Source organism: Balearica regulorum, chromosome 1, assembly GCF_011004875.1.
Source record: "Balearica regulorum gibbericeps isolate bBalReg1 chromosome 1, bBalReg1.pri, whole genome shotgun sequence".
NCBI lineage: Eukaryota > Metazoa > Chordata > Aves > Gruiformes > Gruidae > Balearica > Balearica regulorum.
Window position 1 is genome coordinate 194,671,782 of NC_046184.1, and position 144,179 is coordinate 194,815,960.

At 40.0% G+C, this 144,179-nt stretch overlaps 2 protein-coding genes across 2 annotated transcripts; one reads left to right on the plus strand and one right to left on the minus strand.

Moving 5' to 3' along the window:
• Positions 1-2,553: 2,553 nt before the first annotated feature.
• Positions 2,554-70,199, minus strand: B3GLCT (beta 3-glucosyltransferase). Its single transcript, XM_075742063.1, has 15 exons — positions 69,946-70,199; positions 61,846-61,907; positions 58,361-58,400; positions 49,881-49,990; positions 34,362-34,438; positions 30,845-30,956; positions 25,991-26,127; positions 24,577-24,640; positions 18,730-18,861; positions 17,676-17,745; positions 12,190-12,303; positions 10,231-10,330; positions 9,329-9,448; positions 7,175-7,319; positions 2,554-4,239 (listed from the first exon to the last, which is right to left on the minus strand). The coding sequence occupies exons 1-15, from the start codon at positions 70,028-70,030 to the stop codon at positions 4,072-4,074; spliced, it is 1,536 nt and encodes a 511-aa protein (XP_075598178.1). The 5' UTR covers positions 70,031-70,199; the 3' UTR covers positions 2,554-4,071.
• A 23,403-nt stretch (positions 70,200-93,602) lies between these two features.
• Positions 93,603-118,614, plus strand: HSPH1 (heat shock protein family H (Hsp110) member 1). Its single transcript, XM_075742062.1, has 18 exons — positions 93,603-93,887; positions 94,708-94,765; positions 99,181-99,321; positions 100,983-101,105; positions 102,281-102,380; positions 105,429-105,562; positions 106,056-106,300; positions 107,186-107,414; positions 108,361-108,467; positions 109,784-109,917; positions 112,055-112,260; positions 113,045-113,176; positions 113,910-114,047; positions 114,485-114,610; positions 115,574-115,681; positions 115,778-115,897; positions 117,092-117,253; positions 117,746-118,614. Exons 1-18 carry the CDS (start codon positions 93,781-93,783, stop codon positions 117,944-117,946), a joined length of 2,571 nt encoding a protein of 856 aa, XP_075598177.1. The 5' UTR covers positions 93,603-93,780; the 3' UTR covers positions 117,947-118,614.
• The last annotated feature ends 25,565 nt before the right edge of the window (positions 118,615-144,179 follow it).

The window sequence follows — 144,179 nt, forward strand, 5'->3', positions numbered from 1 at the left end:
GTTCAGAACTAACCAGTACACAGGCACTCCACCAGAGCTGTTTCATTCTTGCCATCCAAATGCAGGTGCTAGTTAATCTCATGAGATTTCTTCTGCTGATTGCAATGGAGACACTGCTGCTTCCTGACTAAGAAGCACACAAAGGAACAGGTATGAGTCAAGGGACTCGGCAAGAGCAGCGAGATGCAAAGAGACAGTTCACCTCCCGCTGCCTCCTCTAGTCCCGTGGGGTCATTAGGCCCACAGGTCTTTTCCTGTAAACCACAGACTGAGATTTGAAGTGTGTAAGGAATTTTCTTCTCAGGACAGAATTTATATCATCAAGGTTAGTCACTGTAAGACTGTGTACTAACAAAGGTAGTCTTTATACATGCACATAACGACACAAACTGAAACAGAAAAAATAACTACCTACAAATCAATATCGCGTCTATTTTTTGCTAAATGAAATGATTACTTAAGGATATCACCCTCAGTGTGACTGAGGAGGTGAATTTGTTCTATACTGACCAGGCAGGTGCGTGCACCTGGGTAGTGGGGAGGGTGAAGCAACCATGGTGCTGTGACCTAAGAGCTGAGCGCCAGAGCTGCACCAGGCAGCATTAACGGCAGAGATTCAAGTGCTCTTAGTTTCCTCGGTAAATGTAGGATGAGGTGGCATCATCACAAAACATTTTGCTCATTATTCTAAATTTCTCCTTTAGTTTCCTATCAACAATAAGCAGAAGCAATTCCATTACAGCAAACTCAAATATACTTATTATCATGGAGTCCAATGCACAAAAGCCTTCAGAGTTTTACCATGTAGAAAGCAAACCTCTTACTACTTTTCCGTGGGTTTTGGTAACAAAGTGGCATTACTAGCTTTGGAGGCGCTTCACAGTAGCCTGTTACGGCAGTCCTTACCCAATGCTGATCTCACTTTCCAGGAATCTAACGGAACGGCGTCTTGGGCTTCTGCCTGAGACATATTCTAGTTCCAGCCATGATAACGAAAGTCCTAAACTATGAGAAATTAAGGAACTGAAAAGAAAGTCATTTGGACTCCTCCCTCCAGCCAGCAGTCATTAGAGCTGGTGTTTAGGGCAAAGTTTTCCTACACAAAAAGAAAGTTACCTAGCTAGCGAGCTGCCTCTGATTCCTGCCCATTTTCCTTCTCACGAAGGAAGAAACAAAGGTCCATTCCTTTTGGGTCCCTCCATGCCTGCTGGGCCATCCGCAGATGTAGGGAAATAAAAATGGATTCACAGCCCTCATTCTCACTTGTAATCAAATGTGGGACTCAAATACTTCATCTCTCATCATTTACATGTCCTGCTATATTGAAGGCATCAGTATTTCAAGATTTTTTTTTTTTTTTTGACTTCTGAAAGCAGATTAACCAGCCAACCAAATAAATTATCAGGAGAATGCCCTGAAAGAAATATTTTAATACATGGTCATTTTCTATATTATAAACATTAAAAAGAAACAGTCAGTAATGATTCCCAGATTTTCTTTTTTCACACAATTCTGGAATGTCCCAGAAAAGGGAACTTCAAGCAGTCAATCAACTTTACAGTCCTGTTTTAATCTGCCTGCTATATAAGTGAGTTGTGAATTACCCATCTCTTGCTTTGGTTTAACATTATACCATTTATAATCCCCTTAATTTTCCTTAGAAACATTAGTACTCTTCAGGCTCATTACGGTGCAATTTTGTCTTTACGTTTCAGACAGTGACAGCCTTGCTGAGTCTTCTAAAACTAAATTTAATATAGAAGGCTTCACATCTTGTTTTCAGAAACTCTCTGGGATCCTCTGCTTGAAAAAAAAAATCTTAAAACTTTTTAGTATTTTAGTATTTTTGCATATCATTTGCTATGTCTCAAAAGTAATTTTGGGGGCAGAATACTTGAGTAAATTACTGCTTCAGTGCTTTCGAAACTATGAAGATGGGAATCAGAAGTCTAACACTCACTAACACCTCCAGAATCCTTGCAGTAAAACCCAGAGCTAAGGGCAAGAGAAAAGATGGACTTTAAACAGCTACTATTACATTTGTCAGACCACAAGTAAAAGCCTGAGTAAGCAAGCAAGGAATGAGTTGATGCCCCCCAATCTCTACATAAGACAGAAGCCTGCAAGTGCAACACAGCGTAGACCCAAAGCCAGTCGTTTTTGCCTGACTTATTCTGCCTTCAACCCGGCCCAAGGAGATGTGAAATATCACCAGTTTGAAGCTGGAAGTGATTGGACTACCTTGCAAGACCTTTGGAGAATTTGATAATGACGTATATTTTGTGATAGGATCAAGTTTCCCAATCACACGAGGTGCCCACTGCAAAAGCATTTTTCATTTGCACAAAACTAGAGACTTTAATTAACCTAATCTGGGGAAACATGTCAGGACAGTATATAAACACCTATATATACACACACACATATATAAAAAAAGTTTAAGATGCTTTTTAGTACAACTGACTACAGAATACTACTCAGGTGAAACAATTATGATATGGGTGCTTAAATAATCCTGTACTCGGTTTGCAAAGAGGAAGAAGGCACAAAAGGTTAAACAAGAAAGCTTTTATTCAGTTTTCAGCTCTCACAGTTCTAAACAGCAAACATAATTAACAATTCACCCATGGTACCAGAGAACATACTCCTGGTATCAGTAAAACGTCTACTGTTTAAGGCACTGATAGTGGGAAGAGAAAAGGAAAAAGACGTAACATGAATTGCTCCCATTTAATCAGAATTTGAATCTATTATGAATATGTGCTTGCTATTCAAATGCTTAAAATTCCACAAGCTACACTCACAAACAAATGTTTATACAACTTCAGTTATTACTGAAAGAGGAATCAGTGGCTCCTCTACTTCGACTTAAGAGCAAGTATTGCATTACTTTGGAGTGGAATCAATTTTTAACCTGCTAAAAGAAAAAAACCAACAAAAACAAATCACAAATTACTGCAGCAGTATGGCTTTAAAACCCTGTATTTGGTTACAATACAGCAAGCAAAGTTAAATAACAGCATACAAGTGCCATATACTGTCACCTTAAAAGGAGCTGTTTTACAGTATAAAAATTAGTTTAGAACATACTAAAGCTAGTTTTTGTACAAACATTTTTACAAAACTGAATTCCTCAAAGAAAAAAAAATCAAGACCATTTTAAATATGAATCACTCTTTACATGTTATATGCATAAAATTACATATCTTGATGATATAAATTAGGAATACTACAAAATATTAAAGCTGGCATCCATATACTATTGAAATGCACACATCAGAAATACTGAAGTGTTAGTTCTGCAAAAATCCTTAAGAGTCACATTTATACTTGCCAAATAGATACACAGTGACTTAAGTTTCTCAAGGAGCCACAGCGACCTCTCGTGGCCACGTAAGAAATCCCTGTCCTTAACCTTTTTTTTCGATTTTGAACATGACATTCCTCACAAATGCTAATAAACTTAAAAGGTACAACAGTGGTTCACGCTTGGTCCACCTATCCCAGGGAACTACAGTATTTCTATGTGAAATGAGTAGAAAGGAACATAGCCTTCACGCAATCTAGCTCCTGGTCACAGAAACAAAGTCATGTTTCCGCTCTTTTTTATCAAGAACCTGTTCCAGAACAGTTGAGAGAACTGTTTTCTGTAGGTCAATGAGAGATGACGTTCAATAGATGTTCAACTCATGTTCAATATTAGGCTCCCAAATACATCACTTTAGCTTTTGAGAGAACAAAGGACGGAGATGTAAATTGGTGCTGACTCAAACGCTGAGTCCCACTCAGAACACAGATAATGTTGTATGAGACATTTTAAATGTGTGTCAGTTCATTTGTATACAAAGTCCAAAAACATTTTAGAAAGAAATCAAGTGTAACAAAGAATCGAAAAGTCAATTAGGTGCCTTCTTCCATTGCTCTGAAGGAATGTAACAAGCAGGAACAAAGCATTGTCTTCTATGTCATGAACAGATGAACAACATGAGAACAACAATAACAAAAAAATCACAGTAGTGACTTGTCTCCCATCTGCAAGTACATCAATCAGCACTTAAACTCTTCTACTGCTTATAAATCCTCCCTGTTATATCCAACTTTCTTTCCATTAAGTGACTCTTCCGTGTTTGGTGCCAGCCATGTGAAATATACCTTCACTGGATCAATATTCCAATGCTTGTGAAATGATACTGGAATTTGGTGAGAAAGGTAGTCTTTTGGGTAGTCCATTGGTCGTGCCTAAGGTGGAAGAATAAACCAAAACCACTAGTACTCAGTGATGAAGAATAATTTTAGAAAAAGAAAGTATCACCATTCAATGGCCTCTGTATCATAACAGAGCAATGTGGCACTGACAAAATATATAGTATGATAACGAAGGGGTTTTTACGTCATTCTATTAAATCAATCAATAGGCATTAGTTTAGATCTTCAACTTGTGCTGCAGTCATCATGCTACAAAGTACACTGATATTAAATACGCCCTACTTCTCAGGATGAAATGGTCACCACCTCTGAAAGCAAGTGATAAACGGTGTAGTTTGTATTGCATCTTTTTAAATATACAAGAAGAAAATTTAACTGATTTGGATACTGAATCACTGATTTGATGCCTAAGCTAGAAACTGATTTAATACTGCACACTTCACCCACTTAGGGCAGTATTAATGAATTCTACATGCTGCGTTCTTCATACAGTTCCCTATACACTCCAGTCATAAAATCAGGCAACAGAATTTGACATAAAAAATCTGAGTATATAGAGATTTTTAATTTTGATTTTTAAACCACAAAGTGCTTATTTTTAAAAATTCCATTGGAGAAATCAAGAGGGAGCTTATCTCCCTCAAGGCTTTTAAAAAATTTTGAAGAATATTTTGGTTCAAAAAACCTGAAGAATTTACTACAATTTACTTTGGATAGACACTGTTTTTAGATATCTGAGACCAAAGTTTTTTGCTGTTTGAAAATCAATCACCTTTTCATTGAGCTATAGACAAAATGCCGGTGTTTTGATAATCTTGAAAGCATGAGATCTGCTCTGATAACTATTGTATTTATTACATTGCTCTCTGAGAATCATACCATTTTACAGGTGGTTAACAAGATATAAATTCCCTGAATTTCTTCCTCCTTATATTTTGTGGAATCAACTGTTGTAATCTTTGGATGGGTTTTTTTGGTTTGTTTTGGGTTTTGTGGGGTTTTTTGTGCTAGAATTTGTATATGGTATTCTACAAAAGCCAAACACATTGTTCTTGCCCAGATTTTATATTTTCAGACCACAATCCTGACTGCTACTCAACATGGGAAGATTCCTGTTCTCTTAAAGAGTCTCATCATGTCAGACGCCTCTGGAACAGGTTACAGAATACGTGCCTACCTTAGCATGTAGCAAACAAGAAACCATTAAGAAAGAGCAAACACTGTTACATCATACACACTCTAGTAATGAAGGTATCTTTGCTTCTGTTTCATAATATATACTCAGTGCAATTTTGGATTAGCGTACTTCAAAGAACATTGCACATCATAATATTTCAGTCAAGTCTTTAAAAAATGATTTTCTGGTTGACAGAAAATCTAATTTTGGTTTTCTCATTTTAAAAATATTTGTTGCATAATAGTGGAATTTGTAGAATAAGCACACTCAATTTTTATTCAGTAGTCTTCCCCCCAGGGTTAATTTCTGTTCAAGGTATGTTAAATAAGAATTCATTATAAGTGACAGTAAAGATGAATTACAATTCAAGTGTAATTTTCTAGGTGGAAAAATCAAACTGCTAGGATTTCACTTTCAAAATGATTCCATATCAGATGCACACCATTAAGGATTACAAGGAAGTGCTATGTTTTGTTGTATAAGGACCATTCCTACAAATCTGTAAAATGTCTTCTGTTATTTCCAACTCTCCTTTAATTAGGTGGTGTGGGGTTTTTTAAAAACACCTGTGCAAGCCCAAACAGTTCAGTAATTCTGTTGATTTTTTAAGATGCATTACTTGTCTTCTTTCTATACTGAAAGGAGTAAGTGATAATAAACAAAACAGGAAAGTAAATAGACAGGATTTTTTTAATACGACAAGGAATTAAAATACTGAATAGTGCATTCTCAGTCTTCTCATTTCTCTAGGAAAATCTGATAATTTAAATAGCAAACCTTTTCCTCCCACCAACAGCTGCTTTGAATTACATGGCAATTTATTAATTTTCAGGTAGCTGGTTATCTTAATCTCAGTTCATATCTGCAACGCAGGTCTTCCCAGTTTTTAAACTAGATTAACAGCGGAACAATATCGAACACCACACTGATTTAAATGCTGATTTTTAAAACAGTTGTGCACTGTTTGGGAAAAAACGTAAGTGCTTCTTCTCTTTAATGCCATGGAAGGAAGGTAAAGTGTTTATTTGGTTTACGAGGCAGCAAATCTCTGTGGGACTCAATGCATTGTGTTTTCCACTGTGACACTACAGTTAGATTGTTAAATATTCTGGAAGACAGAAACAAGATTCAAATGTTTTCCAACACACTTCTCCCAAACTGGAGAATATACTCACAAGAAAATTATGTTTTGTGACCTCTTTTTGCCTTGTGCTAGCACAGTGCAATTTATCATATTTATACTATTCTTCAGAAACCACCACAAAAGCATGAGTTCTGGGAATAGTGTTACATGTTATATTTTCACTCATGAGCTATTTCAGAATAGTAAACACTGAATCAATAGAAAAATTGGATAAGTAGAAAAGACAAATTTACTGAAAAATTTCACAGTCAGTTCTCCATTACCTGAAAAAGTATTGCGGTGTTGTTTTTTTTTTTCTTTTCTTAGACGACATATCACAAGTATTTAAAGCATGTGGCTCTGAATTCTATTTGCTTTTCAAAGTTCCCATCTCTGCATTTTTTTATAAAGTGTGGTTTTTATAAAATGTTGTCACAGGGTAACTGACATATCTTATAAACTATTAAAGCATTACAGTAATCCATGCTTTGAGAATATTCTTACTTGCTAGATCAAACTTGTTCTGGAGAAAAATAAGGTATAGCAGCATCATCTTGGTTATCATTATTACACATTGACTGAGTTTGCAATATTTATGAGTCCTGTTTTATGTGTATACTTAAAAGAATGAAATACATTTTAAATACTAGTAAAAATAACTCTCTGACCTGATGGAAAAGTGGACTATGTGTTATAGGGATTCCTAAGCCACTGAAACACATCCCAAGGACCATATCATCAGGTGCGTCCATGCTGTAACACCGGCATTTACTAGCAAGTAGTTTCTGAACAGCTATTCTGCTGAAAACCATCCTGAATAAAAAAAAGCAAAGGAAACATATAAGACAATAACTAATAGAGAAACCAAATGCCTGTAATTAATAAATATTGATAAATTATATAAAACTGCAAGACAAAATGTAGCCCCTCAGACATATCTGAAATGTCAAAATTTGAGAAGTCAATACTGACAAGTAGTGCAAGAGGCATTTTCTGAAAGATAATTACTTTATATAATGAATATTAATTACAGTAATTATGCCAATTGTTGTTATTCCAACAATTACTTGGCTAGCCACCATTTTTACCGCAGCTGATAATTCCTCCTAAATTTGGCCAGGACTTTCAAGGGATATTCTCCTCTATCTTACTCAAATGTATTGTCCAGTTAGTTATTATATAGCAATTACATGAAAAGAACTCTAAACCTGAAATGTCATTCCTTGAATCCTTGGTTATACAGAGTTCTCTCCATAAGTGAAAAATGTTCCTTGAAGCCGTTGCAAGGCTCTTCTGTTCATCCTAACTTTCTTGCTCATCTAAATATCAACCAGAGCCTGGAGCTGTTAGATCATTATTGCTAAAATAAGCCTTCAATAGACATGATGATGTCCTAAATTCAACAGCTGAGGGAACATGCTCTTGTCTAGTATTCCATAGCTGCCTTCTCTGAAGTTACATCATACACCCAGTTCGATCAGAATACAGGGTTCTCTAGCTACTACAAGTTACACTAAGAAAATTCACACTCTGAAATCTCTTCATGGCTTCAAGAGTTCATTCACTGTATGACAATCCTTTGCTTGACACTGGGACATGGCAAAAGTTCTATAAATACCGAATGCTAAGGCAAAAAGACTGACCTGAGAATATTGACAGATTAAAGTTGTAAAAGACTTCATCACTATCATTGCAACTTTGAACACTGCATGTACCATAAAAAGAAAAAAAAAAAAAAAAAAAAAAAGGAGAGCACACTAGGAAGTCATATCTCAGTACTCCGATCAAATAGAGAAGGAATAATAACCTAGAGTCTTGGGAAGAAAAGAAAAGAAAAATGAAAAAAAAAAAAGTAGGTGTGATGTAAATTGCACATGTTTGGGGAATATACTTGTTAGTTGATTATCTGAACTATATCCCTTCAGTCCTATAGAATTCTTCACTTAAAATGAACCTTCTCAAAATTAGGGTGGATAAGATGGGTGATCTGTGCCTCTATCTGCTCTAATCAGAGGATGAAAATATCCCCCAGACTTCCATATCTAGAAGACAGAATAGGAACTAAGAGATAAACACTAAAAAGATAAAGAAGCATAGGACTGGTGACCAACAAACATACCAGCACCAGTAGAAGGTTTGTTTCTTAAGTGAAGCATAAACCCTACTTAAGATGGATCTTATGCCAACTATGAAAAAAAAAAAACCCCAAAACCCAAAACAGAAGACTAGTCAATTGATTCTTACTTACTCATGGATGGATAAGAATCTAATAAGTTACTATAGCCATTTTCACAGAGAAAGACACTAAGGACATTCAGATGCCCACACTACTTGCTTTAGACTCACAAGATGGACAGACCAGAGTCTTAGGATTGTTCTTATTGCAATATGAGCCAACCTGAAATTTCATATACGTGTTAATTTAAGCCAAATTTTTTACTACACTTTGAATCACATTGTAAGATGGTCTCTGAGTATGCAGAATGAATTCTATCAGATGAAACATGGCTGCATGAAGTTTATCAGTAGAACATGTGGTGCAGAAAACTGACAATAGGCACTCAATTCACAGGACCAGTCAAGCTGAAATGACCCCTCCTGAAACATGCATGGTCCTTGGCACCAACTGGTTTGCTCTACAGATCTGTTCCCAATGAGCAACACAACTTTTTACTAGTTAATACATTTGGGTCTTCGAGCATCTTTACATTTTAATTGTACTAGGAAACATCACTGTCTCTGTTGCAACTGATTTGTGTTGTAATTCAAAACATTTGCATTCAAAGCAGGGACTGACGTAGATCTCAGTTTAAATAAATTACCCTCCGCCGCCAGTGATATAACTATATCCTCCTGTTCCCAAGCCGTAACCATAACGCTCTCCAAGAAATACTGGTTCATTTGGGTCATAGCAGCTGAGCAATTTTCGGAGCCTGAAGATACTATAATACAAAAATCCATTAAAAAAAATCACATCACGCAGACATTCATTTTGAAACAGACATTGCTAGCCTAAATGGCATTCTAGTAAATAGCACAAAAATGGCAGGAGCAATTCTACAAAAAACAGAGATGCAAACTTTTAAACAGAAATTTATGATTGGTTATTTACTATGAGATATGATCACTGAATTTGGTCAAATGATGAATCAATTAGCTTAAAAATATTTTTCAGAAGAATATTTTTCCGAGTCTCATCTCAGAGAAAACATGAAATTATTTTTTTCAAACAATGGCAAGATCTTTGCAAATTATCTTTTTTCCCCAGAAACTGAAAAACAAAAAGGTAGATTTAGTTATATGAATATTGCTTTATCTATGGTTATAGCCTTTTCCAAATTCTTCTTCTGTCACATCATTTAATGTAAAGTGCTATCTTGAACCACTTATTCTCCTGTTCGTGGCCATGTGATCCTGCTGGTTGATCAATGTACCTTATTTCGCTTATACTGCAGTGTCAGTTTTCATGTGAATGGGATCTAATTTTCTAACAAATGCAAGTACCTGCCACTAATATGCATACTTTTTATCAAGTTACAAGATTATATTGTTTTTAATATCAGTCAAAGAATGCTGAAGGAAAGTGAGAATTTTTGTTCTTGAAGGAATATAAATCTACATTAATAAAACAGCTGTATCTCTTAAATACAGAAGAAGAGATGGATATTGCTAAAACTCCTATTGGCATGAACATTGGTAATTCCTGACATATTGCAATGTATACCTTATCAGTGTGTCATCATCCACTACGACTAACCAAGGAGTTTTGGGAGAGCTATGATTCAAAAACCTTTCCAAAATGGCAAAAGTTTTCCCACAGTGACCTAATGGTGGAAGAGAAATAACAGAATATGTAAATTTAAATAAAATGAGATTTTGTAATAAACAACTATTCATGAATTAAATAAGTATTTTACAATACTATGCAAAACATTTTGGAAATGACTGGTAAAATATTTGAGATGCAAGTTCCTTCATAGCACTGAAAGGTATTTGTACAAATTGTTCCAACACAATTATTGCTTTCTATGCAAGAACACACTTTTGAAGGATGTTGAAGTATGAAAATTCTTTGAATCATGGAAAACTGAAAAATAAGCTATACTCCAGCTATGCTATAAGCTGTTGGACAATACCTGGCAAACCGCTACTCTTAGTTTCCAAAACTGTAAAATGAGGAGAGTATGAGAGGAACATGTTCTGCAAAATAGAACAAGATATCATCATAGTACTTCATGATCCATCAGACAGGTCCATTGTTTGCCTGTAAACGTTTAAGTCGACATTACTCTACCATACTGATAACCAGCAACTCAGGTCCTGATGACTTCCTCCAAGGAAAGGTCTTAACATTTATCACAAGACTATAACAAAGTTGAGAAGTGAAACACCCTTTTTCAGAATGAGCAGGACAAGAGAAACAGGAAGTTTCAGGCTTCTACTAAATCTTTTTTAAATCTTGGAAAAATCTGATTGCAATCAGTCTGCATTCATCTAGATTACAGTTGATTGTCTAAAGCAATTAGTACTATCATTATTACAATTACTAAACAAGCATTAAAAAATAGATAGGATACTATATTTGAAGCTACTTCCAGTTAAAATATTTTTTGAGAAAATGCAGTAACTGTCAGCTTAAGAAATTAAGGAAGTCCTGGCTTTGCTGATTTTGTGAAACCAGGAACTTAATTTAGAGTGATACATAAACATTTACAAAATCAAACCCAAGATTTCTATATTATATTCCATGACAAAAGGTGGACAAAAATAGTATTAGTGGAAACTCAGCACAATATATTTAGTTTAGAATGCCAGTAGCCCATCGGTCCCACTGCATGTGTACAATGGAAATCCCTGCCTATTCTCTCTCTTTGCCTCTAATAGAACCTCTGGAGGACAAAAAAAAAAAAGGGGGGGGCAGGGGGGGCACAGCTGGAAATAATCCAGAGATCAGAACAACTGACCTAGTGGGCCAGATAGAGCTAACAGGCCACAGCTTGGACACCTCTAATTCAGAAGATAATAGCCTGTGGCAGACACTATAAGCCTCAGAACAATAGATCAAATGAAAGAAAAAGCCCTAAAATTAATAAACTCATGGAAGCCATCATATTCATACCTTTTTTTCCTATTCAAACACAAAGTAAATTACTTTAAAACCACATTATTTGTCATAAAAAGATCTTCCAATCTTAACATTTAGTTTTGTGCTTAAATCAAGACATACTAGGCACGAGCATCTATTAGAATACCATATGGCAAGTAGTTTATGCTCAGTAACCAGCTGGCACTGTCTGAGGTCTCTTGACATAAATCTATGACTTCTGCTACCACTGATGATCTTACTCAAGATTGTCAATATTTCAAGAGTTATTACTCTTAGCCAGAATAACAACACCAATTTTTGTCTCTTGGAGTATATTATATCTGTGTACCATGCTTTCATACTCACAGTATTTAGGTTTCTACTGAAAAGAACATTCTACCTACATAGGTAAACTGTACTCTCCATCCATCTCCTCTGTGGCAAAAGCATTCTCTTAGTTTAGGTTGCACAAACGTGCTATAGAAATACAGAATTTCTAAATTATATACTATAAATGAAATATACATATAATCCATAAAACTTACCGGTTTTAGACAGTTATTTGTGCAAAACTGAAAACAACAGTTAATAGCTCACCTCTGTCAGTATTAGGTATGCCTAAATCTATAGTAGGAATGGAGATGTCAGCATAATCACTGTAGTATTCAAGAAGGGCAGCTTCTCGTTCCCAAGTCTGCTTTACAACGGGTACTGCAAAACAATCATTGACATTGAAACATAAGTAACTTGATTAAAATAAGTACCTGATCAAATAATTTATGCACCTTGTTAACCGGCAAATTCCTTTGCATGGTAATGAAAGCACTGTTTCAAATACAAGATCATGGTTCTAAATGTTCCTTCTGTTTTCTTTCCTACAATATTTATAGAGAAACAATTTTACATTTTTATGAATGCCAGTCAGGGCAGTTTTATTTATATAGTAATAAATTTTCTTTTAAAATGGTTTGATAGTTTCATTCATATTACATTGAAAACTATGATGTTTACATTTATGCTAACCAAAGCATGGAACACATTACTTTTACACTTGCTATGGTAGACTTTATAGCACACATCAGCATGAACACTATCAGGGATCAATCATGCTTCCAGTATTGAAATGCACATTTTAAAAACAGCACATCCAACCGTAAACATGTAAAATATTCTGAATCAGAAACAGATCAAATGTACCTTTTGAAATACCACACTTGTGTTATATACATATCTGACAGCAACGTCATCTTAATGCTCAAAAGCTCCCGTCTCAACAGACACACTCACAGAACAACTTTTGAAAATATCATACAACCAATTTTTGTCTCATGGAGATTCTTTTCAAAGGAGGACTGCTTAATGCTTCTCTACAAGAGGAATCCTTTTCTTATTAGTTTGCCATTTGACATAAATGTTTAAAATTGATCATAGAAAACTCTAATAATGATGCTAAAAATATTTAAATTATATCCCAAAATTAATAAATTAAGGGTAATACAAAAAAACCCCAAACATCTGCAGGGTGTTTGGAAGAGAATGATCAACTTAAAATCAATGATTTTTTTTCCATTTTAAACATGAAATGGTGAGGACTTAGATGAACAACTACTCTGAAGCACAGAATCATAGAATGGTTTGGGTTGGAAGTGATCTCAAAGATCATCTAGTTCCAACCCCCCTGCCATGGGCAGGGATACCCTCCACTAGACCAGGTTGCCCAAAGCCCCATCCAACCCGGCCCAACCCCCACCTTCCAGGGTGGGGACATCCACAGCTTCTCTGGGCAACCTGCTCCAGTGCCTCACCACCCACACAGTGAAGATTTTTTCCCTTATATCTAATCTAAATCTACCCTCCTTCAGCTTAAACTCATTACCCCTTGTCCTATCACTCCATGCCCTTGTAAACAGTCCCTCTCCAGCTTTCCTATAGGCCCCCTTCAGGTACTGGAAGGCTGCTATAAGGTCTCCCTGGATCCATCTCTTCTCCAGGCTGAATAACTCTGTACTGGGTTTGTGTGGCAAAGTTTTGGTAGCGGGGGAGCTACAGGGGTGGCTTCTGAAAGAAGCTGCTAGAAGCTTCCCCCATGTTCGACAAGAGCCAATGCCAGCCGGCTCCAAGACGGGCCTGCTGCTGGCCTAGGCCATGCCAATCAGCAACAGTGGTAGTGCCTCTCAGGTAACACAGTAAAGGAAAAAAAAAGGTGCGGCCACTTTTGCAGCCAGACGGAGGATTGAGAAGATGTGAGAAAAACTTTGCAGACACCAAGGTCAGTGAAGAAGGAGAGGGAGGAGGTGCTCCAGGTGTCAGAGCAGAGATCCCCCTGCAGCCTGTGGAGAAGACCATGGTGAGGCAGGCTGTCCCCCTGCAGCCCATGGAGGAGCAGATATCCACCTACAGCCCGTGGAGGACCCCACACTAGAGCAGGTGGATGCCCAAAGGAGGCTGTGACCCCATGGGAAGCCTGCACTGGAGCAGGCTCCTGGCAGGACCTGTGGCCCTGAGAAGAGAGGAGCCCAGGCTGGAGTAGGTTTGCTGGCAGGACTTGTGACCCCGTGGGGGACCCACACTGGAGCAGTCTGTTCCTGAAGGACTGCACCCCATGGGAGGGACCCACAGTGGAGCAGTTGGTGAAGAACTGCAGCCTGCGGGAAGGACTCATATTGGAGAAGTTGGTGGAGGACTGTCTCCCATGGGAGGGACCCCACGCTGGAGCAGGGGCAGAGTGTGTGGAGTCCTGCCCCTGAGGAGGACGGAGCAGCAGAGACAACGTGTGATGAACTGACCACAACCCCCATTCCCCATCCCCCTCTGCAACTGGGGGTTAGAGGCAGAGAAATTGGGACTGAAGTTGAGCCCGGGAAGAAGGGAGGGGTGGAGGAGGTGTTTTAAGATTTGGGGTTTTTTCTCATTATCCTACTCTGGTTTGCTTGGTAATAAATCAGATGATTTTTTTCTAAGTCAAGTCTGTTTTGCTCATGATGGTAATTGGTGAGTGATCTCTCCCTGTCCTTATGTCAACCCAGGAGCCTTTCATTCTATTTTCTCTCCCCTGTCCAGCTGAGGAGGTGGAGTGATAGAGTGGCTCTGGTGGGCACCTGGCCTACAGCCAGGGTCAACCCACCACAAACCCCAACTGTCTCAGCCTGTCTTCATAGGTGAGGTGCTCCAGCCCTCTGATCATCTTCACAGCCCTCCAACAGCTCAAAGATCTCAGGAGCTGGATGCAGTAGTCCAGGTGGGGTTTCACGAGAGCAGAGTAGAGGGGCAGAATCACCTCCCTTGACCTGCTGGTCACACCTCTTTTGATGTAGCCCAGGATGCAGCTGGCTTTTTGGGCTGCAAGCGCACATTGCTGGGTCATGTTGAGCTTCTCATGAACCAAAACCCTCAAGTCCTTCTCCTCAGGGCTGGTCAACCCATTCTCCATCCAACCTGTAGTTGTGCTTGGGACTGCCCTGACCCAAGTGCAGGACCTTGCTCTTGGCATTGTTGAACTTCATGCGGTTCACATGGGCCCACCTCTCAAGCCTGTCAAGGTCCCTCTGGATGGCATCCCTTCTCTCCAGTGTGTTGACCACAAATTGAATCCCACAATACTTCATCATTTCTAACAACTCATATGTTCCAAAGAAAGAACAACCATCTGAAATGGTTGATGCAAATATTTATCAATATGTATTAATACTTGTGATCACATGGAAATTCTAATATTGCACTATGGAGATACTTCTAGAAGGTCAGCTCTAAGCTCTCAATTATATTTTATTTGTACTAATTCTAGAACCTTGACACATATTTGCAGTCTTGAAAGTTTCTTATATAACCGTATACTGTATGTGTAAGAAGGAGAGTTGTATCTGAAGTGAATTCTGAAGTAAAATTTAGCTGCATTGAATTCCAAGTCTTAATGTTGCACTAATGCAGTTTTTGGCATACAATAGAAAATGACTTACCAGGTAAAAGGAGCTCTCTGAAGCTGGCATCCATTAATTTTTCAAAATCTTGAGTAAGATTATCCTCTATTGCATAACACTGGAAGCTGTGAGGAAAGTTCAAGAATTTTCCTCAGTCTTCAACAGGTGTTTCTTGAAGGATGTTTACACTATCTTTTTGAAGCCTTATGTTCTTCTCTGACTTTCTAGGTTTGGGTTTTGGTTTGAGTTTTTTTTTGTTTTAAGTATGATATAATAAAATAAACATGGATCCAGAAAGGAGAACTCTTCAGTGAACTCCAGTTACAGGACAGTCAATTTTGTTTTGTCAAAAGCTACTTTAAAGATAGCCTAATGATTAGGTGATTAAAATACTAGAAATGTGCCTTCATCAAGCGCAGTGACATTAAGAAAAAAAAAATCCATAAATCTTATTTGGAAGAAAAAACCCCAGCAACTGGTAAATAGGCTAAATTTAGAAGTGATAGAACCTACACAGGTTTTGATGCACTAGCAAAGGGGGACTTATCTTCATCCTGTCCTCTGAAAATAGATATGGCAAACCGCCCCTAAAATTTGGTACAACTTCTAGCTATTACTTCATTATCAATTTTTTTTGCCAATAATAATAATTTTAAATTAAGCTTATGAACAAACTAAGTGTAATGGTGACTATATTACATACCTGGAATATTCAAGTGCACACAAAATTCAAGTAAATTTGTGGAAAAAATCAATTCCTGAAATTCTTTATTAACAAAATATCTAGAATTAAACTAGAATGTACTGGTAGGTGGCATCAAGTAGGTAGAGTGTCTTTTGTTAAATCAATGGATTTAGAAATTTTCATTCCAAGTTTTGTAGACACTGGATCTACCTCAACTTAGCTGAGCCTGACTGTGTATTAGCTGAAGCTGAGTGTCTGTGTCTTTATTTTCTGTGCCTCTGAGAAGGAAGTTAATACCCACTGGACATATCTTGTAGGGATGTGCTAGGTTCTTTTTCGTTGTTGTTTTTACCATGGATATCATGGTCATATTTTCATGGTGACTATCATTACTTGTATAACACTACAATTTTCAGATGAAACACTCTCCATTGGTTGCACACCTGGGAGATTCTTGATCTGGGCTACGGCTCAGACAAAGTACTACAGATGACCACATTTCTACAAGAGACAAAATTTCCTATTCCAAGCATTGCAGAACACCTATGCACATCCAATTGCATAGGTGACGATAGATAGAAGCAGTAAGCTGTTCAATATTTTACTGGAGGGGAGGGCAGGACAAAAGGAAGGAGGAGGGGAGAGAGCTTTAAGCTTGTTCAGATTTCTAAATCAGCCACCAAACAGCTGCACAATTGTCACTGCTAGTACAAGGAACAGAACTGAACCAATTATCTGGGGGAAACACACTGAAGGATATCAACAGATGCTATATTAATTAATATTGCAACAGCTCCAATATACAACCATATAAGCTAACTTCATGCATATTTTTAATTTAGGTATTCAATTCAAAATTTTTTCCCAACCCATCACTAATGATGAAACATCAAACACTCAAAACTTTTTATCTTAAACATTTCAGAGCTCTCCTGAAGAACTCTGAACAGCAAAAAAAATTCTACCTAAAGAATACCTGGAGAAGAGAAGACTGAGAGGGGATCTCATCAATACCTATAAATATCTAAAGGGCAAATGTCAAGAGGAAGGGGCCAGACTCTTTTCAGTGGTGCTCAGTGACAGGACAAGGGGCAACGGGCACAAACTGGAATCCAGGGAGTTCCATCTGAACATGAAGAAAAACTTCACTCCGAGGGTGACCGAGCACTGGGACAGGCTGCCCAGAGAGGTTGTGGAGTCTCCTTCTCTGGAGATATTCAAACCCCGCCTGGATGTGATCCTGTGCAACCTGCTCTGGGTGATCCTGCTTTAGCAGGGGATTGGAGTAGATGATCTCCAGGGGTCCCTTCCAACCCCTACTGTTCTGTGATTCTGTACTAAGAAAGCTTTCATGTTTCCCAGTGGATTTTGCAAAAATTTACTCCCAAAAAGCTACAGAGACAAAGCTATCAGCTTGTTTTTAAATATTAATTTCATAAACTACATCACAGAACTACCACCTTGACTAACCAACAACTTACTTCTGTCTCCATGAAATTTCTGACATGTTTTTACAGCAACAAAGACATCTTCCTTTTTCACTGGCTCTCCCTACATGAACAGAACAAAAAAGAATTTTGTAATTGCAGGCTCTGTCTGTAACATTTTATAGGATATGTATGTCCACACATACAATAAAACAGAAAATACCTTTTCATTGTACAGCATATCAAGTAGAATAGTGTACCAGTAATACAGTAGAAAGTACATTTTTGTCTCTTAGAAAAAAGGTCACTAGTGGTTTAAAATTCCTGAAATAACATTATTGAAATGCTTTTGCCAATGATGTAGTATCCTAACATGAGCTAAACCACGTATCATTAGGAAAAAAGAATGAGCAGCAGAAGCTGTTGAACTAAGAATGATTAATCTGAAGAATGTTTTCTTAATTTCTTTGAAATTAATCACTATGAGAACATGTTGAACTGTATCATACTTGGAAAAAGAAGCTTAAATGCTACACAGTAGAAATCTTTGAATTTTCTCAACTCTAATAAAATCACTTAACCTTTTTTATTTGTTTTCCTTTATGGCACCTAGAAATCATAAAGCTTCTGGCTCTTCTGGAAGCATGGAACATTTTTTGGCCTCTAGCGACAGTTAACCCATAATATCATAAATGTATTCTTCTAGAGGTGGAAGAGATGGGTTGTACTTTAATGCACCAAATACTATATTACATTTTATCTTTAGCCTCAACAAGTTTTAGATTCCCATCTGCAAAAAAAATTATCTGTACTTTAGTATCTCACAGAAATGTAAGGAGAAATACTTTATAGATCATGGGCTGCTCAAACACTGCAGTAGAAAGACCCATTAAAGCATATGTGGTACTAGTTTGCCAGGAAATATCATGTGCCATGGAAGGCTGAAAGCATATTAAAAAATAGATAAATGCCCGGACAAACTTTTTTTTCCTTTTAAATTACTGAAAAATATTTTCTTAAGGTTTGAGATTTTTAAAGTCAAGTATTATGCATTTTAGTAGGAGTTTTACCTTTACTAAGCAACTGGTACTTAAAATATGTTACTTACACAAAGTGGCAGAAAATTACTGAACGTTGTTGCACAACGATCAACATTATATGAGTTCACATCATCTGTGCAGAACTCAGGCACTGGAGTAAGATGCGGTCCTTCCCCTTTCTGCCAAATATACAGGGCAATCTATCAAAATAGAAAACATTTATATCAGTAATGAAACTGGATAAAAATTCTTAGCGTATACAAAGAAATCATATTACAGGACAAACTTAACAGGAAAACTGAAACATACAGGATGCTGTAGATCTGTCCCTTAGTTGATTAACTAGCTGCATACCTTACCTCTTGCTCACATTTCCTAGAGTCAACATGTAAATTTTTTTTGCTATAAAAAAAATTCTACAGACAGACAAGCTTTAAAATTTGTTTCACAGAATTACTATTAGTTTCATATATTTGAGCATGTCAAAACAACTCATCTTTATCTTTTATAAGAAGTGGCAGAGTGAGTATTTACACCTGCTTTTAAAGTAAACAAAAATCCTTATTGTGTTTCTCTTTTAAAATTATTTTGATAATTTGGAATAGCTAGGCCTGTTTCATCCTGTGTGGCAATTTTCAGCTTTTCAAAACAGACCTGTTCTCTGATGACAATTTAAAATGCTCAAAATCAGTACTGAAATTCTGAGAAACTGTAAAATACAATGAAGGATAATGTAATAGATATGCTATCCTATAGAAGAATCTTGACCATTTTAAATGCAACAACAACACAAAAAAAAAGCCAGCCAAAATTTAGAGAGAAAAAGGAAGAACCAAACCAGGGATGTCTGAAGAAGATAAAACCCCCACCCCTTTGTATTTACATTCAATTCATAATAAAAATAAAAATATTTCAATCTGTACTTCATGACACATCAAGAATACTTAGACTTGCCCAGTATTTCTATTGCAATACTTTTACACTGCTTGCAACTTTGCCAGACTAAGTATTCAGGCAGAAACGTTCTACGCTGGGTGCCTACCTCAGACCAATTAAAACATTAACTTCATTTTATATAAAACTCTTCAGAAACTTGTAAGAACAAAATGAAGTTCTTAAAAATCTAAAAGGCAGAAAATAGTATCTCAGTAAGTATGTGGATTCAGGGCTTCCCAGCTGCACTGCCATACACTCCCAATTCTCTCTTAGTCTCTCTTGAGGATAGGCCAAAGATGTGAAAGCATCTTTGGACAAGAGCTTTTTGAGCATATACTCAAGATGTAGGAGATCTGGGTTCTAGGTTTGCTTCTGCCTAACTCAGCCAGAAGTTACAGCTTCTAGTTTTCAAAATGGTGGCTACACGAACAAACCAGAGATATTCTGGGACAGAGACTCTCCATGTTAACTAATGAAACTGAGTTACTGTGCAAAAAATAAGATTCATGGAACCAACAAGACAGCATAGTGAAGGGGATTCTGACTCTGCAGCACAGTGGGAATGAGACTCCTCCGAGGGAGGAAAATCAGTCTTGGGTTCTAGTTCCTGTTTCCCATGTTAATTACACATATCCCCAATGACTCTTGCAGAGAAAACAACTTAAGTGCTTCACTGGAATATGGGACCAGACCCAGCACACCCCAAAGACAATGAAAATGAGTTTCCTTTTCACTGTTTTATGCCTACTTAGGAACTGTTAGCTTTAAACCAACCCCAACCTCAAGTCAGAATTCAGCTCCTCTTTTAGCAAATAACGTGATCGTTAGGCTATTACTAAAAGGGCATACTATTTCCTTCTCCCCAGCATTCAGGAAGAACTCAGCACAAACCAAAAGCATTAAGTATGGTCTGGACAAGCCCAAGCCACCAAACCAATTACAGACTTCTAAGTTATAGATGATTATTTTCCTGCCCATCTCACTTAGGTCTCAACATCCTCAGAAAATCCCAACTACCTGTACACAGTCATTTCTGGAACTTAAAGGAAATAAAACAGAAGTTTGTTACAGGCCTTGTTATGACTGGGGGCAGGCTGGAGAATACAATCATATTTTTGAAACTTAAGTTTCATCAACATTTAGTTTGATTGCACTGGAAAGAGTTTAAATTACTGTATTTTTCCTTGTAACTGAGTGGATGCAGATGACTGGGACCTGTGAGTACAAACATGGGCACTACCACTGCTCAGCAAATAGTGACTTGCTAAACCACTGTAAGCTGCAGGTTCCTTCAATATTAGTTTCTAGTTTGTAAGTTCTAATTTCTTAGCTTCACCATTATTAAGTGGTCTGTTTATTTGCTGTTTTGGCAATGCTTCTGAAAACACAGATGATCTTAGCATTACAGATGAGTTCAACAAAGTACTAAAGGGAAAGGCCACTCTATAGGGAAGAAAATGCATAAGCATGAGTGGCAGTTAAGACAAATCTTATTGATAGTGCTTGGAGTAGAGGAGGAGTATGCAAATGACACCTAAAACATACACATTGTCCTAAGAGCAGCCAATAAATACACACATATCTCCAAGGTTCTCTTTTTGCCTTGTCACCACATTCACATTATGGGATATAAGTGGTTCTTGACCCTGCCTTCTAGCTGGAAGAGAACCTAACAGCAAGGGGTGGGATTTCTGAAGAGCTTCCAGTACATTTTAAGATTGTATTAGTTCAGAATTCATGTCTATCAGATGAAACAACAAAGAAGCAACACTCCTGCATCACAAAGAATATTTAACAATTGTAACTTAACATGAATTATTTATGAAAGTTCATAATGTGCTACGATTTCCCACTGAATAATGAAATCTTCAATGGAAAGCCTTAGAACGGTGTGACGCTATCATATTTCAGAAGTGAGGTTAGAGTTACATTTTGAGTTATGGAACAGGATGACAGACTGTTCCTAAAACAATGGAAATGGATTTACAATAAAAAGACAAGAAATAGTCTTAGTCTTAGTCCTAGTTCAAATCTAATGTCAGATACACAAAAAACTATTATTCACTTCCAGTCCTGAATAAGCATCAGGGAATATGCTATATATTGTGCAGTTACAAAAAGTCTAAAAAGCAATCTACAAATGAGCGGAAGCACAACAAAACCCCTTTACCATATTTGCAAGATGGAATTTTTAGATACAAAGTGATATAAATGTTATGGATATAAGAAATAGGGACTTGGAAAGTAGTAGGGTAAAAAAAACCTGATACAGAGCACAATAACATACCAAAGACTAGAGGCATATGTTATTAGGACTCTGTCAAACTAAAACATTTCTTAAAACATTTATCATCCTTCATAAATTTAAACATTACATACAATCACTAAAGATCACAGATTATATCCTTTGTTTTGTTGTCAATCTTGATTCACACAAGAAGGACGTAGAGATAAAAATGATTCAAGAAAGAGAAGATGGTGATTTATAAAATAAATGAGGGGGAATGGAACTGTGTCTAGGGAGACACAAGACTGTGCAGAAAGAATAACTACAGGGCTGAAGTAGGTTATCAATGGCAATAAATTTGAAATGAAACATACGCAAAGAACTGCTAACAGAGTAAGAAGTGGACGGAAGTCATTTTGCCAGTCGAGTGATCAATTGTTTTTCATTAAGCAATCTGTGGCACATAAAAGAAATATTTGCTAATGATTATTTTTTTTATGACATTATATTTAGAGGCTTTGTCAGTGCTGAGGTAGACTTGAATATTGAGAATATATGAATGACTTTGAAGTAACTTACAAAAAGATTAACAGAAGCCCAAGTTCTTGCATTTAAAAAAATTAACAAGAGGAAAGAAACAGCTTGTTGGCTTGTTTCACGTAGCAAAATGAAAGCTGAGAGGCGTCTAATTGCTTTTGAAAAATACATCAGTCAAGGAGGGGAAATGGTGAAAGAATTGTATTGGCACAAAACCCAATTCATTTAAATATGCTACCAATTTATACTCTATAAATACACTGTAAATTTATGTTGGAAGTGAGGAGGTTTATAACCATTACAGAACAAAGATCTGTAACAGAGGCAGTAGTTTTAAGTAAGGTGATCTTTTTGGGGGCTGGAACCAGAATTTATAGCTGACATTCAGGAGTTTTAAAAAATTAAACCAAATTCAATATCATGCATAATTCCAGGCCAAAATCAGCAAGCTTATTCCACATTCATCCTCACCTTCCACCCTGGTTCAGGAGTTCACTTTGGTAGCAGTACAAAACTCTGTGCTGCACAAACATTTTGAAGGCAGAAAAAAAAAAAAAGCTTCAGAAAAGGTAGCACTGATACTCTTTCAGATCCCCCCACTCCTTTCTTCTCATTTTCTTTCAGTCAACTCACTCATTCGCTGAAAGACCTAGTGGCTACCTTTTAAAACTGTCGCAAACCAGATGTATTGGGTTTGTATGGCAAGGTTTTGGCAGCAGGGTGGGGGGTTGCAGGGGTGGCTTCTGTGAGAAGCTGCTAGAAGCTTCCCCTGTGTCTGATAGAGCCAATGCCAGCCGGCTCCAAGGCCAAGGCCAAGCCAATCAGCGACAGTGGTAGAGCCTCTCAGATAACAGAGTTAAGAAGGGGGAAAAAAAAGAGAAGCAGCAGTTTTTGCAGCCAGAGAGAGGAGTGAGAAAATGTGAGAAACTCTGCACACACCCAGGTCAGTGCAAAAGGAGGAGGAGGAGGTGCTCCAGGTGCTGGAGCAGAGATTCCTCTGCAGCCTGTGGAGACCATGGTGAGGCAGGCTGTCCCCCTGCAGCCCATGGAGGACCCCACACTAGAGCAGGTGGATACCCAAAGGAGGCTGTAACCCATGAGAAGCCTGTGCTGGAACAAGCTCCTGGCAGGACCTGTGGCCCTGAGGAGAGAGGAGCCCACGCCAGAGCAGGTTTGCTGGCAGGACTTGTGACCCTGTGCGGGGCCCACGCTGGAGCAGTCTGTTCCTGAAGGTCTGCACCCCGTGGGAGGGACTGCAGCCCATGGGAAGGACTCACGTTGGAGAAGATGGTGGAGGACTGTCTCCCGTGGGACGGACCCCACGCTGGAGCAGGGGAAGAGTGTGAGGAGTCCTCCCCCTGAGGAGGAAGGAGCAGCAGAGACAACGTGTGATGAACTGACCACAACCCCTGTTCCCCATCCCCCTGTGCCGCTGAGTGGGGAGGAGGTAGAAACGGGGAGTGAAGTTGAGCCTGGGAAGAAGGGAGGGGTGGGGGGGAGGTGTTTTAAGATTTGGTTTCATTTCCCATTGCTCTACTCTGTATTGGTTGATAATAAATTAGATGAATTTTTCTTTAAGTTCAGTCTGTTTTGCACATGACAATAACTGGTTAATGATGTCTCCCTGTCCTTATTTTGACCCACAAGCCTTTCATTGTACCTTTTCTCCCCTGTCTAGTTAAGGAGGGGGAGTGACAGATTGGGTCTAGTGGGCACCTGGCCTCCAGCCAGGGTCCACCCACCACACCAGAGGCAACAAAAAATTTCCAGATTTCCATGCTGCAAGTTGCAGAGTTGATTGCTGACACAACAGTTAGGCTCCTCAGACTATTTAATCCAAACTCCATAATATTTAACTTTTAGAGTCCAATTTAGAAAGTGAGTGAGGGTGACTAATATCTGTGTTCCTATTCATGTCAGCTTACACTTCATGAATTGGAAGTCTCTTTCCTTTATAGAGAAAGCCTTAGAAGATACTTTACTGTATACAACCATGGATGTATTCATAGATGAATGCAATTTTATTCATGAATACTTCTATGCTTGAATTATCCTTTTAAAGTATTACAATATTCTAAAGGAAGGGAAATTAAACATGCCATCACATTCAAACTTTTTAGCAGCATCTAAGAAAAATCTGTTATTTCCATTATTATTAATCACCATTCAAATAGATTTGAGACAATTTTTTTTCTTACACCACATCACTGCTTACCTCATGCTTTAAATCTATTGTAAAGTCAGACTTGAGTGGTTCACTTTTCAACTTCTTTGCAAGCCTATACAATTAAAGTTGAAGAAATTTACTCAAAAAAACATATTAAAAAAAATTCAATTATTAGTGTATGCAGCAAAGTGTGGCTGGTATTACTGACCATCTTATAAGGAAGAAAAAAAATAATAAATCACGCATCTGTATTTATTGTCCCAAGAAGCAACTTGTATTTCTTTGTCATATCAATTTTATTTTTTTTTATCTGATCACAGCATGACGACGTTAATATTGGTTTTCAGCACACACATTTTGATACATTCTTCCTGCCCAAGAAGAAAGTTCTCATCTGGAGTAGATGGAGAGTCTGGCATAACATTTTCAACAGATTAAAAGCAGCAGTGCATTTGAAGCTCAATATTGATCAGCACCTCATACTTCAGACAATTCTCTTTTTGGTGTATTCCAAAGCACAGTATTTAGGCACCTTCAATTTATGAAAACATCAATCCTTGCTACAGCAAAATGCATTCAACTTTTGCAATCTATGAAGTTTTCAAATCTCATTTAAAAACTAAGCATCTAATCTCAAATAAACATCTCTATAGCATAAGAAATACTTCTAGAGGGCAATGCAGTCACTCTAAGATCCACGAATAAAACTGCTGTCTGGGGGAGAATACATTTTTAAAATGACAACAGATGGCATTGACCTAGTGGAACAACTAGTACTGGACACCTATTAAGTAGCTGATATGACATTAACTTTTAGATAGGCAGAGTGAAGCAAAATAAATCACACACAGAGCAATGATAGAAATCTATTTATGTATCTTTGTCTACTAATGAATTCTTAAGTGTTTGTTTATAATAATTATGCTTGGATTGTGTAGAATAAGGAAGAAATGGAAGGAGTATTTTCCAAGTAGGTTTATAGTGGGACCGCAAGTCTATGTAGGCATACTCAAGAGCCAGTTGTACATTACTGTGCCTCGTTGAATATCTTACTATGCACCTTAGATCCTCAAACTAAAGTAGGCTTACACATATCAGCATGGATGCTGATAATACAGGTGGCGGCAGCAAAAGCTCAGTGTAGGCTCTGAAGTCAAATCCACAAGAGGCCAGCCTGCACTGGTTGAGTACAATCCAAGCTGTCTGCTGTGGCTAAGCTGCGATCAGCAGCTTCAAGTCAAAGATATCTCAAAATTAACATTTGACTGTGTATGTCTACATGATCTGCAATAAGACCTTCAACTGTACTGCAGAAACACCTTCATCTTTCATAGCAAATACTAATCCATATGACATCATAACTCATTAAAATAACATTGACTAGCATCTAGAAAAATTGTATAAATTAAATATTCTTAACTACTATCAATAAGCAAGAAGTGACTAAAAATTCAATTCTTACTTGTTAACAAGTGGAATGCTAAGTGCCCAACCAGCAGCAAAATCTGGAAATTTAAAGACTGTAGGATTTTCAGCAAAGGCATAATGGTGAATTATTGTAGATTCTTCATCATATAATGCTTTACCTAAAAACCACTCCTGTAAAGGAATATAGGAAACAATTTTGTTCATCTACAGCATCCTTTTAGTGAAGATGACGACTGCATTCATGCTGAATAAAGCAAACCTGAAAACAAAAACAAGGGAAGCGTATTGTTCACAATAATCTGGACAAAAATTGTACTTTGTAAGAAATGAAAGTAAAGGCAGTTCTCTGAATTAAAATACACACTGTATTTTCAAACTCCAGCATATGTCCTGGATACCACTTGTTCAAAGAGCACTGGATCCCAGAATCATAGTAGGGTTGAGGTTGGAAGGGGCCTCTTGAGATTGCTCAAGCAGGGTCAGCCAGAGCAGGTTGCCCAGGACTCTGTCCTGTCATGCTTTGAACACACTCCACAATCTCTCTGGGCAACTTGTTCCAGTATTTGACTGCCCAAACTGACTACTGACTTGACAAGACACTCAAAAGTGTTACATTCAGGAACTTTATATATATTCATTTTGAAGTTCCATCTGTCTAGCCTCTTCTACATTAAGGAACTTAAAAAGCAAATACATTTTAGATATCTTGATCTTCAACACAGTTGAATGAAGAAGGTCCCAAGTATGCATTTGTAAAGTAAAAAATCAAGTAGTAGTAGTATTATTAGAGTTTTAAGTAACAGTTTTTAAGAATTTACTGCTGACTCTGCTGTATCTGAAAATAATTAACAGATTAACAGACTTAAATACTATTTATTTCATGTTACTTTCTTAATCTTTGTGTTTAGAATGGATTAAAACACGTATACCCCCAAATTTTTGCAGAATAAGGACTCTAATGAAGGGGAAAAAGAATATATGTGTGTATATATATAATTAAAAACACATAAACTACTTTTCAGGCCTACAAGCACAAACGATGAATCAGAATTCTGAATCACCTTAATGGTTATATTAAAGCTTTGAAGTGTGAAGTTCTTTGCATTATGACAGTAACTCAGGCTTTTCTTTTTCCTGACAATTTCTCAATTCCTGACAATTCATCACTAAAATAGATTCAAAGTTAGGACAACTGTTTTTTCACAAAAGATTCTCTTTCTCCATACTCCCTGCCATATCTGATTTTGCCTCTCCTTTAAAGGGGCAGCTATCAGCAACAATGAAAAATTCCTTCAAGGCATTAGCACAGTTCACACACTTCACATGAGATAAATAAATAACTTACACAAAATTCCACACAAAAGGGAAAATATTCAAGCAAAAGTACTGTAGAAACATCCGGCCAAAATAAACCAGTCTAACCTCAAGAGGATCTTGCGTCTCAGTAGCCTTCTTTCTAACTCCAAGCAGATGTTGATATATAGACTGAGATAAATTTTATAGCTCCCCAGAGTCGATGAGGAGCAATGACTGAGATTTGGCCAGGATGCAGCAGTCAACAAACAGCAGAAGAGAGGCCTGCATGCACCAGAAGACACCTCCAGCCAAAACCTACTGGCTGAGCCTGGCAGGAGTACTCAAGCGTGGCTGCCCCAGGGGACATTCAGCCTGACACTACCCAATATATGGAGAAAGTAAGGGTGGAGATTTTTTCCCACCATTTTTTTTAACCACCTTCATAGGAGTTGCTACCTCATACCTCCTTACTAAGCCTTTGATTTATACCTTGAAACAAAACAGACTGTTTTCTCCTTTCTTTATTGGAACGACTCAATAGTGGTCACTGGAAGGATTAAAAACCAAAATATTGGGAGGTAAAAAAATGGGCAAACACACTAATTTTTATGCAAAATGATTGCCTTAAAAGAATCAAAATAATTCTTTAGAAGCATTTGTGCATACCATTTTTAACACTTTAGAGTCTCCAAAGCTTTGAAATGTTCATAACACAAGCACAATATTCTGTTTCAGAAATAGTTAGTAAATAGTAACATTTTAATATGACAGTACCATCTGCAGACAATTTTTTTCTGGACCTCCACTTTGTTACATTACAGAGTAAAAAAAAAAACCAAACCTTTACTTATCCTAATTTTGCAGGCTAATTTTTACACCAAAACAATCTATAGGTTAAAAAAAAATAACCTTACTTTCCTTTCTCTATAAAACAAAGAAAATTAAACCTATACATATACCCTCCTCAGGCTTTCACATAATATTTTTTCTGGCAATATTAAGCCACAAATCACAGTGAAGGCATTCCAGGTTACAGCCAATACTCTCCAAGCTTACTTGGTCATAACATTGTTTATACAGTGATATGTAGGACAAGTCAATCTGTGCAGGCTGGCTTTACAAGATTAAATTAGTTATATGCAAAGGTGCTTACAAAGTAACTTAAGGAATAGTGGTCATCAAATTGCATATAGAAAAAAAAAGTGGATTAAAAAAAAAGAATGTGATTCATTGCATTATGGATAACTACCATCCACCGGATCAGTTAATACGTTGTGCTTCAAAACTGGCAGGAATCAACTACCTTTAGTAAGAGCACTCCAAAGCCTTCAGAACACTTTAAATTAATAGCTGAAGGAATGTGATGCAACAAAACTCAATGTCAGACCTCAGTGAAGGCTGAGGTGACTTTACCTAACTTGCTAATCAAGTTGATTCTACCCACTCACTTTCATACCCACTTATTCACAAATACCAAGACAAGTGCGCCAAATTCATCTGTTCAGGACTTGCGTCTGACACAGAGGAGAGGAGATTTTCAGCTGTCACATCTTCACTGTGTCTTACTACAACATCTTATGAGTTCTTATGATTCTCAAAGAGAAACTGTTTAGACAAATCTTTTCTACCCTTTAAGTATCAACAGCTACTAAGTCATTCCTACCCATCGGCTTGGTTTATTCATTCTCGTATATTCTTTGGGGCTGTAGTCTACCATCCTATTAGGATGACAGGAAGAGGAGTGGCACATAAAATTTGGTTTAATTTTGCTGCCATCTTCGATTACAAAAGCACAGGTTGAATCAATCTGCTGTTGAAACATAGAATCACAGAGAGGTTGAAGTTGAAAGAGACCTCTGGGGATCATCTGGTCTAACTTCCCCTCCTCAAGCAGGGCCACCAATACAGCAGGTTGCCCAAGACCGTGCCCAGATGGCTTACAAGTATCTCCAAGGATGGACGCTCCACAACCTCTTTGGGCAACCTATGCCAATGCTTGGTCACCCTCACAGTAAAAAACGTGTTTCCCGATGTTTAGATATAATTCACCATCTGAGTGCTTGCCTTGAGGTCTTAACGTACATCAGATGTTCCTCAATGTTTTTTAGTTTTACTGCAGTCAATAATGTCCTTGGTTATCAATGCAGGTCATTCTCTTAACATTCCTCTACAGTCTCCTATAATACTTTTACACATTTGTTTTCACTGAGTATTGCATAAATATCAGTCTCAATAGTTCTGTTACTAATCTCTACATATCCAGATTGAAAAGCTGCAGATTCATCAGCTATTCGCATGCCCCTTATAGACCTTTTATTGTGGTTAATGTATACCAGCTTTTTATTGTGCAGACTGCTGACATTTTAAAATGAATAATCAATAAGCTCATTCTGGTCTAACTCACCTCATATTTTGTGACTGATGGACTACTACTATATGTAAGGAATCAACTATGGACTGTTACACTAACATGACGATTACAAAAGCAAAACATTTTATTTTCCTTTTAATGCAGGTTGGAACATAATTTGTTATTGTAATAGAATTTACATGTAATGTGAAAAATTAAAACTGGCATAAGGGCAGCATCTAGAACAAATATGTTTATGCTTCTAGTCTGAGAACATCAATTAGGAGTAGGTATTTCTGAAATAGAAATAAATGGATATTCCGAAGGCCTGAATATATCCAGTCAGCCATTTTGAGACAGAGCATTTAAAAATGTAAGATCTCTGAATTACTATTATTACCATTTTAGAAAAGAATTGTGAGAAAACACACGACAAGGCCACGTGAGACCTGAAGCAGAGTTCAGTACTCAGTCAAGGTAACAATAAAGAGGCAAAACATATTTTGCACAGGAGATTTTGGCTTGTTTTATTCCAGGCAAAGGACGGACAGTAAGCTGAATTTTTTTCTGAACACTGTGGATTCTAAACATTAACAGCTTTCGTGTCAGTTGCATTGCCAAATTTACTTTGTTTCTTCCATTTTTCTTTTGTTCTGCAAGTCTTCTGGTGATGTTTCTTTTCCAGCAGGTAAAGAAAACTATCTTATCACCAAGACAGTTCAGAAAGAGAATGCAAATAAAATACCCTACTATATTAGATCAGAGATAGTAAGCAAACTAAGATCAGTCATTCTGTCTGATGATAATTAGAACTGATGACAGACAGGAAAATGGGGAGGGGGGACCACACAGCAGACTATATTCATCTTTTTACTGATGCTACATGATTTTCAGGTTATCCACAGAAGTAATCTTTTCTCTGCTGAATTTTAACAGTTCTTCAACAGCTTAGACAGGCGCTCATACTACTTCATGTTAAATACCTTGCTCGCTCTCAGCCTCAGCAACAGAAATCCATCCCCCTATTTTAAGCTGTTTGGATAAATCTTTTCCAATGTTTGGAGCTCTGAGACATCCAGGTAGTGTTATAAAATTAAATTCTGGACCAGTGAAACTGTTCCGTAACTAGGAATTATAAAATTCTGTATTTATAATTTTGTACTTAAAATGATTCCACGTTTCATCTAAAAACCCATTCAAGCACATTCAAAAGAAAGTTAAATATCTGATTTTTTATTTCACCTTAGACCCGTCAAATCTTCCAAGTGTTTCTAGCAGCTTTACAACTTGTATTCTTGTGTCTTCTTCACAGAAGAAAATCCAGGAGGAGTTTCTACCATAGGTAACAGAGAAACTAACAAAAGAAATTAACATTTTACTAATAAACTGGCTTATAAACAGAATGATAGATTCAACCCACACTCCCCAAATCTAAGTACTTTGCAATCAATCATTCATTTACACAGAAACTTTTACTACTAACTTGGAATTACATATCAAAGGACTACAGTGAATGGATAAAGATATTGCCTCTGCTGCTATCTATTTATACAGCCCTAGTTATTCCAGAAAGAAGGCAATACAGATACATAAAGAATGTCCATTTAGAAACTTACAGGTACTATAGGTCTAATAGCCACCTATGAATACAGAGGTTTATAGATAGCAGTTTAAGTTACCCTCCCTTCTGTATCTTAACGTTCTTCCAAGGAGCCCCACTGTTGGGCATCTGACACCATTGCAAAAATCATGAAAATGCCTAATGACAGCTTTTCTCACAGCTGTTTGACATGGAGCATCCCCAACCTAAAAACTTCATTAGCTTTTTCAGTACAGATTGCAGGGACTTCCCTACCTTCCCCAAAGCTGACACTAGCTCAGTGCAGGATTCCCAACTCCTTCAGAAAGTTCTCATTTCTTATTTCTATACTCCTCTCAACTTAATTCTTTCACTACTTCACAAAACAAAACCTTATTTATTCATGACATCCTAATGGAAAAAAAATCCAATCATTACTTGTCCAGTTTCCTTTGTATAGCTTTTACATTGATTTAATTAAAGAAATCATCTGAAGAGAGGGATAAGAAAATTAGCATCTACGAACATCACAGATTTCTTCCTTTACAGCTTTGTCTACTGATAAAATCAGCAATGAAAATAAACGGCAGAAATGTAAGTCAGCAAAAATAAGTAAAAAAGGGTGATAGGATAATTTATGTTTTAGGGAACAATATTTGCCTAGGAAAAAAACCAAACAAAAAACCAACAAACAAAACCAAACCCATTACCTGAGAAATATTTTGTGCTAGAACATGTGATACCTGCATCTGCAGGTCTTTAAATTACATGCTAGAAGCACCAGATGGGTGCCAGGTGCTAAACTAGTTCAGTCTTTTTTATCTGGGACAAGCCATCTTCCTATAAAGCTACCTTTCCTCTGTGTCTTGCAATGATATTTGATTATTCACTGCTTTCTGCTTATGATACTTAATCCGCTAAACTATAATAGCCAGAAGAACTCACAATTCATCCTTTTAGTTAATAAAAGCATATACTTGCTAAACCACGACACTACTCAACACTGAAATCTGGGGAACTCTTTGCCATTCAGGCAAGCAAACAGGGTACAATCAACTGGGAAAGACACTTCCTAGCTGTTCCTTCTAAAACTTGCCAAACAAGTACAGAAAGGGTATCAGATATCCTCATATTTTTAAATATGTACAGTACTCAATGCCCTGTGAAGACTGAAGGGTTTTGTCTCACACTTTAGTGCTCAGCTAGAACTTTAGGAGAGAAATATCTGGATTTATGCAAAAGCAGGTGGGTGAGGGGCAAGGAGAAAAACACTAGAATGATCCACACAAAAAGAATTTCTGTATCTTGTGAATATTGCACATACAAGTTCCCAAAAAGAATGATCTGTTCATCTAGCTACTGATGGACAAACAGAATGATTTTCAAGGCTAAGTATTTCAGGCTTGCAGAGAGTCTTATGTAGACCTCATAGTACACAAATTTGGAGTTCAGATGTCAAGGAGCCATTGGAGATACTCAGGTAAGATCCAGGGCAATAATTTAAAAAAGGGATTTCTTCTCTGCTTGATGAACGTGGTTATTGAGAAGAAATGCCGTGGGCCTTCTGGAGACAGTAAGGATACTGTGTCATAAGACATCCATTGATATCATTACATCTTCTGAAATTAACTATTTTGTCCACACTAACCTGTGTCCAAGAACTAAAACTTAAGAATTGTCATAACTGTTTCGAGGCCTACTTAAAAATGCTGACAACCACAGAACTGAGGGAAGCCTTTCTTCTGAAAGCAGTTTTCAGATAAGAATGCATCTTATATCACAATTCCTAGCATCATCAGCTGCTGCAGAATGGGCTGATCCCTTAATCTTCCTTCCTCCTCTTCTATCCATTGAAAAAACTAAAAAGTACAAGCCCCACAACATCTCCATGCTTCTAAACTACTCCATGTCTTCGTTCTGCCAAAAGTATTAAGTGAAACAGTAGATACAAGGAACTTCATATTCCAGAATTCTCTTCAAGATGGAAATCCTCTACTTAAGATTCCTCTTCTGATTTCTGGAAGAATTTGCTTCTGCTTTATCTCACAAACTAGCATTTGTATTTTTGCTTCTGAGTTTTGCTGTCTTGTCAGAGCTGTATCTGTAAACCCTGTCAGCAAGACATAAATAATTCAGAAGAGAAACCACTAGGTCACTGAAATAGGAGCTAAGAAGGAAAACCAAAGATGATTGATAGTTGGAACATCATCTTCCAGTTTTTCAATTTACTTTAATTCTCCTTTTGCTTCTTTTCACAGTTTACATATATCTCAAAGATAGCTACTATACAAGCACTATTTTCCTGTTTCTACACACAGGGAAAGCCATGGAAAGCAGAAGAGGGAAAAGCATCCTGTCCTGTAACCAGTCTGATGCAAAAACCTCAAACCAAAACAGAAACATCCTTTTGAGTAATTCTAATAAATTATATTTACTAAATTAAACCTCAATAGGCTGCAGAGCCTCTGGCATCATTTTCAAATGCAAGTTTTAGGCAAAGGAGAGCCTTCACTACAATGGAGCTTTAGGACTTTCTGAAGGAGGAATCATTGCTTCCTTGGAGCCACCTGCATAATCTAAGCAGAAAAGATACTTGAAATTACCTGTCTTCTCTGACCATACTAAGATGAAAACCGGCCATACAGCTTCTAAAAAGATGTCAAAACCTACACTTTTTCACTATAGAGGTGTACCACCTCTCAGAAACACTATAAGCAACAAAAGATAGAAATCTGAAACAGGTATTATCATCTATTTTTAAGGAATGATTTATCCACTTCATTCAGCCAAGTAATCTGAAAGGTCAAAAGTTCTGAAATACCTCACACCTTACACTGTGAGAAGTGGGAACCAAATAGGAAAACACACATTTGAAATGATATTTCTTTTGAATAGTTTACTTCCTTAACAATTTTAAACCCCATGACAATTTGAAGAAGGTAGTTGCTCAGTTACATTATATTATTGTTATTCTTTTACTTAAAGTACCTTTCTCTGATTTAATGAAATTTAACAGAAAATTGCTTTGGAAAACTAAAAAAGAAGACTAGGAAAGTGAAGAGATAAGGTTGCAACTCCCATTCAAATACTTTGCTTCTGAAAAAAAGAGGCCTGAGTACTTAATATTTATATTCTTGGTTGCAAAAAATTCTGAAAATAACTGACACTCATTACACTTACTCTCTCATTAATGGTAATATTGTCCATGCACCTTCATGCCCGTCCATCTGATGAATAAGCAGAACCGTAGGTAATTCCTTTAAGAAAAATAAAAATATCCCCATTAAACTTGAATTATAGGCACTTTGTTTCCTAAATGCCAACTAATTGTAAAAAAAAATACTCAGGAATGACTGCTTAGCTCTTCATTGTTTTTTACTGGCAAGTGGCCCTGCAGAATACATGACTTAGGATGGGACAACACAAGGTGACCTGCAATTTAGGGAAAGTGCTTCTTCCAACTCATGATTTCTTAGTTCTCTATTAGATATAAAGGTAATACACTTCAAGTGAAATGTTTTGCATAGGTCCCATATAATCAATATATCATACAAATTTCTTTACCGTATCATAAAATCCCATACTGTAAAGAAAGACTTATAAACAATGTAGGGCATTCTATAAAGGCTTCCACTGACAATCATGTTACACAGAGCTTATGCAGGAGTTCTAACACTCTTTACTTTGCTGAGTTCAGCTCTGACCTGTCACACTAACATCATGACAAAAACCCCACAGGTTTACACAAAAAATCAAAATGGACTTAGCATTTTTTTCTTCCTGAAAAATCAAAGCAGCTTCCTGAAAAGGAAAATCTTTTCATAAATGTCTTTGCCCTTTTGTTACTTGAAATTTCTGTTGTAGGAGATCACGATGTCTAGTAGACAAGCTATCATTCTGGAGTAGTTCCCAAGAAAACACCCTTCAGACATGGCCCTCTGATAAACTAAACTGCATAATTTATTCACTGGTTCATACATGTAAAAAGTGGGAGATATATGTATCTCCCCTAATATATAGGCAGTACCTTACTCCATTGATTTACCACATTTACAAGTACAGTTCTCCACTGCAGCATTATTAAGGTCTCAACCACCTTACAAATGTCTAAATCCTTTGGGTTAGGTAATTGTACTGAAGCAAAAATCATCCTGCCAGAAAAGCCTAATCTTCCAATTTATCTAAACTTCCTCGCCATGTAAAGTACATCTCCTTACAACAATTAACCTCATAAGCACTGGTGATGCCAATGCACTTCAACACAAATGACTTAATACTAGCAGGTAAATGATCCCACCTTTCCATTATACCAACTGTTAGGTTATGTGATTAAAACCTCATCTCCATAACCACAAAGCAGTGCAGAAGAACAGTAACAGAGGAGGAGCCCCAATATAGCAGTTGGAGAAAACTGAACACCTGACCCCCCAGAGCTGTTACAGGGGAGCCATCAGCCTGTCCAGGTGTGACACTCACCAGCCAAAGAGAAAGGAGAGGCTCCCCACTCACAGTCTGTCAGGGGGGTTACTGCCTACAGGGGCATGGGACTCAGGACAGGACTCAGAGGAAGAGCACGTTGGGATGGCACAAAACTTAAGATGCTTAGAGGAAGGTGAAAGGTCAGGAAAAGAGGGATCAAAGTGGTCTGAGGAGGAACAACCATCGATAAGCACAGGGAAGGGAAAAAAGGAGTTGGTCACTTAAAAGATTGCTGGTCAGGACACTTGTCCGGCCATGCCCTGCACTGATCACTGCAGTCTGTCCTGCCTTCTCATCACGCTCCGTTTCTAAACTCCTGGGCGGGGGACTCTGTGTGCCTGTGTGCGTTTGGAGGTCTGAGTGCCTGCAACTGGAGGGGCAAACACGAGTCAGAGGTGCACCTGTCTGGTGTCAGAAACTGCGGAGAGCAGGGTGCATGCATGTTGTGTGTGTGTAAATGTGTGTACTTGCTCATGAGCATCAAGCTGGACTAAGTGTAGAAGAGGCTTGGGAGCCAGGTATCAGAGCAGCCACAAGTCTGTGGCAGACACCAGAGACCAAGGGCCGTGATGGTTGCTGGAGGAAGCAGGAGGTCCCAACTACAGAAGAGCAATGTACACCTCTGGGGCATAAGAATCAGGTACTGGTAGGGTATAAATCTGCACCAGCTACCAGAAAGACCAATTTGCATGTGTGTGTCTGTGTGCCAGGCAACAGGGAGGCCACGGGGTCTAGGGATCAACTGCTGGATACACCAAGTGTCTAAAGATACTGTGAGGATCCATAGTGTGCGCACACGTGCGTGTGCAGGAGCAGGGCTGAGCACCATCAACTGGAATGAAGCTGTGAGTGGCACAGCAAGCCAAGGCTCGCATGCTGGCAGCTGCAGAGATCGTGAATGCAAGGGCCAGTGACTGCACAGACTGAATGTCAAAGACCAGCTACTGAAAGCATCCATATTGTAGGTATGTATATCTATGTATACATATTCCACAAACAGGCTTTCATCCTGATCAGCCAGAGAGGTGAAACAAGGTCAGGCCATTGGTGCAGTTTGTGTTTGTGCAAGTACTGTGGTTTCTGTGTTGATCTCTTTTGATGACCACGTAACATATGTAGTGTGTGTGTGCGTGCACATGTGGCTATTAGGAACACGCGCACACGTGCCTATTGGACCTGGGGACGCAGAGCTGCAGCGGCCTTGCCTCTGTCAGGCTGGAGGGTTCGGCAGCTCCCAAGACAAACCATCTTGGCCTCTCAAGGGCCTAATTCCTTTCCACTTACACCATGCATATGCCAAACATTTTCGTTTGATGAATGCATATAAGCCAATGCCATTAACATAAAATTCATGTTTAAACATAAAAATTATTTATTCTCTAGAAAAGCTGTAAGATAAAGTTCACACTGCTTGTTGCCAAGTTTACTTTAAATCCTTTTTAATGATAGTTAAGCATAGCACCTAGAAACACATAAAACCTCCATACTTCATACACGAAAGAAAACATCACCACCACTCTAAAGAATAACTGTGTCTCTCAGGAGTGCATTAACCCTATCAAAAAATAACGATCTACTGTTTTTAAAAATGTTTATGCTATCGTGACTGACCCCAATTGAAAAGAAACAATGCCAAAACTCACATTTGGATATTCATCTGCATCTAAAACATCAGTGTTTCCGATTTATGGTTCTAGTTCAACCCGATCTATTGAATATGCTTCTTGTTAGTTTCAATTTATTGCAAAACCAAAGAAGTCCAGAGGTTTTTAGTGGAAGTGGCAAATCTTAGTAACAGTATGAGGAACATCTAGTATTTCACTAAAATGTAACCACTTCATGGTAAAACCATGTTTGCTTATGGGATTCCAGCTAGGAAAATAAAAGGACTAACCTCTGTCTTTACAAGAACGTTTGTTTTTACAAGCATAGAAACCCTGCAGTTCTGCTAGTATTTGTATGTGGCCATGTATTCCATGCACAACAGGAGCCAGAGATAAAAACAGTTAATAATATACTCAGTGTCTATATCACACTAAAGGCTGAAGTTGTATTCATTTTACATACAAACAACACTTTCCAATGCAAAAAGTATGAAGTAAATTACATAATCTAAGTCGCTGTACCATATACTCATTTATCTCCTCTTTAACAAAACAACCCAAACTCTTTCTTTGTGCAGATCAAAGGAGTGATGATACAGAAAAAGCACTCTTTTTTTTGAGCTAATCTGATATTTTTGCATGGTATCTTTTCTTTTTGACATTCTCATAAGCCTGCTCTCTCTCTCTACTTCCTCTAAAACACGAAAATACATACCTTGCATATACCTTTTCTTCCATCCATCTCTATCAATGCATCAATTCTGATTTAATAAAGGAGATGCTTAACAAACACTGCACGGGTAAAATAGCCTCTTCCAAAAATACAGGAGTATCTCTGTTGCTTTTCATTTCTCATTTTATGTATTTTCACTCTGAACCTAGTGGAACTGGGCTGACCTATTCATTTTATTTATTCTGCCTTCAGTACAAAGACAGAAAAAGGCAAAAAGTACCTGATGTCAGCTTTGGAGAGTAAAAGGGCATGTGCAGGCTAGCTCATCAGGGGATGGCTAGATAGTCAAGGTAGTGATAAGTAACTTGGACACTGTCTGTGTTTCTCATAAAACTCTCCTACAAATGCATCCATACCCTGTACTGTATTCACTGGTTATTTTATCTTGAAACTACTGTTTCCACAGTTACAGTGCCCATATGCTTTCACATACATTAACACTTTACACACATCATGAGTCAAATTTAATTTAAATAAAATAATTTAATCACTTCTGAAGACCAAGAAACTACCCTCCCCACTTTCAAAACTGAGCTGACTTTAAAAGGGCAAAACCAAAAAATGGAATCACTTGTGAAATATTGTATAAGACATTTTTACCCCAAATACCACCTACTGTATCACCACAGTGAGAGCAGTAATACCTCCCTCAGATTATAATTGCAAACTCTACAAAAAATAACCCCTAAGTGTGAATAAAAGGGTTAGATCCACATCTTCAGACCAATTCAAAAGACATTGACACAGCCTCATATGTACCTTTAAAATCATTTAGTATTATTTATGCAAGGTGAAGTACAAAGATGCTAGTGACACGCTCAATTTCCCAACAAATCATCAACAGAACTGAAATCAAACTCTGGTTCTGGAATCTAAACATTAACATGTGAAAAACCTTGGGGAATAGCATATCCAAAGAGGAAAGAGATCAATCAGAATAAAAGAATTTTTAAGAAAGAGAACTGATAACCTGAAACAAATATCTGAAATCTTTCTGTACTACATGCAATTTCATATTAATCTACCAAAGCCAATAAAAGAAATGCACAATTGATAAAAACAAAACAGTACTGTGTGAAAACAAAGAAAAGGGCTAACTTTTCATGGACTGCAAGGTTAAAGGGGACCTCTGTAGGCACCCAGGATGGCAGAGATCATCCCCAGCTAAAACTGGATTTCCAGAGCCACAGCTCGGTCACATCCTCTAAGACCCCCTAGCAGACCTGCATTCGCTTTGTTTTCCTGTAGAATGGACTCCACCGAATTTCACCTAAGCATAACTAAACCTTGCCTTAAGTGTATGGTTTAGTGAGAACATACTTTTTAGAACACAATTCAAACTGTATGTTGCTCACCAATATTTATTATATGCCCTATATGACATAATACTGCAAGTACTACATACTACAAGAGATATGGAACTGTGGTGAAATGCAAAACACGACAGTAATATGTTTATTTATATATTACTGAGCCACCTGATCAGAGCAATTAGCAAACTTATAATAACACATTATAGAAAAATGCAGTAGTGCATAGGAATCTGCTCTTAATGAGTCCATTATACTGGTATCTGCAGAGTGTCTTGCATATATGCTTGCGTTTTGTATATTTATTAAACTGCCTCACAAAACCCAGAACTGGGAGGCAGGAGAGGAGATCCTAAACTCTAGACACTTGTTGAATTGCACAGTTCCAGAATTCAAAATGTTCTCATAGCTTTTGCTCTACATGCTCTGCAAGCACCTAACAACATTTTCCCTACTCTCTTATCTTCTTTTCAGAAATTAATCCTAAGAGACCTTCAGAGCTAGTCTATCTACCCTCTCCTCAGCTCTCCCGTTGGGAGGTTAAATAAGCCAAGCTCTTCCAGCCATCCCTTATGACTACTTTGACAAAGGAGAGCTGTGGAATACACACTGAAGTCTCCCTACAGCCTTATTTTCAAAAACATGTCACTTCTACAGACACCTTGAAGGACGACAGAAAATAAGAGCAAATCTCCTATCTCTAAATCCAGTGGGTCAATCGATTTGCTAGGAATTGCCACCCTCAAATACTACACTATACACTACATCTTTTCCATATCCTAACAATTCTCTAAAATGTTGAAAAGAACAACACACATTTCAAATAGTTTCAAATATTCAAATATTTTTTATGTTTTAAAGACATAAGTATCAATGTTTATCAGAGCATCAAGTTCAAGAATTCAGGGCAAAATAGTACTTCAATATACCCCTTCAAATAAAACCCACAAATGATTTAAAGTACTATTTTACAATACAACTGTAACACAAGTACTTTGTTTCCCGTTAACAAGTCAGTTATTTGGGAGCTTCTCCAAGATGTTCATGACCTTTTAAAACCTTTGCTCTATTTCTCCCTTTAAGCTGTTTAAAAAAAACCCACATTGCTAACGAAGCATAATATCCAATAAAGAGACATTTTTTAGTCTTTCACTCCTCAGGAAGCCTAACGTAATAATCTACTATTTTGCATTATAGACAAACTCTGCTTCTGTTCTACTCTCAGATGCCTGGTTATCATTTTAAAAAAGAATTGAGTTTTTTTAATATATTATGTGCAGTATCAAAGGGTTCAGGGAAAGGTCATAGCAGTACTGTGCTTTCATAAATCAAGAGCAAGATGCTGTGTGTCTGTCATCAAATGATCTTACATCAAAGAAAAGATAGAAGCATTTACCCAATCACGTGGCAGTAATAACTGCAATTTAAGAAAGTGATTTGAGGTGTTCCTGGCTATAACTTCAGATAAGAGACAAAAAAAAAGGAAGCATTTTAAATGAAGAGGAAGTAATTTTATCCCTTTTTCCTACTGTACACTATATTGAAATCCTCAGAACACAACTTAGCTGCCAGTAAAACATACTTGAATGCATAACCAAAGCACCAACTCCTGAGCTCTTGCACGCTGGATCCAACAATTCATTGCCTGGAAAATAGCTACAGTATTTGTATCTGAAGGGACAGATTTTTAGGCAGTTAATTTATTGCATAACAATTGACATTCCAGCTATTTCATCATCAAAAAGAAAGCTTTCTGCGACAATATATTTCTGTCTCAAAACCCTGGAATTATCATTGATGTAACTTTTTCATGTGGGAAAGATGCTGGTAGCCACTGATTTTTGATTTTACTGCGTTGTTCTTCAACAGTAGTGGAAGTAAATTTCAGGATGCATATTACAATGCTGCCAATTGCTAACATGCTGCCTAGAGTTCTCACAATTAGAAAATCTGTAAAAGGTCCAGTAAGATTTTTCTGATCCAGAAATAATTCACTTGTGGTCAGTAGTAATCAGTGTTAATTTGATTTGCAGTATGTTGATGTGACACCACAAGATTTTCCTCAACTGCTGGTACAAATAATTGTCCTGCAGCAAACTGAAAAACAGTCATCCAAAGAATTAAGTGTGCCTATGTTTCCCATGATCAGGAGCAGTAAATGTCGACATCAATACAATTGCCTCCAACCTTGTAGATGAAAACTTGAATAGATCATAATTCAACTGTGATCAGGACATGAGGACTCAAGAAACTACTAAATTTAAAAAAAATAATAATTTCCAAATATATGTCCATAAACAAATGAATTATGCTCCTCCCGCCAATTAGCCAAAAACCGTAAAATACTTCTAATTTAATTTCATTTAATCTAGACTGGGCTACGTGTTTCAAAGATCAAAATGAAGTCTGGAGTCTTCGATTAGTGCTTGCTGACAAGAGTTCTCAAGTCCTGACTTTTCAAACTGAACATTACAAAAAATTGACTAATTTCATTCTCGTAACTACTGAGATATAAGTAACATTCAGAGGTATCGATTCATTTAAAAATTATTATCAGGAATCTTAATACCTTCAAAAAAAGACATACTAAGTTCAAACCTAATTGCAAGACTGAGACCTAGACCAAAAGCAGCTCCTACTGCTTCCTAACACTGCCTCATTTATTCTGTCTAGGTAAGTCGATTTTTGTGCATTTTTTCCTACTCACTGCACTGTTTCACATCACAGAGTGCACAAATTGTATTCCTTTGGGATGAAACTAAACCAGAAGATGTGCTACAACTGCTAATGGACCTCTAGTTCACAGAATGGAATCAGAACCAGTCCAAAGCAAACCCCTTTGAAATGTCATGCAACACCAGCACAAGCTCCTCAGCAACAACTGCATTGCTCTACAGATTTGCTCCTTTTGCACCAAACTACTTCCTAATGTAGAAATAGTCCAAACATTAGTCCAGATGTGCCAAGTGAGTATGGCACACGTACTATACTTTCTGTTAACTGGGATTTAATAAAATAATAAATAATGACATGGATTTTAAGTCAGTCTAATACTTAGTTTGAGCAGCAGTCTGAATCTTGAAAACTGAGAAAAGTATTTGAACTTGCTAATTAAAAAGTGTACCTTTGGAGGAAGAAACTAATCAGTATAAGAGTTCTCACAAATTCGTTTTCTCTTTCTGTCCCTAGATTCCCCTATCTTCCCTTTTGAGAGTTAATGATCACCAACATTCCAAAGTCAGTCTTATTTTCTAACAAGACAAAAAAAGATGTGGAAAAATCTGGAAAGGATTTGAGTGTTTATTATAATAAATACTGCCAGAGATGCATATAATGAAACACTAGCCTAGAATGACAACAATAAATTGCATTAGAATGCCATTTCTTTGTTTATCACTTTGTGGAGCTGTGTCTCCACAGCTCAGAGTTTGCAAGAATTCTAACTAAAACAATCATACAGAAGACAGACATGTGATATACAGTAGATAGTAGGAAGAGAACCACACTGGAGCAGTTGGTGAAGAACTGCAGCCTGCGGGAGGGACTCACGTTGGAGAAGTTGGTGGAGGACTGTCTCCTGTGGGAGGGACCCCACGCTAGAGCAGGGGCAGAGTGTGAGGAGTCCTCCCCCTGAGGAGGAAGGAGCAGCAGAGACAACGTGTGATGAACTGACCACAACCCCCACTCCCTGTCCCACTGTGCTGCTGGGGGGCAGGAGGTAAGAGAAATCGGGAGTGAAGTTGAGCCCGGGAAGAAGGGAGGGACGGGGGAGGTGTTTTAAGATTTCGGTTTTTTTCTCATTATCCTGCTCTGATTTGATTGATAATAAATCAAACTAATTTCCCCAAGTTGAGCCTGTTTTGCCCATGATGGTAATTGGTGAGTGATCTCTCCCTGCCCTTATCTCGACCCAGGAGCCTTTCGTTATATTTTCTCTCCCCTGCTCAGCTGAGGAGCACAGTGACAGAGCGGCTTTGGGGGGCACCTGGCCTCCAGCCAGGGTCAGCCCACCACAAGCTTACAAACTAGTATTATTAGCCACAATACTAAAATCCTTTCTCAATCAGAACTAACACATAAAAACACTTCAAGCAATGAAATTAATCTATTTGTGGGGTTCTGTTGATTCTTTATTAGCAAATTGTCCCTTCAAAATCTATAAAGCCTATCCTAATACTGGATGGTTTGCAGATTCCATGTGTCGGACACACAGATGGATGATGGTTTACTTCTGTCTTCTGCTCTTCTCTCCCTTTAGTCTATGGAAAAAATATAAGCTCACTAACCTTCAACTTTTTATTGCAATAGCTACTGAAATTCTTCGCCTCACAAAGTTTTAAGTATTTCCATTTCTTAGTAGATTTTTATATTCACAGATAAAAAAAGTCTGGAGTATCCTTCACTAACAGCAATTTTGAGGCAGTTGTCTCCCTAGCTAACTTACTGTGATACATGGGGCAGCAGGTCCCTTCCTCCCAACAGTTTCTTACCAAGTAAACCTAAAATACATTTTCTAACTTAGGAAGAAGAAATGAAGAGAAGGAACAGGAGAACAGAAAGAAGCTTCCACAAGGCAAGAAATTTGGTATATGTATTTCGAGTACTGGTATAGATGCTCAGGAGAATTTACAAGAAACAAAGAAAACTGTTAACAAGTATTGATTTTAAGGGTTAATTTCTCATGATTTTCAGAACTTGGAGGCACCTTGCCCTTCAACAGATTAGAGTTTAAAAGCATTTCAGAAGTTTAGCATCCAATTATTGGGGACCCAAAATGGGCAGTTGCATTTTAAAATGCAAATCCTGAAAGAAATTAAGCATTATGAAGACAAACTATATACTCAACAGGAAAGAAAATTACCAAGAACATGCTGATATCAGACAATGTATGTAAGAACAGTAAGTAATACATCAGAAAACAAATGCAGATGTTAATATGGATAAGGAAGGGGAAATACGAACTTCATACAGTGACCACTTAAATGCAGACACTTGTTAGAAACAAGGGTTTTATAATGCAAACTCTACCCACGTAACAGAACGGTTGGACAGATCTGGAAGATAGGTATAAATATGAAAGTTTTGGTTGATATTGCAAAGAGAAGTCAGGCAAAACAGAAGCAAAGGGGGAGAAAAAAATGGTTGGATAAAAATGAAGGTCCAACTGAACTTTATACAGGAATCTGAAAATGAGGACAAGACCAGTAATTTGTTTTCTATATTTTAAACAAAAAAATGCAAATTATGCAAGGTGTAAGCACGCAAGTTTAAGAGAAAATTCAACTACTATGGCAATATTTTGGTGTTCATTCTCTAAATGGAAAAAATTGTCTAAAGGGGAAGAGGAGGGAGAAGAAAAGGACAAAGAAATCTTGTTTCCAGAATATTCTATTCATAAACTAGAGACAATCCAGGGCTTTTAGTAGTTATTGGTACTATCACCTGACTCAAGCAATATGGACAGAAAAAAGCATCACAAGAGCAACACATACTGGGCAATATGATACTCAGAACTTTTGGACAAGGATTTGTGTGGGTTCAGGAGGCAACCAATAATGGCTGGAACTTCTTCCTCCCTCTTTTTCGCTGCAGTACCATGTTCCCTAATTACTCTTAATTTTTTGAGTCCATGAAGGATCCCCTGCAGGGACTTCACTTCTTTGAGAAAGTAAGAGTGCCAGACGTGCCAGGTACCCCATCAGAGTCTCTGCCCTCACCACAAAGCAGTGCAGGACTTGCCATCTCAGCAAGATCCCTTCACGCAGTCTATCGCCAGCCATATGCCAGATTCATCATTTTGCTGTGGAAAGAGTCCTGCTGCTCAGCCAAAGACTAGCAAGACCTGGGCCAAGTAGAGTGGCGTACAAGATAAATAACATAGGTGACATGACAGTATCTTCCCCAACAGCTCTGGTATAGACTGGTATCTGATCTTTGTTCTACAAAGAGGGAAAAATGATGGAAAGCTAATGGAGAAGGTATGCCAAAGAGCCTTGTTTTTCATAAATAAAGTCAACAAAAACTGTCCACTCTCTGGCAGGATAAACTCCTACATGTTAAGGAATAAGCATTTTAAGAACTAAGGTGACAAGCACTTTTTACGAGGCTGCAGGATTTATTTGACATGAATAAATCCTTGCAGAAGAAAAGAAAGCTGTTGCTAGGAAGGAAACAGATTGCACACTAATGTTAAAAAAAAAAGAAGAGACACGATCAAATAACACTGGGAAATATAATAATTTAAAGTTTTATATAAAACATACCTGTTCTAATTAACAAAAATGGGGTTGATCCTGATATTGTGGAAAACCTAGCCATAAGACAAACTGCTGTAGACCTAGACATGGAGAGGCAGGACAGAATGTAGCCCAACACTTCACTTCAATATAATGAGTTAAACCTCATTAAAATTGCAAGACCTGAAAATGAACCATCTGATCAGTCACAGCTGGAAGCAGCTTCCATTGCATGGTAAGCCACTATAGGAGGAAGAGGAAGAAACAGGGTTTTCAGATGAGAATCTACAATTTGAGCAAGAAATTTGGAAGTTGAAAGCAACAGATATAATAGGGATTGCCTTAATTTATGATATTAATTTTGAAAGGTCTCAAGTAAATTAAGTCTACAAATAGCTTTTCTAAATATACAGATCAGTTTAAACAACTGTTGCATTGAATGAGAAATCCTTCCACTAGATTTCACAACCACAGCATTATTAACATGCACATGAGCTTTACAGTAAGGGTAAAATGCAGAACAGTTCAGACCTACTCCAAGACTCAGAACTGTCAGGAAATTTTAGCTATACAGCTTGTCATAGAGCTGGAAGAGGAATGTAGGCCTGTTCATTTGTGGAATACCCCTAACAAGGAATAAAATAAGGCAACTACTACTACAGACCAAAAAAAATCCAGACACATTTTCAGACTTGCTTCCATCATAGCCTGATAGTATGTAAAAGTCTCTTTCAGGTGAGATAAGGATGTCTGATACTATTCCCATGATGAATTCTAACAATAACAGAGGAATATTTATGGAGGCTTTTGGACAACAGAACTTCAGCTAGCTTCACTCCAGCATCTGAAATCAGATGTGGAAGTAGAGCTAGGAAGAACTTCAGAAAACATTAATTCATCCAGAAAAGGAATGCATGTCCCACTGGCAAATTAAGGAAAAAAAGATACAAATTCCCTGAAAGTAGTCTTTCACAGATGGCCAAAAGATGAGTAGGAACAATTTGCAGACAGATCATTTCAGATAGGAATATGGTGATGGCTTAACATATATACATTAAAATTCAAGCAAACTAATTATACGCTCCCCCCCAACACTTTAACACAGAAATTTTCCATATTATTGAAATAGTGCAGTGCTGCCATGAGTACAGCCTAGGCAATTAAAAATAACAGATTTTTTAAAGCACATATGCCATGCTCAACAACCATTGGCACTTTGGCAACAGATACTGTGGCCGTGACTCTAATGACATAATAAAATAAAGCTCAGATAGGCACCAAGAGGCTTTTAAACCTTATAGATGCAGCAGCTAGGATACTGAGTTACAGTCAATGTGTGTTGGAAGCAGAAAAACAGAACCTTCTGCAAGCATGATCCTGTAAGATAACAAAGAGATTGAACTTCTGAGGCACAGACCAGTGACGTAGGCCAGCTGGGTTTCTGATCACTTTGTTCCTGCTGCACTGCAGAACACAGGATTTTGCAAAATTGGTTTAAATAAACAAGAACACAACTATAGGATGCTCCTAACATTTGACACCTAGTTTCATGTTAGCCAAACTGGAAATTGGGAGATAGACAAAGAAACAATATTATGAAAATGTAATGAACATGTTAACTAAAGCAAGTATTTACTCAAGCAACATAATATGGAAGTTTTCTATGTACATAGAAAGTTCCATACTTTTGACTGTACTTGTTTCTTTTAAACTGATGTTAATAATCACTATAGTATAGTCCTCAAACTCAGAAATGAGCAATATTCACCATTATATGTAGGGATAGTTTAAATCTGTGAAACTTTATTTCTATGAGATGATACAAAATATAGGATTTTGCTCAAAACAAAGTAAGCCTAACAGTAAAAATACTGCAAATTATAGTTAAAACACTTCTATAAAACAGAGGTCATACTTCACATCATCTATTATTCATATGGAAGTACGTGATACTCATTTTCCAATATTCCGTAATATCAATCTTAAAATCTAATTCTTACGTTCTTGGTTTAGGTGGGTTTTCTTAAACTCCATAATGAACACTAATATTTCTACTTACTCTACTAGACCAGTTTCCATAAAGAAATACACAGACCTTTGTCTTCAAAACAATGTCATGATCCCAGTAAATTCCATAGCATTAACTGCATTTAAAACAGTATTTCAGACAAAATCTATCATTTTTCAAAAACTGTTTTTTACCTGTTTTCCGGTCTTAAATGTAATAGCCAAAAAAGTAATCCTCGTTTTCAATTTTTTAGGAAGATAGAAAGGAACAGTCCCAAATATTATAATTTTACACACTGACAGCTTTCTTATTCATATCTGGTCTTTCTTAGGAAGGCCTAGCTTACAGAGCTTCTTAAATGCAGAAATCTCAGAAAATGAAGAAAATTGGTAAAAATCTTAAGGAATTTTCTTCATTGCTATGTTCTAGTCATTATTTAATATACTTAAGAGTCTTGGTTAATATTCAATAAATAGCTATGAAATATGCTTTTTAGCACGAACACAGTACTTACATCTGGTGAGCAGAATTATAGATTAGTTTCACATGAAAAAATGTTTTAAGTACACAGTGAAAAATTACTTGTAAAGATTAATGTAAAGTAAACATGAATGTGTGTGATTTAATCCATTTTAAAGGAGATATTCTAGTTTCATTAAGTAACACAAATCTAGCAGCTGGCTTCCACTTCTCATTTTAAAACAGCAGAAAATAATCCTTCTGGAATAAACATCTACTGTTTGGTCCTGTGACAACAGACAAGTGAACTTGATGATTCATAGTCCTTTGTTTCTATACAGCAGTTGTCCTTTAAAACACAAGGATTTAACTTCCTTTGCTTGAGAGTAGTAATTTCATATGTATTGTTTTTAATGAAAAATCTGAACTTCAAATGTTGATGTGCAGGATTTCGGAGATCTTCTGTCCCTTCTCCATAATAGAATTACTGGGTCAGGTCTCAGTGGCCTACAGTGGAACTGCGAGTTGACAAAACTGAGACATACCAAGTACATGCTGGCTATGCTCATTTTTTTTCCTGTACATTGATGGCTTTCCCCTTTTCCCAGATTTCAGGTATGAGATTTTTGGTGTGATGTATTTTCAATACTGCTCCTTTAAGATGCCATGAATGCTGTCTAACTGGTACCTCTTAATACTGGAAAAGCATCACTATTTCAGCATTCCCATAAAGGAATCTCCTTAACTAGTAAAGCTTTTTAAAAGCCAGTTCAGGTTGCTCAAGGCAGAAGTACTCACAGGTACAAGCCCTTGATTACAAAAAAGATTCTACCTCTCTCCCATAAAACATGCCTATACTCATGCCTCATTGAAGCTATTTATACTTCCACTTATTGATCTTTTATCATTCATGTTCTGCAACATCAATTACAGAACTCAACTAAAATCCTTGGTTTTAACAACTGAAGACATAATCCTCTCTGCAAACACTGTACCTGAACACTTGTCTCAATCCCAAAGAGGACTCTGAGAGAGCAGAACTCTGCAGAACAAAGGCTGTTCACATGACTGATTTCATTAAGGGATTAAAAATCGCATTTAGAATGGATTTAATTACAACAGGTTTGATAAGCTTGGATAAATGAAGCCTAAAACGTCCAGGAACTCGATTTAGGCACTCCAATGCCACGATACATAAGACAATTAAAATCAGACTTCTTTTTCCTTTACAACAAAGAACCTGGAATTGAAAAATAGGTCCAATAGCCTCACAGCAAGCTATTTCATATCAGGGGATGTATGCCCCTCTTACTTTTTTCTTATTTTTATTAAAGACAAAAGAAATAAAGCATTGTTTATGTACACTTAACTTTCAATGTAAGTCACTTAAATACCTCAGGTCAGGGTTTTAATGTCCACATACGCTGCTGCTTTACTGCCACAATGCTACAGTTGTGCAATAAAATTCTGACAAAATCTATATTACAGCATCTTCATTGGCTCTAATAAAGTACTTAGCTAAAAATAATTTTAAGTATTGCTTAAACGATTATGTTTTTCACTTCAAAAAGAAAGCACCTGACTTCTTAAACGCACACTACAACTCTTTCTTGTTATCACTTTTACATCAAATGCTATCCAAACAAAAACAGTTATTATACAAAAAGGTAGATAGTTCAAATTAAAATTATTTGGTGATACATCACAGCATACAATCAGCAAGCACCCACCGAAATAGTTCTCCTATAAGCAAGCACACAGGAGACAATTAATAAAATGGATCCAAAAAAGGCACAATAGAAAATTATATTTTAGTAAAATGCAGTAAAAATGTACATAACAAGGTGCAATCTATATTATCTAAACATACCTTTCTGAGATCTGCAGCCTGTTTTAAAATATCTCTTTTTAGATCCTCCGCTCTCTTGGAATGAAAAGAATTACTTTGACTCTGGATGATAAATACAATTTCTTTTAATTCTGTGAACCAGAAAATAAAAAGATTTAAAGACAAAAGAGGTTATTTTCAGTTTAGCTCCAAAGCTACTGAGAATCCAGGTGTGGGGGGAATCTATAGCAAGCTATTTCCTTAGTTATACAAACATTCCGTGAAATAATAAAGAAACATAATTTAACAGACAAAAAAAATCCAAACCAGTCCTTTTAAGGATTAACACATAAAAAGTACGACGTGACTAGGAGATCTGCAGCCACAAAGAAACTTATGCCTGCAGTTAACAGTACCCACATTCATGAAGTTCCTTTTTCTCCAATACACCGGTACTCCTTATTACCAGAGTTAAAAGGTGGCAGTCATAGACCGGCATCTCCCCTCATTAGGATGAACACAAAATGGAAAAGATGCTTCCTCAATAAAGAGCTTAAAAGCCTACCCAGAAACAAGCATCAGATGGAGACACATGCCTGTGAGAACAAGGAGGTAATACTTTTATCTGGTAAGACAACATCAACACCTCAAATGTCTCTTCACAGTGTTTAAAGGCACCATAGTTAAGAACTTTCAACAGGAGAGGAGACGTTGAGAAATGTAAAAGAAAATAATGAAGTAGTTTTGCAAACATTTATGGACAGAAAAAAAAAATCCTTATTAAAAAATACAAGTAGATAATGAAAGCTGATACCATGGAGAAGCTGAAGATAGCCAAATTTTCTTGATAGTAGACAGAATAATCTCTCAGCATTTTGAAAGTGAAGAAATCCAGGCAGATTTGATCACATTCAGAATCAGAACACAGCAGAGGATGAGAGGTGAAAGAATGAAGAGGGAACAGATGCCCTTTCCAAATTTCTTAACAAGTTTGACCTATGCTGTATAACTCACCCAAAACCATAACTAAGTAGCAGCATCTAAGATGAGGAGACACTATACTGCACTTCCTATTTGGTTTGCCAGAAAAGGCTGAACTTCACAGATACTGTGCAGAAAGTGCACAGACACTGTGCAGAAAGTGCACAGACAAGGAAATTCAGAGTATAATAACTTATTATTACACAGAATATAATAACTTATTAGTACACGGAAGTGACTGACCAATTACTGCCCAAGGAACAAAAAAGATAGTAATGACGCTCAGTTTTCAAGGAGATAAGTAGATGACTTGTGGGATGGGTGGGCAGGGATTGAGAACTGCATTTAAATTCTGTCACTCAAGGTGACAGTCAGATCAGGTATAAGAGATAACAGATTCTAGTTAACGCGAGGAGATGGCACAGAAAAGGCTGCTGAGTCAATGTTTACAGATGACATGACTCCAAATCAAGACAGTACCAAAGGGAAAGAAATCAAAGATGAAGTCCCATGGGATCTGCACAGAATGTCAAAAAATGTGGACAAGGAACAAAGTGCAAAAAAAATTATATAGGTAACAAAAAAAAAGATGTAGGAGTCAAAATTCAGAAAAGCAGAACTTCAAGACCACCATCATTAGCAACATTATGAAAGCTGACAGAGAAATTAAAGATATAAAACCACTAGGAGAGCTTTCTAAGAACAGTTACCGGTATTCCATTGAGACCAAACTTTCAATGAGCTATAGGAGATGTCAAATTGAAGACGGTCCAGGATGACAGCTCAGTAGGGAAAATCTAGAGAGTCATGGCTGACTGAAAACTGCCAGATTTTACTACAAGCAATGTCTGTGTGAAGACAAACACCCCAAGGACAGAGCACCTTAGAGGAAGCATGTGAAGCTTCTCGTCAGGCAGCAGAGTATTTCAACACTTTTAATCTGCAGTTTTACTACAGTGTAAATTAAAAATTTACATCATGCAATCTTTATTTTTAAAATGTATATTCTTGCATCATAGATCAAGTCAACCTAAAAGATCCTAGTTTCACATCAAGATCTTGACCTCTAGGTTCAAAATGTTAACTTGGCAAATAGAGTAGAATGAATGAAGAACAGAGGGACAAAGATGGAGAAAAAATGTCCAAAGAAGGAAAGTAGTAGTCTCAAGGAATAAAACTGAGCACATGAAAGATCACAAGAAAAACAGCGGCAACAACAAGCACATTAACCCCAAATATCTTTGCTATGATTATAAGAAGACTGCCATGTCCAAGAGCTGAGAAACAATTACATTTCTTTGTTCCTCTGAACAGTTACTTGTTAATTCAGACCTATGACAGCTCAAAGCTGCAGTTAAATGTTTTTTCTACTTTCCCCCAATATACTTTTCCCTCAGTTTATTAGCTTATTCACCAAGACAAACTCTTGTCAAAATACCAAATTATGTGAGGTTTCTGGTGATAAAGCTGCGGAGATGGCGTAAGCACTGACATAAATACCAGTTCTGATTTCACATTTTTTCCCACACAGTGTTTCTTCATGCTCTAACCCACCCAACAAACTGCTTAAAAAAAAACATGCACAATGAAAATGTCTGAATAGCAGCTGTTTGCTATTAGCAAGAAATTTGCTGGATTTCCTGTGCAAAAATTAAAATCAGTGCAAAAATTAAAATTACACTTCAATGATGCTAGTGAGAGTCAAAGGGCTAAATCTATGTGCACAACACTGAAAACATCCCCAGAAATAAAAAGCAAAACCTATATTGCTTTATATAATTACTGTTTTAGTATAAGTACATTTACAGATATGCAAGCATCTGAAGTACACTCAATTTCACTTACGGTACATTTAACAACAGCTGTGATATCCCACAATAGAATGCTTTCCAGGAGTAATCTAACACCTATTTTGGTGTTACTGCATTAATCCAGTGGAAATACTTTCCTCTGGTATAGACACTTTAAAATAGTTCATAAAAAGAAATATTCACTGTATTAAAATGTTAACAGAAAGTATGTATAATTTTAAACACCTAAATGGTTTCTCAAGTTGAGAAATAGTCAACCAAGCAAGACAAAGAATGGAGTCTTCTGGAAGATAAGTATCCGAAAGAGCTACAGATATACTGATACTGTATTTCTCTTGTTGTCTTCTTTTCTCTTTTATTTCCCTAAGACATTTCCATATCCGGAAAATATCTTCAACAATCTCAAATGCTCATTGATTGGAAAGATACTGGAAGTTCACATTAAAAAAATAATTAAAAAATAAAATAAAATTGGCAAACCAGAACGTTGAAACTTCCTGAGTCTTATCACAACCATGGCTCACTGCTAAACAGAATGGAACCTTAAAAAAATGTTTAACAAGCCATCAACAGTAACATGTGTTTTAGCAAGAATAAAATGACCCTATGCAAAATACACCTCCTTAGGAATGACCTCTCAATCAGTTGAAAAGATGGCAAAGAGGGAAATACTGCTATTTGGAAGATAAGCATTGCAGTATAATGACCAGCACAAATAAACTACCTGTATATTTTGGGGGTTTTTTGGCAAAGTTTATTCACCACAAAAGGGTGTTTTAGTCAACTCAAAGCTACTGAAAAAAATTTAAACAAACATTTTGGGAAAAAAAAAAAAAAAACAACCCAAAGAGCAAAACTGCTCCTAGAAGAACATAAGATGATGATACTGTCTTCTGCTAGACAGAGGTTAAAGCATTCACCCAGGATGCTAGAAACCCAAATTCTCATCCGTGAGGCAGTTTGGGCCTGAATGTAGGTCTTTGGCATTCCAAGCCAGCCTCTTAATTTCCAGGCTACAAGTACATTCTGAGGCAGGTCTTCCCCATTCTCTCCTATTGTTCTAGAAATGGAGAACAGTAAGAATGGCTCCTGAGCTTCCTAATTACCTAACTCTCCTGAAACAGTGAGCATCCAGAACCATGTCTCTGACTCACTGGATGTTTAAACACATCATTAAAAAGGTAGAACAGGCATCAACAGAAAAGACAGAATTCCATAATGATTTATATACTTCCTGGAGTATGTGTGACATGGTCCAAACCACTTCTGCAAAAATTACAATTATGGCTTTAAAACAACTAGGATGCAGTCTAACCACTGGTCTTTAATAGGTAAAAGAATGCCACTGACATCTTTGCAGCTCTGTCAGTGGTGGTTAAATCTAGCTCCTCTTTCTTTTGGGTTTTTCTTTCCTAAGAAATGATGGATAATAAAATTAATTTTTTTAATGCTAAATGGAATATTTGTACACTGTTTCATTCCAGTGAGAAAGTACAAAATATCTCATTATTTAGTCAGACAAAAACTAAGCTGCAGAAGCACTGGTGGTTTAACTCACAAACCAGAGACTCTACTGTGTAGGCCAGAAAACTCACCTTCCAATTTGGGTTTAAAAAAATCAGGCCACTTGCATATTCTGTAGGCCCTCCCCTCCTTTTATGGCAACTCTAAAATCAACCTGAAACTCCAGATCAGGACCTCTTTAGTTTGAGTAGATTATTGTAGCCTAGTATAAGCTTCCAAAGTTAAAAGTAGAGACAAGTCTTTTTTCATGATAAGAATAATAATTTCTAAATGTGTTTATATAAAAGTTATTGGGATCTTTCTGGGTTAAAGACAGTGTATGTGGATAGATAGATAGACAGACATGCAATAGATAGATTTAAACATGCAATCTCATCTCTGTGTGTGTGCTTACATATCATATATGCAATAAGCACTGTAATGACTGATTATCTGTTTATGGTCTGCAGCATGAGAACTGAAAGCCATCCTAACTTCAAACACTTTCTCTCAACACAGTTTGAGTACTTCTAATATTGCTATTTTCTGAATTTTACTAAATTACTTGCCTTAGTAACATCCAAAAAACCCCTTTAAAATCAATGACAAACACACCACATTTTAGTACACTTGTTTACTTCTTGAAATTAGAAATAATAGTGTCCAGTTGTTCCTCAAAGTGCACTCTTTCATAGTTTTGTAATGCATAAAGTATGTTGTTTAACACTTCAGAACTCATGATATGTCTTAACACTTACTTAACCAAAAAGAAAAAAAGGTTCATCACATACACATTTGCTCTGATACTACAGAAAAAACTTATTTAAACCTTGCATGTTGTTCTCACCTTTCCACCCAAACTTTCCTCACTAATTCCTAGAGAGCCTAGATAAAATGCAGAACTAGGCCAGGCAGGATATTAAAAGGATATAACTGCGAAAAATACTTTTGATCCTTTCAGAATATTGCAGGTATTTGCAGATCAGAGGAAGTATAACATCACCATATTTGCAAGAATGAAATTCAAGAAAAAAAGCTTCAAGACTATTTCATTATACTTTTCTTATTTAACACACATTTAAAAAAAAAGAAAAAACCCAAACCAAATATCCCTCAGCCTGCAGCCAAAAGCTAGTAGATACTCTTGTGGTGAGAGGAATATCTCCAGAGAGAATGACTCAACCTACCTTGGATCTCAGTCCCTCTGGAAGTGCCCCTCTCTTTGCACAGACTGTAGAAGGGATTAGGACAACTCGTGCTCCCAAACTCAATCTTTCCTTGAGTTTCCAAAGAAGGTGAAATCATTGTATGCTAGCCTGAAATAGCCAGCACCTCACTTCAAGAAAAGATTTGCTTTTGTTATTCAGATACTCTAAGTTGAAAATACTGTTGGTCAGTGATACAGCCTACCTTTTGGGGACAAATACATCCACCAATAGAGTGGGTGTATACATCCACCTGAAGGACAAGACTTTTTGCCATGGCATGGCAATGATGACCCAATATTGGTAAGTCACATCACTGATCTTTTGCCTGGACTGTAACATATCCATGCATGAAACTCTTTGCACACCAGCCATCCCAGAAAGCTACATCACATTCTGAGTAGACAAAGCAACCATAAGAACATGAAGTTCAGTCTTCTCTGTATCACACTTGTCTTTCCAGTGACTGGGATATCAAGATGTTGATACTTGTCTTCAAAGGCTTGGCTAAGGACACTTAAAAAGATCTCTTAAAACTCTGAAAGGAAAATTACAGATGGTAACTTTGCTTCCTTGGTTCAAAGTTACAGCTTATTCATAAAGGAAAAAGAAATTTCTTGTATAACAGTTTGAAAAAGAAGAAAGTAAAAAATCACAGGAACTAAGAACCATCAAGAACTTCATTCTCTGTTTCAAGTCCTTCCTTGATTTTATCCACAGAAATGGGTTAAAAGAGACTTTAAAATAATACTCTTTCTTAAGAAGAGGCAGAATCTCATTTTAAAAAAAAAAAAAAGAAGAAATGACATATTACATCAGACCAATGGTCTATCTAGTCCAGTGTACTGTCTTTAACAGTAGCAATAGGAAACACTATTTAGGGAGACCACAAGACCTTCACTTTCTTCGGTGCTCCTCATACTCAAACAGCATCCACAGGCATTGCATTAGGAAATGCCAGAAGATACATTGCTGCCTATTTATCTTACCATACATTTAAGGACTTTTCCCCTCTTGAAACTGCTGATATGGTCTGCTTCCACTATCTCCTGTGACAGCAAGTGTCTAAATTTTGCTACCTGCTGCATAAAATACTTTTGTTTGTCTGCTTTAAAGTGATCTCCTACTGAAACAAACAATAAATGACAGATGGTAGTTACATCACTAACGTTCCTAAATATAACTTTCCTAAGTAATGAGATTATACTAAAACTTACGAAAACCGAGCAGTCAAAAGCAAAAAAAAAAAGTCTGTCAATGCCTCCCTGGGTGTTTTATGAAGTGAGACAGTACATATGCTGGGAGTGATAAAAGCAGCAACCAGCATCTGGCTGCGCTATGAGATTCCACAGAAAGAGATGAAAGAAAACAAAGAGGAAACGGACTTTATTTCACACCAGATAAGGATGGGTGAACAGGGAACAGAGTAATAAAGCTTCTATAGAAAGGTCCTGCACTTTCAATAGTAAAATGGGAGATTAATGGGACAAGGGACTTAATTTTGTATCAGAAATTATGTGGCCGGCAGGACTAGGGAAGTGATCTTCTCCCTGTCCTCGCTCTGGTGACGCTGCGTCTTGAGTCCTGTGTTCAGTTTTGGGCCCCTCACTACAAGAAACACATTGAAGCACTGGAGTGTGTCCAAAGAAGGGCAACAAAGCTGGTGAAGGGTCTGGAGCACAAGTCTTAGGAGGAGCAGCTGAGGGAACTGGGGTTGTTTAGCCTGGAGAAAAGGAGCCTGAGGGGAGACCTTATCACTCTCTACAAGTACCTGACAGGAGGCTGTAGCCAGGTGGGTGTCAGTCTCTTCTCCCAAGTAACAAGCAATAGGACAAGAGGAAATGGACTCAAATTGTGCCGGGGAAGTTTAGATTGGACATTAGGACCAATTTCTTCACCGAAAGGGTTGTCAAGCACTGGAACAGGCTGCCCAGGGACCCTGGAGGTATTTAAAAGACGTGTAAGTGTGGTGCTTAGGGACATGGCTTAGTGGTGGACTTGGCAGTGCTAGGTTAACAGTTGGACTTGATGATCTTGAAGATCTTTTCCAATCAAAATGATTCTATGATTCTAATTATTTTCCACAGAAGTGGTTATCTGCGTTAGGGACAGAGTTTGCAACTAAGTCCAAAAAAGAGCCAACAAACAAAACCCAGATCTTCTAAGCACCATTCAGAGTTCTGTTAGCAACTCCATTAAAAGCATGCTAACTCCTCCTGGTGTTCAGCTTTGATGTCAGAACTACTCAGAAAATGCTGCAACAGAGACATGGTCAACCTGGCTCTTTTTAGAACAAGCAGAGCCAAGTACTCAGGGCTTAGAAGAGTGAGAAGTACCGTAACAGTCTAAGTTGCTTTAAGAATTTCACTGCTGTACTATAGCAGAGGCAGCACTAGGTTACAGTGCAGAGATTGCAAATCTTTATCTCAGGTCTGTAAACTTTTTGCAAGAAGGACATGAGGCTTGTTTTCAGAAAGGGCAGAAGCTTGCAGAATTTTTATTCTCATAAGTTATCTTACATGTCCAGTAAAAATTTATTTTACCACTCAATATCCTATTAATGTTTGACATGTTTCTTAAATACTTGTTTCTAGATATTACAAAGTTGTTACAAGTAATTTATAATAACCTTAGTTATTACAAGTACCATGACAGCTTAGCAGAATGGTAAAATTCAGTTTCATGTTATATTTTTACAAGAACTGCTACTAAGTATCATGACGTGATTTTAAAATATCCTGTACTACAATACATCAGTTTCACAGAGGAAGTGCACATTTTCAGAAAAACACTTAACTACAGGAATTGCAAATACAAACAACAATCAAGAAGCTTCTGTCTGATTAGACTACATGAGCAAAGAAAAAAAAATATGAAGTATTTGGGAATCAGCAATTAGCTAACAATGCTGTTGAGCATTTATGCACTGTTCACACAGTCATTTTTCAAAGCATAACCATATTTTGTCTATATGAAAAAGGCAGCCACAAGTGAAAACAAATACAGACCGTACAGTACTTACCTCTGCTTATTTTACTAATTGTTCCACTTTTTTCAGACTTCTAGAAGAAAGGAGAAAAGGCAAAATAAGGATGCAGGCAAAACCTCAAATATTTCTATAGAGACATAGGGAGACAAAGCATTTATTAGATTGTAAATGCATACATAGAGTTTTTAACTCAAGAACTAATAAGATGTTTTTCATCATTGAGAACTGAAACAGCTATTCCACATGTTTGTACACTATTACTTAGACAATACAGTAAAAGAATAAAAAGAAAAAAAAAAAAGAGAATGCTTTTCTGTGACCCAGTTTATACCAGAGCTCTTTAAATTAATCCCAACCACATCTTTTTTTTTTTTAACTATGTATCTCCTGAGCACAAAGTTTGGAATATGGAACCTTATAATACAAACATACCTGCTCAAAACGCCAAAACACTCTTACTTATTTGATCCATTATCAAACATCTACTGAAACACAATTCTTAAAGGAAGACTCAAAAGCAATTTATATGAAGACAAAGAAATATGAAAAGGTTGTTGTACGTAACGTGATTTCACTGAGATTTATTCAGGTATCACAAACACTTGTGGTGAAATTTTAACAGGGTGCCGAGGAACAGACAACAGTGACATTCCATTTGCATCGTTAACCAGGAAAGCAAGACACACACACAAAAATATCTTAGAGGCATATACAATTGCTTCTAAATAACAGAGGCTCAGTGGAAGGGTGTTGTTTAAGAACTGCTGACTGATAGAGAGATAGCTCTGGAGAAATAGCTCTGTGCTTCCTACAAAAATTGTAGGAAGAAAAAGAGAGATTTCATTTATTGCACAATTTCTCCCTGGTAACAGCACCTCAGTGATTTCGTTCCTCCACATATAAAAATCAAGATCTTCTTTACTAATTGCATTAGGATGTTGTAGGATTTATCTTGGTTCAAGTGTTTTGAGACCTTCAGATAGAAATGCCATACAAGGCACTCTTCAGGAATATGCTTGTATAGTTTTCCTACCCTCGTGACTTAATTCCTATTTATAAACACTTCTTTTTTCTCCCCTTGTTTTGTTGGTTTGTTGTTGGTTTTTTTAAATATTATATCCATCTAAACTTTTTAGTCCTATTTGCATCCCATTTGATCTCTCCCTCTGTCCAGCTCTGACTTCTACGCTGAAATGCATAAGCTCCAAGTACCTTGGTAGCCATCTGTGAAATGTTTTAAGGAACGACTGCATTGCATCCATGCTTATGACCCTTTTTTGTTGACTGGGTCAATAAAATTTAAAAAAATTCTTGGAAGACTGTTATTCTGAAGACTATATGTAAGGCCCTGTTAACAAGTGAATGTCACAAACACCCGTCTTGACATGGACAGGGATGGGCTGATGATGACCAGGCAGTGTTGAACAAGAATGGAGCCTGCGGAGGCATGATAACGTCTTGTGAGACCACTCCTCTATTCCTAAAACATGTAAACAAAGACCATCTGTGCCCTGTGCACCACGTGCCTGTGACAGATCACCACTCACTTGGTCAGCCCTGAAGGGGGGGGTGGGGGGGGCGGGCACCCCGAACCCCCACAACCCACTGACTCATTTCTAGAACATTTCTGAACATTCCTGAGCACATACTGCGCCTGCTGAGTGATGGCAGACCCCCGCCTACGGGGTGGGCACATCGGGTTATAAAAAGTGGAAACATAAGTTTTTGGCGCGCACCCACCACCTGAAGACTGCAACTATGACCTGAGAACATCGATGGATCCAAGGGTGCTGATATCTTTTCTCTCCCTCTCTTTCTCTCTTTCTTTGTCTCTAACTTAATTTTCAGCACATTAGGGTAATATCATCACACGTTTTACTAAACCCTTACCTTTCATAGTTCTGCTAAATTTTGAGCATTGTTATGACCTTTGCCAAGCCTCTATCTTTTGTAGTTCCAGTGAGTTTTAAGTAAATTTATAATTGGTTTGAAGCTCTAAAGTAATTGTCATTACTTCTGATTACTGCGCAGAGAATTAAAAAGTTAACCTCACCCTCACCCCCTGAGTGGGACAGGACACTATACACAGTACTATCATCTTACAGTGTAATGTACACCACATTCTAAATTAACCTGTATCATAAACAACACAAGGAGATTAATTTTCTATGCAAACAAAAACCTACATGTTTTGTGGTACAATGTGATGAACAAGCCATATTTTACAATTACCTTTACGAAAACAGAACAATTGTTGCCTGTGATATTCCTGTTAATCAAAAAAAAAAAAAAAAAAAAAGGAAAAAACCACCAGGATTTTGACCTGAAGAGTTCTAAGAGACACCTCTGACCTCATCTGAGGGAAGGTTTTGAAACACTAAAATAGTCAGAAAGCTTTCATGAATTATATCACATATAAGAATGATAACAGCTAGATTAAGACAGTAATGGAATTTGACAAACAGCAAATTATAAGAAATGAAAACAGAATGATGTTACCTACTCTCCCAGATATACTGCAGCAGATCAGCAGTTTGCAATAGGGATCTTTTTCATTTATGAAAATTGCTGTAGATATAGCAATCATCATCAAAACATGTATCTCTGACCATACTTCTATTGCATTTTATGTGAGATCACTAGATTTGAATGGCAGTTATAGATTCTAACTCTTGATTCATTCCAGTGCTTCTATTTGATTTTCCTCCCTTAAATCTCTTTTATATGTACACAAATATGTTACAAATATATACGTATAAAAAAACTGGTAGACAGAAGTCTGTTAAAGGATATACATGCATACACACCTAACACTCACTATGTTGTTTAACAGTAGGACTAGCTCTGCCCATTACTTTGATAATCTGTTAATCTGAAACTTCATACACAAGCTTTACTTGAGCTGTGACTTGGGTAGCAATATGTAATAATGCTAATTTAGCAAAGGCAGCCATCTCCCTCTGAATGTATTACACATTTAACAGAACCAAGAAGAAAGAAAACCTGCCTCTGAACTAATAAAGGTTACATACTCAAAAACTATTTGCAACATCAGTAACACTATCAACTTATAGAAACTATGCAAAATCGCTAATGCACTCTTCAGCTGACCCTGGAAAAACAAAATAAATTGTTTTCTAAATAATCATTTTGTTCCACAACAAAACCCAAAAAAACTACTTCTCTTAATACAAATGTCAACATAAGTGAGAAAATCCAGCATAAGAAAGAAATAAATCAAAAGAAGTGCTAAGTACAAGTTTATTCTAGTAATTCTAAGAATCCATAGGATATATTCTAGTAATACTAGAAAAGTAGTGCTACATGCAACTTGTGTCCCATTAAAAGTCTCTTACATGCCACACAGAACAGAAAGACATCAGATGACATTTAGTACCACTGAAGTCTATGATCAAAATAATCACTGTCACAGATGTTAGGTTTTCTGCTCTGGTCTCTTCCACATGATTTTATAATGTCTGTAAAATGTTCCTGCTCTAGTAATTAAAATTTATTACCTGCAGCACTGGTAGTTCAGTATCATCTTCTGCACCTTCAGGAACTACACTTACAGCAAAAGCTGAAAGAAAAAGCAGACTTTGTCATATTATAGGAGCTCATTTTCACACTTGACAAAGTTCTGCAGCAAAAGAAAAAGAAACATTTAGGTAGAATTTCACATTAAATGATACTATATTGGTAGTAATCTTTATGAACATAAGACAGTCCGTTCTTACACAATTTATACATTTGCTGCCTGACAATTCTATTCCTGTACATTGCTGAAAAGATCACTCTTTGATGTGAAGCCAATTTATCTTGGCTTCAAGGCAAATAAATCCCATTTTTTTTAAAAATCAAATCTGTTCAGTCCAGTAGTTCACTTGACAACAGTATAATGTGCTATCACATGGGAAACTTGCATTCCACTCTATCTTTAGGTTAAAGTTTCGAGTACTACAGTTTCACTTGGAACCACAGAAACTGACAGCAGCTAATGGAAATTTCTATCAAACTTGAAGGTGGCTCTAATACACTTTGAACAGCACCTTTGAACAACAATCAAACTTGTTAACGTATAAGAGACCCAAATAAACTTTTACAAAAAGAACAGAGACCCCAAAGAGCTAATGTGCATAGACCTAGCATTATCTTAAACCTTTATATTGGCACCACCCTATGCGCACACTTCTGGTCTGTATTAGAAAAATAATAATAAAAAAAGGGTTCTGAGTTTTCGGAGGTTTTGAGCTTGTTGATGTAGTCATCTAATCAATTTGTCTCAGCTTGCTCATTTGTAAAAGTAATTCCATTTAACATGAGAAAGCTTTGCTAAGATTCTTCATAAGGAGTCTTTCTTAAAGGTAGTAAAGAAATGCAAATGAAAGTAAATTGCTATAATTTGGAAGGAACTCAAGATACTACTCATCATGGAAAAATAGATGGTTTTCTTAAAAACTGAGGAGGAAAAAAAAAATCAACAGATTCAAGTGGAGTGTTTCACTGCAAGTTAAAATTATTTATTGCTTGAAATTGATTTCAAAGGGAATTGCTAGCAACTGTCAGTTCCTTTGAAGCGCATGAAACCTGGAATGTAGGAAAGCAAGACGACAAGATTGTTCGAAGCCTGTGGTGCTCTCTCTCTGATTACCTGTATCCCCATGTTCTTTCAACTGGAGACCAAATTTTATCAAGCATCTAAGAGTTGAGTTTCACAATGACATCTCAGGTCTTGACTAACTTGAATCTCAAATCATACCACCAGATGCAGACATCCCAAAATTGTTCTAATACAGTAGACTCATGTTGACCATAGCCACGTTTCAGTAAGACATTTAGCCAGGAAAATAAAACAGAGTACAAGTAGGTGAGTCCCCCTAGTGTTGTCCTCAAGTAAATGTTTTGCACTTCTAGTTCAACAGTGCACAGAGAATACCTCGATTTGCCTATTATAACCCTTGCTGAGAGCATGTTCTGATCATTTTCCTCCTTCTCTTCCAACATAACAGTACTTAGAGCTTCAGATAAGGAATATTTTCCCCTACACAAACCAGATTCACGTCTTCTACTTGACATGATCCTAATTACAAGATGAACACAAAACACCCTTATTCCAGGAAATGTATTAATTACGTAGTATTAACCTGAAGAACTATCACCTCAAATTCAGCTTATTCGCAAAACTGAATGCAAGCAGAATTCTCATAACTTTCAGTTTTTAATATGCAGCTGAAGAACCACACACACGAGACCTGAAACAACTGTGATTGACAAGAGATGCTGCCTCTCTCACCATAACATTCAATAACCCATGCCACACTGCTGCTAAGATTTATAAAATATTAATGCACATGATCCTTGAAACAAATCAAACAATACTCAAATAACCTGGAAAAAAAAGAAAATATACCTATTTCATACTATGTCTTTGAGAGCACAGATAAAGCTCTTTGGGGACTTACTTTAACAACCTACTTCATCATTGTATTACAGAGCCACAGAATTACGGAGGTTGGAAAGCACCCCTGAAGATCATCTAGTCCAACCCTGCTTAAAGCAGGATGCTCAGGACCTTGTCTAGTCAAGTTTTCAGTATTTCCCAGGACAGAGACTCCACAAACTGAGTAACCTCTTCCAGTGTTCAATCACTCCTAGAGTTTAAAAAAAAAGAAAAGTATTTCTTATGTTTAAATGGAATTTCCAGTTTTCCAGTTTGTGCCAACTACTTTATGTCCTGTTAGGCACCACAGAATAACCTGACTTGGTCTTCTGTACTGCCCCCTATCATGTATTTACTCATGTTGATAAGAGCCTCCCTGAACCTTCTCTTCGCCAGCATCAATAGTCTCAGCTCTTTTAGCCTCTCCTCATATGTCAGGTGCTCCAATGTATTAATAATGGTCCTTCGCTAGGCTTACTCCAGTACGTCCATGTCTCTCTTGTACTAGGGAGCCCAGACTTGGACACAGCACCCCAGGTGTGCCTTCACCCCTACTGAGCAGAGAGGAAGGAGCACCTTCTTTGACCTGCTGAAAACCCTCTTTCTAATGCAGTCCAGGATGCTGCTGGCCACATTGCTGTTGTGCTGCCACGTTGCTGCTGTGCAACGGCACAACTGCTGCTTCATGGTCAGTTTGTTGCCCCGCTGCGACCCTCAGGTCCTTCCCTGCAAAAACTGCTTTCCAGACAGTGTTCCCCCTGCGTGCACGGGTGCGTGGAGTGACTCCTCGCCAGGGGCAGGACTTGACATGTCCCTTCATTGAACTTGGTTTTCCAACCTTCTTGTTTGTCCATTTCTCCACCCTACTGAGGTCTCTCTGAATGGCAGCACAACCAGCTGGTGCATCAACTCCTCCTGCCCATTTTGTATCCTCTGCAATCTTGCTGAGGGTGCACATTGTCCCACTGTCCAGGTCATTAATAAAGACGCTAAACACTACTGCAGCCATTATCAACCCCTGGAGTGCACCATGCCACTGATCAGAGCCCATGAGCCCAGCAAGTCAGACAGTTTTCTATCCACCTCACTGTCCTCTTATCTGGCCCATACTTCATCAGTTCATGTATGATGTTATAGGAGACAGTACTGAACTCCTTGCTAAAGTTGAGATAAAAAATATCCACTACTTTCCCCACAATCATGAAGGCAGTCATCACAGAACTCTTTTGGGTTGGTCAAGCATGACTGCCTCTTGATAAAAACTTCTCCCAGTCACCTTCTTGTCCTTCATATGTTTGGCTTGTCCTTTGTTTGGAAATGGTTTCCAGGATTATTTGCTCCACCACCAGTGAGGTGGCACTGGCCAACGTACAGTTTCCCCAGATACTCTTCCTTGCCCTCCTCGATGATAGAGGTGACATTTGCTCTCTTCTAGTCTTCAGGAATCTTCCTCAGTGACCGTGACCTTTCAAAGATTATCAAGAGTGGCCTTGCATTGACACTGTCAAGCTCTATCAGCGCTTGTGGGTGCCTCCCATCAGGTCCTGTGGACTTCTGTATGTTCAGTTTGTTTAAATGTTCCCTAAACTGGTCCTGCTACAATGAGCAGAACTCTTCCTTGCTCCAGACCTTCCTGTGAGTTTCAGGGGCCTGGGATTGCTAAAGGTGGGTCCTACCAATACAGACTAAAGCAAAGAAGGTTTTGATTTCCTCACCCTCTTCCATGTCATTCTTTTAACTAGATCCCTCCTCCCATTCAGAAGCAGGCCCACATTTTCCCTAGTTTCCCTTTTGCTGCGGATAGACCTGTAGAAGCCCTTTTTCTTGCCTCTCATAAGTTGAATCCCTCGCCAGATTCAACTCCAGGAGGCCTAATGGCATACCTGCACTCTCAGACAGCATCTCCATATCAGGGGTGACCTGACTCTGTTTCCATCTCTTGTGTGCTTCATTTTTATGTCTGAGTTTTGTTAAGAGCTCCTTGTTCATGCATGTGGGCCTCCTGCCATCTTTGCTTGCCTTCCTGCACGTGGGGCTGGACCATTCTAGAGCTGTAGGAGATGAACCTTGAAAATCAACCAGCTCTCCTGGACCATCTCCCATATCAATCTTTCTGTATCGTTGAAGAGAGTGGTAGACCGAATATGCCTGGCTAAAAATTACTTTTGTTGCAGCTATTTTGACATACAGTGCAACTTCAACGCTCACCCATACCATTTATTAAACAAACCAGTATCTGTGATGAACATTAAAGTCTCTCTCTATACCACTATTCTTACTCCCAGTGATTTCAGATATGCAGCCTCCCCCACTTTTCAAACAAATTAACATATTAACATGACTTGGTATCTTTTACATTAAATATTTCAGGAAGACTTTTCCCAGATAATACAAGAAGACAAGAACTGTTCAGGCTATTTTAAACTACCGAAGAACCATTCACTAAACAGACTAGCAGACCCCTGCAGACATCACAAGAAAGCCTCAAGAGTCTTCACCCAACGGTAACCAAGCTTTTCACTCAGGCAGATCGAATGAATTTATTTTAAGCAACAAATATGCCATGGCCCCTCTACTACCCTATTAGTACATCTGTTATGTACACATGATTTGATGGGAGTAAAGCAGTCTTCAGAAGTAAACTGCGATGCACTTGTGGGGTAAACTCAAGTCTTACTAACATATGGCCAAGACTGTTCTGGCTAAGCAACCTGATCTCTCCGCCTAGAAATAAGTATCTTCTAAGAATTTACTGGGAAGAGGGTGAAATTAAAAGAACGTGGCAAATCTAGCTGGCATACAGCTTATCGACAAAGTGGCCAGAACTCCCTAAGACACACATCAATCTCTGGAGCTAAAGGTACCTTTACTAAACCCAGAATTTCCTCTAGTCCCTTTGAGTTTTTTGATGCAATCCAAGCATACCTCAGGTGGACCACTGACTTACCAAAGAGCACAGAGAAAATATATTGCAAGAAGAAACTGATTAGCTGGTAAAATTTCAAACTGTGAAGGCACCACAGTAACCAAAAAGGCTACAGTGATTAACTGTATGATTTCTTGCAAACCAAGCTATCTAAAGCAGAAAAAACCCAGCAAGGCACTGTCTTAAATGCAACCCTTAGTTTTGTATTTGTCACTTCATTATTTAAAGCATTGTGTACTTTGAAGTTCATTAATGCACATAGCTATTCACATCATTTGGCACAAGTAGACAAAAGCTGAACATGTCCTTTTGCTAAATGTTCAAGAACTGAAGTAAGAAAAGGAAAGAAATTTTAGAAAGACTTCAAAGCTTTTTATTTTAATCAATCTTATCTTTATTTCTTTTGAAAGCAGGACTAAAGTCACTGAAAAAGCTAGACAACAATTTTTGATTCATTCAGAACCTGGAACTTTAATCAGAGAATGTAATATAAGCAGCTTCAATTCCTATTCATTTTTCTCAAGTGTTCCATTATTTCCATTAAAATTTTGGTGAGTAATTAGACTTGCTTATAACACTAGAAAGTAAAACTCAATCATTTATTTTCATTGTTCAGCAGCTGTACTGCAGCAATATGTGCCAACAAACTACTAGGAAAATGGGCATAAATATTGCAGTATTAAAATTCAATATACTGTATAAATATATATAATGATATAATACCACATTATAAATGTAGAAGTAATCCTTTCTTCAGTACTACCCTTTCAAGTGTAAACAACTTCCAAACAATTACAGTTACGTGTCCTTTAAGTGCAAAGGATGTTAAAGACCAAAAAGTAAATTCTTCTACTTTCACAGGCAAAATCCATTTGAGGCAGAAAGGCAACACTTGTGTTATCTTCCTCTTTTACAGTCTGATTCAAGGCTGACTGACCCCAGAGTTATCCCATCACCTCACTGGGCTGTTGGTCAGTTTAAATGAGCTACAAAAAAAGTTACGATTCTATGACTTACGTATGGTGAAACCATGAGTAGTAATAACCACTTCAAATAATGAAAGCCATTGATTATGCTGTACACAGTGACAAAACATTTAAAACAGAATTTCTTTCTACTTCTAATTATAATTTAATGAAAGGCCTATTTTTGTTTTGGTTGGGTTTCCTCCCCCTCCCAAGTTTTCAAAGAATACAAAATTCTATGGATTGACATGATTCCAGAGAAAATCTGCACTGATGCTGTCAGTCAAAGAGACAGGATCTTCCATGAGACAGCGTGGAAGCGCTAGCAAGCCAAATAAATTAGTTTCATGTATTTATATGCACGTTTTTATTATATTTCTTCATTGTTGCTACCCTATCAGCATCAAAGACCCTGGTCTAGCCAGGTAAGAATGAAGACTTAGAGATTTATCAACCCAAAATCGGGAGAGAGTAGGGAAGAGGAGGAGGAAGGGGTGATGCAAGCAAATTTCCAGCATCTGAAGCTTTTCATAAAATAAAAGCAACTGATTTTATTTCTTTGCTGAATTTCTTTAAGCTAATGGCACATATGGGAAGAAGGCAGCTGAAATCACCACTGTGAACCACTGAAATGTTTAAATGAGTGCTATGTGCACCAATATCTTTATAAAAGGCAAGCAAAGAAAAACAGTAGAAGAAAAAGCATCATCATTATCCCTTCTGATTGTCTAGAAGTTAGACCAAACAAAATAATCTGAATATGTGTTCCCGTTCTGCGAGCTGCCACCTGCAAGCTGGAATTTATGAAATGACTTAACTACCAACAGACAAGCTGTTTTCTTCTGTGAAATGCAATCCAAATTATTTCTGTTTTCCAAGAGCAAAGCTGATTGTTTTGCAAATTTACTATCCTGGCCATCTCGATAGCATGGGGTATTTACAAAAGAAGGGACTTTAACATAAAAGGATATTTAAAAAACTACAAGAAAGCCATGATACTTCAATAAGCTTCAGGTGAACAAATTCTACAGAACCATTAATCGAGACCTACTAAAAAAGAGGTAACTGCACAAGCAAAAACCTGAGTTCCTCCATTTCTGCCTTCAACCTGCATGTATGTATGTAAAATAAATATACATACACACACAGGGAAAATTGAAGTTGCTATTCTCTGACTGTGATTACAATCTGTTTGAGATCACAAGTGCTATAGTACCTTGCTGAAGCACTAGAGCAAAACTACTCATCCCAGAAAGAATGAAATATGAAATACAGCTTTAGGAAGAGTAGTAGAGTATTAGGACTCCTCCAAAAACCAAGCTGCGTAGGTGAAAAATGTTTTATGAGAGAAAAATAAAAAATATCAGTTTTACTTTGCTGAAAACACTATTTGTATCAAGTTTTCCCTACAGGATTTTGATCCACAAGCCATACTAGTGGAAGAGAATCAAAGGCTCAGAACAAACTGACAAGCCTATGCTGACAGAGATGGAAACATTCAGGAACAGAAATAATGAGAAACAGAACAGATGTAAACATTTATTTCTGTCTCTTACACTCACGGCAACAGCTCCTAACTCTGAGTGACTGTAGCGATCCGACTGCTGACAGACTACTAACCTTTCTCTTTTAATCTTCTCCCACCTGCCTAGACACATTAAAAAACATCTCTAAAATATAATAAGAAATAAGATTTTTTTCTTTCCTCTATGCTGACACTTTAACCAGGCGGTATTACCTTTCCACCTCCCCTCTGCAACACCCCGTCAGTAAGGCGCTATTTCAAATACGAGCACGAGTGGCTTCGTGGTGGGTTTTAGCTACTTTAATGAAGATTTTCTCGACCTGAGTAGCCGGCCCCGTGAGAACCGGTTTCCACGGCGAGAGCTTTCCCCTGCCCTGCAGCGGCCCGGGTGACAGGGCCGCCCCCTCGTCCCCACACACCGCCGCGGGGCCCAGAGGGTGGGAAATGGTCCCGGCACTGGCCGGCACCGGCACCTCAGAGCCGGGGCCGCTGAGCGGAGCCCGCGCTGCCCCGTCCGCGCTCCAGCCCGGGTCACTGACAAACTTCGGGGGAAGGGGCACCTCCTGCCTCCCCGCCCGCTTCTCCTCGCGGGGCGGGACAGAGGGGCGAAGAAGCGGCCACAGCGGCTCCGGCGCCCGCCCAAGCTCTCCAGCTCTGTCCCGTGCCCTCCTCCCCCTCATCACCTCCGCGGAGGGGCCGTGCGTTCCGGGTCTCCTCCCTTCACCTCGCCATGGCGTCCCGGCCCGGCCCCCGGCCACTCACCCCGGGTGCGGAGCGGCGGGAGAAGAAAGAGGTGGACGCACGCAGCGAAAAGGAGCCAGCGGTTGCAGCCGGGCTCCCGAGACATCTTGGCAAGGGCCGCCGAGCCGCACGGCGGGGGAAGCAGGAGAGGGGCACAGTGCGCCCAGCTGCCCGCCTCTGCCGCAGGAGCGCAGGCGAGCGGCCTCCGGCTCGTGGCCGTGCCGGCGCCAACCCTCCTTCCTCCCCTCCCTTCCCCTCCCTCCCCCGGCAGGGCCCGGCAGGACCGGGCGGCAGCGCCGGGAGGCGGAGCGGGAGTCGCGGCGCCCTCTGGCGGGCGGCAAGGGGAGAGGCAGCGCCCTGCGGCCCCGCGGTTCCGGCCTCCCGCTGCCGCCGCGTCCCGGAGCCGCTCCGCGGGGCCCGAGCAGCCGCTCTGCCGGCGGTAGGCAGCGGCTCTGCGGGGCCCGTCCTTCCTGGGCCGGCCGGCGTAAGCCTTCCGCTGACCAGGGGCACCTGGAGCTCCTACAGCCCTGTGTATGGTTATAGATCAAATACCCAACCCAAAATAATCCTAATAAGCATAGCTCTCTATAGCTGTTACTACTCATCCAGCAGCTGTTACCAAAAACAATTAATAATGCCTTTAAGTCTTAATGCTAAATTATCAGCTCCACAGAAAGTCCTCCAACGAGGTTTCTAGGTTGTCCAATTCAGACAAAAGAGGGTTTTTTTTGGTTATTAGCTTCATCCTTCTCCTCTCACAAATTTAAATATTGTCAGTCAAATGACATCCAGCACTCTGACAGGAACCTGGTCCACAATAAGAAGTGGCCTAGTTCATCTCTAAAACAACCCTTAACAGCCGTTAACCCAAAAGAAAAAAAGCCATTAACCCTCTCTGGGTTACACCTCCAGAGAGCCATTTCATACCCACCTGCGTAAGAGGAGTGGAGACGTGGGGTGCAGCGCAGAAGACATGTTGGAGATGAGCGGGAGCACGGTCTTGGCACTGGAGACTCCACAGCTACAAACAACTCACCCGTAGTTGGTTAGAGAAATGCCGACCTGGAGCTGTGCAAAACTGGTTTTAGGGGTAACACAGAGAACAAAGTAGTAGTAGCTAACATGCATAAATGTCACAACATAGTAAATTTGCATGTAACGTACAACTGCAGACCAGCAAAGAAAGATCAAGAGTGTAAAACTCAGGTAGCAAACAAAAAGCAAGCCCACGTGGATCCTGGAGCAAGGAAGAAGAAACCATTCACACAAATGTCAGATTTGTCCCAGTGAAGACTTCACATGCTGACAATTTGCTGTACACCCCAGAATGAAATTTCCAACCTTTAGGGGAGCCAAAGGAGTAAAAACCCGGCTGCGTGTATAACATTTTCACTGCTTTGTCATTCTTTCTTTTTCTGTAGCAATTAAATCTGTGCTAATAATTATTAGATTATTCACATTTCAACTACAGTAGCAAGAAATTCTTGACTTTACTTAAATACAAGACGTGATTCCTCTTTGCCTTTAAACAGGATTTTGCATGTAACACCTGGTGCCCCTCGGTAACAATTCTTTACACGCTGGGTATGCATAGAAGTAAATTCCAGCCAGGTCTATAAGTACACATTGTCTCACCAAATACTTCGCACACAGCCCCCTCCTACCAACTCAGCCATTCTGCACGCACTGATCTCACTGGAGACAAATGGAGCAATGTCCAGGTCAGCCATAAACTTCCCATATTTTCAATCTAGTAAAGCCAACAGCATGGAACCCAATTTGGACCCTTCCTCAAAACTCTGCAACTTTTACATCTACTGCATTCTTTTCCTGACAGATCAAGCAGGTACAAGCAGGTACCTTCAGTATGCCAGAGAGGTGATTCGGAAGATGAATGGAAATCTTTTCCCAGTGATAAATGCTCACTTGCACTGCAAGTCCAGGCAAGCCCACCTATATCACTGTAACTTGGTAGTACACTTCACACTTACCTTCAAAACTATCTGTCCCAGGTTTCAGCTGGAATAATTTTCACAAGAAGCTGGGAGGGGACACAGCCAGGACAGCTGACCCAAACTAGGCAAAGGAGTACTCCATACCATATGACATCATGCTCCGTATATAAGGGGGAGCTGGCTAGGGAGGATAGATCACTGCTGAGGGACGGGTTGGGCATCAGGCTCTGGGCGGTGAGCAAACTGCATTGTGTATCACCTGCTTTGTATACTTTTATAAGCATTGCTGTTGTTATTTCCCTCTCCCTTTGCTGGCCCAAACTAAACTGTCCTTTTCCTAACCCATGAGTTTTACCTTTTTCTTCCAATTCTCTTCCCCATCCCACCAAGGGGGAGGAGTGAGTGAGCGAGCAGCCGCGTGGTGCTCAGCTGCTGGCTGGGGCTGAACCATGACATTATTTCAATAGAAATATATTAGCCAGACTTCCTTGGGGGATTAGACTTGCTTTGTGTATTTGCTACCCCCCCTTATATTGTAGGGGGTTGAGGAGAGAGGGGGAAATGGGACACAAGTGTGAGCAACCAGAGCTTGTTATTCACCATACAGAACAACTGCTTGCTGCTGACATTCTGATTCCCTAAGTTAGTTACTGGCCTCAAGAATAATAATTCTCATGCAAATTAAATAGAAACTTTCATACTACATTTCTCTCTCTGATTCTATGTGTGTGCTCATTACCAGAAAGAAAAAAAGTGGTAAGTTATCCTTCCATTTCTATACCTATAACAATATAAAAGGTGTGAATCCTCCTGCATAATGCATATATCTGCATTTGCTTGGTTTTCCTTCTAAGTTTCAGCAGCGTTTCCTGCCCTTTCTCCCATTTCTCTGTTCTGTGCTCATTTCCGTAAGTATTCACATGACAAAGATCATGCCCACAACAGCTGGGATAAAAATGAGACTTTTCACTTTCAGAATGGTTAAGATATACCCAAGTTCACATGTTTCCCCACACAGCAAGTCAGTAATGAAAAAAACCCCACAACCTTTTGCTGAGATGTAATCAATGTTTTGGTTTCTCACAAATATAAGAAAAATTTCATTGCAACAATCTCCCTAGAAATAGGAAACTCTACCATGAAACTTAATATTCTCCAACTGTTAAGAAAAATCATACTTAAGTGTTTTAAAACTTATATTTGGGGCTGGGAGAAGGAAGGAGGAAATAAATCTTTTTCTTGAATTCTACTCTACATACAAACTCAGATTGTGTGTGTTTGCTGTTCTAACTACCCCACCGAGAATTTCCATCTCAGGAAGAATGAAAATAATGAACTTTCTGGTAAAGAACACAGAGGTTCAGAACATCAAGCTTCCTTTCCGTATAGTATCACATATATCTTACATTCATAAATAATACATATGTAGCACTGTTTCTGTCCCACCTCTCAGATTAACATGGGGGGCTGCAAATACAAAGAAATCCTGTCAGACATATACACATAAAGTTATGCATATCAAATTTATTTTGTCCTGGTAGGACATCTTTTACAGATATTAAATACAATTAAACATTTTAAATTAATTATTCATCACAAGTGAGATTTTTAGAAGAAAAAAAGCAAAAACCCAGCATTTTTTCCAGAATGGAAAGTAAACCTGGACTTTCTGGAAAAAGAGTAATTAACATAAATAAATTACTACGTCCTTTGAAATATTCATAATAGCATGTATGTTGCAGCAATTTTGCATCCCTGATACTCCATTTTAGTTAATAACATTTAGTATTGAATTTTAAACTGTGGGATTGTAAGGCCTGTAGAATTTCTGAGGTTGTTTTTTCTTACTGATTTGCAGAAGCTTTGCTGCTTTACTTCAGCTTGGCAATTGGATGCGAGAGACAGAGAAGTGTTTCACCAACTGAAAACTGTCAGCAATAGGAATGGGGACAATGTTTCTATAATTTTCATCCTGAAAACACTTTAATGTGCATAAACAGTTAAGAGATCTACAGGACCATTCATGTGGTAAATTTAAGTCCATACACCTTTTCATAGATCTAGTGTCACTAATTTAACCTTTTTCATGAATCACCTGTCTACAAGAAGTCAAAGAATCTGGAGTCCCAATCACAGAATGGTTTGGGTTGGAAAGGACCTTAAAGATATCTAGTTCCAACTCCCCTGCCATGGGCAGGGACACCCTCCACTAGACCATGTTGCCCAAAGCCCCATCCAACCTGGCCTTGAACACTTCCAGGGAGGGAGCATCCACAGCTTCTCTGGGCAACCTGTTCCAGTGCCTTACCACCCTCACAGGGAAAAATTTCTTTTTAACAGATAATCTAAATCGACTCTCCTTCAGCTTAAAGCCATTACCCCTTGTCCTATCACTCCATGCCCTTGTAAACAGTCCCTCTCCAGCTTTCCTGTAGGCCCCTTCAGGTACTGGAAGGCTGCTATAAGGTCTCCCTGGAGCCTTCTCTTCTCCAGGCTGAACAATCCCAACTCTCTCAGCCTGTCCTCATAGGAGAGGTGCTCCAGCCCTCTGATCAGGAGGCCTTCATGGCCCTCCTCTGGACTCGCTCCAACAGCTCAACGTCTTTCTTGTACTGAGGCCCCCAGAGCTGGGTGCAGTACTCCAGGTGGGGTCTCATGAGAGCAGAGTAGAGGGGCAGGATCACCTCCCTCGACCTGCTGGTCACACTTCTTGTGATGTGGCCCAGGACACGGTTGGCTTTCTGGGCTGCAAGCGCACATTGCCAGCTTATGTTGAGCTTCTCATCAACCAACATCCCCAAGTCCTTCTCCTCAGGGCTGCTCTCAATCCATTCCCCGCCCAGCTTGTAGTTGTGCTTGGGATTGCCCCGACCCCATTTCTCCATTGTCCCTATGGAGAAATAATCTTGAAGTTATAACAAGTGTTTATATTTTACCAATCATAAACTTCCACAGTATATACAAACCCTACTTGTATTCCAAGTCATTTGGGCTAATATGTTATTCACCCATCCCTTTACATAAACCAAGGGACAGCCAACCTTTCTAGCCCAGAACAAAATACTTGGATCATCATGTCAGAGAAAAAGAGAACAGTGGGAGAAGTTCAGAGGCAGATGACAACAGTGTCCACTTGAGACTGGCCAGGCTGGCATGTTCTTCAAGGGTGGTTTGCCCTTGTGCGCAGGCAGCCCAGCAGAGATGCTGGATGCTCAGATGACTCTGTCATCTCTTCCTATAGAAGGACTATAATGTGGGAGAAGAAGAGAGAAATTACAAACCGGACACCATGGCAATCATTGAGTTAGAGAACTTGACTGGAACTATTTTGTTATATTAGCCATTTGAAAATGTTGAACTAATCCAGGAATGACAGTGTACTCGTATGGTTTCTTGCAATGGATGGGGTGGGAAGGCCTTTTTGGCAGAGACAGGCCTATTAATCACACGAGCCGGGTTCTGTTCCAGCTCTTCCTCAGGCTGCTGCAGTTTGACCTCTCTGACCTAGTCAGCAAGTTACCTAAGCAGGGGCATAACTTTAAGCTATGAATAATCCTGCAGAAGTCAGCAAAACCAATCCAAGTTCAGAATCACACAATTACTTTCTGAATCACAACATGCATCTGGAAACCAAGTTTCCCAGCTTTCAGCTACTCAAGACAGTAATTCAATGATAGTTCCATTAACATCACAATGTCCAGCTAATACCCTGGGAGTACATCTACATTTGTCAAATGCTAGGCAGTGAGCTTGAGCATGGGAGCTCTGACAGCCTGCATTGCTCAACTCTTAACAACACTCCCTTGTTCCGTTTGGACCTCTCGAAATAGCTCTCCCCAGGAGAAATCTGCAGTGGTGGGGAAAGTCCTGAGCAGTGTAGACATGATTCAGTCAGTGCCACTTGCCCTGGAACTTGCCCCATCTCATTCAGAAGAGCTGATAAAGTTGCAGTATCAGAGCACGTGCATGCTGTAAGCCTGACAACCAAACCTCTGAGGGAGATGAGCACTCTGGTCAACACCCAGGGTAGTCCACAGTGTAGTCTGAGTTTAGTCTCTCTCCTTCCTGGGTTAATGTGGGAAGCGCTTGCTCTTAATTAAAATCTGAGGACTCCATCTTGAGATAAGTCTTAGGGCATTCAATCAAAGCTTTAGAGAGAACCGGTCTGGGGCTGGAGCAGAGAGTCCTGGGGACAGAGTTCAACCAAGCAATTTCTCATCATAGAGATTGCTGTTATTAGATTACACGCTCTTTAGAAAAGACCTGCAAAAACACTGGACATGAAGTGATCAGTCACAGATTCTTAGAAGATTGTAAAGATGGATCAAAGACTATTCCTTTCTTACGGGTGTGCCTGCTTAACAGCTCCTCTCTTTCACACGGCACAGAACACTGAAAATACCTTATGTAGCATATATTCTGGAGCTTATGATAGGAATGTCCAAGAGGCAGAGTATGTACACTTGGGGGAGCGGGGAGGACACATGTATTTCATCGTCTTTGAACATCACAGACTAAGCCATGGATGAGACACAGGAGATCTATCAAACCGTGGAACTTGACACAGATCCCCAGAGTGCCTTAAAGCAGCTGCTTGCCTGCCAGTGCTTCAATCTCCCTTAGAGACCACACCTTGAGATTTCCAATTGGACCATTCTTGTAGGCACTGCTGAACATGTGTTGCCTCTGGACTGCCAGATTCCAGATGTGGCTTACCTTCTGAAATGCTCGTCTCAAAGAAACAGCAAGAAGGAAACCTAAAATTGTTATGCTTATTGTTCATGTAGCATAAAGAATATAACCTATAGCTGCAGTTTTGCAAAGTTCGTATTTCTCAACTTTGTGGTTTAAAACACATAGGAGCAGCAAATCAACAGGTCTGTGGGAGAGATGCAAGCCTGGAATCTGGAATCCTTTGGAAAGTGAACCTGTGAACTAAATTCCCTCCCTCCCCCCTATCCAGCTTGAAACCTTCTTTCCCACTTCTTTTCCTCCACTTCAGTCAACAACTCAGCTATCCCTCCTTCCCACAGGATCATAGCTTAGTTGCAGAATCTGCTGCTTCTCCTTTCTTGCCATATTGGTTCAGACATTAAATTTCACTGACTAGATCTTAGAACATCCTCAGATGTTCTCTACAGCTCTTTATTCTCCCTGCAAAGTCACCGTGTTGGCTTTAGTCATTCTGCACTCCTAAACGTCTACCTCCTCTTCAGCTTTATTCTAACTACAGTATATCTAATCTGTCAAAAAAACCTACTGCAAGATTATCCACTCTACCTGGAAATTACTATACTAAGATATCAGATCAGAGAAGAAATTCAGACTGTCAGAGTCCTGTGGAAATGATGTTATTATCCCTAAGTTAGTATTAATATTTTGTAACATTCAACTCTGTGCAATTACCAAGTTTTCCTTTTCTACTTCTGGAAGCTCAATGTTGTCTCCAGTTTTACTCTATGAGATTACTTTTAAAATAAGATAATTTGACTAGAAATTTATCTAGGTTCAGAACTGACTGAAATTATTTAATCCCATATGACAGGAAGATTCAGTTATGAATTATTTTTATTACAAAATTCCTGAAAAACTATAGTATAAACTCATTTCAGAATCAGTATCTGTAGACAAATAGCTGCCAGGTTAAAGCCACGGAGAAAATGCATTATTTTGATTTCTTGCAACTGTTGGGTGATGAGAAGATGATTTACGCTTCTGTCTTTGGACTGCACACAGTCAAGGAGAACCAAGGGTAACACTTCTACAGGCAGATGTAGAGGACTGAAGCTTTTCAGTCTCAATTATAAGCCAAGGGCATATTGCCCACTCCTTTGGTCAAATGAACAGCTTGCCTAAAGAACTGTCAGACTTGATACTCTTCCCTATTTTGTCTCCTGCTGCTTCCACCTGACACAGAATTGCCTCTACCAAGCGTATCTGAGCTTTTTATATTTTCCCTGCTGAAGTGCAGCTATTTGTTTGAAAACACAAAACATTAGTCCTAAACTACCTAATAGTGTCTTTTTTTTCAACATATGAAAACATTACCTTGTCAATGGAGAGTCAAAGTGTAGACAAACAGCAAGGGATTTAATTGAGCAAAACCATGTAGGAACAGAATGCTTCCATGCATCTTAAAGAGCTTAGTGGCCATATTGACTACTTTCCCCTGCTTTTATTCCTACAAGAAAAGAAATAGTGATGTAAAGAATCACCTACTCCACTGTGTATTAAGCCACAGTGGCAGGGCGAACTGCTCAAGGACCACTGGAGTGGATGGTCAAATAACATCCTCTGAATTTGTCTCTAACTTTTCTGCTGTTTTGATGGGCTGTAAATAATGTGTTCCCTCAAGCGTTGACTAACCTGCATCAGCTGTTGGGATTACTGCCTCAAGGTGTCCCACAGCTCACAAGGTAAAACAAAGTATGTGGAGGCCATTTATTACACCTGCACGGTAAACTATGACAGTTCAGGAATCAACTCAAAAGTTGTTATGACATCCCAATTTGGCAGTGAAACCCCCAATAATAATAATCCTTGGGAGTAGAAGAGACAAGTAGTCACAGCAACATCCAGACATGTTCAAACAGTGTACAATATCTGAACTAGATTTTAGACCCTGGAAAAATCCATCCTTTAGAGATGGTGACACCAAAGACTTTGGGGTACATCCAGTTTACAGCTTTTAATGCCGGCAATCCCAGGAAGTGCAGGGGCTTTATATTTAGGTAAGAGCACTCTAAGCAATGGCAGCAATGTAAGACCTAGTTTCTTCAGCTGAAGTAGCTCTCTTGTGAACCAACTTGGGTGTGTGCAATAATTGTGCCCCTGAAAAAATAGGGCTGGAAGATCCCCACTAGCTGGTAGGTTTCTGCATTTTAATATAATTAATTAGGCATAGTTTTCTCATTTTGTCATTTGTGTCTCCATAAACCTTTGTAGCTGTTATGTATCATAAATTCTTTGTTCTTATTTTAATGACACTTGAGAGAAATCTCATCTCTCAACTAGAGTGATATTAGAAATGCCAATGCCATTGCTGTAGCAGTAGCTTTCAAACATGGATACTCTTATAAGCATATCCCAGCACATGGGTTTCAAAAAGCCAGGAAGTCACATGGACTGATTAACAGAGCGCCAGTACGTTGACGAATCATCTTCTCATGGTCATCATCAGCCAGGAACATTTTCTGGTGTAAAGTAGGAAAACAGGAGGGAGTCCAAACCTCATAGGTCCCCAAAAAGCTTCTGATAGTGATGTCATAACGTTACATTCTGCCCTGATACCTGAAGCTACCTGATACAGAGTGATAAAATACAGCAGTTGCTTTCACACCAACAACTCCAGACTATAGAGGCAGCTGCTGGACTTTATCAGTCCTGACCAGTTCCTGGGGGACACACCTTCAACATGTTTGCAGATGACACCATGCTATGGGGAAATAGTCAAGACCTCAGAGAACAGAGCTGCCCTTCAAATGGTCCCTGACAAGCTTTCAAAATGGGCTGAGAGAAACCTTATGTTGTTCCTACAAAAACAAAATTCTGCACCTGGGTCAGAATAACCTACCAACAGGCTGGGGACTAACTGGCTAGGAAGCAGCTTTGCTAGAAGAGGCCTGGGAGTCCTAGTGGTCAACCTGAGTGTGAGAAGCATTACCCTTTTGTGATAATGAAGGCAAACAGGCTGCATTATGAATAGTACGGTCATCAGGACAAAAGAAGTGATTAGTACCCTCTACTTGTTGTCTGGAGGCAGCACTTGGAGTACTCTCTACAATTTTGAGCCCACCAGCAAAAGAGAGGCTGTCAAACTGGAGCAAATCCACTGGATGGCCACTAAGCTGGTTAAGGGCTTGGAACATGTGGTGTACCAGGCAGGTCCCAGGTAACAGATTGTTCAAGATAGATGAAAAGAAGACTAAAGGGGAATCTAATAGCTGCCAGCAATTTCCTAGAGGAGGAAAGGTAGATGTTCTTCTCAGTAAGTGCACAGCAAGAGAATAAGCAGTCACAAGTTGCAGTAAGGGAAATTCTAAATGAATATAACAAAAAAAGTCACAGAGATTAGACACTGAGACAAGTTTGACCAGAGAGGCTGAAGAATCTCCATCCTTGGAGACATTCAGACCTTACTGGAACGGAGACTAAGCAGCTTCAGAGGTAGCCCTGCTCTGAGCTGGGCGTTGGACCAGATGACCTCAAAAGGTCTTTCCCAGTCTAAATTACTCTCTTATTCTGTGATGGTAGGGAGAGGAATAGAAAATTACATGACACCTATCTGGCACATACCTACAGACCAAATCTATAATTTTGGGTCTGTAAACTGCTTCCAAGCATAGCAGTTGGTATTGCTGCCTGTTGAAGACCCCCATTTTGGCAAAACAGTGGTTTAAAATAATTATTTGGCAGAAAGGTCAGTCATCATTAAAGGTAAAATGATTCAATTCTGAGCTTGCCAACCATCCTTCCTCATGAATAAAGTCACCTAACAACCATTCCTCGACATGAACAAAACCACAAAACCATCCTCTATGCAATAAAAATAATTAATTTTAATTATATCTGAAAAGGACTTCTGCATCCTGATCTTCTTCGCTTAAAGCTGGGCATCTGCCTTGTCCTGCTAACTAGGGTAAGGGGAAACAAGGGCTGGGACCAGCTGACAAGCTTATCGAACAAAACTATTATGAAATGGCCCTTAGGAGCCATTACAGCTTGATGTCACTGCAGAGCAACTGCACTCATCGCAGCCTGTATTAGCCTCAAAGCAGTTTTAGATTATGCCCACCAGCAATTGCTCCCTTAGGACTATTTCATTCTGTGTTTGATAGAGAAAGTCAAATGGAACTGGATCACCAAAACCACAGAATGTCCCATGTGGTACAGAACCATTCAAATACAGCAATACCAAGTGAACATGACACAGAAGAAATATATGTCAAAAGACGTTTGGGAGACTGATGTCAAAATCATTAAGAAAAATATTGCCAAAACCCCCAACATGCACAGTTCTGAACCAAAACCACTCAGTGTAAAAACTGCTTTAGGACATGGCCAGTATGCTACGCTGCTTAACAGCAATAACAAGTCTTTACATAGCTCTACAGAAACCACTACCAATCCTGAGAGAATGCCTATGATACACAGTAAACCTCAATAACTGAAGCTTTGTGTAGATGGTGCAGAAAACAACTAATTTGATTAGTTTTACCTAAAAAGCTGTAAAGACTCAGTGCATTGTCTGGCGAGGATGGAGTTAATTTTCTTCACAGCAGCCCATATGGTGCTACCCTTCCCCCCCAGGTTGAGCAAGAAGTTGGGAGGGGACACAGCTAGGACCTAAACTGGCCAAAGGCATATTCCATACCGTATAAAGTTATGCTCAGCAATAAAAGCTGGGTTAGAATAAGATGGGGGATTTGATTTCCAAGGTGGCTGTTGCTTGGAGACTGGCTGGACATGCTTTGAGAGGTGGTGAGCAACTGCCTTGGCATCACATTGGTCTTTCCCCTCTCTCTTTCCTTCACTTAAACTGTCTTTATGTCAACCCACAAGTTTTCTTGCTTTTGCTCTTTCTCTATGCAGTCTCCTGCTGGGGAGGGGAGAGTGTGAGCAAGCAGCTGTGTGGGTGCTCAGCTGTTGGCCAAGGTCAACCCACAACAGTTGGTAAGGATCTTCTCTAAAGCAGTAACAATTTTGTCTTTTCATCACCACTATTTGGTAGTGAATTTACTGTAATAGATCAGGGATTTTGGTCTGAATAGTAAGTTTGAAAGACAAGTTATTGTTTCCAGCAGATTAATCTACTACAGAATGTACGATATTAAAATCATGGGGTGGGATCAGACAGGACTTAGAAGAAACCTTAAGAGGTCGTTTCATTCATATCTGCTCACAGATGCCTCTCAAAGCATGGAGACACCAGAAGTCAAAAGCATCTTTCAGTTGTGCAAGGCATGGACTCCCAGTTCCTGGCTGACACTGAGCTCCAAACCCTGTGGAACCAAAAGGCACAGTATCAGCTGAGTAGCCCCTATGGAAAGAAAAACTAAAATACAATCCAGCACATCACTTCTTCAACCACGGTCCCTAGTCCTCCTCTATCTCCTCCCACCTACTTCCAGCCAGAAGGCACAATGAACTGGGTCTAAACCATTTGGACAGTTGTTTGAAATCCCTGTCAGTAGAAACTGCTATGCAAAAAGTCTACCTCAGTATTTACTTCTCATGATTAGAATGCTTCTTTCTGGTGTCAGACTTAAGTCTTCCTTGTTTTAATTTGAGGACATTACTTCTCATCATATCCTTTATGGGCCCAGAGAAAGTCCTTACCTCATTTTTCAGTATTTGAGAAATAGTATCATGTTTCTTTTAAATTTCTTTTCCACTAAAAAGAAGAAAAAAGTAGGATTCTTCTAATGTTAAATCACTGATCCTCACTGGTGCTCGTAGCGTATATTTAAAGCTTCTGTCCCATTTTTCAACTCTGAAACTGGATTATCTTTTACTCCAAGTTTACTTGCGAGGCTCTAAATATTTAAAGAATGAAAGATCTTGAACTTGTAGAGCTGCACTGTGATCTGTTCTAGAGCATTATGAACAGATAGAGCTGGCCAGATTATGCATTACAAATAGATAATCCAAATTTATTTTAATAATGTGTTCTTGAATTTTGTAATTGGTTCAGGTTCTAGTGAACATATTCCTCACGAGGCTTGACAGTGAACACTTCTGCAGGTAGCAGGTTCATAAGCTGTTTATAGCAGATACTACTGATATAAGATTGGTTATTGTTTCTGATAACTCAACTGGATGGCAACATTTTCAAAGAATAAGAAATACTTTTATGCAGATTTCTACTTTGCTAAAATTGTGGTATCTTTAGGTTGAACAGCCAATATACATGCAAACAGTTGGGTTTTTTTAATAATATTAAAAAAAAAAAAATCACTGTTATTCTTTCAGCTTTCTTCAGAATGTTTTCTCTCAGTATGCCAGTCCTAACACTGATCTACATAACTCCAACATTGGTCTGCTATGAGACTTTCTGAAACAACTGCAAAACTTAATTCTGCACTTTTGCCTCAAATACAGCCATAAACTAAAAAATGATCCCAAATGCTGTATTCCTTTTTACTGGCTCATTCAGTTCCACAGTAGTAAGTACTGGTCAATTTTCAAAATGCAGTCTCTGACAGTTTCATTAATCTAATGGCAAAATGCTATTACTTATCTGCTAGTATCTACTATTTGAGTATTTTGCTCTGTAAAATAAATCTCATGAACCCCAGAAAAAAAATTATACTAGTAGCTAAAAATGTATTTGTCTTATGATTTATACCAGTAACACATTAAATTTCAAAGTGGCATATATACAAATGTCTCCTGATCTGGAACAATCTTTGTACCTGCCAGCAAGGAGATCAAGATCTAATTGAAAAGACCTAAATAGATCTTAACAGTAAACTCAGAGGAGATCTTGCACTTACAGAAACATATAATGGTATCTGATGTGTCAGCCATGTCACTGACACAAATCAGCTTTTAATAAAAAAATCATCTCACACTGAAGTTTAATTAAAGATGATAAAACACACAGGTGCTATTCCTGCATTTTACATTAGTGCACAGCTTCACTACAGGCTGGCTGGGCACTCGCACACAAAAACAGATTGGCTGGAAAGAGTATCTTTCTATTTCAGTCAAGAGCTTCACAGAAGATCTGGAGATCAGCACTTGAAATCAAACAATAGTTCCTTAAACTAAGCAACATCAGTTCTTGGTCAAAAATCCATTACCATTTAAAGCAAGAGGATTACTTAAAATCAAGCTAAAAAAAGAAAAGAAAGAAGGCTACTAGTTCTGCTTTTTGACTTGCCTTATATAGTTATGCTAAAGGAAAAAAGGGAGCTGAGCCAACACTGTAAAACTTCAGCTAGAAGGCATCTATGGTGGCTAACGTGAGACAATAGTGCCACCCAACGTCCAGAAATTATACATGTTTGTTTTTCTTTATTGATCCAAGAGCAAGCAAAAAAAAGCCAAACCCAGCAAAGTGTATGTAACGCTTATTAGTAACCATACCTGTATGCCAAGGCTTGGCTCAGACATAAGATTATCAGATGTGGTAAATTTCAAAACAGACAAATATTTCATATTTTTTTTGTTTCAGCCTGAATTTTCTGTAAAATGGATATTAGCACAGCGCAGGTAAATCCAGACAAGCTGTCAAAACACATTTACCAACGTTTTCCTTAGGTCCTTATTATTTTAGTTTCTCACTTTTTAGGTCCACCCAGATGGGACCTCTCCTAGGGATCAGCCTTCATCATGTTCCAAGCAGAGCATGGACTTCACTGCGAGACTACTAAAATCAAATCTCTTGCACAACAATCCAGTTTTCATCCACGGAGCCCTGAATCTAGTCAATGTTCAAAGGACAGTAACTTTTTCAAAAGACCACCATCCATAACTATAAAGAATTCAAACCAGATTATCATATTGGAAAAGTTTACCAGACTGATTAATAATTATAATTAACCAGTCACTGTTAAATGTGTACATCTCATTTTTATTTAGAAATTTGCTCTCATCCTTCTCCTAGAGGAAAATACATTACTCTGTCTAAAATAAAAAAATGTTCTGATAAGCATATACCACTTTCTTGTATAAGTAATTCTAAGTCTATAAGGAAATCTGAACTACCAATTATTTATACCACTTTGCAGAACATGCTTTCTACACTATAAAACATGCTGCCAGCTCTCTGAGCTATCTTCAACTCTTCCAAATCATCTATAAATGTAAATGCAATAAACTATACACAGCAGTCACATCACAAAAAGCAGTCTTGTGTTAAGATCTGTATCCCCGTAGTGGAATGTTCTCATAGCTTTTCAAATATTACCTCTTTCTTTCCGCTTGCAAAAGAAACCATGGGTTTGTGCTGCCTTATTTTCACCATAGTCATAACTGAATCTTATGGTCACCTAACAAATAAACAAGCAGTCTTCATAGGCCCTTAATTTCCAGAACACACATAATATTTCTTAATCAAGCATTCTTTTTTTTTTTTTTTTCAAAAGAATGATTTTCATAGTTTCATATGTACCATCTTTGAGACACTTCTTGAGGAGAAGGGAGAAATTTGACCTGTTAGAGTAATTATTCAGCCTGTTGATTTTTAACTTTCAATATTTGATATTTTATCCAACAGATTTTTGTAGCTTTCATATGAAGACAGTTTGAAGTTTTAAATTCTCAAAATACATTTTATTAACAGATTTCTGTGGCAGCATGTTAAAGATATAGTCATATATTTTTAATATATAGTTATATATTTATAATAGCTAATTTATTCTAAGTAAGCTATAGACATGCTATAAACACTCCAACGAAACTTTTATAGTACTCCATTTGTGACAATGCAAGCACAAAAATGACATACCTACCTTTCTTTTTAGAAAAAAAAAAAAGTACAAATGTTGGATTTGCGTATGCATAGGCACAGTACCATGCAGACACACTTTTAAAAGATGTTTTATTACATGCTTTTTCAAAGCATGATTACTGTAACCTGTAGTGTATATGCATCTATCTAGTTAGATATCTTTTAATACTGTTCAGGCGTATCTGCTTAGTCAGTATATTTTCAGTAAGTTAGTGAAAAAGAGAAAGAAATTAATTTCTTAGTGCCTGTACAGGCGATACTGATAATACATTGCATTTTTAGGTTTTTTTTTTTTTACATAAGTCAAAATTTGAACAGTCTGTGAAGTGCTTGGGATATTTTCAAGTGAAAAAATGGCTTGGATTACTGTCAGAAATCCATAACAAGTACATGTCATACTAATATTGCAAGTGTTATTTTTAAAACATTCTACCAATGTTGAAAGCACAAGGAGTCTGCATAATCGTGCACATCTAATTAGCACTGAGTCATATAAATGACACATAATGATTTGGCAGCATATTGCCAGATGGTTTGCTATCAGATCAAGTAGTAATAACTTAGCTTCTTTTTCTCCATTTCCCCCTCACTGATTTTCATTTTTATCCATTTTCATTTCTCTACTTGAAAATAACATTCCGTTCCTTTGATTTTACATACACAAAGCAGCCAAAACCCACTGATTTATTTTTTTTTAAATCCAGACTGCCTCCTTGCTTTGTAATCTTTTTGCTTTTACAAGTGCATTTATTTCATTAATCGCAATTCGGCATCAGAAAGTTTAGGAAATCTAATTCCATATGTACTTAAAAACTGTTCACTACTGCCAGTTAGTGATGTGCAGCTGGTCACCTACATTAAATTTGTTCTGCACCATAATCACAATTGTATTGTCTGATTTTCTTATTCAAAACACTTCTTGTGTCTAAGCAACAGGAAAAAAAAGGTTATGAGGGAATTATAAACACATAATCACTCAAGTTAAAGTGTTTGAGATTCATGAACACTTAAGGCTTAGTATTATTTGAATGTTCCCAAAATCCATAATTTTGTATCTTAAAGCACTTATGGTACACTTACCTTGCTGTACTAAGTTTATTAAATACAAAGTAAGTAAAATTAAAGTGTTCTTTTTCCTAAAATCTTCACATTTTCCAGTAGGACAACCCAGTTGTTTAAGTGAAAGGATGACAAAATCTGTACATCTAAGTGAATAGAACTAAGAAGTTTACAATAATGTTGGCACAGTAACTTTTAACTTACCTTCTTCACCCTTGGATTATTTAGTTTCAGTCTCAGTTTTGTGTTTTTCTAAATTCAAAGAACACTTAATCAACATCAGACAGTAATGGTAATTTCTCAGCAATCAAAGCAAACACAATTACAATTTTTGAGGAATTCACATTAACCTCAAAAGCAAAGCCCACTCCATTTTAATTCATGTTTTATAAGCATACATCTATTAATAGTTGTGAAAGTTAAAAAAAAAATCACAGAAAAAGGTCATCCTTGTGTTCAGATTAAAAAGTTACTTTTGGGTTAAGAATCTTATTCAGAGCAGCAGGAAGATAAAGCATCATCCCCTTGGTTGCTCTGGGATTTGGATCCATGCTATGCTGCGTGTTAAAGTACAATGATGAAACATAGGCAGAGCTGTCAAGAGTCCCATTAGAATTTGCCAAGTGCTCAGGCTTCTATCAGCAAGCATGCAAAAATCTATCAAGTGAAGTTTATTCGCGTTACCTGAGAGGCTGTACATTTTGTCTGAAGTGGATATTCCCCACAGTAGGGATGCTCTGACCAATACAGCTCAGTTGTCAAACCCTTAGAAAGCAGTGCCCATTGGTTGCTATGCTTCAGACTGCTTACACTACCATGTTGGTGATACATCCTCTTCGTTCTTTCTTTCTTTCTTTCTTTCTCCAGGATAAGTATGCGGATTGAGGTATTAACAAAGATAATGCTGGGATTGGCACTGTTTAATATCTTTGTCGGTGACATGGACAGCGGGATGGAGCGTACCCTCAGCAAGTTTGCCAACACCACCAAGCTGTGTGGCGCGGTCGACACGCTGGAGGGAAGGGATGCCATCCAGAGGGACCTTGACAGGCTGGAGAGGTGGGACCGTGTGAACCTCATGAGGTTCAACAAGGCCAAGTGCAAGGTCCTGTACATGGGTCGGGGCAATCCCAAGCACAACTACAGGCTGGGCGGAGAGTGGATTGGGAACAGCCCTGACGAGAAGGACTTGGGGGTTTTGGTTAATGAGAAGCTCAATATGACCCAGCAATGTGCGCTTGCAGCCCAAAAAGCCAACTGCATCCTGGGCAACATCAAAAGAGGCGTAAGCAGCAGCTTGAGGGAGGTGATCCTGCCCCTCTACTCTGCTCTCATGAGATGAGACCCCACCTGGAGTACTGCGTCCAGCTCTGGGGGCCCCTGTACAAGAAAGACATGGAGCTGTTGGAGTGAATCCAGAGGAGGCCATGAAGCTGATCAAAGGGCTGGAGCACCCCTCCCAAGAGGACAGGCTGAGAGAGTTGGAGTTGTTCAGCCTGGAGAAGAGAAGGCTCTGGGGAGACCTTATAGCAGCCTTCCAGTACCTGAAGGGGCCTACAGGAAAGCTGGAGAGGGACTGTTTATCAGGGGGTGTAGTGACAGGACAAGGGGTAACGGCTTTAAGCTGAAGGAGGGTAGATTTAGATTAGATGTTAGGAAGAAATTCTTTACTATGAGGGTGGTGAGGCACTGGCACAGGTTGCCCAGAGAGGCTGTGGAGGCCCCCACCCTGGAAGTGTTTAAGGCCAGGTTGGATGGTGCTTTGGGCAACCTGTTCTATGGGATGGTGTCCCTGCCTGCAGCAGGGGGGTTGGAACTAGATGATCTTTGAGGTCTCTTCCAACCCAAACCATTCTATGATTCTATCATAGATGATTAACACTTCCTATACACAAGAGACCAAAAAAAAGGCCAAATGAAAAACTTAGCTATTTTACAAGCATAATGTGTTACCTATTGCTTCATATAATTGAACATACATTTGGCATGTCATACTATTTTCCTTATTACTATCCTCTTTTTCACTTGATTTACAAAATGTTTATATACATGAAAATAAATATAGTGTGGTAACGTAGTGTTATGAAAATCAGTGTAAAAAAAGAGCTGCAGTACAGCAAGGGTGAGACTGCAGCTATCTAGGGAATTAATTCATATTTCCAGAGAAGCATGACTTGATAGGAACATCACAGTCTTTCTTTGAAATAAACAATGATCTCAAATGCCCTTTACCCTTTAAAACTTAGCCTGGAAACAAAGAACAAATGAACCCTAATCTCATCAGGTTTGCATTAAAGGCCTTCTCAGATGATGAGAGACAGAAATGGTGCAGAAGCTTAGACTGAACAGCATGTCCATCATGCACTATCGTAAGAGCCAACTACTCATGGTTACAGAATGCCAGCTGCTTTAAAGCTGGCATAGGCAACCTCCAAATAGATTAGAAAAATAGCACGAGCTGGAATGCAGCTCAGCCCACAAATGAAAAGTAAGAACATACATAAAGTCCCCAGAGAAATGATACAGACACCTATTTACTTGTAATGCAATGTTTAGATGTTGCCTGCCTATGCTGGGATGGGCTTTCCCATTTTCTGTTATAAATAAAACATGAAGATTATGTACAAAGAATGCTGCCTCTACTGTCCCAGCAGAGCTCCTGTACATCTCTGAGTCCCTGGCAACATAGCAGAAATCCTCAGTACACAATAGATTCCTCTGTTATGTTCTGTGATGCCTGGCCTTCCACAGGGACATTAGCCAGTCCTCTTTAGTTCGCTCAGGTCATGTTTTATAATGGTAATATTCCCTCTATAGCCACTAATGTCATTCTACCTCCACACTCTGTGACAGTTTACCAACATTAGGATTAGTTTGACAGATAACCCCTGTTCCCATGGCAAATTCAGTTTCTTAACACCCTTACTAATGCTTTGATAGAGGCCACAACATAGAACATCCAGTACCAAATATGAAAATAATTCTTTAAAGGCCTGACCAGCTACCATTTTACAGCATTGTTTGCACTGATGAAGGCCAGATTGCTCTTTTCTCCAAGTCAGAATGTGGACATGTTTAAAGAAGCCCTCAACTGTCACAGACAACAAGAGCACCCCCATAGCTGAACTCCCTGCGCATGCCAAAGAATAAAGGAAAATCCACAACAGATGCTTTTTTGTCACCAAACCACCTCTTTACTTACCATAAGCTAAACACCTAAGTAGATATAACATTTGGGTAGACTGAGCAACACTAACTGTGCAAGGCAACCTTTAAAAGTTGAAAAATATGGGTCAATCATTATATTGTGGTAAGAAGCTGCAATAGTTGGTGCACTGCAAAAACACAAAGGTTAAAATAGAGCATCCATGTGTAAGAATCCAATATCCCACCAAACAAGAAAGCAGGAACAGCAGAACCTTCCTCTTCCCTTCCCAACAGCATTAAGATCTGTGAGAGACTGAAAGGGTTAATTGTGTTCATGTCTCAAACATTGTGGCGGGAAACAGTTACAGCCTGCACTGGGCTAATAAACCACAAAGGAAAAGTTGGTTAGCAGAGGACCAGAGGGTGTGTGGGAGGATGCACAGCTCTGTATTCTGATCACCATATATGGCCAAAGGTCATACAGAGTTCATTTAAGGAAGGGGCTCACGACCACCTGAAAGACCCCTCGAGACCACCCACCCTAATGGCAAAAGACCAAGAACATTCTGGAAGAAGAACAACCATATAAGTCCTCAAGGGGCATGACTGGCACGATTGAGAGAACCATAAAAGACACAAGCCCAAGGAGCCTGTTGAACACGCCCACCACCAGAGGATTGCCACGTCCATCATCATGGGATTCAAGGGTGGTGATATCTTTATCTTCCTTTTCCCTCTTTCCTCTCTTTCTTTTTCATCTTATAAATATTTCAATAAGGCCACACCACCTACCATTGTGCTTTCAAAGTTCAGGTTGCTTCTACCATAAATAAAAAGTGTAATCAATCGTTTGGTGTCATTTCACCTTCATTTAGCCCAAGGGAATTACGAAACTGCTATGGCTCCCCGGGTTATTCAGGTTGGGTCGTGACAAGATCCTAGACTACTGGACAGGTACCAAGGAGAACATTAACAGAAATTTCACATCAGGCCAGCACGTCTATCCACACGGCCATCCAGTAAAGGCTGATGTGCCAGTCAAGGGGAAGGGCAGCACACTGGTTATTCTCAGCTCCTAAACTCACAAGCTTTCCAACACAAGTAAACCCCAGCAGAAGTGAGTTACAGTGTCTCTCCTCACCCCCCATACAAGGCAGTTAACTGCCCCTGTGCAACCCACGCTATCTCTAGTTCAGAAAGGAGCAACACCAAGAGTCTCCACATCCTTGGAAGAACCAAGAGTTTAAGGCTGGGTTTTTTTTTTCCTAGACTTCTTAAAGAAAGTATATCATCTCATCTCTACAGCCCTTGGTAAATCACAGTTTTAATGATTCCAATCCTGCTGACTCTATCCAGAGTATCAGTCTAGCCAGATAGATGCAAATCTTCTCACTGTCAGGCCTCACCAGCGTGTTAATCTTAGCCAATCAATGTCATATCATTTCTTCACTGCCCTTTGACTTTGTATTTGTTGGCTTTCATCAGTGATTAAAAACAGGGGGTTGTTATTCACATCATAATGGTCGAACTTATTCCTCCACAGAGCACTTCCTGGTGGTACATGGGCTGCATCCACAGCCACAGGGTTTCCAGCCTACAGAATGCTGGCAAGACGCAGCACGGGCTACCCTTTCAGAATGGCCCTCAGCACTGTTTCGGCTGCCCCAGGCCCAGCCTTAGGGACCATCTCAAGCAAGCGTCTTACCACTCTTACCAACCTCAGCAGTTCTGATCTCCCCTCTACTCCTCCCAGACCCTCGATACCACTTACAGTTCCACACTGGGAATTCACCTCACAGATAGCAAGCCACTATCAATACATGCTTCTGCTCTAGGCCAAGTAAGAAAAGCTTTATTCCTATACTGGGATCCCAGTTCACTGAAGCCACAGCTCAACCACTGCAGCACACAACACTGTACTGCACCATCAGACAGATGGTGCCAGCAGAGTAACTTCCAAATTCACTGCTGAGCTTAACATTTTTCTCCCTTTAGCGACCAGCTGCAAATCTGGGCAAACAGTCAAGTTTTTCTTATTTCTATTCAAGGATAAACAATTTACAGCAAAGGAGAAAAAGCAAAAGGAATGTTTGCTATCTACTTTTATCATCTACATTGACACTTAAACTAGCAGGCATGCTATATGTTTACCATTTGCCACAACAGGATTTTCTAAACAATCACTGAAAATACTAGGAACCCAGCTTCTGTCAGATAGGGCAACAGCTGACGTACAGATGAACTGGTAATAAAGGGAGGGGATTTTCACCTTCAAGCTCTAGAAAAGTATTATCCAGGATGCAAGGCCCTTGGACGCTCATGAAGGCAGTGGAAGTATTTTAAGCATTTCTGTATCACCCAAGAAAAAGCAGGATATTTAAGCACCTAAATACTTTGATGAAATCTACCTCCTCATTTAAAATTGGAAGTACATTATCAGGACAATGTCAAGTAGGGACAGGAAACCTCATCAAGATACACAACATACACCTTAGTGTTTGACCAACCTGTCAGCTTATTCTGAAGTTAGAAATCGCATCCTCAGCGAGTCACACAATAGTCTCAATGGATTTTTCAGCTATGTGGCTTCTCTGAAATAGGCAAGCATTATTTCAGGGGACCAATTCCTCCCCATATATGCTCAGGAGAGGGCAAGATCCAACACAGCTGAATGTTACTCAACTCTGAAGCGAAGCTTTAGGAGAGAGAGATTGTTACAGCACAGTATCTAGAAAGGGAGTAGGGGCAAAATACTGACATTTTGCCTCTTCCACACAGGGACACTCAGGACTATGAATACTACCATCTCTCCCTGCCCTTCGTAACAGCCAGAACCAGAAGGGCAGCAGCTAATTGACAACTGAAATCAAGATCTATGTACCAGCCGTGCCTCCATATTGAATGCAGGAGGTTAAAGCTTGCCTGTAGCAGGGTATCGGGTCCTGAACAAACAGCTAGAGCTAGACAGCCAGATGGCAACAGGATACTCATAGCAGATTGTGGCACTGGGCACAGAGATAAAAGTCCTCTTAAGGAAAGCAAGTGATCTGTAGCATTAATATATTCAACCTGTTCTGTTACTTTTTGCGAGCCCAAAGAGCAACCCAATAGTACGCTGGGGAGGTACTTATAACAATGTGATAGTCGACTCTACAGAAAGGTTTCCCAGTGTATTAGAGGAGTAAGGATATTGCCACGCATAGCAGCTTACCTTCCATTCTCCTACACATATTCAGCAAAATACAAGTTCCTGGAACCGTAGAGCTGAGTAACACACTCGGACAGCAGAGCACTGCTCCACTTCACCTGTGTCGCACCAGTTTCCTCACACAACCCCCTCAGCGTGCTCCCTCCGTGGTTGACAAGCCCTGCGCCTTCCGGGCCGTTCCGCCCCGCCGCGGCTCCATGGCTGGAGCCCTTCCCCCCGCCCGACCCAGGCTCGTTCCGCCCCGCCGGTGGCGAAGCAGACACCACCGACGCGTACCGCCACTTGTGGGTCTTCAACAAGGCCTCAGCCGGTGTTCCCCCCTCCCCGAACACTTTTTTCGTCAGAGAGCAACAGCAGCGCTCTCCGCCCGGCCCCCCCGCCCACTCCCGGGCTGGAGGAAAACCCCACCAGCACCTCTGGAGTGCCAGACCGAAAAGCAAAGGGGAGACTGGGAGCAGAAGGGCTGGAAAAGGAAGGCGAGGGGACCAGAGGAACGTGCTGAGGAGGCATCACTAAGGCGCCATGCCTCACTCCCCGCCGCGCGGAGAAGCCGTTCGACAGCCACCACCAGGCAGGCACAAAACGCCGCCCCCGCGCACTTCCCGCCCCCACCACCTTCCCTGTTCGGCCCCGCCCCTTCCCGCCTGGCCCCGCCCGGCCCCACCTCCGCCCCGCCGGCTCTGACACCGCCGGCGCATCCCCGCCCCGCCTCCTCCCTTCTCGGAGTCGGCGGCGTCTGCCGTCACCATGAGAACGGCTCGCGTCACCGGGCCCCGGCGCCGCTGATTGGCAGGAATTGTTCGAGAACGCCGCCGAAGGCGGAAGCGGAAGCCGCACGTGGAGCCGGTGAGTGGTTGCCGCAGTTTCTGGAAACTTCGTCTCATTGTCATATTTAAAGCGGCGGTGCCGGCTCCTCTCCCCTCCCCTCCCGCCTGCGCACGGAGCCGCCGCGCGAGCGGTACCGGGGCCGGCGGGCGCAGCGCCGGGAGCGAGCCGGGGCAGGGCGGGGGCCTCCCCCTGGCGGCGGGGCCATGGCCGTGGTGGGCTTTGACCTGGGCTTCCAGAGCTGCTACATCGCCGTGGCGCGGGCCGGCGGCATCGAGACCGTCGCCAACGAGTTCAGCGACCGGTGCACGCCGTGAGTGAGAAGAGCCGGGGAGGGGGCGGCGGGGTCCCTCACGGGCAAGGGGCAGGCAGGGGCCGGTCAGTAGCGCCGGCGGAGGTCCCGCGCTGGAAGGCGCTGGAAGGTTCCAGGTGGGTGGGGGGGGGTGTGTGTGTGTGTGGGGGGGTGTTCGCTGTGCGGGACCAGCGCGGTCCCCGGCGCTCGCCGCCTCCTCACGGGTCCCCGGGAGGCTGCTGGGGAGCGAGGGCAGGTGCACGGCGGCGGGAAGGTGCGGGGCCTCCCGAGATGGGACCCGTGGGCACTGACTTGGAAATGGAGCCCGCCGTGGGGGGGAGGGGGTCTCGGCTGATTCTCGGCAAGCTGGAAAAGCCGCGATTGCGAGGGGAATCGCCGTCGGGGTAGCCAGGTTTAAATGGCGGAGAGGGGGGATCACCCCATTTCCCTGTGGTCGGGTGGACTCTCTTAAAACTGCCCCAGAGCAGTTTTCCCTCAGTTTGAGGTCAGGTATAGAAACCCTCGGACTTAAAGCAGGAGTTGGTTGTAAACTTAGGAGCAGCCTAGCGCAGATGAGTAAGATGTAGTCTGGATGTGAGATCTTAATCGTGACCATCGCGTTTAACTGCTTGGGTAAACCATTGTGAAAAGTCCTGGATTCGAGCCAGGACCTGAAGGTGGATAAGAGTCTTGTTGTAGTGTTTTGCCGCAAGCTGGAAGAACGGCACTTCAGCAGAAAGACTTCGGGGTTTTACTTGCAATTGTGGAAAATGTATCCGTGACAAGCCCTCAGTTGCGTTTATTGGCAGCACTGAGTTAATTAGCCTGTTGTTCTTTTCAGATCGGTTGTTTCCTTTGGATCCAAAAACAGAGCTATTGGTGTCTCCGCTAAAAACCAGGTAGGTTGTTTCCTGGCGTTTTTGCATAACAGTAAATGGGCCACTGCAAACTGTTCAAATACCGGTGGGTGTAAAGAGAGTTGGCTGGCAGTAGTTAAAACAAGATAACTTCGTTTTTCTTGTCACCCCTTTTGTCTTAGAAATGCTGCACTATGCTGCCATGCTTCCTTCAGAGAAAGGCAGGATGTTTTTTGCTAAAACGTTACTGGTCTTTCTTTTAATTAATGCAGTATTTTCTAGTTGAACATGCTTCTTTTCTGACAACTTCAGTTCAATGGGTTTCTTTTCCTACTACTTCTATGTAGGATTTTCCTTGCACTTGAAGGAAAAAAAATGCTGTGTATAGTTTCCTAAAATTAGATGCAAAGGGAGAGTCTGGCTTTTAAATTCTTAAAGCTATTTAAGTACCTTACTACCTTTGGTTTCACTGAAAGATAAATGCCTGTATTTTTTAAGGTATAAGTCCTTAGGGGTTTTTTTGATTGAGGTGCTCTGAAAGATTGAATATTTTCTTCATTAAAGTAGTATTTTCAATTTAAAAGGATAACTTAATTCTGACAAATCTTAGAATAACTAAGTTTAATGGCTAAATAAATCCTTAGGTATTGTATTGTAGGTTGTTACATAACTGCTGCTGGTGGAGACCGAGCATGCAGCCTCCACCGGCCTGTGCTGTGCAGATCTCTCCTGTAGTAAAAGGACTGCAGTGGGTTTCCATGGAGAGAGCACTAAAGGAGACTTTTTTTTCGCCACTGTAATAGCTCCCCTTTTAATTTTGAACAGCCATGGAAATTTGAATAGGCTGCATGTTCACAAGCACACGAACATTTTCAGTACAGGTTAACATTTGGAGTAATAAAGTAAATACGTATGTTGGGATTTTTCCTTACATTTCATTTTAGAATTGCTTTTGCTTATTTGACTGCTTCCACTGTTTCAAGTCGGAAACTAGTCTGATTCATCAGTGTGCAGAAATGAGTTGTTACTCAAAACAGCAAGTGATCTGAATCTGCTCTGCTCTCAAGTGTGTTTCAGTATTGTTAGATTATTCTAGTAAATGCTGTTGAAAATGTGAATTAAGCTGAAAGTGAAGTAGAGTCTGTCTTGAATTGCATTTAAAAGCATATATTTGCAGTGATGAACACCTGTGACTTCAGTTGCTTTCAGACTAACCTTTATAAGATGTTACCTACTATTTGAGTCTTTCATGCTCAGTTCTACTAGCAGTTGAAACTAAATATTTTTGCTAGAAGAAAAGAATGTGATACTTAAATGTTCTTAAATCTTTTATCATTTTATTTCTGTTAGCAGTCTAGTTTGACAAAAGAGACACGATTTACGTCTTGGGTGGTCAGCCAATGTAGAAGCTTCTTGACATGGACAACTGAGAGTTATATTTTCAGTGTCCTAGGGTATAGTAGCTACTTAAATAAAGGAGTAAAATGATCCCTTTCATTTGAATGAGTTTCTTAGCTTAAAAAAAACCCCAAAAAAAAAACCACAAAACAAAAGAAAAAACCCACAGTTTTTGACTGGTGACTTTAACAATGTGATTATGTGTGAAGAGAGCTCATGGTACTCAGAGGTGCTTTCTTTAACACTTCAGGAGCTGCTGATGGAGCAAAGTTTCAGAGAATTTCCGTTTTCTTTAGGTTAGTCTGGTAGCATTGGAGATGAGAGCAATATTAGAATCATTTAGGTTGGAAAACCCCTTTAAGATCCTCAAGTCCAACTGTTAACCTAGCACAAGTCCACCACTAAACCATGTCCCTAAGCACCACATCTACATGGCTTTTAAATACCTCCAGGGATGGTGACTCAGCCACTTCTCTGGGCAGCCTGTTCCAATGCTCAACAACCCTTTTGGTGAAGAAATTGTTCCTAATATCCAATCTAAACCTCCCCTGGCACAATTTGAGTCCATTTCCTTTTGTTGTATTGCTTGTTACTTGGGAGAAAACACTGACACCCACCTAGCTACAGCCTCCTGTCAGATAGATGTAGAGAGTGATAAGGTCTCCCCTCAGCCTCCTTTTCTCCAGGCTAAAGAACCCCGGTTGCCTCAGCTGCTCCTCCTAAGACTTGTGCTCCAGACCCTTCACCAGCTTTGTTACCCTTCTCTGGACACACTCCAGTGCTTCAGTGTGTTTCTTGTAGTGAGGGGCCCAAAACTGGACACAGGACTCAAGGTGCAGCCTCACCAGAGCCGAGTACAGGGGGACGATCACTTCCCTAGACCTGCTGGCCACACCATTTCTGATAGAAGCCAGGATGCTGTTGGTCTTCTTGGCCACCTGGGTACACTGCTGGTTCATATTCAGCTAGCTGTTGACCAACACCCCCAGGTCCTTTTCTGCTGGGCACCTTTCCAGCCACTCTGCCCCAAGCCTGTAGCGTTGCATGGGGTGGTTGTCACCCAAGTGCAGGACTTGGTACTTGGCCTTGCTGAACCTCATACAGTTGGCCTTGGCCCAACCTGTCCAGATGTCTCAGTAGAACCTTCCTACCCTCCAGCAGATCAACACTTCTGCACAACTTGGTGTCATCTGCAAGCTTAGTGAGGGTGCACTCGATCCCCTTGCCCAGATCATTGATAAAGATGTTGAAGAGAACTGGCCCCAGTACTGAGCCCTGGGGAACACCACTTGTGACCGGCCACCAGCTGGATTTAACTCCATTCACCACAACTCTTTGGGCCTGGCTGGCCAGCCAGTTTTTTACCCAGTGAAGTGTATGGCTGTCCAAGCCGTGAGCAGCCAGAGTCTCCAGGAGAATGCAGTGTCAAAGGCTTTACTAAAGTCCAGGTAGACAACATCCACGGCCTTTCCCTTGTATGTTAGTTAACAGACCATAATTCTCAGCTTTCTTGATTGTGACTAAGCAGGAAGATATTAAAACATGCTACAGACCTAATGGCATATAATTACTCTAAAAATATCTTAAGATTGTTCTCTTAGAAGAGGCTCTGAGGTTAATTCTAAATTAGGCTATAAAAGCTACCAGAGTGTTTGTGCTTCCCTGCCCACTGCATGGTAATAATTTTTGCTTCTACATTCTTCAGCAATACAGCTGTGAATTACATAGCAGTCAAGTACTCTGAAGTTATGGCTATACAAATAAACCATGCTGGGAAACAATGTTGGGCACAGGAACCTAAATACTCTATTGCATTAAAGTACCGGGATATTTTCTGGCATGATTTTTGGCCTGTACTAAACTAATAATTGCTGAGCACTGTTTGGTGATTAGAATAAACCAAGGATGATTCCCAGTAGGGAATTTGGGTGTGACATCTTTCTCTCCACACACACAGCTTTTTGAAAGTTACTGTTTAATAGTGTGAGTATAGCCTGCTTCTTTGTCAGGGAGCTTTTCTGTCGGATAACTGTCATAGTTACATAGTTTTCTAATATAAGATGTAGATCACATTCTTCAATTCTGTGGTGGAAAATTTTGCATGCAATAAGAAATTGATGCTTTCCTTTGAGGGTAGTGAATGCTAGAAATCTTCCTCTGTATGCTCGTCATTTGAGGAGTTATCATGCAATCTGTTGGTGCCTGCCTAAATCTATTCTGGAGAGAACAACGAACTTCTATAGTTTCTCTCCAATAAAATAGGATTCATTCTGCTCTGAGATAGTTGCAATATCTCTTTTAGGCTGGCGTAGTTGTCTAATTTCTGTTTTGCATTGCATTCCTGATAAAGAATGCTTCTTTAGGTCATTTGGTTCTGTGGGGAGCTTGCACTGTAGTTTAGCATGTACTTTAAAGCTGACATTGTTACAAAAAAAGTCTCAGGTTTCTTGCTATTGTCTATACACAGTATATTCTTTGATCAAGTGCAAGAATTTGAGTGGCTGGTAGGTGAACACAAATGAGGAAATGGTGTGGTTTAGAAGTAGCTCGGGTGGGGAAAAAGTATTGTAATATATGGGGAGACTTACCAGCTTGAAACTTAGTAACTATGAAAACAGTTGTTTGCACCTAAAGTAATGGGATTTAAAGTGAACAGCTGGAGATGAGGTGGCTGGATGGGAGTGCCAGTTTTACAGGCATTGCAATTACTTGTGAAGCTGGCTCCTATCTTTAATTGTCTGAATTATGTCTGACTTAAGTGACTAAAGTAGTAGGCACTATAGATCCTGCTATGATTGCACATGATTGCTTCAAGGTTTTAGAGATGCTTGTATAATCCGTATAATACTTATATATTGACCTGTAAGTATCTATGTCTAGGACTCATATAATCTTCTGTAGTAATGAGCTGATACAAAGTACCAGATAGTAATTATAGGTGTTACAGAAACAGATGTGACGAGTGAGCAGTTGACTGATGCTTGGGGGCATACAGAACAGCACTGAACATTACAGGTTGATTAAGAGTGGATTTCTAAATATCCTGTATTTCTTTACAGCAAATTACTCATGCCCACAACACAGTATCTAACTTCAAGAGATTCCATGGCCGTGCATTTAATGATCCTTTTGTTCAGAAAGAAAAAGAAAAGTTGAGCTATGATTTGGTTCCTATGAAGAATGGTGGAGTTGGAGTAAAGGTAAATTTGCAGTATATCTTTTTGGGTTTTATAGGTTTAAATGTAAAAAGTTTACATTTCAGCACCTAGTCATGAAAATAGGGATTTCATTCATTACCCTAAGGTTTTCTTTAACCTTTCTATAAAGAGCTCTTGTATGAATAGACATGTATTCATCTTTAAATAGTGGATGCTAACTATCAAATTAAGGTTCATTTGCGAGTAATTGCTGAAATGTGAGCTTCCCTGTTGGCAAATTGCACATCCAGATCAAACATCCCAGCAGAAAAACTGCTAAGATAATTACAAGGTCATATGGTTTTACTTCAAAGTATTAACCTTTCTGTCACTCTTGTGTGGAATGCCTTGCAACAGTCTAACTACATGGTTACAAATTCCTTATAAAGTAGTAGGAATGCTTCTTTAGAATAATTGCTAAAAGTGAGGGACATTGTTCGTCTTTAGTGGACTGCTTGGTAACAACATAATCACAGAAGTATATAGAAATATTACTAATGAAGCCTTGATGGTGTAACAGAATGCTGCCTCACTAATGAAGACCCTAGCTTAGGGTTGTGCATTGAGTTTGCTGTTTTCCTCCATACCTGAAACTGGTGCCTCAAAACTTCAGCATGGATCAGGCCTAGGTAATGAATAGGTTACAGAAGAGATTATATATTAGAAAGAATTCTGACTGGAAGAGTAGTCAAGCTTTACAAAAGAAGAGATACTTTTTCTTATGCTGTTTGTGAGGTTAATGAATAAATTCAGCCAGAAATTGTTTTCTTTTAATAATGGTGTGCGTAGGAGTATTTTATTGTATGAGAATGTCTAGTATTGAGAGATCAGTGCTACTTAGTTTTTCTTCTTTTTTCTCAGGTTTTTTGGAGATCAAATTAGGTTTTTTCTGTTTAATTGTGGTTAAAAAGTTATAAGAATTGATTCAGTAAGTAATATTCAGTAAGATTGGGATGTTTAGAGAACAATTTTTCTATTAAACTGAAGTGCTTAACTTTTCCTCAGGTTGGACTGATGTGAATAAAAGGCAAGTGCTATTTTCGAGAATCAATTGTAACATGTTCCTTTGCTTTATCTTTGCCATTTATCCTATTACACAGAAAAATGGTGATTTAAGAGTAATTTCTTGGTAAAGGAGCAACAAATAAACTTTTTGAGGAGCTTCATCTTGAGCTTTTAGTTGTTTTATTTGTATAGGTGAACTGTTGTTGCACAGTTCTTCCTTTCAGAGACTTCACATATTTGAGCAGAAGCATAAAAATGTCAGGAGAGAATAGTTAGCCAGTAATTCTGGACCTTTTTGCAGTTGGCACCGGTTTGAAAATGGATGGCTATTTTTATTTTTTTTTGCTTAATGCTGTGTGACTGTGTCTAGCTTTAGTCACACTTTAGACTTGTGTCGCTTTTTAAATCACTTCTAGCCATTTCCTTCCATCTATAGAGTTGATATGGTTCTTGATGTTTTAAGTCTATGAAAATGGATTTATTGTTTCTGTAGACATTCAACTGGGAAATTAAATTGTAAAGTGAAGTTCTATAATGAAATAATTAAGTATGTCATGACTGATAGAGTATTAGTCATCAGTATATAAAAAAATATTAAATGTAAGTAACTTTTCCTCCATTTGAATAATGGCATTACTTTACCTATTTTTTCTATCCAGGTCATGTACATGGATGAGGAGCATATCTTCAGTGTGGAACAGGTTTCAGCTATGTTACTGACTAAATTAAAGGAGACTGCAGAGAGTAACCTGAAAAAGCCAGTAACAGACTGTGTTATTTCTGTAAGTAATTGTAGCGCACAGGAACATTGTGTCTTTTAACTTCAGCTATTGAGGGCATTTTGTTTCTATTCATGTAGAGCAAAAAAGAACACTGCATAAGTACTTACAAAGGGATTAATCCTAACTAGCTTTAGAGCTTTTGACTTAAATCCCAGGGCTGCTTCCGTATTCCAGACCCTGACCCACTTCATGAACTCCTTCTCTTGGAGATGTTTGAACTTTCGGACCCAGAACATTTCTGGGATCCAGGTATATACCCTTCTGCTGCAGCTTGGTTCCATGACTAAGCATACTAATTACCCATCAAAGACATCTTTGTTTATCAAAGTTTGCTCTCTGGCAGCTGAAAACCTTAGTTTGTCCTGTTTTTGTTCATCCTTTTAGTAAGTTAAATTTATTTTTTTTCTTTGGTTTAAGACTGCACAGAAAGTGACCTCAGATAAAGAACAGGCATTCCATTGCAAAGCCTGAGTATAAAATAACATCTGCCTCTGTGTTCTCAGTGACACTTTGAACAAGTCTGTCTCATGTTGCATCTAGGATTATTTAGTTCTGTTATTAGAAGAGTTTGTTCTCCAGTTGATACCTGGAAAGTGTCTTAAAATGTAGTTTCTGTCCCTGAGGACATCAGAGGTCACTGTCCAATGCCAATGCTAGACATCTGTAGCAAATTTTCAACAAGCTATTCCTTAAGAATCTCTTACTGCTTCTTGGCCAAAGTAATTTTGGCCAAAACAGATTCTCTTTTTTTGATGTCCCTTATTTCTTTGCATCTCTCACATCTGTAATATTGTTGTACTTCCCTCCCCCCCCTTTACTTTCTTGGACAGGAATTCATCTAGTTCTGATTAAGGTTATTCCATTTCTCTATCTCCATAATACTCAGTTTCATATTTTGCACCACTAATTAAGGTTCCTAGCATTTGTATACAAATAACTCATTGTTTCCTGCTAGTGTGTGCTCATATAAACTAGCTGGTGCTCGTTTAATTCCATCTTAGCTTGATTGAGTAGAGTATTTGAAGTCTTGATTCAATACAGCAGTTGCATGTTAAAAGACTTGCAGTGAGCAAGTGTCTTCCTCAAGGAGGAAGAATAGATAAAATTTTAAAATTAATAAAGTGTGATGTCTCATTTTCTGTAAATAACTTCGCATTCTCACCTGTTTTCTTCAGGTTCCATCATTTTTCACGGATGCTGAAAGGAGGTCCCTTCTGGATGCAGCTCAGATTGTTGGGTTAAATTGTCTTAGATTAATGAATGACATGACAGCAGGTAAGTAGGGTGAAATAGCAGTTTCTGCAAACAAAAGGTGTGATAGAGGGTGCATTTAGTTATGCCAAGAAACAGGGCTGGCTTGAAAAGTCACACATGAGACATAAACATTGCAAAAACTTGTCACTGTTGATTTTCAGTCTTTCATTTTAATGTCTTCTGTGAGAAGAGGTAGAAGAGATGAAGCTTTCATGATAGTTATCTCCCTGAGTAGTTATTTAGGAGTAACTGCATGTCCCTGGACTACTTGTCCATTGAATTTGCTGTCCAGATTTCATGTGAGAAACCTTATGATGCGCAGTTGTGGGATTTAGGCACTCTTAGAGGAAGTTCCTTGATTAAGTGTCAACACTTAGTAATTTCCAAGGCTTTTGTCAGTATAATGGTTTTAAAACACAGACAGGAAAAAAGGCAATTAACCTCCTTTGCTAATCTGTTCAGAACTCTAAAAACACATTGGCAGAACCAGAGTTTATTTGGTCTTTCTTAAAACAAGCACTCCTACCCTATTTTCCTGCATGTTTCTGTTTGTGTTTGGTGGGAGTATTTAGTCTGTATTTTTAAATGGCACAACTAGCACTTCTTTCCTGGGGGAAGGGTTGGGAAGTAGAGGTCTGTACCAGAAGACTATTATTTTTCTGTTACTGCTGCCCACATTAGTTAAATAGGGAAGAGTTTCCTTGAGGAGAGTGTTCCATGCGAGCATGCTTGGTGCACACCGGCTGGATTTGTGCTTTTGAATTTTATATCTTTTTTAAGGAGTAATGCAGTCTTAAATATGCATTGATAGAGTGATATCTTAATGTTTTTCCAGAATCAGTTTCAGATGAGTATCTACATGGTAATCTCTAGGATTTCTAGTAAATGTAGTTGTTTCATCAGTGTTATGATATTTACATCGAACACTATGTATTTGCACCTAATGAAGAGTAAATCTGACAGTACCATTGCATAAGCCATAGGTGCATGTTTCTGTCATCTAGCTTTAGCTTAATTTGTTTATATAGCAAAGAGTGCTACAGAGAACTTGTAGTAGTGTGAATTCTTGAGCTGGGGAAGTGTTAACTCCACAATAGGTATGCTTTGTCCCATGTGCCTGGATTCTTCTGAGTTACAGGGCTGGTGCATCTCTAGGGTCACTGGAGAAGGAAGGAGGAAGTACCAATATCCAACCCTCTAATTTTAACCTTCAGGTTCCATTTTCAAAATGTTTATTAACAAATTTTGTATAAAAAAGTGTGTTTTCCAATCTTAGCAGTCAAAAAAGAGTACCTTTCCCAACCCCTTTCTGTATTGAAGCAAAAGTAGTCCTTCACACCCAATTCAGAGATGACCTTTCATGATAAGGTGATACAAACCAACTAAAGGCCTTGCCAAAAAAGGGTATTGTCACTTCCTTTTTGTTTGTTTGGCAGAACACATCAGGGCAGTCTTTGGCCATACAAGAACCTTGAGAGTTTTTCAGGACTTTCTATCTAGCAAGGATCTTTGGAAGCTTTGCCACTGGGATGAACAGTCCCCAAAAAAGCAGATAGGACTCTCATCCCCTTAGCAGTACCAGCAGCCTTTCTTTACTGTGTAGCATGCAGCGTTTCTAATTTTCTTTACCTTGCAAGGCTAAAGAGTACTATCCAAATTTTCATTATACCTTTGGGGAAGAGGTCCTGAGGGAGGTATAGTAGGGCAGAAAAGAAAAATAGTTTGGGGTTTTTTTGGGGGGTGGGGGGGTGTTGGGTTTTTTGTTTGTTTAAGGAAAGGCAAATTCTGCTGTGATTTATCTAGTTTTGTTCATAAATTTATTTTTAGCTTGGAAACAAGGGCATTGTGTTCAGTCTGCTCAGAAATACGTTATGTGAATGAACAGGCCAATCCACAATTTCAGCCAAATCTAGATCTCAAGGATATAACAGATACATTTTTGTGAAACAGTTTCTGGTTTCAATTAACCACCTCTTGGTGACTGCGGATTAACGAGTGCTGGTATTGGGTTTTTGTAGACACCAAAGAATCCACACAGATGAGAACAAGTGCTCTAACTGCAGGAGAACTTTATTAAACACCAGAATCTATAAATCTGAAGTCTCTGATCAGTGGGAAACTTGGCTGTCCTTGTTCCAGATGGTCTGGAACTACTGTTTTTGATGTGAGAGGGGGAGTTGGTGTCCCTTTCTCCTCAAGTGAGAGAATGTCAGTGTGACTAAAAAACATTGCTCTTCAGAGCGTGTATTCCCAGCCTTCCTTACTATCTTCTCTAATGCTCTAATTCTCTTGCCTGATAATCTGTCTAGTATCCTGGCTGTTACCTTCATCTTGGGATTTTTTTTGTCATACACAAGTGTACATTCTTGCACATTCTATCTCATGCCAAAATCTCAGCCTTTCGTATGTAACCACATAGCCAAGACTCGCTAGGGTTTTGTTTATCTTCAATTACTGCATCAGCCTCTTGCCTTTGACACTGCTATCCATCCAGAATGAATGCAGCTGCAAAATTGTATTCTGTCCTTTGACTTTATTATTCTATGTTTACCTGTCCCACTGGCTTCTGGTTTACGCTTCTGATGCACTTCACAAATTGTTGTCCCTGCCTGATACTCTGTATGGACTGAGATTCTTCCCTTTTGCAGCCTCTGCTGACCATTTATACCATTCACAGACAAAACGTTCATGCCTGGGACAGCTTTGTATTTTGTATATACAAAACTGAGTTTGCAAAGATACTCTGTATTTTCGATTACTATGCGAAGCAAAACAATGAGTTGTTAATAAATCAAAGTATAAAATTCTTGAACAGGGTTGTTGCTTCTTAGTTTTGCATGCTTAAACATTTAGCATATATATGACTGCAGAAGGATGTTTTGCTTGTCAGATCCTACAACATATATTAATGAAATAAAGCTTCCATGTAGGTAAGACCTTGCATAGGTGTATGACTGGATTTGTTTTTCTGCTCTAAATCCTATAGGTTAATATTCACGGGGATGTGATGGCATGCAATTGGAGGCTCACTAGAGATTCCATTCATAGTATCTGACACTTGTTTTGCAGTGGCTCTGAATTACGGAATTTATAAACAAGACCTTCCAGCTCCTGAAGAGAAGCCACGGATAGTTGTGTTTGTTGATATGGGACATTCTGCCTTTCAAGTATCAGCCTGTGCATTCAACAAGAGTAAACTAAAGGTAGTAAGATTAAGTGAAAATAAAAGGGTTTATGAGACGTTAGAATCAAATAGCCTGTAAACCTACCTTGTTTTTAAAGTTCTGAAATAATTCAATGCATGGGAAGTGGCAACAAGTCAAAAAGTGAAGATTTTTATTGGTGTCCTTCATTTCATTAGGACGGTTTCAAATAGAGGCTGTAAATTCCTTGCAGTACACCAATGTAAGATATACAATACAACTGCTATCACTTTGTTTTATCTAAATGGATGTGTCTGTGGATTAAAACTGTGAATGCTTAGGATTGTCACCTAGTTCCTTAGTCTTACTTCTACTGTAAAAGTGAAGAGCAATTTTTGGCTGATATGGCTGATCAAAGTACTTAAGCCTATGCAAGATAGGCTGGCTTGTCCCCAACCCTTTTGAAGCAAAGGCTTGCTGCTGTTGGCAGACTGCTATTCCATTTGATTTTTACTGAATTGTAAGGCTGAATAATTGTGTTTTTTCAAACCAGGTACTTGGCACAGCATTTGACCCTTTCCTTGGTGGAAGAAACTTTGATGGAAAGCTAGTAGATTACTTTTGTGCAGAAATAAAAGCAAAGTACAAACTGGATCCAAAAGCAAAGGTTCGAGCTCTTCTTCGTCTGTATCAGGAATGTGAGAAGCTGAAGAAACTAATGAGTTCAAATAGCACAGACATTCCCTTAAATATTGAGTGTTTCATGAATGATACTGATGTATCTGGAAAAATGAACAGGTGAGTTCTATATAAGACAGGCAGTTGCTTTGGCAGCCGTATTTCTTAAACAAGTGTGTCTTTCCATGTGCTAAAATTAAGCACAAGTGCTTAATAGCTGTGGCATTTTTTTTATGCTAGAATAACTAAGGCTGTGAAATGTAATGTTCAGCTACCTGAGCAATGTAACAATGCATGCATAAGAAGCTTGGATTCTTTTTTTGTAGAATAACACATTCTTAAAACCATAGATTGAGGCATGCAAATCAGACCCGGGGGGTTGGCTGCATATTTAGGCCTCCTGCGTATTTTAGGTAACCTAAATCCCATACTGCTCTTAAGATAGCACAATTGAAGCTTTGTTCTGTTTTTCTGTTCTTCCTGCACTGTGGATGTTGGCAGAGAAATGGAGGACAGAAACGGTGCTTATGGGGGATGACTTCATTATGGCCTGAGTGTAAACAAAGTCTGTGTCTGTCTCTTGCACACATTCACAGGCACAACTTAATTTGTAGTCACAGTTAATGCTGTAATTACTGCCAAGAGAGTGGTGGGTTTTTTCTTCCCTCCAGTATTTAGGCAACAGTTTTTCCTTGTAAGGGAAGTACTAGTGTTTTCTATATTCTTATCTGTAACCTCTGCTGAGAGGCAAATATGGAGCACCTGCCCAAACAATACCTTTATCTTATTTAACTACATTGATAGCAGCATAGGAAAATCTGTAAGCAGCTGTTCATACACTGCCTTGTCTATGGTTGTTACTTCATCCTACTCACAGGGGTTGAGCTTTAAGTCTCTTTGCAGAGTAGTTAACAGACCTGGTCAGCATGAGTTTGGAAAGAGCAACACTAGGAAATCTTAGTGGTGGGACAGGCATTCTTTGGTTAATTCCATTTCTTTCCTTAGGTCACAATTTGAAGAATTGTGTGCTGACTTGCTGCAAAGGATAGAGATGCCTCTGCTTTCATTAATGGAACAAACACAACTGAAAGTGGAAGATGTAACTGCTGTAGAGATTGTGGGAGGAGCAACCCGCATTCCTGCTGTCAAAGAGAGAATTGCTAAATTCTTTGGCAAAGATGTCAGTACAACACTCAATGCAGATGAAGCCATAGCTAGGGGCTGTGCTCTGCAGGTATAGTACTGGCAACACTTGATAAACTTAAAACATTTTTTGAGAACACTTTTTTGAAGAATTAGCCAAGCAGTTATGAGAAATGCTCAGAGTGGACCATTTTAAAGCATACAAGGGAATGTACATGTTCAGTAGGTCTTTTTATGGGAGTATGCTCTTTTTAAAAAGTCCAGAGTGCTCCTCTGTGGTGCAGTACTTTACTGAAAGTGCTGATATTGGGTGTGTTCTGTAAGAAGTCCACTCTTATCTTCAAAAGAACAGGATCTGAGTATCTTTCATGAGAAAAATTAAAGTTGCTGTCAAGCTGAGGGAAGAGATATTTTTAATCAACAAAGCATATAAAGAGTATCTATGGAGAGCATAAACAACTGCAAGTTTGTATGTTCTGGTATCCAACATTTCCATCAATGCAAAACAGACTTTTGATCTATCCTCCCTCCCCCCTGCCCCATTTTTATGGTTTCCAACTAGTGAACTATATTTTACAAGCAAACCATTTCTTCTGCCTTATTCCTTTTCTCCTTTACTTATTCTCTTACTTCACCCTCTCTTTGACTTGTTTCTTTACCCCATCTCACTAATTGCTTTCCATCACTAGCAATCAGTTGTTTCCAGGGAAAGAAGCAGGACCTGTAAGATAAACACCACTTCTTTTAGGACTAAATAATGCAGCACTTCCATTCTTTACAGTCCTGGTATTTTAGATTGTTACCTTTTTTCACAGCTATGGTAAGAATGAGGCCAAAACTCCCACTAACCCGAAGAGTATAAACACTGCTGTATGAGATTTCTGTTTTCTTATCATTCTCCATTGAAATCAAGCCATTTGCCTAGCTCTGTTTTACTAAAGTCAACACAAATCTCTTGTTTAAAGATGTTTAGCTGTCTTGGTCAGGTGGAGCAGAGCAGTTAACCAACTTTAATGGGTGTCTGTTTTTTTTTTTAGTGTGCAATTCTTTCTCCAGCTTTTAAAGTGAGAGAATTCTCTGTGACAGATGCTACACCTTTCCCAATATCTCTGTTGTGGAACACAGAAGCAGAGGACACTGAAGGGTAGGTAGCTCAAACTACAGTTTTATGAAGCTTTTGGCCTTCATAATTCAAGGATAATGTTCTTGGTTGCATTTGAATTAGGGTCTTGGCATTCTGATGCAGAAAATGCATAGGCTGTGTACCAGAGATGGTTGAGAGTAGAGATTGTGTAAAGACATGTTGAAAATTTAACTATAACTCTTTGTTTAAAAAAAAAAAAAATTAAAAAAATTGCGATTCAAGTTGCTGCCAACCAATATCTTGTCTTGCATTGTCCTTATCCGGTTGTCAGGTTTTGGAATACAAAACGAACTAGAACAACTGCTGGATCCTGATCCCACTTTGCTTTCTGGCCTCTTTTACTTAAGGTGTTTCTAACACCTGTCTGGATTCTTGTTTTAGTAGGAACATTATGCACTATGTAAACATTGTGAGGTTACATGGATGCTATTTGGCTGGCTGAAAACAGAAGCAAGGATTTGACTCTTAGTTTCATAAGAGAAATTTCTTGCAATTGCAGTGTCATCAGACTCTAATCTCTCTGCTGTTAACTATGCTATGCCTGTGGTAAATGCAGTTGCTGTCTAGAAGGTAGAGGTCTGAATTAAACTTTGGGGAAGTTTAGAGTCTTTCTCATTCTTTGTAGTTCAACCTTTTTTATCTGTGGCGATGCAGAACCTAATTGTTCTGTGACATGCTTCTGAGAGCAACCTGTGGGTTTGCCTTCTAGGTGAAGCTCTTATTTTGTCACATTTACGTTATTAGATGAGATCCTTCCATAGTTAGGAGACAAAACTTAGTTGGAAATTAGAATCAGACTGGTGTAATAGCGGACAGACCCTAAAGGAAGAACACAAAATAAAGCTGGTTGTCTTTCTGTCATAGTGAGGAATGAATAATAATCTAGTGTCAAGGTTCTCAACTGAGCCACAGAAAGCAAATGAGTAAGGAATTAACAGGGCTATAATTAGCCTTTTGAGACTAACTGAGGAAGGGTGCAAATTATGATTTAAATTATGCTGTTCCAAGCTCAGAATAATGTCTTTGCAAGAAACAAATTTTGGAGGTCTGCTGATAGTCTGTCACTGAATTGTCACCTACATCTAAACTTATTTGCTTCTGAGACTCAAAATTAGTGTAATAGGACAATTTTCCATTACAGTACACAACAGTATTTTTTTCTTCTTACAGTACAGTAGTGGCGTATCTTTCTTGGAATTGTTCAGAATGGTAAATGTGTCAAAATATGGTGACGTGTCTCTGAAGAGTTCTGACCCTAGATCAAAGCCTTTCAGCTCACATACTCTGTAAAAGTGGTATTTTTCTCTTAATTATAGGGTTCATGAGGTATTCAGCAGAAATCATGCAGCGCCTTTCTCCAAGGTTCTTACGTTCTATAGGAAAGGTCCATTTGAGTTAGAAGCTTTTTATTCAGATCCTAATGGAGTCCCATATCCGGAGTCAAAAATTGGTAAGTAATTTGGAAATGGTGTTGTCTCACATTGTTTGATCTTAAATAATTTCTGTAAGTGTGTTTGTGTTACAGTATGGTTATGATACATATTTAGGTTTTTTCTGTCTGGAGGGCTCAATTTTCAGTTCTCATGTTCCATAGGTAACTGAATTTGGATTTTTTTGTTTTTCTAGCTTCTAAAGTTGCTTCAGTCTAATGAAGAAGCAAGGGGAAACAATAGCTGAATGCCCAGGACTAAAGTGAGGCTATCACTGCAAGAGATAACTTTTAAAATCTTTTCTGCTTATGGCTAAAGGAAGCTAGGAATACTTGAAAAATATCTCCTCCATATAAAAAACTTAAACACATTTTGAGTAACTAGTTCATTTTTCCTATACTTTCTGGGTTTGATATAATGCCGAATAAGTTTTAATCAAGGCAGTCCGAATTGTCTAAGTAACATAAGCAGCTCCTTCATGCTTTTTTGACAAATTACAACATTGAGAGTGTTGACACTTAAAAAGAGTGTACAGTGTGGTTAGTTAGAAAAAGATGGTGATGGTAAAGACAGGCCAATTAAAGAATTGCTCTTGAGTTCTAAGCATGCATTTAAATGTTGTATGTTTGCATGTAAAATTAAGGTAAAGCTATTACTAGCTGTCAAGTAATTGCTTGGTTTTGTTAGAAAGCTCAACTTTTTTTCCCCAGCATGGTAGAAGAAATGACAAGTTTTGGTGAAGTATTTGACAATACAGTTGTCCTGTTGGTTACAATGTGCTTAAAATACAGTATCAGCAGAACTGTAGTGTTAAAGATAAGCTTTATAAATGTTCTTAAAATGTGTGGCAGAATATATAGGGCAAAAACATCTTCATCTTATTTACTATTATTTCAGCTAATAACTAATGCATTACAAAGTTACTAAAAACTGTTATCCTAACAGAAAACATCAGTTATTTTCTCTATTTCAATGCAAATTATGTGATTGTTTCACTGAGTCACAAAGTTCAAATACCATATGTCTTAGAAACCAGCACAATACTTTGTAGTTGCTGAAACAGCAGGCTTCCTTTCATGTTAACTCTTACCATAAAGACTGATAGTGGGATTTGTGGCTGTTCAATTTATATGGCTTTAACAAACGAGATGTTGTTTAACTGCTGTTCCGTAAACTAGTAAGAACAGAACTGAAAATCAGAGTGGTTTCAGCTCACTTGCCAATTAACCCTTTGCTCAGAACAGAATTGTTAGTAGTCCCAATGGGTGAGTCAGTAGTTCTGATGAGACTACCAGAAGGGAGGACAGGTTACAACTCCAGTATTGTTGGATTTACGAGAGAGGAGGGATTACATTCTTTAGCCTGTAAAGTAAGCAGGTAAAAGCTTCTGCGCATGTGGTTTAGATCTATTGATGAGGGAATGGTGTGTGCGAGCATGTGTATATATCCAGCCTGTGATGCAATCAGTGAACTTGTACTTTGCAACTATACAAGCATTGTAATCTCCAGGTCACTGTTTTGGTGATACACATATAACTATGTAGTAGGCAGGAAGAATATGTCTGCTGTTAATGTCAAGGAGATCTGATTCTTCACATACTGTTAAGCTAGTCTGTTTCTTAGTTTCACAATGCATGTTTCAAGTATTACAGGAGTTACAAAACAATGACATTCTGCCCTAGAGTAAAAGGTAATGGCAGACTTATATGGATGTTAGAAGCTGAAAAGAACACTTCTAGAAATACTGTTTATATGTTGGGCAGTAACTTGTATTAAAAAGACATACCATTTAACATTGGCATTAGACTAAAACTTTGTGTAGTTTTCTCTCATTCCACTATAGCATTGCAGATAGCACAAGTAAGGGGGAGTGAGCTTTTACTTCTTGTATTTACTCTATATTACTAGTGGCAGGAGAACCTGCCCTAGATGATGAAAATAAATGTTCTCCCTTCTGATTTGTAAGATAAAGCTGGCTGAAAAGCAGCATTTTTTTTTTTCTGTAGCGTTCATTTCATTTTGGGGACCATGAGATTAGCACAGAGGCTTCATCAGCTATTTAGAAAATGTGTCCTCTGTGAAAGAAGGAGGTGTTTTCCTGGCTGTCCAATATTGCCAATTTAATTCTACTATGAGTATTGATTCTTTCATTTTCAGGTAGGTATGTTATCCAGAATGTGGCAGCCCAGAAAGATGGAGAGAAGTCTAAAGTCAAAGTGAAAGTCCGTGTCAATACTCACGGCATTTTCAGTGTGTCCACTGCATCCATGGTAGAACCAGTTAAAAGTGAAGACAGTGAAGATTTTGGTGTTGAGACTGAACTGGAACCTCAGGACCAGAGGCCTATTGAAAACTCAAGTGATGTAAGTTGACCTTTCTTGTGTGTGAATGTCCTTACTGATGGAAGTGTGTTGTGCTGTTGCATACTCAGGAAGAAAAATACCTCCTTCTAAGGAAGCAAAATGAGGTTAATTTTGAGATGTGCATAGCTGTAAGGAAATATCTTTCTAAGAACAGGAGAAAATCAGTGCTATCTTAAAAGTATGTGGACTTCAAAATCAGTTATTGGGTATGCCAAACAGCAGTAGGTGGGTTGCATGAGGTGGGGTTGCTTGCAACTGCAACTGTTATCAGTGTTCCAAACAGGAATACTTGGTTTGGGTTATTAGTCATTCATGCTCTGTGTTAAAAGGATTTGTGTGTAATCCTTCATATTAGTAAAGTTTTGAAACTTTATAGAAAGGAAAGCTGGATTGTTTTCTACAGCTCTGAAGGGGAGGGGAACACTGGGGAATAATGCAGTATTGTTATGGTGGACTTGGTGTTTTAATAGTTTTCTGAGGTGGGGGAAAACTTAAAAGCTATTACTCAATAAATTAAAAGCCACTTTTTGTAAGAGAAATTGTAGCATGCACACACACACAAGTATTATGCTGCAAGCCTGGCAATAGTAGCATTTTTCCTAAGTCTTCTCAACTTGCACCAAGTCTGTATCTCTGTTAGTTAAAGTGTGTGTGTTTCTGCATGTGCACAGTTTTGTAGGGCAGCTTGTACAGTATGTGTGTCAGAAGTTAAGTGCCCTATAACTTTTATTAAATACAAGTGCACATGCCTTCTACATCCTTTGTGCCTGGGCTTTCATTTCAGAAAAATGTCCAGCAAGAGAACAGTGAAGCTGGAACACAGTCCCAGGTACAAACTGATGGTCAGCAAACGTCACAGTCTCCCCCTTCATCAGAACCTCCCTCTGAAGAAAACAAAATCCCAGATGTCAAGAAAGTGAGTGACCCTTTAACTCTGTTGAAAATGTTATGCTCTATAATGGTGGAGTTTAAAATGGTAACGTATTCCAGGAAAAAGTAAGGAACTTGGTACTTGGAACCTTTTTCACTTTTATACCTTTTCTGTTGTGAAAAACGATGTATACATCTCTTGATGATTTCTGTAAAGAGTTTGCAAAAGAATTCCTGCAAGAAGTCTCTCTACCACTTCCCTGTCTTTATACAGTGTTTTACAGCTAATTTGAGTTGCAGACATTTCAATTTGTTTAACAGCTGTGAGAAGCCAAGCTTATTAGGCCTGCTGAGAGAAATTGGCATCAGGAATTCATAAACCTAAGGGGAAATAATCTATGTGAAAAACATACACCTGCATGGTATTGCTAGTAGTTTGCTCTTTCATCTGTATAAGATGAAAAATGTTTTGGGTTAAAATCTTGCCACTGTCAGCATTGCCAGTAAAGTGTGAAGCTACAGATGGGTGTTCCTGGAAAACCTGCAAATACACCATATATCTGAGAAATGTCCTTCCTGTAGTCAGTACTTACTGCCCATGAAATAGACTGTAAGCAGACTAGGATAGGGGGTGGAATCCCTGAAGGGAAAGTGCCTCACAAATATATTTTGAAGATTCTGAAAGAGCACAGAAAATCTTCCTGTGAATGTTTCTTTTATCATAGTGTTACTTCATTAGAAGGAAGTCAGGAAAATTATTTTTCTTCTCTCCAATTCAGACAAATGAGAAGAAAGGTGATCAGCCCCCAGAAGCTAAGAAACCCAAGATAAAAGTGAAGAATGTGGAACTGCCTATTGAAGCTAACTTGGTTTGGCAGTTAGGAAAAGATCTTCTCAATATGTATATTGAAACAGAGGTGAGTCAGTGTGGCTTAGACTGCTTTCTTGATTGCGGTTATTACTCATTCATCTGCTTTTTTTTAAGGCAAACTCTGATTATTTTTTTTTACTGTAACCCTGAAGTGCAGACTCAAATAATTTACAGTGAGCTAATATAGAGTTAAAGTTTAACACATAACTGGCAAATGCTAATCAGAAAGATGGTAATGTTGTTTATAGCAATCATATCAGACCACTGATGCATGGAATGACATGACACATCAGCTCAAACTGTTGTAAAGTAGAGAAGTGCATCCCATTTCTTCAGGTGAGTCCACTTCGTAGCAGTGGAATTCCAGCAGTTAGATGAGCCAAGGCCTCTGGAAGATTACTGTGTTTTACAGGAGCTGTGCTTTGTAGAATGGTGTTTGAACATAGGTATTTTTTAATTAAAATATTTTCTGTGGTTATACAGGGAAAGATGATTATGCAAGATAAACTGGAGAAAGAAAGAAATGATGCAAAGAATGCAGTGGAGGAATACGTGTATGAGTTCAGGGACAAGTTGTCTGGACCATATGAAAAGTTTGTTTGTGAAAAGGTTGGTAATGGTTTCAGGAACTTCTCTGAAAATACTGATACCAAATATCTATTCTGTACTCCATTGTTAAGCTTTCTCACAGCCACTCTGGAAATAGCTGAAAACTGTAACTAATTTCAATGATGGCTGGGACTGACTCAGAATTAGGTTCAGGCTTAGCAATAGTACATATCCCTGAAAATAAATTTTGTCACAAACTGAGTAAAGTTTTGATTTGACTAGAAGAAGCTGTGTTGCTGTATCCATAACCAAAACATGAATTAAAGCTGCACCCCAAGCATTGGCCTAGTGAAGGACAAAAGACTATAAATGCTACCTGTGTTGTAGGTATGTGTTTCCCAGTTCAGAAGCTGGTGTGGTTTAGTTGACTTGATTAGGCAAAAGCTTGCAGTAGAAATGTAATTTTTATGTAGGAGATTAAGAATTTGTGAAGATGATTAGAGGGCTAGAGCACCTCTCGTATGAGGACAGGTTGAGAGAGTTGGAGTTGTTCAGCCTAGACAAGAGAAGGATCCAGGGAGACCTTAGAGCAGCCTTCCAGTACCAAAAGAGGGCCTACAGGAAAGCTGGAGAGGGACTGTTTACAAGGGCATGGAGTGATAGGACGAGGGGGAATGGGTTTAAACTAAAAGAGGGTAGATTTAGATTAGATGTTAGGAAGAAATTCTTCACTGTGAGGGTGGTGAGGCACTGGAACAGGTTGCCCAGAGAGGTTGTGGATGCCCCATCCCTGGAAGTGTTCAAGGCCAGGTTGGATGGGGCTTTGGGCAACCTGGTCTAGTGGAGGGTGTCCCTGCCCATGGCAGGGGGGTTGGAACTGGATGATCTTTGAGGTCCCTTCCAACCCAAACCATTCCATGATTCTGTAATTAATGTGTATATTTACCAGTGTCCTGTAAGGACACACATAGTCAATTGGTGCATATTTTGATATTTGACATGCTGCATTATATTGATACATAGGATCTGCAAGGATTCTCTGCACTCCTGACAGAGACAGAAGGCTGGCTGTATGAAGAGGGTGAGGATGAAGCTAAGCAGGTGTACGTAGACAAATTAGAGGATTTAAAGGTAGGTCTGTTAGTATGCCCAAATTGCAAAATTTCCAAAATACCACACAAAACAATGTTAATGGATCAAGTAACACATAGGAATTGCTTTTTCTAGAAATTAGGTACTCCAATTGAAATGCGCTATCAAGAAGCAGAAGAACGACCAAAGCTGTTAGAAGAACTGGGACACAGGCTCCAGTATTATGCTACAATAGCTGGGGAATTCAGGAATAAAGTAAGTGGCCTCAAAGTACCTTTCTTTAACCACATATAGTGTTTCACTGAGGCTCACCAGCTGGCAGTGGCTTCAAATTCACTTTCAGATGAGCCGCAATCCACTGTGATATAGGTCACAAATTTAACACTGCAAATGTTTCTCAGTACTCAAAAAAAAAAAAACCTTGCATAGTGCATCATATCTTCAGTTACTTGATACTTCTAGATGTTTTCAGGCCAAAAAGGACATTCTTGTAAAGAGTAAGGGTTAGACTGTGGTCTGATTCTTGACCTTTTAAAAGCTAATCTGACATTTTTAGAAGTGTGCTTTTTGTCCATTTCTTTTGGGACCAAGAGTTGTGCCATGGTGAGAAGCATTAGTGTAAACGCTACTCAGGATAAACTAAAACATCTAGCTTTATTATATATAGGTGTTCGGGGGATTTTTTTGCCATTGATATTTGCAGATTACTTTCTAGATAAGCATTCCCACCTTTTGAAAACTTATTCCTTGGATTTCAACTTAATGAGTTTTAACAGGGCAGTTCACAGCACTCAAGATAATTCAGTTTGAGATTTGAGACACGCATCAGAAACAATTATGTCCTCACAGCTCTAGATTACAAAATTACCGTTAAGTGAAGTCCTTCTGTAGTATTAGTGTCTTTTGAAATAACTGGCATCACTGAAAATAGTACATTTAAGACTTGAATCCATATTTAGAATTCTTAATTAAAATCATAGGTTGTGTTGCTGGGTAGATCCTTTTCCTGATATCAGTTAATTGTCTAATTATGGCATTCTAGGGCATGCTCCTAAAGTTGAATAACTGATCCTTTCCCTTTCTGTGTACAGCAGAATCCCACTGTCTAAACTACCTTGGGCCCATGTAAGACTCTTCAGGAGGGAGAGGATGGTTTTCTATCAACCCTGCTAAAAGTGTTATATTTTATTGCGTAACCTGTTTGCAAAGCCTCTATTCCCTCTGTGACTTAGGTTTCTTGTTTGATTATTGGGCAAAGGAAGCTTTGTTTGAAATCTGTCTGTCCTGTTGTCTCTTCCTATAACAGATCTGGCTTTTTGCCAGCCTGTATTTATTTTGAAAACAAGTAAAGATTTAAAGTTGTAAATAACTGGAATAGTCTTGTTTACTGTCATCAAGTTATGCCAACTTGACATTATTAACTAATACAAAATGTTTGTATTTGGGCAGGATGAGAAGTACATCCATATCGATGAAATGGAAATGATGAAAGTAGAGAAGTGTGTTAGTGAAGTGGTAGAGTGGATGAATAATGCTGTGAGTGCACAGGCTAAGAAGAGCTTAGATCAGGATCCAGCTGTGCATTCAAGTGAAATTAAGGCAAAGCTACAGGTAAGTACCAGAAGAAATTAATTGTAGAAGCTGCTGCTAAAGCTAGTGTGATAGCTGTCCCACTCCCTCTACCCCAACTTCATCTCACTGCTCCAGTGTTCTTAAAGGGTGGTTAGAAAGTACGGACAGGAGGAGATTCAGTAGAAAGCAGAAGAGCTGTACTGTATACAATTCTATGGAGCTTACTGACATTTTATGTCTGTCAATCACCTTTAAAAACTCAGGTTATTTTTCAGTGTTACTAGTAGGCACAAAATAGTCTAGAAACAAAACCCATGTGAAATCCAAAATGTTATGTTGGAGAACTTTGCCCACAGAACTTCAGAAAGTAGACCAGTTAATTTATTTCAGGGTACAATAAGTACTTGACAGTTTATACTTGAGAAACAAATGTAGAAGCAAGTTAATCTTCTGGGAACAGGACTCTTTGCACTAGTGAAACTGGTGGGTCCTTAATATCTATTCTGATCACATCTTTTCCCTTTCTTTTAGGAGTTAAACAATGTCTGTGAGCCTGTTGTGACCCAGCCAAAACCAAAAGTTGACTCTCCTAAGGAAGAAAACCCATTAAATGAACGGAGTGATTACAAAACTGAAGACATGGGAGAAGATGACAAAAATTCTGAAATGCCTCAACAAAATGGCGAATGTCATCCAAGTGATCAAAACACTGTTAGCATGGACTTGGACTAAACCACTGCACTTGCAGCAAGTTATTTCATCCCATGACAGAAGATATTTTTGCTGTCATATGTGATGGGGGGGTGGTGGGAATGCATTGTTTTGGGAACTATTTATATTTTTTTCTTAAGACTTGTCTGGGATATGTTGTATTATGGGAGGAAGAATAGTAATAGTGTTGGTCATGACTATCCTAAAAGGAAAATTGCCTTGGTAACTTTCAGATTCCTGTGGAATTGTGAGTTCATACTAAGCTTCTGTGCAGTATTTAACCATTTGCATCACTAAAGATGAAAAGAAGCCCTTGCTCTGAAATATACTGCTCCTTCAAAAGGTTGTAATCAAAACCTTCGTAGGCATTTGTAGATGCCAAGGTAGTTTTCTTTTGTCTGGACATCTAATTGGGTATGTCAATAAAAAGCCAGTGTCTGTCCCGTTCATAAGGACTTTCCAGAAGAAATCCTTCTGTTCTAAGGTTTTTGATAATTGCAGTTCAAAGCATTTGTCAGATACTAAGATGGTGAAATGTGTTAGTAGCATGCAGAAACACTTATGTTTCATCTCTTGCTAAACAATACATTTTTTCATATGGGGTACATAAAATGAAGGAAATGCTAATTCTGTTAGTGTTATTGTGAAGCTTTTTAATGAGCTTTAAAATAAAGTTCATTTTACTGGTATCTCCTGACTTGTTGGGTTTAGCTGTTTTCAGTATTTTCTGGTGTAAGTGTTGCCCTTTTCACAGTTTGCGTCAGGCCATTGCTTTGTGTTCCTGTGTGTGAGAGTCATAAAAAGGCTTAAAACTCTCACACTTAGCACAGAAAAAGGTGCTGTGAGTTAATTCCAACTCAGCTGCTTAATGAATTACACCTCTTTATTTTCTTTGCCCCCAAGGGTTGTACACACGTGAAAGAACCTGGAAACTTCACAGATGCTAAGGTGTGGGGTGAAATTTGTAACACACAGAACCCTATAGCTTAGAGACAATCTGCAGTTCTAAGATGTTAAAACTTTATTTGAATACTTAAGCCAGGCTCTGCTGCCTTTTGTTACAGACTAAACTGAATGGCAAAATGAGATTTCAGCCCATTCTGCTGAGCAAGTGGCTCTGGTTAGACCTTGGTAAAGGTTTTAAAAAGTGAGAATTCCTTTCAAGTAAATCTCTGTAGTTTATTGAAGTTTATTTTTAGGTGCTTGGAGCAGGAGAGGATGGTGATAGAGATTGTTTGTATCCTTTGCTTTATACATCAAATTACACCAGGGAATTAGGCACCTGAAGTACTGAGGGAAGGATTTTTCTTGGAAGCATATTCCAAAGACTGTTATATCTACTGATGCATTGGAGCATAGGCCCATATATAAGCGCATGATACCAGCTGCTGGAAGAGCAGTGTAACTAAATGAAAAGGTTTTTTTAAAAAGAGTTTGGCTTCAGCAGGATTTTTTCTGCAACAACAAAACCAAAAGGAGAAAAGAGAAATTAGTCCCACTGGAGGTACTCAGGAGGGAGTCTGGGTGAGAGAACTGGTGCTTACTAGGGTCAATTATTCCTACTCATGGCAAGTGTTTTTCTTTTAGTTGGTACTTCTAGCAGCACCCTAAATCGTCTTACAGCCAGAGCAGGAGCAATACTACAGTGTGTGCAGCTTCCTACAGTAGTACCCAATTTTGTGCTTTGACTATCAGCAACTGGATTATCGAAATACATCCCTGTTACTGGCTGCTTGGAGCTGCCTCTTCTTTACCTCTGCCAATCCATTAGACTTTTGTGTACAGTAGGCAATGCTAAGAATACTTTGATTGTTCCCCATCCTTTTCCTAGAGCTAGAGAACGGGAAGTCAGACCAGACTTCAAAACCATGTTTGGAATGTGGAAGAGTACTTCTGTGTTGGTACTGGTAGAGTGGTAGCATCATGGGTTAAGTGTCTGTAACAGACTACTGCTTGCTTAGATTATTGCTGAAATGGAAATTCTGGTTCTAGCACCATAAAAGATAGGAGCTTACATTGCAAAATCCATAGGATGTCATAGCAGAAAGCTTAGTGTGACTAGCTAGAAGTCAGACTAGATCTAGAGACTTTTAAAGTAGAATTTTCTCAGAACATTTAGTCCTGGATCTACAAAAAGAGGCTTTGCTGGCCCTGGAGTGATGGATTGTCATGTGTTCAGTTACTGCCATAGAAGGTGCTGCTCCAGTTTTCCTCTAAGGAACCTTCATAAAAGAAATCTGCACTGAGAACAGACAAATCTGGGTTGATTTGGGTTTTTTAATATTTCTGGAACATTAGTTATTCCATAGCAGCTAGCAGTGTGGTAAGTGATTGATCCTTATGGTTATGTGGCTTATTTAAATTCTTACAGTGCTTGTGCCTTAACCTTAGAGGTACAAATGAAAGCAGAAATCAGTGATTCAACCTTTCCTCCTCTCCCCTTCCCCCAGTTTAATAAATTGCTTGCTTTCTAATTTACCTTTTACCAGACATGTGAAAAGTAACATGTGTGTGTGTTTGCACTTTGATCTCAGCATCAGTCACAGGGAGGTAAGGATGTTCAGGATCCTGGCAGTTTCCTTCACATTGCAACCCACCAGAAGAACACTCAGCAGTACAAGATGTAGATTGTTGGCAAGTTTAATCCTACTGGCATGGGGGTGTAGTGGCCTTACTGTGTTACTGGCTAAATATTGCACAAAGGTTTGAATCTTTTCAATTCTGAAGGGAGAGAACTTGATTACTCTGAAACAAGCTTTTGAAACTCTTTTGATGGAGTACTTTAGATAGATAGCTTGTGTTAAGTTGTAACATGCACAATGAGCTTCTCTAAGTTCCCAATTTTACTCAATTCTTTACAACTGTTTTACTATAGTGGCATTACCAATAGGGAGAATTTACATGAGTATTCAGTGTATTTCTACTTTTGAGATATGGTTTTCTCAAGCTGTGTTCTGAGATTCTTTGGACTCCATTTAAAGATCCTAGAAAAGCATCTAATAAATACAAACATACATTTCTTATCCAGAAGTCTGGTGAAGTATACAAGGAGGCCAAATCCCCACTACAAATGTTTAAGGGTATGAGTGGAAGATGCTCAAAAAGCACTTAATCAGACCGCCTTATTTGGGTTGTTACTAACCTTAGTTATGTATGTAAATACACCTTCACTCCATTATCTTACTGACATATCAGACTTGTGAATTAACTCTGTCTTTAAAGTAAAGTTTAGAAGCTCACAACATGCATCAAATTGCCTGAAATTCAATCTTTCTGTAATTCTGAATCTTAAGTGATTCAAACATATGCAAAATACATGAGACTTGCCAGAACAGTTGTATTTTACTTTGCCTTTTTTGAAAGGTTTAGTAGAACTAAAAATTGTTAAATTATGCAGTCTGAGAAATTATTTTTTAAAATCACATATTTTAAATATTGTAAGCTTAAAACCACAATATAAGGACAAAATAAAGAAGTGAAAATATTAAATTCTCTTATGAGAGGTTATACAGTAGATTAAAAGTTTGATCTAGAATGCTTTGAGGGACTAAGTGCATAGACTGACTACTATTAAAGTTTAAATGATGCATTTTAACACTTGATCAGGTATCTTGCCCCTCAGCGAAATGTTCCTTTTATTATTTACTGCTTCTCCTGTTTGTGATAGGTTTCACCTTCTTCATGGATGTATGTCATGAAAAAGTACCTGAAGGCACATATGGAAACTTCCTAAAGCTTAGCCTGGCCAGGAGAGCATTGGGAGGGTGACTCAACCACTTCCCTGGGCAGCCTGTTCCAGTGCTTGACAACCCTTTTGGTGAAGAAATTTCTCCTAATATCCAATCTAAACCTCCTCTGGCACAACTTGAGGCAATTTCCTCTTGTCCTATTGCTTGTTACTTGGGACAAGAGACTGACACCCACCTGGCTACAACCTTCTTTCAGGTAGCTGTAGAGAGCCATCAGGTCTCCCCTCAGGCTCCTTTTCTCCAGGCTCAACAACCCCAGTTCCCTCAGCTGCTCCTCCTAAGACTTGTGCTCCAGACCGTTCACCAGTTTTGTTGCCCTTCTCTGGACATGCTCCAGCACCTCACTGTTCTTGTTATGAGGGGCCCAAAACTGAACACAGTATTCGAGGTGCAGTCTCACCAGTGCTGAGTACAGGGGGATAATCACTTCCCTAGTGCTACTGGCCATGCTATTCCTGATACAAGCCGGGTGCTGTTGGTGGTCTTGGCCACCTGGGCACACTGCTGGCTCATATTCAGCTGGCTGTTGACCAACACCCCCAGGTCCTTTTCAGCTGGGCAGCTGAATTAGGGTTGGTTCTCTTAACTCTGTAGATGAGGGTATGGGACTGCCAGGTGAGTTACTAAATTTTGAATGGAGGTTTTAGCTTCTCTGTTACAGCTCAGCACCTGATTACCAGTCTGTCTACTGCTCTGGTACAGATAATGTTTGTGTCCTAGGTATATATTTCTGTATTTTGTATCTCCCTGTAATTAAGCTGCAGCACAGCTCTTTGTATCTATTTATTTTCTTAATATTTTTCATGTTTATGTAGTCTTCCAAGTTAGATGTTATTTATTCCATGGACCTTGATCAATTCCCCTGAACTGGCATTGATTTCAGTGGATGTTAATTCAGATAATTTTCAGCTGACTTTCAAAAGTGGTGAAGGAGTCAAAACTACATAGAAGAAAATAGGACCTAAGCATAAAATTTCCACAGATTTTTTTGTTAGTTTCTTAAGAGGTTTTATTATGCCTGTTATGCTTTCTTATCATCTGCGTTTTTAGATTTCGAAGTGTCTTAAAAGCTGGCCTCTAGTTCTTCTGACTGAAGGAAGTAAATTTTAAATATTGTCTGACCATGTTCTTCCTCCTCAGAATGTAAGATGCATATGGGGGGAATAGCAAAAACCCAAAGGTGTTCCCTGTGGAATGAACAAACCCCATCCTGTCACTTAAATGTAGCCCCTAGTGATTTGAAACACTGATGGAGACTAAGACAGAAAAGTATAGGTCTAAACACTAAATGCAGACCATGAAGCTATGCTGTAGCAGCTCATCTGTTGTGGCTCCAGCAGTGGGGTGACTAGGAAAGGCCACCTTGGCTTCCTGCAGGTATTTCTTCCCTGTGCATCTGCTGTGCGCCATTTACGTGCTTGGCCGTTAGTGTTATTGCCCATGTGTTCTCCAGCCAGACCCCAGAGATGAGCCTGCCGGAGGAGGACAGCAGGACTCTGTCTTTGTCCGTCACCTCTGATCTATCAAAGCAGAGGCAGAACAGCACGTAGGTGCGCAGGCGCCCACCAGGAAACCTGTGACAGTGTCGCTAACTTACACTGCCTGTTAACAGCTACTGTCAGCAATGGCAGGTAGCTGTCAAGATCGACTTCAATGTACGGATGCTCATCCCTCTTGGGATCCCCTCAGAGAATGGGAAGGAGAGGGATCCTCCATCAAGAGATTTAGAAAGGGAATTGAGGGATCAGACTACAGAGGGGCTGGGGGCACCAGCCTGCTGTGACCGAGGAGCTCTGACAGCATGTAGGGTCCCTGCGCCCAGTGCTCATGCTGTAACCCAGCTGCTTGTCTCGAGGAACTGAGGCTTCAGAGTAGACCAGACATGTCTGAATGATGCTGAAGTAGAAATGGCACTTTACATGATTTGAGAAGTGATCGTGGCTGGCAACCTCAGGACTGTGCAGAGGGCAGAGCTGAGGTTTCCAGCGCTGCCAGGGCTGATGGTAATTGAGTAACTTAATCATATTGCCATTGAAAAGCAGCTGGTTATAGGCCTATGTGCTTTGGGGATATTTCCACAGCCCAAACTGAGCCACGTAAGACCATACTTACAGTGCAACTATGTTTATGTGTGCTCGCCAATGATTCATATCTATAGCAAAATGAAGAATAAACCTAATATCCCATATGATTTGCAGTAGCACACAGACACAGGTCAATAGAGGAGAATGTGCCAGTTTGCAATGACATTGCAAAGAGGCCACGCTTTGGGCAGGCCAAGCACAAAGCCTAGCAAATGAAAACTAAGCGTGTGCTTTGGTAACGCTGTTTCAATGCAACAAAATATTTTAAAAGTTTTCACACAGAGCGTGAAACAGAACTGCGTGGTAAATAGCTGCCCCTAAACTGCGAGGATGTGAGTGTCACAGGATGCTATGCCAAAGTTCTTGTTGAGATTTTGCTCAGTCTTTACCTCCTACTGAATTCAAAGTAGGTTTGTCAGTGTTTAGCCAATGGGCCATTAAATTGTTTTACTTGAAAATGCTACACAGGGGCAAACTTAGCTGTGCTGAAAACAAGTGACTGCAATACCAAGGACAGATTTATGAGAATGTACAAGAGGAGAAAAGAGATTAATGGAGGGGGAGGAGAGGGGATTTTGATTTGTTTGGTTTTTTTTTTTTTTAATATAGCCACAAATCATAGGCAGGACTTTGCTCATTTAAATCCTTCTTTTCTCTTACCGTGTTTGCTCAGACGCACAAACATACATACAATCCCTCCACCAGTTTATCTAGGCAGGAACAATCCCTATCACGTACATTGTGGCAGCTCCCGCTCTGGATTCCCAAGGGCATAATCCTTGATGCTGTTGGCACGCACACACCCATCGCCATCGACCGCACAGAGCCGGCTGCGGGGAGCAACAGCGATGCTGCGGAGCTGCCATTGCGCTCCGGACTGAGACAGGCATCCAAGCCGGCTGTGTGATTAACCCGTAATTTACAGTCCATGATAATACAGCACAGGCTGTTTTAATGGACGTACGCTGCGTCGTGTGGGGGGCTATCGCAAACCCGAAGAGGGGATGCACATCTGCAGCAGCTTGTGAGAGAGAATGTGCTTTTCCTCCCTCCTCTTCACGCACGGTTTGTCTGGAGATGCACATACGGTGCCGAGCTTGGCTCTGCGTGGGGTGCATGTGCCGGCGGGCAAGCTTACAGGTGCAAAGCTGAGCAGGCTCCAGGAGTAGAAAGAACCAGCAGAAAAACAAATGGTGACGGCAAAAACATTTATCAGTAACGGTGGAACGTGAGTCTGTTGGGACAGGAGCAGACAGGGGATGAAATTAGTTAGAAGCAGCAATTCCAAACCCTCCTCCACTGATCATCATGTCTACAAGGTGTTTATTTGCTAGTGCTCTGTAACACGCTGGCTTTGTCACTTTTACTATTCACCTCAAGTATTCTCTAAGTATTTGTCTTCTAAGCAAATGATTACTTTCATTCAAAACTTTAACATGAAGAAAGGGAGTGATCTATAAAATATCCACATTTAATGAGAAAAGACTAGTTATAAAAGATTAGAGCAAGTCCTGTTATCAGAGAAAATCAGAGCTTCCCACAGGATGCATCACCATGACATGCCAGGGCCAGATGTCCTACAGATTTTGCCACGCAGGAGAGGTGTGTTGTGCCATCGCCAGTTTAAGGGATTTGTTTTAAGATGCTGAAAATCAATAATCTGTATATACATGCTCATGCATTAAAAGCAGAGGGAGAGAGAAGATTAGTTATGAGTGCAAACTGAGAAACAGCTAATTCACATTTTTTTTTCTAAAAAACCCACAAACATAGTCTTTTTTTGTTCCAAAAAGCCACTGTACAGATCATTTAAAAAAACACCCCATACACCATAGAGGCACGGCATGCGCTTGGATGTGCACCACATCCCATGATGTCGCTGCTCCAGACCCCAGCGAGCCTGTAGAAATACCGCTTGGGTACCACTTCTGGCTGCAGCCCGGAAAGCAAAGGGAAGAAAAAAATGTGTACATTCACCATAAGCCTGCCTAAATGTGAAAGAATTTAAGAATTACTTAAATTACAGAATTCATAATGGCTTTTCTATAACAAATCGTGTTAAATGAATAAAATATATCACGTTGACACAGCAAGATGTCCCTGTTGCTGTGTTGAAATTATAGTATCAAACCCCACTACCTTTGGCTTTTTCTGAAGCAGTTGTAATGCGTTTATTAGAGCTGCTCCTTCACAGCCTCGCAAGGCTGCTATTGGTATCAGCTGTCACCGCTGACGGCTTTCAGTAGAGCTGGTCAAGGAAAGATGGAAACATTTTACACTGGAAAACTTGAGTGTACTGAAATGCAAAGCAGTCTGCTAAATGGTGGCTTTTACTAACGTTTCACTTTAAAGGAGAAGCCTAGTAAAGTCCAGCAAGTCTCTAAAAGAGACCGTTTTAGCATTTTTAGAACAAAACCAGTTTTCCTTTAGAAAAATACTTCAAATTACATTTAAAATCTGTAAGATATATATACGGCAGAAGTAACCCCATAAAAGTCAAAGCCAACCATTTCAATCTATATCTTAAATACTTTTCTGATGTTCCTTTTGCAAAGATTTTTGAAAGCTGGGTGATACTCAGTTTTTCCCAAGCAGCACTTGCCCTTTTTACCAGCGCAGTCGGTGGGAAGCGGCATGTGGAGTTTGTGGCAGTTGCAGCTGGAGAGCACAATCCAAACTGCAGCGTCACCTCTGTAACCAGCTAAGGCGAGGAGAGTCGGTGGACAGTGGCCATCACACAGCATATCTTCTTTGTGGCCACGGGGCTGGATGGAAGCAGAGAAAAGCCACGAAAGAAACAGTGGTCGTCCTCCCCTTTCATTCAGCAGGTTCTTTGGCTTGGTCAGACCATACACATAAGCCAAACCCTGCCACAAGCTTGGTGGCACCTGATTTCTACCTCCCATCCCAGTTCACAGCTACACAGTTTTAACTGCCTAGCCTTCCCCCAAGTCCAGTTTATTTTTGTCTCTGAGTTCTTCTCCTAACCTTATGAAAACTAGTGACTGAGGACTACATGACATTAAGATTAAATTAACATCTTAACACAAAAATCTGATTTGCCTGAATTAAATCAAAACCTAGTATTTATCTGTTGTGCCATGCTGACTTACCCTATGTCGTAATGTACTGCTCTCATTAAATAATGTGTTTGAAATACAGACTTCAGGTGGATCCTTACTATGTCATCCTGCCAAAGAGCTGAGTTTTCTGAGCGTGATGGAGTCCTGGACCAAAGAGACCGATAAGGGAGAGGCTGGTTTGGCCACCGCCAGAAGACACTTGTCCTCCTTGGCCTCAGACACGTGCTCCCTGCTCGGGGGACAGGAAGGTCAGTGCTACGCAGGCTACGCAGCCCTACCGGCAAAAGGAGCTGGCCAGAAAATGGGAAATCCGCTTTACTGATGGTAAAGAAGTTTCTGAACACTTTTCCCCCCAGTTTTGGATAAAATAAGCTACTTTTTCTTTTAAAGAGAAAGCAAACAAGGGGAGTGTCCCAGAATAGCCAGCAGCTAATTGCAAGCTTTCTCTTTCCCATTCAGCCCCATTCCCAATGTTGCCCAGTTTGTTGAAGCCATTTGGTTCCAACAAATGACTATTTTATGATCATGATGAAAACCTCTTTTGTGGGAAGATGCCTGCTGGTGCCTGCCGGGGGCTCTGAAGGGAATCCTGGACCTTGTAAGGAAAGATCAGACCCTTCAGGGCAGCAGAAGTAACAAAAGTGCTTGCTTTCCACATTTTAAATCCAACCTTGGCCATTGCCACCACGATTTGGCTACCCAACAAAAGGCACCTGGATGCTTCTCTGATCACTGTCAAATGCAGCTTTACACAGATTTTTTTTTTTTTTTCCTTCAACGAATGGTCCAAGACTGTATTCAGAGAACAATTAAACCTCATGGTGCTTCTGCAAAGACGTACAGACATACTGGTCTCTTTGGGCTGATTAGTCAAGCTGAACTCTATGAAATTGCTCCCAGTTCCCAAAGTCAGCCCACAGCCAAGCGACTGGGTATTTTTCCAGGGGGGGTAGCAGGGGTGGGCAGCCAGTGTAACACCACTTCCCCTGTGGAAAGATCCCCAAGGATTTGTGTATCTTGGGCACAGTTTTGGTTTCAAGCCCAGACAGCAGGTTCTAGAGGTGGCAAAGTGATTTTCGCTCTCTTTTATTTTTTACCAAGATCTAAACATTGAGTTTGGGTTTTCTTTTAAAACTATTTCCTATTGATATCTATAAAGTAGAATTTTCCACTTTATGGGGACAGAAATGTGTTTGGGTTAGTGCTTAGACACGGTTTAATTTAGGGTTAAATGCACTACCTTGCTTTGCTAACGACTATACCTTTGAAGAAGAGCCGAAGGACTGCTAAAAAGCATGCTTTGCTAAAGAGTATCCTTGAAGAAGAGCTGAAAAACTGATAAAAAGGAAACAATTTGCCCCAGAAGATGTGGAGAGCTGGGTCACTGCCAGAGAGGCCTGAAGTCCACAAAAATCAGCAGTAACCAGGGGAAAGGATCAGCGGGTGTGCAGAGCCAGCCACGGACAGCCTGAGCCTGCTTGGCCAGGCTGGGCAGCTCCATCTGCTTGCACTACTGCTCTGCTCGGGTTATTTTTGCTCTTTTCTTTCCAGAAACTGTAGTACATATTTCTTTTGGAGGCATACAAATCTGACTAATCTGTCAGGAATGTCTCAGGGAAGGAACTTCCCACAGAAAAGCACGGTTACTTGCAGCATAAACTCCCACCCAATGCATCTGGCCCTGGGACGAGGCTCACACAATGTCAGGGAAGAACTTACTTGCTCCTGTTCACCTCCACATTGGTGCAGTCACAGATCTCATCACGCTTTCCTTCTGCGGGGGGGGGGGGGGGGGGGGGAAGCCCAATCCACTCTCATTTATGTCCTTTAAATGTTTTCCAATCTTCCAGAAAATTGCAAACCCCTGTTCAGAGCACGCTGACAACGCCTGTTGCTGTAACTCCGTATCTTGAGGCATCCATCTCTGCCTCCTGCAGCTGGCTTAGCACAGGACTCAAACACAGCGCTGCAGGCACCAGCAATAATGCCTACAGAGATGTAACCAGTATAAAAAGAAATGTAGCTTCTTCCACTGCTATCAAAAGTCAAACAGATGATTGCTGCCTCTCTGTGAGCATTGGTGAACTCAACTGCTTTCCAGTCTCAAAATCCCACACTTCAGCTGTTTTTAAAGGAAAACAAAAATTGGACAAGGGAAGTTTGGACTCTGAAAAGTAGCTCAGACTTTCCACTGAAATTCCCATCCCTCATTGCCACCTTCGTGCCCCAGCTTTCTGTTGAACAGCATGAAACGGCATGTCCTTAGCTCACCTTTACTCAGATCTCAGGTATCTCACCAATACTGCAATGGGGGCCAGAGGATGAGTTTGGGTGGCCTTTAGTTTCTTTGAATGAACTTGGACCTGGGTCTCTAGAGGCTGCATTTAAGTAGCTATTGCTGGGTGGGCACACAGCTGCCCAGGTCCAGGCTGTGCCACCCTGCACACTGGTGGGAGTCACAGAAGAGGACAACCACCACCTCATTTGCAGGACCTGCCCTGTGACTGCGCTCAGAGCACATCCCACCTTCTTCAAATGCGGGATGGAGACAGCAGTGTTGCCAGCCATGTTTTAACCCAATGTCTGGTGTTTACCTACAGTCCCTCCTACAGAAGCTGCTCCTGTTTGTGTGGGAGATGCTCAGATGCTTCAGGTCTGGAAGTCAAGTGGTTTTGGGGTGAAAGACTGAGGCCACCCTGCAGGGACATGAGAGCCCAGTGCAAGTAGTGCCAAACCGTGGCACTGGTCTGCCTTACCGGCTCTCCCACCAGATCAACCCAAAAGCAAACTGCTGGGGCAGTATCCAGCACAGCTGCTGGGGCTTATTGCCACTTGAGTCATTCACCCAAGGGAAAACCCACCACAGGCTCTGGACCCAACAGTGCGATGGGCATGGGAGCAGGAGAGGGAGCAGCATAAATAACAAAGTCATCTCCTTGGGGGCAGCTGCTGAGAAGATGACTGGGATGTGCAGCTACATACCATGTAGAGAGTGGGGTGTTAAACATGCACAGCCCGCACCCCCACACTCCTGAGGGAGGGAGGGATGGAAGGAGAGACCACCGGCCATGCTGTGCAAGCCCCAGGGAAGGCAGGAACACGTGGAGCTGCTCTGCATCGGTTTCCGGATACATCAGCCACACAGGGGAAAGAAAGATGCAGGGCTTAAGTGGCTCTAAAAACTGAGATAAGGAGAATGAGGCTTTTAGATCTTGCAAGCAACGTGCTCCTTATCTGCCCCTGTTACGGTGATTCTGCAGTCCCTACTGAGCTGTGCTCTCAGGGGCCTCGCGCCGCCCGACCACGGGCTTCGGGAAGAAAACCACAATGCAAAGTGCCCTTCCTCACCCCTTCTCCCCAGCTGCCCCTTTCCTCAGTTTTAGGTAGAGAAGAGCAAGTGTATTCCAGTAACATAAGGGGGTTGCGTGCTGGGTATGTAGAGGCAAGCAGATAGCTTGGCTCTGATTGTCCTTGGGCAAGCCAAAACCCAGCAGTTCTGGTCCTCAGCATCCCAAATCTACAGGGAAAACAGAAGGAAGAAAATCTCAGCCTGTCTGGGGAGGGTGGTGGGAAGTCGAGTGAGAAGTGCTCTGCTTCCTCGGGGTGTTTCATCAAAAGGACCCAAGGTAAAACTACAGAGATAGCTTCAACTCTGGCATTTTCCAGTTCCTGAGTATTTGACTTCAGATTTGTAAATGTTCTTCTAATGCTAGCAAAGGGCAAAGGTTTATTTTGCACGGATTGTTTATGAGTTACACATTCAGAAATTAGACAATTTCAGCAAATTTGCATAAAAAGAATCAGAGTATTATATCAGTAGCTTCTACAGACCTCAACAGTAGACACAGAAAGTATTTTAGCATCTTCTTCAGATACGTGAAGGTAAAAGATGAGTGCTGTATGGCTTCTGAGCATGCCTGCACATTGGCTGAAATTTAGATAAGAACAGCTCCACGTTATGCAGTTTCCATCTGTGAGTTTCTTATTATGCCAAGTCAAATGTAATGGGCCCAAACCTATTAACACTTGTGTTTTGGAGAGCAAAGTTGTGCAAGTTTTCTCAGGAAGGTTTAGCCAGCAACTGCAACTCTTCACTGAAAGGAAGGCAGAGATACTACAAATGTTTGCCTGAAGAAAGCAGCTTTTCCTGTTAGTTAGTGTCGCTCCGTGGCTTCTCTGCGCCCCATCTCTGCCTGCTGCCATCCTCCCCTGCAGGCTCCTGGCATCCCCTCTCTGAGCAGCACCCGGCAGGTTTGTAAGAAGGTTTGCAAGAGCCTTGGTAGCGTACAACGATGCAGCAGGACCCTGCACAGAACCAAAAGTCCTGCTCATCGGGTGGCATCTGTTTGTGCAGAAACCGCTGTGGGATCGGAAGTGTAGGGATGAGGAACAGCTCCAGCCAAGCTTCTGTTGAAAACAGTTTGTGATTCTGCAAAGCAGTTAATTATAGAGGCGGCTGTTCTCTGGGCTTTGTATGAGCAAAGGGGTTGCAGTACTAAAACCAATGAGCTGCAGCGCTGCGCTCTGGGGTGTCTGCCTGTACCCAAAGCAATGCAATGGAGCTGTGGTCCTGAGCTCACGGTTGGCAAAGATGCCGGTGACTCGCTTCCCACACCGGCAGCAGGGGAGAGTGTGGTTAGCTGGTGGGAGCTGCTCGCCCTCCGCACCCAGCTCCGTGCCGGCACACTGTGGCAAGGGGTCCCCCAGCCCCTTAACCAGCCAAGTTGGGGATCCACAGCCAGACTGCCTGGTCCCGTCTGCCCGTCACAAGCAGGTTGTGCTTCTTGTTGAACGCAAAAGCTTTTACTCCCTTGTGAGCTCTCCTTGTAGGAGCTCCCATGGCCAGCCACCCTCCCCTTCCCCTCGAGGCATCTCCCTGACCCTTCCTCTCCTTCACCTGCAGCTCACCGTGAGTAGTGCCAATGGAGCATCCTGGAAAAACATGGACACCTCCCTCAGCACAGCTGTGCAGCTGGGGGAGTCCAAGCCCCTCCAGCACTGACCACCTTTCATTAATTTGTCATTATGATCCTGAGTCACTACATTTTCCTCTTTTTTTAATTTTAGAAGTAGTTAATTCCTATCTTTTTTTATCATGTCGATGTATTCCTCCTCCCATACCCGTAAGATTTCCTAATCTTCGCTGGCTGTTACTGAGTTTCCCATTAACAGACACACACCTCTTGCTCTTCAACAGGTGAACACAACCCCAGCCTCCTGGCTATTTCTTTTTTTTAACTTTCCTTCAACTTCTTCCAGTTTGTTAGCAACCCTTTTCCTAAGGAGCAAGGTGGACTGACCATGGCTTTGCCGGTGTCTCTGCATGTGCTGCTTGTCCCATCGCACGGGCACAAACATGCCTTGTGCCGGCACTCAGGCAGCTCTGGGCAAGGGGCAGCAAACAAAAAAATCAGAGGGACTGAGGGTTTTTAAGGTGGAAATTAAGAGAAAAGCAAACAAGTTTGTCATCTTGCTCCAAACCCAAAATTGTTTACCTAATACAGAGGAAGAGGAGTAAGAAAAGCCCAGGACAGCTACACACCAGCACCACAGATGGAGTTGAGGTCCTCTCTTCTCCTTTGATGGTCCGTCTACTTTTCCATGCAGCCTGGAAGTTGCACAGAGGTAGACCTGGTATGTCTGCAATCTGCTGCTACCAAGACGATCCCAGAAAATGCTGCCACAGAGTTTCGGAGCAGAATAATTGTCTATTACTAACTTTATAACCTTGAATTAAGCACATTCTCCACTTACGATCTACACAGGAAAAATGAACTTTGAGACTGAAAAGCAATGGGTGTTTCTAGTCAGATCCTGAAGTTATGGTTGTGCCAGTGTCAGCGCTTTTAGATAACTTTATATCTGCCTGCTGTCTGGTGAAAGGGAACCATAGACCATGTGATATCAGCCTTGTCTGCAGTTACCACATTTAGACTGAAAAAAAGAAAAAAGTTCTTGACATTTATTGGGTCTGCAGCATAGATGGGCCATTAACCTTGTGCACATTCTTCATACTACAGCGATAAAATCTGACTAACTCACAGTGTTGCTGTTAAGTAACGACGATACTCTGTATTGAGGTTACTGGAGGGAAGGTGGCTATTCTCACGTATTATTAGAAAAAAGTGATTTTGGGTAACAAAACAGCACCATTTTTTCTTCTAAGTGCTTGGGGACAGAATGACATAGGGGCCTGAATTGGGAAGGGAAAGACTGAACTCCAGAGGTTTCAGGTTTTTAGTGTTCCTCATGAAAATGATGATTTTTAAGAGGCATTGCTCATGTGGTTAGGCAGCAAAGGGGATTTCTAAGTAACTGAAACAAAAGGACAGCAGCCTCCTGATAACTGTTGTTCTGGATGACAGTAAAGGATAGTTTAAGGGAAAAAAATATAAGAAATATTGCACCAGCAGTTAATTTGCACTATTTCCAACAATTGAGCTAAGCCTAGAGAAAACAAATATATGGGTTTAAAGATGGTTGCTATAGAAACCAGAAGAGATTTTATAGTTGCTTATGAGAGTAAAGGAAGTTCTGATTGATAAGACAATCGCATTCAAATAGTCACTATGGAAACCCAAGGTGACCTGGAGGAGACGTGACTCCTCTCGCTCTGCTCCTGTGGGCAGATGAAGACAGCCGGGGTGGGGGAAGGTCTGGGCTGGGTGATAAAGCACACTGTAGCAAGGCAGCACAGCGCTCACCGTGATGCTAGAGATGCTCAGCATTTCACATTTCAAAGCTGCGGGAGCACTGATCTCTATATCGGTGAAATACATTTATTTACTTACCCTTGAAAGAGGGTTTTGCTCTCATGGAAATCGATAGGAGCTCTGCAATTGACTTCTTTGGGAGCAAAACAGATTTTAGAGACTTTCCCATGTCTTCAATCCATCAAAGCAAGGAAGCACATTTGCACGTCTCCCATGGAGCTCGGTGTTTGACAGCTGCCTGTGCTTTGCTGAAATGGGGCCGCGGAGTTGCTGAGCTCTTTTCACCTTCACTAGCAAGACCTACGCGTGCACCATGGTCCCAGAAATAAGACAGAGGCTTCTTCTTGTAGATTGGTTATTTAAGGACCAAAGTTAGTCAGCCTGCACATGACAGAAACCAAAAATTAAGTAGCTTGATAATGTAACCACTTAGGGTTTGGTTTAGATATCTGTTTTTTAAGTAATTGATAGAAAGTTAGATCAAGGACAGGTTCTCAGCACTACTGGACACAGCTGAAAACTAAAAAGTTATTCCATATGTCTACTTTTATGTTATCTTTATTAATGTAAAGTGTCAATGCCTTGGATATCAGCTCCAGGTACCTGAAATATACTAATTGCCCAGTAAGGGCTCAGACTGGTCCAGACCCCCCCTGGTTCCTCTGCTTAAGCCTAGACACACTCTTCTACTATATCATTGAGATTCACACTGCCCACGTACAATCAAATCACACAGATATTAATCATCAGAGATTTTTATCTTACATTATTTCCAGGGAGGTAAAAAGAACTAATTGGCAGCCTCAGGAAAACACTGATATTTCTGAGATTTCACCAAGTTTCCAGTGTAAACATGCAGACAGGAGGAAACAAGGTCATTTGGAGAAAACCTGAGGATGCAGGTCCGGATGGCAGGAGTAGAGTACCGAGCAGCACAGGTTCCTTGCAACTCTTGCTCCCCTGGGTTAGCTGCCAAAGCTGGTAAGAGTGGCCAGGAAATTAGTCCAGCCCAGCTGCAAGGCTGCCACCTTCTCTAACCAGCATCAATGGATTTGGAAATTGCCCTCCCATGTAGAAAACCTAGCTGTGCTTGTACAGCAGGAAATCCATCAAAAATAACCCCCAAAAAAGAACCCAGCAAGGGAATACTGCTTTTACTTCCATCAACAAAAGAAAAGTTGAAACCTCAAGCTACTCCTAGAAATGCAGGCAGCACTGATACTATGGTGGGCTGGAAGCAGGGAGAGCTGGTCGGACATGTATTATCTTGAAAGTAATTCCTACTGGTTTTAAAGATAAGCAAAATTGTTACCTGTTACTGAAGCTGTCGACTCATGGCTGGAGGTAGAAATCACTGCTTTAAAGGAGCCATAATAATTCAGCTACAAAGAATGAGAGAAAGGGAATAATATTGAATAAAAGATGTGCTTACAGGAAGGTGCAGTCTGCTGGGCGAGTTTCTGTTCTGATTTTGTGTCTGTAGAAAGGAAATACACAGGTAAATAAACAAGAACAAGTTAAGCTCTTTGTGTGAGAGTGAACGGTGTAGATGTGTATCCAAGCCTTTTATCCTCAGCACACTGCTGCTCACACTCTCCATCACCAAATGACAGAACAGCTCTGATTTTTATTTATTTATTTTAATCTGTGTAACCCAGTCTCTGTGCACCTTTCAGCAGACGTAAGTCACACTGGGAGAGAGAACAATTGTAGTTGCTCTGGGAAAATACTCCCAGGCGTAAAGGTCTTTGAAAGCATACATGGGAACCCGACAGCTTTTTCCCCTCAGCAGTGAGGATGGATAGCACTTCTTTACTGGTGCTGGGAAGGGATTGGGAAGATGCTTTTCTGAGAGCTTATCACTCTTTTCCTTTCTTGCATCACTCTCAGACCACCCCTCCTGGAAGCACACGCTACTCAGTATTCCCCGTAAACCATCCCGACTCGCACAGGCTGCCCTGGGCCTCAGGAACCCCGTACCAGAGACATAAGCTGTCTCTTACAGGCTGCTTCTGCAACCTCTGCTTTGAAACCTGTCCAAGGAGATGGTACAAATTCGCTTTCGTCCTCCCATCCTCCACCCTTTTTAAACAAAACCCCCCAAATGATTATGGTGGCAGCAAACCAGGATTTTGAGAAAGCAGTCCATGAAAACAACTAAACTCGTAGGGGTTTGAAATCCTAAAGCTCTCAAACACTGTGGGATGTGTTTTGCTTTCAGACCCCAAGCCTTCAGCTCTCTGAAAAGTCACAAGTAGCTGTGAGCCTTATAGCTGTTCTCTGCTAAATACCATAAATAAACTAGCTAATAGTGTATGGTTTCTCGAAGAAGCGTGTAAAGGCAGTAAGCACCATCTGCTGGCTTCAGCATGAAAAGGGAAACCAGGAATTTTTCATCTGGTTGCACGTCTCTTCAGCTGTTCTGCCTCTAGTTTTAGGGCAAACACAAAGAAACTGGTGCAACAACATCAAAATGGAGCAACGTGTCTGGGGAACCCTAACCAGAGCTAGACTGCCTGGGGAACATCAGTTATTCTGCAAACAGGCCAAGATAATATAGGACAAAAAGAAGAAAGTTAACTGCAGTGAAAATTTACAATAATTTTGTCAGTGTTCAAACCAAGCATCATTAAAGACCTTCATTTCTCACCTGGTTTTGGGTCATTATATTTGAAACATAAATGCTTATCTCCACAGAGAACATCAGCCAAATATTAACACAGCCTCAAAAAAAGAAACAGCCAAGAAATGTTTTGCAGGAAAGACTCTTTCCCCCCCACCTCAGTCCCTGATCTCAAATAAGCGTGTGGGGATTTGGCACAAATATAGCAGGGCAGCGTTTTGCAGATGGCTAATTCACGTTGTAGACATTGGCTACCAAAGGACCAGCGATTTAGCCAGCGAGAGCCGAAGGCACACATCGGCTTTGCAAAGCTGCTCAGCAATTTGCAAAAATTAAACCCAGAACACCAATAGAAGTAACAAATACGTGAGAATTGCCAGTTTCCAAATAACCAGCAGAGCCAGCCCCAGCCTTTTGCATTCAGAGTAGGACAGTTAATCCATAGGAAGGCCTAATCCTGCAGTGCTGGGGCCAAAGACTTGGGTTCATCCCCAGTGGTGGGCGTGCGGAGCCCCCAGCCCTTCCTTGGTTTGACCCCGTGCAACAGCGGTGCCTCCTCGGTCCAAGGCACCTTGTCCCCCTGCCGCAGGGTCTGCGCAGACGGGCCAGGCCAGCACGCAGTGGCTCGGGGGCAGATGAAGGGCATCTGTGTGCATCAGAGGGGAATTTCTCACTCCATCCCCGCACAGGGAGAGCTGGGGTTTGTGCTAGGAAGAGCTGATGGAGGGGGAGCCTTGCTCAGGTCCACCAGACTAGTCTTCCTCCTCCCTTGCTCAGCCCGAGCGCTGTACACCCTGCTGCTTCTGCCAGGGAGGGATAAAAGAGGCAAGATACCCATTTGCTAGCTCTAACCCAGGGATAACACTTCCTCAGAAGATGCTTCAATAAGCATTGAGAGCTGTCTCCTCAGACTACATCTGTAATAGGAAAATGTTGAGATTTATTTGTTTTAAGCCTACTTTTACTTTTGAGTGCAAGATGAAGCCCAGTGAGTAACCTCTTCCTGAACCAAGTTTGTCCTGCCAGACATCCATGGGAATTGGTGGTAGTGGCTGTTCTATGCTTGCACAGCAGAAACAAACAGAAGATGGCTTAGCAATCTGCATTGCTGTGATCAAGTCAGTGAACTAAGAATGCAACACCTCTGCTCTCCGGTTAGGTTAGAATGAATCTCTAACAGTTCCTTATATCCACAACCTCTGGCTTGTTGAGAACAAAATGAATGGCAGGTGTTGGAGGTTTCACTTCAGCACAAATTCCTCAAATGTCTTCTTTTAGTCTCTAATCTGCAAATTAGACAATTCAAAGGCAAATGCTGGATATGTTCACGTAGCCATAATCCACTGAGAATGCCTTACTCAGATCATGAGCTGTTATTTCAATGCTAATGCCAGCACTCAGGTCATCTAATGCATCATTAAGTACAGCTTGACCCTACCACTATCTTTAAACATTATCTGTCAACAAAATCCAGCTTCATTAAAGTCTCTGCTAAAACATCCTCATTACTCCATTACTGTAGCTCCACAATAACATGTTCATGAATTGCAAGGTTTATTGCTTTATCATCCCACTAACCCAACCTTTTGTTTGGCAAAGGTCCTACCCTTACACTTGTTTACAAATAATACTAAGCTCCCTAGGAGCTTAATTGCTTTTGTTTGCAATACTACAGCTTAATACGGGCAGTTATTTGTAGGTATTTATTATGTATCCTTGTAGTACCTGGTAATAAACTGTGAAACATCATGTGCAAAATTAACTAGAACATGGCTTGTTAATTATAAAAGGTGCCCTAAAGTACATGTTTCATTTAACAAAATGATTAGTTATAAATATTTTATTGCAACAGCAGGCTGTTTGGTACGCCACACAGTAGTTAATGGGGCCATTTTGTCGTATTGGGTCCAACTCTGCTTTTTGTGACTTGGAAGGGAGCAGGATTAAACCTGTTCAACCAGAACTTTCCTCAGGCGAACATTCCCTGACTCCTGCAGCAGAAGGCAAAATGCCTTTCTCTGGGAAAATGTAATACATGTTCTACCATACCCAGTGTAAAGCAGGGAATAGCTAGGCATGAGGAAGCTTTGGGGTCACTGGCTAAGCTGGTGACTACATGACATTGTCAATCAGTGTCACCTCCCACTTGTACTGAATATTTCTTAGTGCCAAATATTTTGGAGGCAGGTCCTCAGCAGGCATTAGCTGCATTTCACGTTCACTCATCATCAAGGGCAGGACGCACTCATATACTACCATTTATGTCTGACTTCAAGCCAAATTAACACCCAAGCACATAATGTGGGTAGAGTAATAAAATTAAGATTATAATGAGGAGAGACAAAGTGACCTATTTAACGATACAGTTTTGTACATCCAACAGGACATTCTGGAGAAACATCACATGAGACTCTAATTGCTGTCAAGGCCAGAGGGATCCAACAGTGCAAGCGGGAACCACTCACACTCTTCTCAGGAGTAGTTTGTTGTGCTGCGTCATGACAGTGAAATTCAACACCCACTTCACAAGGCTTCTCCTCGATGATCTTCTCCTAAATAGCATGTGAGGACGTTGCCATCCCTACGCTCCATGAGAAGACAAGGTGCTGCTGTCAGGTCTGGGCTCTGTCTATGGCTGCCCCCTGATGTCTCCAAAGATCTCAGACACCTTGCAGAGGTGGAAGGCAAATATTATGTGACCCCCACCAGACTGAGTGCAGTGTCTATTACATACAATGGAGAATGAAGAGCCATCGAGTCCCACCCAGGATGAGCCCCTTGTTGTCACCTATAACACTGGCAAATCATTTAATCTCCAAATACTCTTTTTTGTTGGTGGGGCTGATCCTGGCCTCATGTCTTCACAACATATGGCTGCATTTGGGAGTGGCATGGTGAGGCTCACATGGTTTCGGAAGAGCGTCCAGCACGTGCTTATCACTGCGCAGGGAGAGGAGCAGGGACACTGATGTGGAGTGTGCCTTTGGGTCAGTTTGAGCAGGATTAGGATATTAGGACCGTTTTCCTACCTTCTTGCTCAATTTGTACAAAATCCAAAAGGAAGCTTGGATCCTGTAGCAAGCAAACTGTTGTCTAAAATAGAACCAAAAAGTGCATTTTACAGAAGAATTTTAATGTCAAAATTTGAATCTCATTTAATACTTCCTCTCTTTAATACACCATAAACCAGGACTTAAATCCTATTGATGAATTTCCGAGGCTGCAGTTCTTATTCCTGTTTTTGTTTAAAGACTTGTTCTTCAAGTGAGAAAAACAAATTAAAAGACCCCGAAGCTGCCCCCCATGCATACTCACCCACTGAATTCTTCCTGTTGCAGCATAGTCTATTTTCATGAGACGTTTTTCAACTTACAACTGTGTGTATGACATGACTGTAAGACAAACATGTTACGTGAAGAGTGACTGAATTCGCATGCTTTATTTTCATAACATTTAAACTCAGCTGGAAATACTAGAGTTTTGGAGTCTCGGTTTTCATATTGGTTTCTAGATGAGTATCAGAATTTCAGGAATAACTTTTTTTTCCAAACATGGATCAGATTAATCCAATTATGGCTTTGTTTTACATAAAAATGCCAAATCTGTCATGACTGAGCAAAAATGAATGTGGTCCAAATATTTTTCAGTTCTGTTTGCAGAGTTATCCTACAGTCCTACAGTTTTTACTTAAAGCAAGCAACCTTTGCTCCCTCTTTCCATAGCCATAAACAAGTAACCACTCTTGTAAGAGGTTGCCACGCAAGTAAGACAGAAGGAGAAACTATATATTTAAAATACAACTTTTCCATATCACCTGTTTTTTAATGCCTAATATTCTGGGTTTCTGGGGAAATTCGGTGGCTTCAACAGCACAGAGACTGTTGAATGATCTCCTGTCTGTAGAATTATGTTCATAGAGCAGAACCACGCTTTAACAAAACATGGTCTTGCTTTTCAGGCTTTTAAAAATTGTAGTTCACTGACTGACATGGTGGACTCATGTACTTCTTCATTATCTGCTTGAACTTCTCTACATATAGGTTGATAGAACCTTCCTTTTCTAACTCCTGGGAGTAGAAGAAACAACATAACATTGCTGAAAAAGATTATATTTTGCTTGCTCATTTATTACTGAGTGTGGTAATGTGAGCCTACACTTCTGGACAATTTTCACTAGAAATACAATAATTTTCTCAAATCCACCAAGAGTTCTTATCCCAGTAGTTGCGAAAAATCTAGCTTTGCATTAGCGCCTTGTGCTGGATCCTGTCACCCGACCCCAGCAAATCATGAAAACTGGGCTTAAAGCTCATGGGTTTTGCAGCCTGGGTATACTATTTAATAAAATGAAAACCTGTTTGGCTACTTTTTATTCATCTGGCTACAATGGTATAATTATTGTTAAATAATGAAAGAAAACAAAAGCCAGGAAATAAGCCTAGGGCTTTTTCTGCACTATAAAACAAATTATGGCAATTTCAGGCTCCTTAGAAATATATTGTTAAGAAAAGCATAGTTTGCAGCTTGTGAAAAGTCTATGTAAGTATGGAAAAGTGCTTTAAAAATGTTATGGGTTGGGTTAAATTATGGATCTTGTGTGTACCAAGTACAACTGTGGGACAGTTTTTCCTGGATACACAAAAGTGGTCCTCTTGCCACCTCCAGAATGGAGATGTCCATTACTCCTATCTGATGGGCCAGAGTGGATCTATCTGAATGACTCTCAGGCCTGGAGGATCAAGACTTTTGCTACAGAGTTGGATTAAGACATCCTGATCATCCATTCCCTGGTCCTGAGCAAGGTATAACGTGTTTGGGCAGCCCATCTGAACACCAGAGGATGGCAAAGGGGACTGGGACGGAGGTGTCTGGTGGTGGGCAGCGGATAGGGTGGTGGGACAGAAATTCCCCTGAAGCCTCTGCAGAGATGGATATCCTCTCTGGCCTCCTGGGGCTTGCGAGGTGAAGGTGGAGAGCAGCATTCATGCAGTGGCTGGTGGGTCAGCCACGTTCCCAGGCATCTGGGAGTGCAAACCTGTGCCCCCACTGCAGCCCCGGCTCCCCTGCAGCCCCTCACCCCTTCTGAAAATGTGAAAATGTGCTTGCCAGGAGACTTTAACCTGAGAGTGGCCGACTTGTTCACGCTTTTCCTCTCTGAAGCTTGCCGTCTGATTTGGGCTGATTTTCTTCCTTCTTGCACATCTTCCCTGGCTTCTGACACTTCCTCCTCCCTGCCTGCTTGGGCTTGCTCCTTTCCCTGATCCCTCTGTTCCACTTTTTCCCTGTTCAGGTCCTCATTACCCCTCTCTTCTTCCTGAGGCTCAGCCTGTTGTCCAGCGCACCGAGTAATTCCCAATGAAAAAGTGGAGAAGCTGGGTGAGTGTTGCATCCCCTTCCCGTAGCCAGACCCACGTCACCTCCTCACACAGCCCTTGTCTCCTCCTTTCTTTGCTGTCCCTTGTGGCCATCAGGGCAGTCAGAGCCGTGGCTCAGTGGGCCAATTTCAGGAGGTGTGATCACATCAGGTCATCAAGAAAACGGGGCTATTTATTTATTACTTAAAGGATCGCAGCACTATTCCCAGGACTTGAACCCAGCCAGCCGGGAAGTTTTGCCACCCCGCGAGCTCCAAGAGCTGTGCCACTCAGCTCAGCAGCCTCCTGCCAACAACTGGCAGTGCCTGCAAGGTGCTGCTGGCTGGGTGCTTCCTCTGCAGAGTCTCCCTCCTTTTGCAGCTGGACCCTTGACTCCATGGTAAGCAATTTGCCAACCTAAAAAACCTGCTCTTTTCATTACTGACAAAATCCCCATGCTGGATCAGCATCCTGAGCCGGAGCACAGCCGGGAGCACAGGCAGAGACCTCAGTAGCCCCTGCTCCCCACCACCCGCAGCCATGTTGAGCACCTCCCGGCATGACTCCAGCCTCTCATCTCATGAACAGCAGCAGGAGAAGTAACATATTTAGCCGCCTCATTACAAACATTTTGGAGAGTGAGCAAAGGAATAGTGCTGCCTCTTTTGCTGTGCTGCAGCCCTTTGTGTGTAGGCTGCCCAACCTACAACTGCCTTTATAAGCAGGCGCCAGGTTTCCTCCTCCAGCAGAAAAGATCTTTCCCTTCTGACAATTCTTGGCTCCTTCCCTGTTACAAGCTCCCAAGAGCATCTGGAGTCTAATCCCAGAGCACAGCTCCCTTTTCCCTTCCTCTTCCTAAGCTGCTTCCTCCTCCAGAGCCAGTCAGCAGAATCAGGCTGAAGAGTAAATTTATCACCAGCAAAGGGCTCATGCCACCAGCAACCACAGGCTGGGCAACTGCTCTGTGCTGGGGAGACTTTCCTTTCCCCACCTAAACCTCATGTTGGTTAAGGAGACCCTCTGGCCAAGGGGTTGCGTCTCTTGCAAGGGCTTGGCACAGTCCTGCCAGCCTTAGTGGATCCAGTCGCTGGGAATGTTGCTCTTGGACCGGTCTGGGCATTTGTTCCCATGCTTGTGTCGAGAGAACAATTTAGCTGGCAAACCCATCCCTGAAATGCAGAATTCAGCCTCTGAAGTTCTTCAAGAGTCATTTTTGTTCAATGTTGCAAAGCAACATAAGAAAGCAGGTGTTAAAGAAAAAAGTCACCCACTGTGCTATTAGTCACACTCGCAGTAATGTTGTGCAGTGAATTGTCTCGGTGCCTGGAGTGCGTGCTTCTGGAAGGGGCAGGTCTGAATTAATTAGCAGACACTTCTTTTCCTCTCAGATTATTTTCTTAAATAAATTTACTGTATCTATACAAACAAGATCCCATTTATACATATTCCCTAAATAAAAATCTTCCCTGAAGACAACAAGGAGTCAACACTAACTTTGAAGGGAGCATCCTATTTTTTAATCCCCTGGTGTCTCCTCATTGCAAGCTAAGTTTCTTCTCCTGATAGCTGCTGGGAGCTCACTACATTCCTTAATCGATATATAGTTCCTAGTAAAATCGAACACGGTTACGGAGAAGCAAAATATTTTCTGTACCTTTGCGGTCATCCAAGGAAAGCGCATTTATCTATTTTCTCCCTCCCTTTCTTCAGATTAGGGAGACGCGGTGTTTGCTGCTCCACGTACTATTATTCATTCAGCAGAATGACAGACAACAGTATCAAATTTTCACAAAGCTGCCGTCAACAATAATTTACTGCATAAATAATGCTCCTTGAGCAGCAGTAATCAACATGATCCTGAGATGGTAAGTGATGGGACGCAGCAACACTTCGCTTTGTGATCAGTACACATACTCCTGATGGCATCAGCCAGGGATCAATCCAGAGCGGTGCTGTCATACTATTAACACCGTACATACAGCCTAGAGCTGAGATCTAACTGGGTGAACTAGACACTGGGCAAATCCTACAAGAGAGGCAGTAGCGTGAGAGCAGCAAATGGACTGGCCACAGTAGATGTGTTTGTAGTAAGCACATGAAAACTTTGGGAAGGGAGTTGAAGAGAGCAGGAGGTAAGAGGAGCAGTACTGGAAGAAATGCAGGTCTGCTCAGCTCTCCCCCTTCCAGAGGCAGTCCCAGCAGGGTTAATGTACGGACATCTCCAAGTGACCGGAGAGCCCGATCCTGGCAGACCCAGCTGCTGCTGCTGCTGTTAGGGGGGATCTCTAGCTGGCTTCCCCTTTTTGTCCCCACTGCCACGTGGGAGGAAAGGAAGGGGGTGAGCCCCAGGTTCCTGTTTGCCAGAGCATGGGGAGGGAGAGGAATCTCCCCTGCACTGGGAGATCTCAGCCAGACTTGACTTTAACGCTGTTTTAACCCTATGTTATAGCCATCCCAGCCTTGGGTCCTTCTTTTGCTAATGCCCTCAGGTGGAGTTGCTGACTGGCTTCTTTACTGCTCTTTCTTGCATGCCCAGGCTGTGGCAAAGTCAAAGGACGACGAGACAGACTCCCCACGCCAGCAGCGACAATGCATATTCATGCGGCCATCATAATAAAAGTGTGCAATACTTAGCATTTATATTGAGA

Coding starts and splice junctions, on each gene's coding strand:
- B3GLCT (XM_075742063.1), bottom strand. CDS start 70,030: ATGTCTCGGGAGCCCGGCTGCAACCGCTGGCTCCTTTTCGCTGCGTGC. Junction 10,331..12,189: donor CATACCTAATACTGACAGAG/GTGAGCTATTAA, acceptor TTCCACCATTAG/GTCACTGTGGGAAAACTTTT. Junction 4,240..7,174: donor ATAGTCCACTTTTCCATCAG/GTCAGAGAGTTA, acceptor CTTCCACCTTAG/GCACGACCAATGGACTACCC.
- HSPH1 (XM_075742062.1), top strand. CDS start 93,781: ATGGCCGTGGTGGGCTTTGACCTGGGCTTCCAGAGCTGCTACATCGCC. Junction 108,468..109,783: donor GAAGCAGAGGACACTGAAGG/GTAGGTAGCTCA, acceptor TCTTAATTATAG/GGTTCATGAGGTATTCAGCA. Junction 115,898..117,091: donor CTGGGGAATTCAGGAATAAA/GTAAGTGGCCTC, acceptor GTATTTGGGCAG/GATGAGAAGTACATCCATAT.